Source organism: Polypterus senegalus, chromosome 1 (assembly GCF_016835505.1).
Source record: "Polypterus senegalus isolate Bchr_013 chromosome 1, ASM1683550v1, whole genome shotgun sequence".
Classification (NCBI taxonomy): domain Eukaryota; kingdom Metazoa; phylum Chordata; class Cladistia; order Polypteriformes; family Polypteridae; genus Polypterus; species Polypterus senegalus.
In genome coordinates this window covers 92,351,351-92,495,529 of record NC_053154.1, presented here as the reverse complement: position 1 = coordinate 92,495,529, position 144,179 = coordinate 92,351,351, and the positions used below count along the sequence as shown (strand labels likewise).

General features: G+C 38.4%; 1 protein-coding gene across 1 annotated transcript; it reads right to left on the bottom strand.

Annotated features, from left to right (window-relative positions):
- Positions 1–40,080: 40,080 nt before the first annotated feature.
- cd81a (CD81 molecule a) lies at positions 40,081–128,947 on the bottom strand. Its single transcript, XM_039753393.1, has 8 exons — positions 128,691–128,947; positions 111,671–111,788; positions 84,505–84,602; positions 78,859–78,933; positions 65,787–65,909; positions 50,315–50,401; positions 49,901–49,984; positions 40,081–45,566 (listed from the first exon to the last, which is right to left on the bottom strand). The coding sequence occupies exons 1-8, from the start codon at positions 128,754–128,756 to the stop codon at positions 45,504–45,506; spliced, it is 714 nt and encodes a 237-aa protein (XP_039609327.1). The 5' UTR covers positions 128,757–128,947; the 3' UTR covers positions 40,081–45,503.
- Positions 128,948–144,179: the final 15,232 nt, after the last annotated feature.

Here is a 144,179-nt window from a genome sequence, read left to right as displayed (position 1 = left end):
ACTCCCAACATCCTCCTCCTTAGATCTGCAATATTTAAAATTTTCTCTCCTGGAACAAAGTTTGACAGAACACGGAAGCATATTTAGATTACATGGGTTTGAAATAGGGTGGATAGAAAAACCACAACTGATCTCTTTTGTATGATTCCATATGCCAGGGGTGCCCACACTTTTTCGGCTTGTGAGCTACTTTTAAAATGACCAGGTCGAAATGATCTGTAAAAATCATTAAGAATTATATATATATAATGCACATTTATGGTCACTACAGTATTTGGATTTAATAGTCTTCATGTGGGAAAAGGCTGACTCGCATAAATAAGTAGAGCCGAATAATGCAGTCAAGAAGCTTCTGAATTCAGTGGACTGAAAAATGACGGCTGTCCGATTAACTGTGATTTTAGTTCCCTCTCCTTTCTCTTTCTCAGATCACTTTTCGGAAGGAAGTCAGTTTCGTAGTTTTTATGCACAGTTCGAAAGTGCCTTTCCACATTTTCCTTCTTTGGAATAGCAACGATAGATTTACAGATCAGACAAACACACTTTGATTGTGACATTGTGAGAAAAAAAAAAATCCTCTTCCAATTCCACATCCAGCCCATACCCTCCCCAAACAATTTTTTTAAAATCCCTTCTTTAGTTGATATAAATTGGAAGGCTAACTAAATCACAGCCGGTGTTTTGCAGTAGCTTGTGTGTTTGATCATGTGTGCAGGATGACCAGTGTGTTAGAAGAGAAGAGGTCTCAGACTGGCCGCCCTGTATGTCAATCAAGTGGCAAATGCCATAGGGAGGATATATGATAGACTAATGTTTTAAATGCAACGTGATCTACCTGCACTACCTTTGCAATCTACCAGTCGATCACAATCAACGCATTGGGCACCCCTGCCTTATGCCTTCTAGAGTGAGTTCTTATTACGCTTTGATTGCTCAGTAGCAGGGAAGCTTGACAGCATGTGTTCAGTAAGAAGCCTTTATAAAAGAATGGTGTAGGTGGAACCAAAGGCAGAGAAGAGTGCACAGGCCTGTGCCCAAGGGCATTGCCAGCTGTTCTCGCTCTCTCCCACATCCTCCACTGTTGCTTGTCTTCAGAGTGACGTGATTCTAAAAGATATTGTCTATAGGCCTGCCGCTTACTCATGCCACAATTCAGCTGTGGTTCCTATCCCATCTTAATATTCGCAGAACCGAGGGAGGATATGCTTTCGTTTCCAAGATTTATGTCATCACCTTGGTTGTTAAAACACACATTTCTGTTTTTTCTCACTGAGTAATATTTGAACTTTACATGTTGCACACTAAACAGAGACACCCCTCCTCTCCCACCACCACTGTTGCCTGCCCACCTATTAAGTGCCAACAGTTTTTTTTTTCTCAAATTGATGATAAAAGAGAACAAACAAGAATTTCACATAAATCATATCAGGGATGTGAACAAGGCAAAACCTGGAAAACCAGTCCATTTTGGCCAGATAAAATAAGCCGAGTGACCCCTGATTTGTTTCTTTGTTGACCTTTGCCTGAAATTGTTTATACTTTTGTCATTTGGACGACTGGGGTGTCTTTGCGGAGGATAAACTTCTTAGAGCTTTGCTGATAGACGAAACAAAGGCCGTGGATTTAAAGGAGTGAAGTTTCTTTAGTTTTACTCTCAACAACGTTTTTTCTCTGGTTTTTAACATTTATTCTGAACAAATGACAATGTCTTCAATGTTTTACTAACCTCAAGGGTGATTTCCGGAATTGAAAAATGGCAACAACTAAGTAAAGAAACAGAATGTGCTCACTAAACCTGTCTGTTTTGTTCTGTCATTTGCTCCTCAGATGCAAATGCAACGGAGTCTAATAGCAAAGCAACTGCACGGAAGGGTTTAGCAGGTTGTTGGTGGAAAGCCTTTCTAGAGAGCTGCCAGAGGACAAAACCACAAAATGAGGCGTGTGAGAGTGTGGGTTGAATGTTGTTTGTATTTTGCTTGCCAAGGTTTGTTTAGATATGATGTTCCAGAGGTGGGTCACTTTAATGTTCTTCAAGCATGCCAAACCTAAAGAGATTAATGATAAATTATGTATTAATAATTCAACATAGTCCTCATATAATCATGGTGCAGCATATGCCTGCTCAGCTTGCTGGGAGTTTTTTATGTTATTATCAGAGCTTTATGTGTGATAACAACACTGCTATGTACTAAGACAGGGATAAGCTGTAGATAAAAATAAACGACCACAAAGGTATCCTTTATTCAACTAAACCGTCAAACAGCCAATCTTAACTAAGGGACGTCAGCACTGACTAGGGTTTCGGATTGTACTGTACTTCCGCCATTTTACTTGTACTTGCTGAGCTGAGGAATGCACCTTCAGACTCAACATGCACACCACTTCAGCAGCTTAGATTTGCAGAAAGGCAGGTTTTTAGTCTTTCTTTTACCATTTCCTTTTTAAATATAAGCTTGTTATTTAGCCATGAGTGAGTGCTGGAAGGCAAACTATGGACTAATGGCTCACAAAATACACTTGTTTTTTTAAGCTTACTCCCAGCAAAGCATGCATATGGTGCTCTGATTGGGAATTCACATTTTAGTGTCAAGTCAAGTCAAGTTGGGGAGCATGCACTGGTACAGTGCATCGCTGCACCCACTACACGCCGAAACAACTCAGGATTGGCAACCCCCCAGACAGACAAGTGGTACAGTCCCACCCTTCTGAAATTACCGTCTATCGTGTTACGTGGGCAACCCCTTGGCCTGGTCCAGCCACTCGGGTCCCCAACAATGAGGATCTTACAAGCCGGATCACCCTCGGGGAAACGTGCCACATGGCCGTAGTGCTGTAACTGACATTCCCTCACAATGCAGGTAATGTGCCTCATTCAGGACTCCATGAGCAACCACTCATTTGGCACAAAGTAAACCAATGGTACCCAAGGATTCTCCGAAGAGACACAGTACAAAAGGAGTCCAGTCTTCGTTTCAGGTCACTGGATACTGTTCACATCTCGAAACCATCTAGCAAGACAGGAAGCACCAGGACTAAAGACCTGGACCTTCGCACCACACACCCCTTTCCAGCGACCTCATGACCCCCCATGCTCTCCCAATCCATCTACTGTCCTCCTAGGAAGAATCACCAGAGACATGAATGTCACTGCCAAGGTAAGTAAACTTCTCGTCAAGGTCGACACTTTTCTCCGCAGACAGACACACTGCTGATGGCTGTGCCCAAGAGGTCATTAAAAGCCTGGATCTTGGATCCATGTTGGTGTGTGCAAGGATTATTATGCTGTTTGTGAGCCTTTAATACTAAAGAAACCCACGAACCTCTAGTCCTAAAATAAAATGCAGAAAAAAAAGCCAAGTTAGAGATAACGGACTGTGGATACTTCTTGTGTTGTCTAATTTGTGAATTCCTTCAGTTCATCCTAAAGTTATAATTTACTTTATTTCTTCTGGTGGCTCATATAGAACGAGCTGAACTTTTCTATTTTGGCAACACATTCTTTTGTTTTGACATTAAAAAATACACTTTGACATTCATGACTTTGCTGATGTAACTTTGCTAAGTAGTGCTCTTCAAAGAAACATTCATCTAAGGTTTTAAAAGCAATGCTTTCATATGGTCAGAAGTTTTGACTATTTGGCAATCTTCTTAGTTGTTGACGTGCGTTTCTCATTCTTGCATTCTTTATCCAGGACTTTGCCTTGTATTCCTGTGAGCCATCGTGTTTGTCTTTTGTTCAGTTGGTCTGAATTCAGGATTACTTCTTGCTTATCTATTGGCTTCCGCATCTTGTCTTCTTATTGTTTCTCCTCATAGAATGGTCTTCTGCAGTTTGCTTGATGCTCAGCTTGACGCTGTAAACACATGACCAAGTGTCACTTTGCTGTCATTAAATTAGGATTAATAAAGTTCAATGATTGATGATCACTAAACAAAATAAACTGCTCAAAAAAATTAAAGGAACACTTTGAAAACACATCAGATCTCAATGGGAAAAAGAAATCCTCCTGGATATCTATACTGATATAGACTGGGTAATGTGTTAGGAACGAAAGGATGCCACATCGTTTGATGGAAATGAAAATGATCAACCTACAGAGCCCTGAATTCAAAGACGCCCCAAAAATCAGAGTGAAAAAATTATGTGGCAGGCTAGTCCATTTTGCCAAAATTTAATTGCAGCAACTCAAAATTGTACGCAGCACTTTGTATGGCCCCTGTGTTCTTGTATACATGCCTGACAACATCGGTGCATGCTTCTAATGAGATGACAGATGGTGTTGTGGGGGATCTCCTCCCAGATCTGGACCAGGGCATCACTGAGCTCCTGGACAGTCTGAGGTGCAACCTGGTGGCATTGGATGGACCAAAACATAATGTCCCAGAGGTGTTCTATTGGATTTAGGTCAGGAAAGTGTGGTGGCCAGTCAATGGTATCAATTCCTTCATCCTCCAGGAACTGCCTGCATACTCTCACCACATGAGGCCAGGAATTGTCGTGCACCAGGAGCCACTGTACCAGCATAGGGTCTGACAATGGGTCCAAGGATTTCATCCTGATACCTAATGGCAGCCAAGGTGCCTTTGTCAAGCCTGTAGCGGTCTGTGTGACCCTCCATGGATATGCCTCCCCAGACAATCATTAACCCACCACCAAACTGCTCATGCTGAATGATGTTACAGGCAGCATAATGTTCTCCATGGCTTCTCCAGACCCTTTCACTTCTGTCACGTGCTCAGGGTGAACCTGCTCTCATCTGTAAAAGCACAGGGCACCAGTGGTGCATCTGCCAATTCTGGTATTCTATGGCGAATGCCAATCGAGCTGCATGCTGCTGGGCAGTGAGCTCAGGGCCCATTAGAGGACATGGGGCCCTTGGGTCACCCTCATGAAGTCTTTCTGGTTGTTTGGTCAGAGACATTCACACCAGTGGCCTGCTGGAGGTCATTTTGTAGGGCTCTGGCAGTGCTCATCCTGTTCCTCCTTGCCCAAAGGAGCAGATACTGGTCCTGCTGATGGGTTATGGACCTTCTATGGCCCTCTCCAGCTCTCCTAGAGTAACTGCTTGTCTCCTAGAATCTCCTCCATGCCCTTGAGACTGTGCAGGGAGACACAGCAAACCTTCTGGCAATGACACGTATTGATGTGCCATCCTGGAGAAGTTGGACTACCTGTGCAACCTCTGTAGGGTCCAGGTATCGCCTCATGCTACCAGTAGTGACACTGACTGTAGCCAAATGCAAAACTAGTGAAGAAACAGTCAGAAAAGATGAGGAGGGAAAAATGTCAGTGGCCTCCACCTGTTAAACCATTCCTGTTTTGGGGTCATCTCATTGTTGCCCCTCTAGTGCATCTGTTGTTAATTTCATTAACACCACAGCAGCTGAAACTGATCAACAACCCCCTCTGCTACTTAACTGACCAGATTAATATCCCATAAGTTTCATTGACTTTATGCTATACTCTGATTAAAAAGTGTTCCTTTAATTCTTTTGAGCAGTATACTTACACTTGATTATGAATTCTGAATGCGTATGTATACATCATGACCTGGGAAGTTATCAACAGATGAGCTTGCAGGAACCATATTCCAATGAACTTTTCTGGCCACCAGTACAGTGGCAACAAGGTTGCTGCAACCTAAAGGTTTTTGAGTGTCCAGAATTTAACAGGCCATAAGCTTTTGATTAAGACCAAGATTGAGGTTCTAACCCCTGTAGTTTGTGGGTAACTGCATGACAGGTGGACAGACCTTAGCACTTTATATATATAGATATACAGTGGTGTGAAAAACTATTTTCCCCCTTCCTGATTTGTTATCTTTTGCATGTTTGTCACACAAAATGTTTCTGATCATCAAACACATTTAACCATTAATCAAATATAACACAAGTAAAAACAAAATGCAGTTTTTTAAATGATGGTTTTTATTATTTAGGGAGAAAAAAATCCAAACCTACATGGCCCTGTGTGAAAAAGTAATTGCCCCCTGAACCTAATAACTGGTTGGGCCACCCTTAGCAGCAATAACTGCAAAGAAGCGTTTGCGATAACTTGCAATGAGTCTCTTACAGCGCTCTGGAGGAATTTTGGCCCACTCATCTTTGCAGAATTGTTGTAATTCAGCTTTATTTGAGGGTTTTCCAGCATGAACCGCCTTTTTAAGGTCATGCCATAGCATCTCATTTGGATTCAGGTCAGGACTTTGACTAGGCCACTCCAAAGTCTTCATTTTGTTTTTCTTCAGCCATTCAGAGGTGGATTTGCTGGTGTGTTTTGGGTCATTGTCCTGTTGCAGCACCCAAGATCGCTTCAGCTTGAGTTGACGAACAGATGGCGGACATTCTCCTTCAGGATTTTTTGGTAGACAGTAGAATTCATGGTTCCATCTATCACAGCAAGCCTTCCAGGTCCTGAAGCAGTAAAACAACCCCAGACCATCACACTACCACCACCATATTTTACTGTTGGTATGATGTTCTTTTTCTGAAATGCTGTGTTCCTTTTACGCCAGATGTAACGGGACATTTGCCTTCCAAAAGTTTAACTTTTGTCTCATCAGTCCACAAGGTATTTTCCCAAAAGTCTTGGCAATCATTGAGATGTTTCTTAGCAAAATTGAGACGAGCCCTAATGTTCTTTTTGCTTAACAGTGGTTTGCGTCTTGGAAATCTGCCATGCAGGCCGTTTTCCCAGTCTCTTTCTTATGGTGGAGTCGTGAACACTGACCTTAATTGAGGCAAGTGAGGCCTGCAGTTCTTTAGACGTTGTCCTGGGGTCTTTGTGACCTCTCGGATGAGTCGTCTCTGCGCTCTTGGGGTAATTTTGGTCGGCCGGCCACTCCTGGGAAGGTTCACCACTGTTCCATGTTTTTGCCATTTGTGGATAATGGCTCTCACTGTGGTTCGCTGGAGTCCCAAAGCTTTAGAAATGGCTTTATAACCTTTACCAGGCTGATAGATCTCAATTACTTCTGTTCTCATTTGTTCCTGAATTTCTTTGGATCTTGGCATGATGTCTAGCTTTTGAGGTGCTTTTGGTCTACTTCTCTGTGTCAGGCAGCTCCTATTTAAGTGATTTCTTGATTGAAACAGGTGTGGCAGTAATCAGGCCTGGGGTGGCTACAGAAATTGAACTCAGGTGTGATACACCACAGTTAGGTGATTTTTTAACAAGGGGGCAATTACTTTTTCACACAGGGCCATGTAGGTTTGAATTTTTTTTCTCCCTAAATAATAAAAACCATCATTTAAAAACTGCATTTTGTGTTTACTTGTGTTATATTTGACTAATGGTTAAATGTGTTTGATGATCAGAAACATTTTGTGTGACAAACATGCAAAAGAATCAGAAATCAGGAAGGGGGCAAATAGTTTTTCACACCACTGTACAGCTGTAATGGAAACATCCACTTATTCAACAGGGTCACAGAGGTCTGCTGGAGCCAATCCCAGCCAGCACAGGGAGCAAGGCAGAAACAAATCCCGGGCAGGGCACCAGGCCACCGCAGGACACACACACACACACACCAGGGCCAATTTAGGATCGCCAATCCACCTAATCTGCATGTCTTTGGTCAATGGGAGGAAACCCACGCAGACACGGGGAGAACATGCAAACTCCACACAGGGAGGAACCCAGGTTTCCTTACTGCAAGGCAGCAGTGCTACCACTGCGCCACCGTGCCACGCATAATGGAAACATATTGTAAACAAATTGTTTTCTCTGTGTTATATACTTTGAACAGTACATGTACTGTATTTCATGGTTAAAATACCGTTTTCTGTTTTTATCATTCATACAACAGTAAGAATATAAATGACAAGCTTGCATATGACTCTAAAGTAGAGGGATGATAATGTAGGTTTAGCAGGACTACTGCCTCACAATCCTTATGTCCTCAGTTTGAATGTCATGGTTTGCATGTTCTTCCCATGTCTTCATGGGGCTTGTATCCTGTAACTCCCCAAAGATGTGCTGGTTAGGTGAATTGGTGACACAAAACTTGTCCTGTGTGAGTGAGAGTGTGCATGTGTGTGTTGTGTGATGATATTTGCATTTGCTTTGCACCCATTGCTTCCAAGATCAGCTTTAGCAAAATGTGACCCTGAATTGGGTGAAGCAAGCTTGAGTTTATTCATATTGTAGTAAGAAATATTATCGCCTGCTTACAGAAAAAACAAACACCGGTGCTCTTCCACCATAGGTCTAAAACATTGTATCGGATTGAACTCTCATTAGTAAATATCCCAATGGAAAGCAAGTACTATAAATGCCTGTCATTGATGACACAGACGTCAATGGAGACTAGCCAAACAGGTCAGAATCAAACAGAAAAAAACAGGGAAGCAAGCACAGCAACACCACAAAGTGAGTCTGAGGGAATACCTCAGAAAAATGCAGCAGCTCTGATTGTTCCAAGGTAGTTCAATGCAGGGCAGCACAGTGGCACAGTGGGTAGCGTAACTGCCTCGCAGTTAGGAGACCTGGGTTCGCTTCCTGGGTCATCCCAGCGTGGAGTTTGCATGTTCTCCCCGTGTCTGCGTGGGTTTCCTCCCACAGTCCAAAGACATGCAGGTTAGGTGCATTGGTGATTCTAAATTGTCCCTAGTGTGTGCTTGGTGTGTGTGTGTGTGTGTGTGCCCCTGTGGTGGGCTGGCGCCCTGCCCAGGGTTTGTTTCCTGCCTTGTGCCCTGTGTTGGCTGGGATTGGCTCCAGCAGACTTCTGTGACCCTGTAGTTAGGATATAGTGGGTTGCATAATGGGTGGATAGTTCAATGCATGAGTGGGACACATAACACCATATTAATGTCTGCTGTACTCACCACATTTACCAGGAGAGCACATTATCATCATAGTTATTCTACATTTTTCTGGGCAAATAGTATTGGAGAAGTGAAAAGCCAAACAATCAATCAGCTTAAACTTTTAGAGCCATGAAATTGACCATGAGTAAAAGCAAAAATTGAAATAATGCAGTATGTGGGCAGGGCTAGTTTTGACAACAGGCGTGAGTATAATATTTTAACGTTGTAATTGGGATAAGAACTTGGACAAACTTGGACTTGACACACCAGCCCTAACTTTCTGAGTTGGAAATCAAGATTAAGGGGGCATTCCAGTTAAAATTCTAAATAGGAACTTGGATGTTCCAGCTTCTCACTTCAAAGGGAATGCAGCATTTAGCTTGAAATGACTGTTCTTCTGTTGCACATTCTCCACCATCTTGGTATTAGCCATCAGGCAATGTAATTTAAAAACACTATATTAACTTTCTTTCATATGGTGAGAATACTACACTATTTCATTTAAATCAAATTGTACTTCTTCAATTATCTCATTAATTATCTCTTGGATTAACAGAGATCTATTAGCATTTAGATTCATAAACAAGATTAGATTAGATTAGATTAGATTAGATTAGATTAGATTAGATCTTTATGGTCACATACACTGCTGAGAAATGTGGGTTGGAGTGATGGAGGTGGGTGCAGGGAAGAATATGCTGGCAGTAAGATGATATATAGATAAATAAATACAGAACGTAAGAGTAACATAAGAATGGACTAATGGGCACAATGTAAAACAGAACAGTCAGTCAGTTATTCTCCAACCCACTATATCCTAACACAGGGTCAGGGGGGTCTGCTGGAGCCAATTCCAGCCAACATAGTGCGCAAGACAGGAACAAACCCCGGGCAGGGCGCCAGCCCACAACAGGGCACACACACACACACCAAGCACACACTAGGGACAATTTAGGATCACCAATGCACCTAACCTGCATGTCTTTGGATTGTGGGAGGAAACTGGAGCACCCGGAGGAAACCCATGCAGACATGGGGAGAACATGCAAACTCCACACAGGGAGGTCTCCTTACTGCTACCACTGCACCACTGTCCTACACTCATAAAACAAAACAATAGTTAAAAAATACAGATGACAGTACAATTGTGACACATAGCACAATTATACATAAACCAGCAGGTAGTTACAGTACAGGGCAAGGCTGGTATGATCAGGTTACCATGAGTTCAATGACCTTATGGCTTGGGGAAGGAAGCTTTCCCTGAAGCAGGTGGATTATGTGATGAAGTTCTGTTGGTGTTTACCAGAAGGCAGAAGTGAAAACAGGGGGTGAGCTGAGTGGCTGGCATCAGAGATGATGGATTTGGCCCTCCTCAGACATCGAATGGACTGAGTGTATGGTCTGAAGCTGTTTAAGGTCAGCCCCGATGATTTTAGAAGCAGTATGGACAGTCTTTTGAAGGAGAATGTGATCCTGACAAGTCAGGTTACCAAAACTCACCATGATGCATCCAGTCAGGATACAGGGAGAAGTTCACTAGAATTTTGGTTCCCTTCCTAAAACTGTTTATCCTCTTCAGGAGGATGTGAATAGTGAATAGCAAGGTAATAATGAAAAACCTCAGATTATAGTTTAAGCATTACTTTTAATATAGATTCATTTTCAGTTATAACACTTCTACATTTTTTATACTCAGAAACAAAACAAGAACGAAAAGCAGCTCAATCAAGCATATGAAAATATCATCTCAAGTACAATATTCTAAAGACACCTCGTGAAAATGAACACTCAAACCACAGCTGACAAAAAGAGCCTCCCAGTTACAGAGTCCCAGATAGCTCTTTGTATGGGATAAAACATCAAATGAAAAATTAAAAGGTTTAGCAAGGTTAAGCATGTTTACTTTAGAATTACGTTAATGAGCGCTTGCCAAATTCTGAGTAAAATTCTGCACAGATCCTTTTTTTGTACCAATTTTAGATAATATAGAACATCACTTTCCATTTCAGTTGTAGAAGATGGATTAGGAATCTTGAATACATGTTCATGTAAATAGTGTGGTATGAGTTATTATTAAAAACTAATTTTTCAAAGTCCACTTTTATCCCATTAGGTAGCACTGCAAATACTGCTGTTCAGGTGTTAAGTGTGCTTTTAAATCCATGGCTATTCAAGAGAATACAGATATTTTTTGATGACAATTTTTGCACTTTCTAAAATCTGCTTTTCCTAGGTTTGAAATATTGCAGAGCTGAGGCGTCTTCTTAAGCTGCAGAATCTTGAAAATCTTGTTTATTTGTTTGCCTAAAGCATAATTGACTATTGTAATGCTTTATCGTCATGCAATTTAATTAAGACATTACTAATTCCAAGGAGAAATAAAACAAATGTAGGAGAAGGAGCCTTTAAGTATGGGGCACCCACTCTGCATGCATCAAGGCTGAAGACTCTTTATTTTAGCCTGGCATAGTCTTGGTAGAGCTTCAGCTGAGGTGGTTTCATATTGCCATTTTATGTAGCAATTTAATTAATTGTAGTAAATATTTTTGAGTTTCCATTGCTTTTTCTTTTGCCTTCTTACCTCTGTGCCCACGATGGCACTTCACAATAGACCTGTTTTCAGTCATCTCCTGTACAAAGTAAATTGCAAAGTAAATTGAATGACCGTTTCTATGATGCAGCTGATCTAGAACAGATGAAATGTTGACTTCAGACCAGCCCGTATGCTTTGTACTGTGTGTGTGTGTGTGTGTATCATGCTTTGTGTTTAGATTTCTTTCTTTATGACATGTTTGCAATTGTTGTAAAGCATTCTTGGCTCATAAGTGTCCTTAGTAAGAATAAGTTGAATTTAAAACTGAAAATAAATCTTGTAGGTTTTAGCCATAGTTACTGTCGACTAGTGACCACTACCTCAATACACAGGTATGCCAAGTCGACGTTTCATTTAATATTCTTCTCTCTTTCTCTCTTAAGGTGGTTTCCTGGAGGTCCTCTGTAATGCTGTTAAAAATTGTGCATTCACAGTAGCACTAAATACAACTTTTAACATTTAATTTGTTTTTATTTTAGTGCAATTTTATTTTAGCATTATGTATTCTCACACACGTGTGCAAGGGAGGCAGCTAGAGGGCCTAAATAATAGTAATACCATGCCAGACCAGGGGGTGGCGAGCTGCACTAACTCTCTGTGTCCATTATCCGCAGACTATCATCAGGAAATCCCACTAGGTGCCGGCACTTTTGATGACATCACTTCCAGTACAGATGCCATTGGCGATGTTACTTTCGGTTCCGGCGCTCTGGATAACATCACTTCTGATCCCAGCGACATCACTTCTGATTCTGGTCCAGAGGATGTCAATTCCTGTCATGGCCTTTAAAGCCGCCATTTTATCAAACCTGAGTCAGTTCTGTTTTGGACTTCAACCTGAACACAACTCATAAAATTAACCTTTTGCAGCCAGGGCATAATATATGGGTGGCTGCCCCAAACCTTTTTAATGTACCTGTGTCATTCTTATCACAGTATATAATAGCAGTTAACTTGTAGGCCAGCGTTTCTCAACCTTTACGTATTTGCGACCCAAGTTTTCATAATGGTTTTAATCGCGCCCCCTAACATTTTTTTGAAAGGAGCCTACTAATACCAATTTGTTCTTTTTTAATTAATGATATATGTCGTATCATAGATGCATATTTTATTATACCTACATAACTTTTATCGACATTTATCTAACTCTATATTTATTTTCCTAGTATCAGAATGTAGTTTAAGTTAATTTGTTTTGGTTTCAATAGATGTATTTTTAATATTTTCGATTCTTGTTTTCTTTTTTCACATCTTCGTGCCCCCCCTTTTTGTTACGTCGTGCCCTCAGGGGCGCCCGCCGCACAATTTGAGAACCACTGTTTGTAGGCACAGAGTGTAATCTGAATGTTCTATTAACTAAAAACAACAGGAGGGCAGCACGGTGGTGCAGTGGTAACATTGCTGCCTCGCGGTAAGGAGACCTCCCTGCGTAGAGTCTGCATGTTCTCCCCGTGTCTGCGTGGGTTTCCTCCTGGTGCTTCAGTTTCCTCCCACAGTCCAAAGACATGCAGGTTAGGTGCATTGGTGATCTTAAATTGTCTCTAGTGTGTGGGTGTGTGTGTGTCCTGTGGTGGACGTGCGCCATGCACGGGGTTTGTTCCTGCCTTGTGCCCTGTGCTGGCTGGGATTGGCCCTGTGTTAGGATATAGCGGGTTGGAAAATGACTGACTAACTGACTGAAACAACAGGCAAATACAAATCTCATTCGATTTCTAATATTCATAATGGAGTTTTCCAAGAGTGTTGAATTCAGGAGTAGATAATGGGATGTGAAAATAAATGTTAAAGAGCGTCATTGTTTATTATTGTTATATACATATATGTTTAGGCTTAGATAAAGTAACTAGCCTGTGTATGTTTGTAAGAATATGTGAAAGGGAGATTTGGGATTTTGAGATTAACATGTTTCATATTTAACTAAAAGTAAGTTAATTAACAATCAACCAGACCATGGGAACTTATCGCTTGTCACAGTTTTTTGGCTGATGCAATATCTTACATAAGGCAACTAGCAAGACACTAAAAAATTCAAACGATTTAAAAAAAAAACACTTGGAAAAAAAAGAGAAACGACTGTTAAAGAGAATGCAACTCGGTCGGATTTTGCCACCTACAGGTCACCTTTCCACTCCCAAGCATCACACCTGGTTTGAGACTCTGCAGCTACCTGAAACGAAGCCTGCTACGTGACTCTGATTTGAATCATTCAGGTTGTCTGGTTTCATATCAAACATTTACACCTGGTTTCTCCTTCAAATAAACAGAAGGAGTGATTGAAATAATGTTTGAGTACCGAATTGCTGAAGGTTTCCTATTGTTTACAGGCATTTAGCAATGATTGATGAGTGTTTATATAAAGCTGTGTTTCTTCAGGTCGACTTCTTTCAGAAGAAGCAAATCGAGTACGGCCAACCGTGACATGGCAAGGGAGGGGTTTCCAGCAAGCCCTTGGCTTCTGTTAGATTGTGTAAACCCTTTCAAAGGCAGCTATCCGAGTGAGAAATACTCGGCAGGAGTAGCCCACGCGGCGGCTCTTGACTTTTGCTGGGGTATTCTGAAGTGTAGCTCTTTACAGGGGAAGGAATCCAAAGATGGATTGACATGTCCGTGAGTCCTGGTAGGGATTCCTCATGAGTGAGCCACTTCTAGCCCCCTGGTAAAGTATTGAAGCTATTGAGGTATTTTTGTTTTAGATTTGAGGTTATCTGTGCTGACTGAATGTGAAATAAGTAAGAATTGCAGGGCATATGGTACATTTGAATCAAGGCTAACAATTTAAGCACTTCTAGTATTAACTTGTCCACCCGTCAGCCTTGGCCACATTGCTCAATTCCTAAGTTTGTGATATGAGTGATGAGTGGATGCCATACAGGTAAATAATGTAATCATGTGTACATGTAAATGAAGGCTAGACATTTCCAGTATTAATTTATCCATGAATATAAAAAAGAACCTTAGAGGTTCTTTTCGTGTACACTTTTTCACAATTAAACACTCTGTCCCCTTGTGATACTACAATGCAGCATTATGTTAGACCAATCAAGTGTTACGCTCACTTGTTGCAAGTTTAAAATTATTTATGTATAAATGTGATAATTTTATATTCTCCTGTAAAAAAAGCCTGGTCTTTGGCATCTCTTTCTTTAACTCAGGCCATAACAGCAGTAGTCAAGAAGGTCTTCCTTGTGCCGTATTAGGAAAAAGTTTAGCATTGCTCCTCACACTGGTTTTCATTTTTGCATTCTTTATTTTCTTTAACTTTCATTGACAATTTTCATCAATTTGAATTTGTGTACGTTAAGATTCTGCTCTAATATGCTCCCCTCAAATGGTGCTGGATGAGAGAGATTACTGTCTCACATAAGTGCAGGGCGAGAGGTCCACACTGTCCAGCATCATTAGCGCCAGAGTTAGAGATGTCCAACTTATTGAACTCCATTAAGTCCAGGAGGGAATAGCAGATTCTCTTAATTCATATGTTTCACTTGGTAACAATGCAGTAGTTACTGGCAATGCTAAAAAATAACAATTTTGAGGTTATTGTGACTAAGATGCTATGTGAAATAATAACATCATTTGCAAATAAATTACGCACTAGACAGCATTTACTTAAGAGTGCTCAAAGAAGCCAGTGTCTATATGTACATGTCTTTGATGTGTGTTTTTTCACACATCACTTAATATTGGTGGAATGCAAAAGAGAAGAAGCCTTCAAGTGTTTTACCATTATGTCAAAAACGTGACGGGGGCAAACCAGCATCTCAGTGTGCATCGTGACACAACAGAAAATGACTTGAAATAATGGAACACAAGATGGAGCACCATCAGTCCAGCAAAGCAGATGCAGAGTATTTAATTATTGTGCAATTCGTTTAGGCTAAGAAAACAAAGGCTTGTGTTACAAAGAACCTTTTCAAAGTTTCAGTTTAATAGGGATATTCAGAGGAGTCAATGCTGGAGCAGTTGGTTTTTAAATTAAAGTAAATGATTTAGACAAAAATCTACAAACTTGCAGATTACAATACTTCAATGTTTGCTGATATGCTGTTTGTATTGCCTGACTTTGAAATGGGACCACAAGATGAAACATAGTCAAAAATAAGATGCCAAAGATCGAAACCCAGGAAGAAATAAAATATCAGTCAAGATGATAAACCAATACTGTAGTCAAATGGAGAAAACACAGTAATTGTTTACTGAGAAACTAAACTAAACACAAAACTAAACACTTGTCAAGTCTTTTAGAGAATCCTTAATCTTGGATAACCAGAAAGTGCACTTAATACGTTACATGAAGTGCACTTCTGGTTATTTCACATGTCAACCAGTTCTCAAAATGGAGGTGCCCAGGGTAATGAATATAGTGACAGAAATGTGATGAATTATTTTCAACAATTTTCAAAACCAAAACAAAATGTCAAAAATGTGATTCTCTAATCCAAAAAATAAAATAATAATTACAGTAGAGTCTCGCTTATCTATACTAATAAAAGGCAAAGCCCTCACTCACTCACTCACTCACTCACTCACTCACTCACTCACTCACTCATCACTAATTCTCCAACTTCCCGTGTGGGTGGAAGGCTGAAATTTGGCAGGTTGATTCCTTACAGCTTCCTTACAAAAGTTGGACAGGTTTTATATCGAAATTCTACGCGTAATGGTCATAACTGGAAGCAGTTTTCTCCATTTACTGTAATGGAGATGAGCTTCAACGCCGTGGGGCGGAGTTTCGTGTGACATCATCACGCCTCCCACGTAATCACGCAGTACATAGAAAACCAGGAAGACCTCAAAAAAGCGCTCAAGAAAACATGCATTATATAATTGAGAAGGCAGCGAAACAATAAGAAGCGAGTTCTGCTACTTCGGAAACAAAGCACGATGTAAACCTACACTTTAAATTAAGTTCATAGACAGGCTGCCGCTGGCGTTTGTAATTTAGTGCCTGCCCATATAAGGCCGTCCGTCCGCGGCAATCCAATAGCAAACTGCCACGGGTAAATATTCACGGGTGAAGGACTGTGCTTATGGAGAGGAAGATGAGATGGTCAGGGTGGTGTTTGACACAAACTCAGCGAAACTGCCAGAGAAAGTTTTAAGTGCCAGGACTAAGGTAACATTAAATAAAGCTATGGACATAGCACGAGATGGCACCAGCACAACTGGGAACCTTCGATGCAAGTACACCGAGTGGCTCACGTGAACTGACGCAGTGCACAGATAAAAAGCAACAGTTCCAAAGAGCGCTGAACAAAACCAAATTACACAATTGAAAAGGCAGCAAAAATATGAAGCGTCTGATAAGCATATTCATAAATGCAGCTACTGTGGAAACAAAGCACACGGTGGAAAAAGTCAATGTCCCGCTAAAGGAAGACAGCGTAAAAAAAAAAACCCGTGCATGCAGTTTGTCACATCACAGATAAAAAGGAAGACGAGCTGTTTATTGATGCAGTAAGGAACTAATTGTGCCTGATTGAAAGAAATAATGATAATCAAATCCTTGATGACAGCAACATTCAATAACACTCACAAAACAATTACTGTATATTGACAATCATGTTACGTTATTTTTAAAATGTTCCCTTTTCTTTTTCATAACTTCTACTTCTCCACTGCGATACACGGGTATATATATATAAATGTATATCTATAGCCCGATCTACAATACATACTTTAGCATAGACAAGCGGTGGCGCAATTGTAGAGTCTTTGCCTTTAACGCCGAGGTTCGATTCCCGAGAGGGGATGTACTGACTATGTACGCGCGCTACCCGTTTCATTTTACCTTCCCATCTCCTTGGTTTGGGACGTATGAAAAAATATTAGGTTAACGCAGAATCATGTTATGTTATTTTTAAAATTTTCCCTTCCTTAGCACAAGCACAGCTGAGAAGCTTCGATGCATGTACTCCATAACGCGCTAAAAATAACGCATTTAATCACACTTTCAATTCCAAGCAAGCGGAACTTTTCTCAATGCATGATTTCCTGGTACATCCATTACACTGATGCACACATCACAGCTACAAAAATGTTAGAGTCGGAATAAAGCGCGTTCCTACGACTGATCATTTCGACTACCCGAGTGAAGCCTTGATAAAAGCGTGGTTTTGTGCACACTGAAAAGCAAGCAAAATTAGATGCATTACAGAAAGCGGACTTTGTGGCTCTTACTGGGGATCATTGGACTTCCGTGACCGTTAGTAATTCTAAATACATCTAATTACAAAATGTTCAATGATCACACTGTTTTAGCCTAATGTACAAAATAATTTTGGCTAATGTTACTCAGAGTTTAAAGAGTAAGCTGGTCAAATTACCTTTTATGTTTCTGACTTATTTTTTAAGAAGAAAAACTGCACTTTATGGTGAAATTTTGGTTATTATTATTTAAAGACAATACTATTCTGAAACTTAAACTACCACTTTATTTTTAAGTCTGCCCAATTTTAACCAGGGATGATATTTTTGTTTCTGTTTTGAATTCAAATGCAGTTTAAAAGCTTTTTTTTCAGAAATTAAAACAGCTTCAGTTTACAATATTCATGTCCATGTCTATTATTTGATTCTGTAAGCCCACTAAAACCGTTTTAAATAAAAAAAAAACAAAACATTTGCGATTTGGGGCAAATTTACGTGTGCGATTACATACGATTAATCAAGATTAATTCTTACACAGCCTCTAATTAATTGGATTAATTTTTTTAATCGAGTCCCACCTAATATATATATGTAGATTTGTATATATATGTGTATATACAGTATATATGTAGATATGTATATGTTGTATATACAGTATGTATATATGTGTGTGTGTATATATACAGTATGTGTATATATATGTATATGTTGTCACACACGTGCGCATGGGAGGCAGCTAAAGGGCTTGAGTGAAGGCAGTTCGGAGGCATGCCGGGGTGTGGCAGAGGGCACTGACTCTTTTCTCCCTTGCCTGTAGACCATCCCGGGATTTCACCTGGATCACCTGACATCACTTCGGGACTGAGCCAATGGAAGTCGGCCACACCAGCTCCAGTCCCTCTGATGTCACCTGAGCCAATGGTGGAAGACCACGTGCGGATCCATACGACCTCACTTCCTGTCTCCCCTTTAAAACCTGCCCCTTTTCCTTTGTTTCTTCAGTCTTGTTTTGGACTCGGTTGTGTGCACTTCAGTGCTCTGTATTTTGTTAAAAGAAAACGACTTTTGCAGCCAGGATACCACAATATACGGGTGGCTGCCCCAACTCTTTATCTGTCAATGTCTCGTTCTTGTGACAATGTATATGTATATGTATGTGTGTATATATGTATATATATATAACTGTATATATATATGTGTATAGATGTGTATATATATATGTTTATATGTATATATATGTTTATATATGTGTCTGTGTGTGTGTGTGTATATATATATATATATATATATATATATATATATATATATATATATATATATATATGCCAGCAACACTCATGACAATTACAAAACAATTACATTGTCAATCATGTTACGTTATTATTAAAATGTTTCCTTTTACTTCTCCGCTGCCAATCGCAGCTATTTTGCTATATATATATATATATATAATATAAATAGATAGATATGACAACAACACTCATATCAATGACAAAACAATTACATTAACAATCATCTTACGTTATTTTTAAAATGTTTGCTTTTCTTTTTCATAACTTCTTTAACACACTACTTCTCCGCTGCGAAGCGCGGGAATTCTGCTAGTCCGAAATAAACGGGCCGGCCGAACGTCGGATAAGCGAAAATGTTGGATAATGGCAGGTGCTAAGAAAAAAACTATTAAACGTCAAACTATGTCATAATTTTACACATTACGAACCTAATAATCATGTTTTACAACAAAACAACAGAATAAATTAACTGAAAAATGAACTTACAGTTACAGAATTGTCTGACGTTAAATACAGTATGTACTGTACTTAAAAAGTTCAGTCCTGTGATGATTTAAAGACATTTTTGATTGTAGTCTGCTTTCCTGACGAGTGCCGTTTCTTCGCTGTCAAGTCTCGCCATCTTTGCAGCATCATTAAGGCGATTCCTGTAGCTTCTTCTTGTTGCTCAATGTAATTAATCGCAGTTTCTAGCCTTAACTCCGTCACTAATATAGTCAACATCCGTATGAGCGTATACTGTTTACTACAGTATTGTGACTGCGTGTGTGTGTTTGTGCTGTGACATGTAGAGTCCCTGTCTTGCACCAGAAAACTCGAAGCTGAGTCTCAGTACTTTTAGCAACACCAGCTTTATTAAGCTTGAAACAGAAACAGCGTGGTTATTTAATGTAGCGGGATCTTTCATTCTCCTATACACAGACACAGCAGTAGGTTCGGGGGGAAAGTAATACTGAGCCCAGCGCATTTATAATGTCCCTTGTTCCTTGTATCACCCATCAATGGCAGGCGCTTATAGCATGTCCGCGATCTTTTCGGATTGGCTTTTACATCGAACTGCTACAGCGCTGGGAGACTGCGATTGCTTTGGGACACTCTTCCGTGTGGAATCCCACATGAGTTTAGAAACTCACTCACACCAGCCATGATTCTTTTCAAAAGTAAAGTGCAGGTTAATTTGTTTTATGTATTTTTACTTTATATTTTGTGTTAATCATTTTTATATGAATAGTTTTGGGTTGTGGAACAAATCATCTGAGTTTCCATTATTTCTTATGGGGAAATTCACTTTGATATACTGTACGAGTGCTTTGGACTGCAAGCAGATTTCCAGAACGAATTATGCTCGCAAACCGAGGTTCCACTGTAATTAGATGTGGCAGAGTCGGGAGCAACAAAAAATAGACTACGCTCACGCTCGCAACTTGCAGTTCTTGTTGCCGATTGATACGTATTTTTTTTTTTGTGGTGGGACGTAGGATAATACTTAATGTTGGATAAGCGAAGGTAGGATAAGCGAGACTCTACTGTACTGTCTAAAATATCAAACTAGCATTAATACAGAACAAGAAAAAAAATTGAAAACCAAGCCAGAGCATCATAATTGGCAAAATCCCTAAAGAAGGATCTGGTCAAAATGTACATATAGAGATGTGTGATTAAAAACGTTTAATACAATTAAAGTCTTACAGACTGGTAAGTAAAAGTGTAATGGGCATCTGACGCTACAAAGTTTGACTTAGGAGAAGAAGATGGAAGTCCTAGTGAATTTGTCACTGTCCTCAACAGGACAGCAAATAGAAGTGACAAGAATTCCTAGCAGGAACAGGAAGCCAGTGAAAATATCGAAGCAAAGAGGCAGTAAGAGTGAATAGTCTAGCAACTGCATTCTAGAGGAGTTGGAGAGGTCAGACAGCAGGTGAAGGAAGTCCCACCAGGAGACAGTTGCTAATATCCAGCCAAGAGAGAACCTGCGCCTGAACAAGGAGTTGTGTGGCATAATAATTTCTATGAATAAAATGAAGAAAAAAACAACATGATCGAGTCATCGAAGAAATGTATTCAATGGATGAAAATGTGGAGTCCAGAGTCACGCCAAGATTCCTTACCATCCTGGATGATGAAAGGGTGTCATTTTCAGGAGCAATGCTTTGACACAAATCAGAGGAAGTAGAATCAGAAGGCAAATAAGAATATCTGACTTTAAAAGGTTTAGGTTAATGTTGTGTGCACTCATCCAGGATGAGATAGCAGAGAGACTGTAGGAGATCTAGGATGAAATCTGTGGGTTGTATAAAGGAAATTAGAGGAAGATCTGTGCACTGTCAGCATAGTGATGGTAGGAGAAGTCATGGTAGGAAAAGAAATAACGTTGCCTAAGGAATAAATGTAAAGAGACAAGAGACATAGACCCAACACTGATCCTTGACGCACCCCTGTGGAGAGATTCTGTGGTGGACACAATGTATAAAAAGCCTTAATGTTTGAGCTTCAATGAGAGACAGCTTGTAATCTTTCCTGCTGTTCTCCCACTCCTTGATGTCAGGTTTTCTGTTATCTTTCCCCAGTCTCTGAATGTTTTTCCGTCTGCCTCATAAAGAGTAATCTAGAGTAACATGGTGGAACTCTTGCGGAGTGTTAAGCATACAAGTAAGTATGGCACTTTGAACCCTGTCAGCAATTTTGCTCTCCTTATTATGAAAGAGAAGCTAGAGAAGCTCCAGAGACATCCGGACTTGACATAATTGACAATATCTGCTGAATGGGACATGGTAAGTGATGGGCTTAATGGCTTAACTCGCGTTGAAGAGGGGTAACTTCACTCAGTTTCTAGTTCTGTGCAAGTTTGACAGGACCATTGGCTTGAAACGTTTCACACAATAAGTTCAATTTGCTTTAATTTTACAAAGCTGACTTCCATAAGTGAATTTCCAATCAGGATTCTCAGGATTCTGATGTTCTTCATTCTCAGTTCTCTGAAAGCACCTCTTTTACTGAGCTTTAGGTGATAAGCCTGAGGTCTGTTTTATGACCTGACCCTTTTTTCCTGACCCCAAATTGGTTAAATGATTATTTCTTCACTTAGAGATTACGTGAGATAAAATGCTTGAGGCTGACAGTAACTGGTTTGGTCGCTTCACATGAGTACAGATGTGTTGTGGAAACACTGTGGATTAGCAGCTTTGCACACAGTGAAGTAGGGCATTGAGGGCACAACTCTGGATGTGATTACAGACTGACATCTTCCAAATATTTCTAGAGTCCAGCTCATTTGTTAAGGGAGAATTTGGGTTTATGTGTCACACAATGTTCTGTCTGGAATCAGACAACATGAAGAAAAGTCACAAGAGTTTGCGGGAGAAACTGTTCAAGTCTGTCATATTCTACCAAAAAATGTTTTTCTTTACAATATGCAAACCATCACTGAGACAAAGTTATGGATAACAAGGGCTCCGTAGTTAAACGATAACCCAACTAACATCTAATTTTTAAAAGTTGAGGAGCTCATTCTGTTCTATGTATTGCTGATTCACGTGGAATCCCTCTGTCCTAAAAATGGCATACACAGACATGGATTATCATAATAACATTCAATCAGATGTATATAGTATCGTGTAACTCCACCTACTTGCTGCTCCGGGGTGCGGACATACAGTACATAGTTGGTTTAACCTTCTAGAGGCTCCACCATATACAATGGACACAGCACCTTCTAGAGGTTTCTTATATCTTAGGCAGTGTTCTAAAGAAGAGCCCTTAATCCAAAATAAACAAGAGGGTCATCTTGGTGTCCATGGAGGTTGCTGGTGGAAGTTCAGCTTTCACCGTTGTGCAGTGCCAGGTCTCGTTTTTTTGGTGAAAATGCTGAGCCCAAACCATGGAATCTTGAAGGCAAATGCTAGACATACATTGCTTGGAAGAGTATGGTCTCCATGGGTGTTTTGAGTGGGATGAGGTGTTGTATTGAGTCCCAATGTTTGTAGAGCTTCTTCTGCCATTCTTCCCAAACCCTTGCCCTCTTAGATGACCACCTAGTTTGCCTGTATGGTGGAACTGGCCCTGCTTGAGTGTGGTTGACATCATGCACAGACTCTTTGAAAATGAACAACTTAACCATCCCCAAAATTCCCTGTAATTTGCTGTGTGACGCATTAGCAGTTGTGTTGGTAGCACAGGTGAGGGTCCTTAAATGTGTTTGCTTCTGGGTAGAAGAACATAGCTGATGAGTACCAAGAGATCCTGATGTTATTTAAACACTGTTTGAGATTGTTGTGCTTTTTGTAGTTTACTTTTGCATATGATCTGTTATCACTGAGTCTTGCATTATCATTTTCAATAAATGTTTCAAGATTGGGCCTGGAGAATTATAGAGACAGACAGAAATAAAAGTAACTAATTTAAGCCAAACAGACATTTAAGCTCAGTTTGCTTCTTGACTTTTGAGTTTGTTTCACTATTTTATTTAAGATGTTTTGGTTTCTCAGATAAAGGCTTCAGACCCTTTCTGATGTTTTTTTTTTTTGTTTGTTTTTTCAGTTTAAACTTTGCCATATTTTCAAAAGTAACCTCTCTGTGCTTTGATTGTGTAGATTGAAACTCATTTTTTTAGAGAGAAATATCCATCCATCCATTTTCTAACCCGCTGAATCCGAATACAGGGTCACGGGGGTCTGCTGGAGCCAATCCCAGCCAACACAGGGCACAAGGCAGGAACCAATACTGGGCAGGGTGCCAACCCACCGCAGGACACACACAAACACACCCACACACCAAGCACACACTAGGGCCAATTTAGAATCGCCAATCCACCTAACCTGCATGTCTTTGGATTGTGGGAGGAAACCGGAGCGCCCGGAGGAAACCCACGCAGACACGGGAGAACATGAAAACTCCACGCAGGGAGGACCCGGGAAGCGAACCCGGGTCTCCTAACTGCGAGGCAGCAGCGCTACCACTGTGCCACCGTGCCGCCCAGAGAGAAATATGTTTGGCTAAAAAGGCCTAAAAATAGATAGGCCTCACTATCACAACGTAATAAAAAGCGGGTTTATGGCCTGCATAGCCTATAAATCACAAGATGGCACAGACAAAGTGCAAAAGGTCACCTTAAAGAAACAATTTTAGAAGAGCCAGAAACACCAGAAATCTGTAATTCAAAGAATAAAATTTGCAGTGATAGTAGAGTCCAATCTTAAAGATAACTCCTTCATCTGAAACCTAAAACACCTTACACGAAAACAACAGAAGCTAGCAAAAATCTTAACATATATCAATAACCAAAATTAAACAAAAATTACAAAGTACACAAATGTAATACAAGAATACACAGACCAGGGATGAGGCAACAAAATGTTTTGTGCAGATTCTGATAAAAACAAGTATGGGTGAGAAGTTGAAGAATCGACAGGCTACACCCAATGATTTTGAGAAATATTTAGTTTTTTAATAAAGGCCAGTGTTGACAGAAACCATCATGCTTTGTTGGAGAGCCTCAGTTTGGAAAGACTGAGGACGCCTACTTTGGGCGACACCAGCATGGATCTGCTGCAAGGAAAATTCTCTGCTGTGGAGTATCAGCTACTAAAGAGCTCAAGAAAGCTAGTGTGAAGCACTCACCTCCTTCCTGTATTCCATTTCTTGGTGGACATCATTAGAGGAGATCTGTGATAATTCTTCAGTACACACCTTTATAATTAGCACTGTTTTGTAAGGTCCAGACACAAACTCCTTCAGCACCTTCCTACTAAGCCCACCATCTCTCCTCTCCTCTCCCAGGCCTATATTTTTTCAGTTAAACAGTGACACCTATTGTCCAACATTAATAACTACTCAACAAACAGTGTCAGGCCTGGTAGTAGCCCACTTTTGACCAAAACATGAGTGAGTTCATCAGCTAGAGTCTGATCTGCCTCTGGAGCAGCTAAACTCAGTTGTATGGGCCATTTGTCAGGGGTGCATGCATCCTCATCTGCATGAATATCAGCAGCAAAGTGGTCCAGAGTGGTCACAATCCCCTCAAGTCTGTTATGTATAGTCCTGGAGCTCCAGCAAAGGACAATACTTTACCTTCAGAGGTATCGCTTTCAGATGACCCACCGGCTATTTAAGGACATTCCTTTTGTAGACACTGTGGAAGATAGGGGGAGCTCTTGAGCAACCCCTAAACCTAAAACTGCATTGATAAGGTGAAATTATTACAAAATTTGAAACTTGTTTTGAGAAAAACGTGTGTTTTACACCTTTTATTGGCTAACTAAAAAGATTACAACATGCAAGCTTTCAAGGCAACTCATGCCCCTTCTTCAGGCAGTTTGTAGTTGCCAGAAGATTCAGGACAATGCTGGAGTAGCCTCTGTCTCTCCTTGAATGGACCAGCCGACTCCCAGATTTAAACCCCATAGAACAGGGCTGTCCAACTCCTACTGAGGTCCTGGTGGGTTGCAGTGCCTGCAGGTTTTCATTCTAACCATTTTCCTAATTAGTGACCAGTTGCTGCTAATGAACTCCTTTTGCCTTAATTTGAATTGACTTGACTCAGCCCCCTGAATTGTTTCTTTTTCCCTTAATTTAGCAGCCAAACAATAATAAGACAGAAAACGAGCTGACACATGACCAACTAACCTGTGCTCATCACACAATATCTGAAAATAAAGGTGAAGGTCTCAGTAAGGCTGATCTGCTTAGGTCACCAAAACAACTTCACAGTTTTCCTAGAAAACAGAAAATAAACACGTTTGAAAATGTCTACTGTGGCAGAATGAGAGTGACAACAAGCCAGGCTATTTAATAGCAAGAATGAGCTTCTAATTAAGAAATTGGTTGGAGTTTGAAGCTCCAACTTAGCCGGTCTCTTCACATCTCATTTCTGTTTGACTGTCATTTAATGAAAAAAAGAATCAATTCAAAAAATATTACAAGTACAGAGCAGAATTTAACAGTAGATGGTCTGCGAACAGAATGACAAGACACCCTTCCCTTTTCTAGTTTTTACTGTTTATCCAGGCTGGGGTCCCTAATTTATCTTGACAGTGGCTGCTCTCATGTGTTAAACGACACATTCTGATTCCCATAAGTTTTGATGGTTTCCCCTTTCTCTGTCACGGCTTTCTCCGCCTTCTCTTAACATCTCTTACTTGGTCAGACTGAGCATCACCAGCAGCTCCTAAATGGTTGCCCTGGACCGGGTCTTGTCGCCCAGTGCATTGCTGTATTCCTAAGGTCCACTTTTGCCATTCGATCAGTGACTTGGCAGTCTGCTTATGCTTATCACTCACACTCCAGTTTCATGGCTGGCCTCACGTGATGAGATGAAGCCTGAGCTCTCATTCATTGGCAGCAGGGGTCTGTTATGATGGGCTCAGGTGAGCCTCGTCTGCCTGCCAGGGCTACTTTGAAACTGTGGACAGGGTGCTGCTATAAGACCTGGCAAAGTCAGAATATCTTCTGTGATAATCCATGATGTTGGTTTAGTTTATGTTATGGTAGCTCAACAGCATGGCCTATCTGTGCTCTTGCAGATTCTAAGACTTTTCTAATTTTGACGGTCAGTTTTGAAGAACAAGTGAAATGCTGTCTGACCACAGCTTCTGTCTGCTGGTACATTTGAACTCAAGCCATAATGTCAAAAGGCTCTGCTTTCATTTTTTCTTCCTCATATGCCTGGTGTGAAAGCTAGTTAATGGCAGATGGTACTGTTCATCAGGGACCGCTTGCCAGTGCGATTTCAGAACTGTCCACAGGCCTTCTTTCTTGTGTCTGAGGATTTGTTCTATTCTGTGTATTGTATTGTATTGACCCCCTTCTTTTTGACACCCACTGCACGCCCAACTGACCTAGAAAGGGGTCTCTCCTTGAACTGCCTTTCCCAAGGTTTCTTCCATTTTTTTCCCCTACAACTGTTTTTTTTCCTTGTCTTCTTAGAGAGCCAAGGCTGGGGGCTGTCAAGAGGCAGGGCCTGTTACGGCACTTCTTGTGTGATTTTGGGCTATACAAAAATAAATTGTACTGTATTTAAAAAGTTCCCTCGAATATGGCAGTTGGTCAACTGGCAATTGGTTCTCAGCAGGGGCATCTTTGTAAACCAGGGACTGGATGAGGCGGGGCTTGGGTGCACTGGAAGTGATGTCATTGATTGCTGGGCGGGACTTCCCCTGACCGCTGTCATGTATCAGGCAGAAACTGAGAAGACAAAAAGATCATTTGCCAAAACCAGAACATAAGCCAGAAATTGAGGACAAGTGAACATGTGATAGAAATTCATAGCTGAAAAAATCAAAGGGAAAAAAGTTATAAATCCACAAGCTAATTGTATTAATAAATTGAGAATCCTGAGCAGTTACCTTTAGTGAGACACCAGCATGAATAATGTCACAGAAACGCAGGCACGGCTGTCTTTTAGCAACATGTAGATGTGCCGGAGCAATGGCAGCACTGTGAGAGAACCGTTAAAATAATCAAATGTACCTGACAATAAAATAACATGGTGCAAAACAAAGGCAAAACTAAACTTTCCATTATACAAAATGAAAAATATTAAAAGACAGAAAAGCCCGGCTCACTTGTGAACTTCATCTGCACGTCCATGTTTTTCTTGGCTGGTTTTTGTTCTTCTCCACCCAAGGGCACCTCTGACCCCAAGATGATGAAGCCGCAAGTGTGCCTTATTCTTCATTAGATACTCATTTGGCTGATGAAGTCCCCTGACGTCACCTCACCATTTTTTGAGATGTTTTAAGTTTTTTGTCGTCTTAATCTTTTCAAGTCGTCTCTGAGCTGGCGGCCTCAGCACATCTAAGATTATTAATGGCCTCATAAAAGTTATTTAAGTTTCTATTAGCAATGTCTACTGGCAATATATAACATTTTCTAGGTTCATCAATTAAAACACAAAATTATATCCATTGTGCACACTAAATTATTTTTATATTAGACTAACTCACATACCATAATCATTTGTAAGACAATGGACTCCTGAAGGCCGCTTTATTGCAGTTTGGCCCTGGTGTACCGACTCGTTCATGTCTAAGATTTACCATTCATCATAATTCCAGCTTCTATTTTTTTTTAAATTTCATGCAAAGAAGGAAAAAGAATAAAGTCATGGCGGCCATCTCTCCGGCTCTGATTCTTCTCTGTCTCCATATCAGGGTCCGACCTCTTGGCTTCTTGGTTGCCATAAAGCATCATGGAGGGCCGCCAGGGCTGCAGGTTTTCATTCCATTTGCTCGGCTCCCTTCATTAGTAAGCAACTACTGGAGCAGACTTTGTTGCCTTCATTTTGACTGACTTGCCTTTCTATCATTCAGAGCCCCTCATGGTTTTGTTTTTTCTTTAACTTTAAGCAGCCACACAATAATGAGATACAAAATAAGCCAATAGATGATCAGACTATCTGGTCCCCATACAGAGTATGTACCGCCATGTCCATAACACAATATCTGTGTCAAGGAAAGAATTGAAAAGAGAAATGTGAAGGAGTGAGAATCTGGGCCACAAACGTTAGATGAAGCTCTCAAAAATAAGAAACGTTAGATGAAGCGCTCAAAAATAAGAAATTCAACCGTTTTTTTGAAATGTGTGGTGCAGCACCATGAGAGCACCAACAGGCCCCACAATGAAACCATTAAACACTGATAATGGTGGCCCTGTGTTAGCAGGTCATCTGTTGGCTGGCTCTTCATCTCATTGTTTGGCTGCTGGTTAAGGAAAAATGTTTACAATTCTGATTCTGGCAAAGTATATGAATTTACGTTTAAAGGGATTGAAGGCCGTGCTATTTAGATACAGTAACTGATCACTGATGAAGGTAATGAAGAAAGAGTCAGGAGGGCAAACCTGCAGCCAGTGCAGCAGGATCATGAGTGAGGACCCCTCTCCAGCAATGTAATTATTCAATTGGGTGATTGAAAGCACCAACAAGCCATAAGGTGAAATACCAAGTCTTATTATCAGCAAGGAGTGATTTGTAATTAGGAAACTGGTAGGGATGAAAACCTGCAGCCATTGTGGCACCCACCAGCACCATAAGTCAAAAATCCCTGCTTCAGACCCTCCAACAGGTTCATCTCGTATTGCTGGCTGCAGTTTAATGTCGAGTAGTGAAGCTCCCTCAGGGCAGGAGGATTCAGAAACTGACATGTCTGAATAAATGAATAATTACAGTCGGCCTACCTGCACCGTGAGGTGCCTTACGTGGTCATTGACTGCCCTCTAGTGGACTGGTAAAGGGTGTAACAGCTTGTGCTGTGGGCTTATCACTCTAGCTGGCTATGATTTAAAAACTCTCCCATCTATTTTAATTTTCGCAACTCATTCTTCCGGGGCAACGTCCTCCTGGGAACATCCATCCATCCATTTTCAAAGTCACTTAAACCATTTAATGGATTTCTGCAAACAGATTTTCTCTCGCTTATGACACAAAGGATGACATCAAGTCTGAGTAACGCAATGGTGGCCTCTTAAAGATGCATCTCAGAACCACCGAGGCGAGTCTGAAAATACTGTTTTGATGTCTGCTCTTCCCATTCATTTCCAGTCTGCTCCTTCTTGTGAGAGTCCTGGTGGTGAACTGCACCACGTTAACCATTGTATTACATTCCATGGCAAAAGATTCCAGATCATTCCTCAGGTTCCCCCTCCCCACCATAGAGGGCCCCACTTTAGGTAATTCCAGTGCTAGCCACCACCCTTGGTTTGCCAGCACCTGAATGAGAAGGAGACAAATGTGCTGGCGCTCCCAGCTGACAACTGGAGATTTTTTATAAAACTGAGATGTTCTTTGGCTGCCACAGACCAACATCTGTGTTGTAGTACACATCTTTAGATGTATGATTTGGGTTTACTTTTGGTTTTGAATTGCAAGACATTGTTTCCTGTGGCTTAGTTTTGGCTTTAAGAAGAACTGAAGAAGTAATTTGCTGTTACTGTCTAGCTTTTTATAGTCATGTGACCGCGATCATCATGGCAGTCACCACAATTTGTGTGATGTATAAATACATTGGTGGATGTGATAGTTCAAGTTCCTTAAAGTGTACTTAGCTGAATTCTAAGTAGGTCCAAGCATGAGGTGTTCATCTGTGCCTCATACATTTTCTCAGCCCTTTGATTTCCGTCTGCCTGGTTTTGTTTTTCGACTTTTGCTCAGCATTTATCAGTTCTTGGTTATTTATTTCAGGTGTATGGTAGTATCCATGACAGCCATTCATTCTTGTGACTGCCATCTTGGTGCTGATCCTCATCGTAGGTCTGTCTCAGCGGCCAAGGCCAAACCCAGAGGAAAAAACAAGACAAACATCTGACATTACGAGAGATGACAAACATCAACTCCTCTCCAAGGTGTGGCACAGACTTTCCTAGGGAGAACAAAGCTTGAGGTCCTTCCATGGATGGAACACACCTTCTTAATAGTGCGGACCACCTTCACAATTTTTTGGCCCATAAACACTATCACAGATTTGCACACCATTTTGATGATGCATTAGGCCGGCATCAAACGAAATGCCCTTTCCCACGATTGTCAGGTATATGCATAGTATATCTGAAGAAAATCATGGCAAGTTATCGGGACTTTGGACGCGGCTCTTTATGTCAGTTGTGTAGAGTGCCCTCCCATTGCAAAATGGTTGATGCAATTGTAGAGAGTAGCTAATCATAAGGATGGGCCCTTGTGTTGGCAAGAGTTAACAGATAGTGACTGATCCACCGGATGTGTAACACACAAAATGTCTGTAAACAGTGAGGTACAATGGCAGCTGCAAGAAATAAAAGAAATCAAGTGGAAATCCAGGAGAAGCTCTCCATTTATACCCAGGGCTGATGGCCCTTTTTTGGTATTGTGTTGGTGCTGTCATGTCAGAGTAAAAAAATTAAAAAGATGAACCAGTACTGCAACTAACTCTACTGTGCCCAGCATTGATTGGCTGCAAAAATAAGGCAACATTATGACAGATTTACAGCACAACACATCTGGAACAATGCCGAAAAGTCATTAGGGAATCAGGCAATCGGTCATCTTTTGTGTGTCTCTAATTGCTTAATTCGAGACCATCAGAGGCGACAGGATTCATCTGCTGCAGAGATGACGTGTCTCATTCTGTTATGTGATGCCAGCCTTAGCCACACTAACCCCAGTCATGTCCAGCACTTTCAATATCTCAGGCCACAGTCACCTGTAGGGGTCAACCAGACCCAAAAACACATCAGCGACTACAATCAAGTCGATCTGCTCCTCAAGAGTTACTCAGTATTTGGAAGAAAAGATGCTGAAGTGTCTATTAAAAGTGTTATTGCCATCTCCTAGCAATTCTCCACCATCCTTCCCATGGGCCTCTAGAGTTTTAACAGAACCACTTGAAGACCACTGATGGTCTTTTTCTAATTGAAAGGTTTTGCTTCTTGGTTGGCCAGATTTTTTTTTTTTTTTCTAAAACACGGAATCATTTGACATGACACCTTATCATCACATGTGTTTCCACTTTGGATTCACAGGGTTTCCATTACGGCAGTCATTGACTTCTGGTTTGGGGTCAGTGTCACCAAGCTCATTTGTTGCAGAGGAGAAATCTCTTCAGAGGTGTTTAGCTGAGTGTTTCCCACACTGGGATGTCTCCACCATACAGAATATTCCAATGAAACCCTCACAACTAACTTGAGCTTGTCAGGTCTGCTGAACTGAATCCAACTCCCCACCAGCTTGTTACGTGATCTCCCCTCTTTATCTATGCAATATCACACACAGGAGGAAGCTGAGTGGACTGAAAGGAGGTAATTCCACTCCAAGCCATGGAGTGGCAGGGTGCACTAAACTTTCTTCTGTTTTCTCTGCAGACCAGATATGGGAAAACCTGCCTGATTTCTTTTCAAAGTTGTCACTTCCAGTTCCAGCACCCCGAAAGACGTCACTTCTGGCACATTGAAAGATGTCACTTTCGGTTCTGGCGCCCTGAAAGATGTAACTTCCGGTATCGGCACCATCTTGAACATCACTTCCGGTCCCAGCATCCAAGATAACTGGTCTATGAAGACGCGATTTTGCCTTAACAAATCAGTTCAGACTGAGAACTTGAACTGTGCACTTCAGTGCAACGACTAAAACCTTTTGCAGCCAGGTATGGGTGGCTGCCCCAAACCTTTCTGTGTGTCCGAGGCTGGTTTATTTCACAGCATCTACAGCCCATGGCCTCAGGTGTCAGAACACAAAAGTAGAATTGATAATCAGCCATTGATCCAGGAGTCTCTTCTTCCAAGTAAAAATATCTGGCTCCTTGAGTTTGAACTTGGCATTATTTATGTACAATCCTTCAACTTGCATAGAAGTCCAACATCAGAAGTAACAAACGCTGGGTGGGATGAGAGGCTGTCCCAGTCCAGCACACTCGATAATACCAGAATAGCTTAGAGTGCTCAGTTATTCTAAACTGGGCATCCATTAGGATGTGGGATGAAATCAGAGAACCCAGAAAAATGCCACTTAGAAATGGAGAGTAAATGGCAGACAAACTGGACGGGCTGAAAGCCAAGCTTATGGGATTGGGTCTGCAACACGGCACTCCTTAAGGCCACGTCACGTTGTGTGACTTTTCCAGCAGTTTTCAGATGTTGCATTCATTCACATGAATGGAGGCAGTTGGCGGTGTGCTGCCATGCATCACTCCAAACAGGTTTGATTTTATCTTTTGTCATACGGGTGGACTCTGTGTGCATGAATGAATGCTCATTTGTTCATCAATGAATGCTGATAATTCAGAGATGAATAAGGAACATGGAAGCTTTGGACCTCCCAAGCAGAAGAGAAGCTTCTCTACCTAATGTCTCATGTTTTATGTACCACGATAGAATGGTAAGAAAAGAAACAAAGGGTAGAGACTGTGGCTGAACTCACAATATCTGTTAACCCTTCATACAGCACTGGCTCTGTCAGGCAGCACACTATCAACTGTCACAGATCTGTGCTGGATGTCCAAAACTGAGTCAGTATGGTAGACATGGGCAGCAACTTTAGGTTGCATAAACTGAGATGGTCCAGCGACGAGATCAAAAACTGCAAATCTGATATATGCCACGACTAGAAGTCACGTATTGTGAGATTGGCTTATCCAGCTGCTCTCTGACACGTTAGTAAACACTGACTTTGGGACGCCCATCAAACATAAGCACGGTGGTGAGCGATTAATTCTGAACAAAAGCTTGTGTAGCAGTAATCAATTTTTGCTACAAGTGAAAAAATGTTTTCAAGCTGACAAAAATTAAAACTTCTTGAAATTTCATTCAATATGCTTAATGGTTCCAAATGTTTCTGGTCTGTCATCATCTTTCAATCCAGGAGAACAAAGGTCTGAAATCAATGGCATAACAACTTTATTCTTCTGAATCTCACCTACAGTGTTTGAATATTTCTAACCATTTTTGAGCAATTCAAGAAATTGTCATCTCACCTACAAGAAGATCTGTTGACCAGTCTGCAACAACTCTGCACTCAATGGACATCTATTGAACAAATAGGTGTGAACTCGTGTGGACCCTCAGGGGTAGATGTACTGCCGATGAAAGTCATCACAGCTTGGAGTTAATGGACATAAATGCATTGAGAGCTACTGCCATTTTATTTATGAAGTCACAAATTTGACTTTCACCAAAGCAGCTTTGACTTTCTAATAATGCATGTGATTTACTGTTCAATCACATCTTTATTATTCTAAAGTGATGACTTCTACACAATGGACGTTTTATAGAACACAAGCTTTATTTGCAGTTTTCTATTCACGTTCTGCAGCAGCTCCAATCCCCAAGGACCTGTCCTTCATCCCTCTTCAGAGACCACCAGGCACACATTGTAAGAGGTGTTCTTTTTCCGAGGCCTGCTGTGGAGACTTTACTGACTTCTCTCTGGTACTCTTGTGAGCCCCCGTTTGATTCGAGACTGCACCTTGCCCTTTTCTTTGGGTGTCCACCAGGAGCTCAGACTTCATCCTCACATCTAGGGTCCTGACACCTGTGTTGCCCCATTTGACTGCAGACTAGAGTCTCATTGTGACCCCTTACTACTATTGTGAATTGCCATATGCGGATGTACTGCCTCCACTAAATGGCAGCAGTCTGAAATGAGAACGGAAACAGGAGCTGGGAACAAACTAGCCAAGGCCAAATCCGAAAAAGGAAAGAATCAGACACAAGCTCATAATGGGCAACCAAAATCATAAATAAGGGGTCAAAAAAACAGTAAGCTAAGCTAAGATGTAAACTAAAAGACAGAAAAAGCCTGGAACCAGAAATCAAGGATAGCAAAGACAATAAAGTGAGTGTTTGTGTAGGATCCACAAGCTTGGACAACTAGGAAACGTACAACTCCTTGACTTGGCGACGTCACGCGCTGCACACTTCTGGTTAAACTTAGAGAGGAATGGCACGGCAACTGTGAGCAGGGAGGTCTCAAAATGGAGGGGGCCAATAAGAAAAATAAGATGGCACAGCAGAAGAATGCATTTCATATTTAACACTGAAAAAATAAAACAGTGGTCTTGCTGGCCTCTAAAACCACCAAACTAAAGTTTCAAATATTTTTAAACACCAAATGACCATTTAGAAAAATTCAAACCAAAAGGCCGATCATGGCAGTGGAGAGAGAAAACCATCCACACTCTGGCCATAACAAGCCTGCTAATTATTCAATGTATTGCTTAAATTCAACAAAGGAATACAAAAAATTAAGTTAGACATCTGAATTAGTATAAAGCATTTCTAATTCAGGGTGTGCATAACAAATGAGACAATTTACTTCATGAGGTAGAAGTACATACTAAAATATGCATATAAATAAATATAGGAAATATTAAAATGTGTGCTTCAGTTTAATGTTTAAAGTATTGTCATTTTGTACCCTCTGATAGAGGTCCATAGAGGGCTGGCTAGAAAAAAATCTAAAAATGAAAAATAACATCATATTCGTAATTACTGACCTTGAAATGGTCTAAAACGATACAACCCACATGGCTATGTTTGAAATATGTCATTTGTAACCTTCCGGGGGATGGCCCTTAGAAAGATAGGACCGCCAGTAAAGAATCAAATATGAGAAATAATTTTCATGTTCGTGATCAGCAAGCTTGAAATATCATAAAATGACATTCCACATGCCTATACTACTACCGGTCCTCGGTTTTTAAAAGTTTGGTTAAAAAGGAGTAACTTTGAACCCTTGTATCCCATTAAGGGGTGAACCCCTGGGGTCAGTTGATATGCGTTGCATCACCTCAAGTCCCTCTGATTAGTTTCACTGAAGACATCTATAGCTTACTCTTTATTATAAAGGTGTGATATCCTGCACAAAATATGATCTAACAATGGCCTACAAGTGAGGGGTTTTCAGGTCTAGAGGTTAAAAAAGGGGGGTGGGGGGGGCATAAGAAGACATAAAGATGAGACCAACGTTATATCACATGTTTGGAATGTCAAGAGGTGCTGGACCCCCCAAAAAAAGTAATGTAATTCTAGTGAACTCACAAAAAAAAAAACACACACACACAAACCAAAGACCGAACGTAAAAAAAAAAATGAAAAAAGGAATTTTAATACAAAAAGGCCTGAGAAATTAGGCAAAAGGGTGCAAAAGGCGATGCCACCAGGTTAACAGCACCGCCCTTGACACAGACCACAAGTGCCAACATAATCCTAACTGATGGCCTGTAATCGAATTAGTGGGCCTGCCTCACCACACAGTAGCCATAAATAAACTAAGACGCTAAAACAATAAGGAAATTAATAAAAGTAAAACTGAAACAGGCCATTTTAGCCACCCAATGGAAAAAAAAAAACAGAAGACAGAGCAAAAATGCCAGTGCAAGACCCTCATGAAAGCATAGCAACTGTTGGATTGTCTCCATCTTACTTGGCAAGAGACTGAAATCTCAGCCTGGCAGACAGCCCGAGCACATCATCACTTTGCTCGATTTTTCTGTCAGGTTCCAAGTATACAAATATGAGTGCCGTGCTGGACTTTCCTGGCCGGGACACCGAAATGGGAGGCAGCATACCCCGGCCAGGATGGAACTGAAGCAACATCTCGTGCAATTTAAAGGTTAAGGAGGGGGATTTGGTGCGTCCAGGGCACTTCATCCCCCGGTATGATAGACTGCAGTGCTCTGCTGGTGTGGTGATTTATGGGAGTTGTAGCCCTGAGGGCCATCCCTGTCAGAATCCTTGGGTGCTGCCAATGGGTGCTGCAGGTGCTACACCCCACTACCACAAAGGTCTGACATAAAAGCGAATCGCCCAGCCTCCTCCGGTGAGGCAGAAGGCAGAAAGGGAAGATTGTAGGCTGACCTGCATTACAGGTTATTCCGTGAAAACCGTTTATTTCGCACCTGGGACTGTTTAGTGTGGGGTGTCTGGGTCTCAGTGGCACCTCGTCTTTTACACAAGATTGGAGAAGAACAACAATAAAAACAATACAGTATGCACTACAATGGCACACTATTTTAGTCAAATAAATAACTTAAGCAACTTTACCGATTCATGAAAAAAATAACAGGATGGCAGTGGGTCTGCAGTAAGAGGAATGAAAATGTAATTCTTACCAAAATAAACCTCACAATCCGATTAGCAAAGGTAATGCATATTAGGCCTCCACTATATATCTGTCTAAAACTCCCAAATATTGTAATTCGGGTCAAATAATGTACAACGGGTACAAAAACAGCTGCCAAGTTCAACAGAGGAGTACACAGATCCAGTACAACAAAACTCTCTTGGGTGGATGAGTTCAACAGGACTACGAAATGAATCTGAAGAGCACACTAAATAATTTGAAGGATTTTGGGACTATTTGAAAGTGACGAATCCCAGTATCTAAATACAAAATGAAGAAGAATCAACAAACTACGAGAACAGCCGCAGATCCCCCATTTTTGACTGGCCCATCTGAATGAAGAAATGCTGGAAATGTGCCTACACGGGTACCATAAAGGAGTCGTCACGTCCAATGTGTGCTGCTTATAGGTGGCAAATCCAGAGAAGACAGGTGTCAGTGTGTTTATACACCAAGTAGCTGCACTTTGCTCAGTCTGCACACAAGGCCTTCATTATTCTCTCGAGAGTAAGGCTGACTTTGCTGTACATTTATTAAATACGTAATAAAAGCCTGGGTGAGATAATGAAGCACACGTGGTTTGTTTAACTGGATGAAAACTAAACCAAGAGCTTTGAAATGATGCCCACTTTGTCACTGCCAGCTCCTGAAGTTCACACCATGTTGGAAATTAGATAATTTCGACATATTCAAGCTACACCACTTGCCACTGCCTATTCCTGCAATGCAGAAAGGTGCCTGTCCACTGCTGGGCACACGTTCACACACACACAGCACACCCTGCATGGTGTCTGCAGTTATAATGCATGTCCTTCAGACAGCGCCAAGACTAAATTTGAGGTCATTAGTCTGGAGAGTAAAGGCATTCTTATTTTCACTGTACCCAAATGATCAACAAAGGAGGTCATAGGTCAATCTAAGCAAGGCCTCACAAGAAAAAATATAACAGACGTGTTGTGCTGATGGACAGCTGGCCAGAAAAAGACAGTGAGAGATGAGTCCCAGGTTCCTGCATTACAGTTCGTTTACTCCCAGACAAGCTGAAAGAGCACTTGGTGCCACCTTCTTTCCAGTTTCCTCTTCTTGGGCTGTTCACTAAGGCGTAATAGGCTTTGCTTTTTTTGCCCCCAAATTAATTAGAACACCCTCCAGTAATCCATAGCTAAAATGTACAGCAAAATGCCTTGATCCTCACAGCTCATCTGGTGAAGAAGAAACAGAAGGCTTTTTCCCTTTAATCAGATGAGCTAAGGTTGCCAACAGTGGTTCCACATGAGATTATTTCTTCCAGGATCACCCATAAGGATCTTTATGACCAGTCCACGCAATGACTGCCATCCACCTTGAATCCCTCATCACTTGTGTATTTACTCACAGACGTGGTCTGGTTTCCTTGTTCCTCACCAACAAGAAAGCTTGCTACCATAGAGAATTTTCAATCTTCCAAGTGTTGTGGTTAAGAATGGGGAAAAAGTTCATGAAACAGCAGCAGCAGCAGCAGAATGTAGCTTCATTTTCAACTGGAATATCTAAATTTACTTTATTCACAAAAAAATAACCAGCAATGTCAAACCACTTGCTCAACCTCAGTGCCATAAGGCACCTTATAGGCTTGGCACAGTAATGAAGCCATCTCTGGGTATAGTGCCAGGCCATAACAAGGCATGTGCTCACACACACACACAAACACTGCGCTCCCCGCCAATCAATCATAATCTGCATAGCAATGGAAGATGACCAGACAACTGGAGTGTGTGGACCCAATGACGTGTATAATTAGTTTTTTCACCCAGTGTTGGCTATCACTTAAACCTGGGATGACCACATGGATAAGCAACAATTACAACCATTTGTATTTTTTTGACATGGTTAATCATTTGGGCTACAGTTGTGCTTGAAAGTTTGTGAACCCTTTAGAATTTTCTATATTTCTGCATAAATATGACCTAAAACATCATCAGATTTTCACTCAAGTCCTAAAAGTAGATAAAGAGAAACCAGTTAAACAAATGAGACAAAAATATTATACTTGGTCATTTATTTATTGAGGAAAATGATCGAATATTACATATTTGTGAGTGGCAAAAGTATGTGAACCTCTAGGATTAGTGATTAGTTCGAAGGTGAAATTCGAGTCAGGTGTTTGCAATCAATGAGATGACAATCAGGTGTGAGTGGGCACCCTGTGTTATTTAAAGAACAGGGATCTATCAAAGTCTGCTCTTCACAACACATGTTTGTGGAAGTGTATCATGCCACGAACAAAGGAGATTTCTGAGGACCTCAGAAAAAGAGTTGTTGATGCTCATCAGGCTGGAAAAGGTTACAAAACCATCTCTGAAGAGTTTGGACTCCACCGTTCATGAGTCCACCATCAGGAGAACACTGAGCAACAATGGTGTGCATGGCAGGGTTGCAAGGAGAAAGCCACTGCTCTCCAAAAAAAACATTGCTGCTCATCTGCAGTTTGCTAAGGATTACATGGACAAACCAGAAGGCTATTGGAAGAATGTTTTGTGGATGGATGAGACCAAAATAGAACTTTTTGGTTTAAATGAAAAATGTTATGATTGGAGAAAGGAAAACACTGCATTCCAGCATAAGAACCTTATCCCATCTGTGAAACATGGTGGTGGTAGTTTCATGGTTTGGGCCTGTTTTGCTGCATCTGGGCCAGGACGGCTTGCCTTCATTGATGCAACAATGAATTCTGAATTATATCAGAGAATTCTAAAGGAAAATGTCAGGACATCTGTCCATGAACTGAATCTCAAGAGAAGGTGGGTCATGCAGCAAGATGACAACCCTAAGCACACAAGTCGTTCTACCAAAGAATGGTTGAAGAAGAATAAAGTTAATGTTTTTAAATGGCCAAGTCAAAGTCGTGACCTTAATCCAATCGAAATATTGTGGAAGGACCTGAAGCGAGCAGTTAATGTGAGGAAACCCACCAACATCCCAGAGCTGAAGCTGTTCTGTACGGAGGAATGAGCTAAAACTCCTCCAAGCCGGTGTGCAGGAATGATCAAAAGTTACTGGAAACGTTTAGTGCAGTTATTGCTGCAAACGGGGGACACACCAGATACTGAAAGCAAAGGGTCACATACTTTTGCCACTCAAAAAATATGTAATATTCGATCATTTTCCTCAATAAATAAATGACCAAGTATAATATTTTGTCTCATTTGTTTAACTGGTTTCTCTTTATCTACTTTTAGGACTTGAGTGAAAATCTGATGATGTTTTAGGTCATATTTATGCAGAAATATAGAAAATTCTAAAGGGTTCACAAACTTTCAAGCACAACTGTATATGGTGTGGAAGCAATCTTCTGTACTACAGTAAATGTGGATTATTTGGTATGCTATTTTTACTTTTCTTTAAAGGAAAAAGACAACTGTAAATAAGAACCACACTATACACACAATGTATTTCATAGACAATAAAAACTTGTCCAAGAATTGTACACTTTCGGTAAATAGTAATTGCACAACAGACAATCTGATGTGTAGTTAACTGACGTTAAATGAAATCTTTCAGTGTTTATGTTGTAGTTTTCACATCTCTTTCTGGACAGATTTAGTGGGGACCGAAAGTACTTGAACTCAAGTCAGGCTCAAAAATTCACGTTACCAAAACACAAGTTTCCACTGAAATGCACAACTTCGAAGTGATTTATTTCTTTATTAACATGACATTAATATTCTGAAAAATAATGAGTCAATATTTGACAAAAAAGAAAAAATACAATCATGGTGTTGATAGGTCCCAGGGAAATTACAGTGGACAGCAATCCTGAGCTTTGACACACAGTAGACACCATGCCACAATGAAAATGTCTTAACAGCAATGTCTATTACTTAACAACTAAAAGCTCTGGTTATTTAGCCAAATGGAATTTTCACTTGAAAATAATGTGTAACTCTGTTACAGAAATGTACTTCTTAGCTTTAACACCTAATGAAAAAAGAACAAATTGTCAACAGTACATATCTCACCTTAACAGTTACAGTGCATAACCATACATAAGGTCTCAAGGTGTGCAAACATGAAATCTAAAGCAGTAGGCTATAGCAGGCACATTCGTTTTGAACAGGAAAGCAGGCCAAAAAAAAAAAAAAGTGGACACAAGGAATTCAGAGCTATCTGGTACTATCTAGACAGTTGGGCCGATTTGAGGTGCGCGCCTATCAAGTGGCACCCCTGACTTTGCTTCTTTATGGTTAGTATCGGGGCAGTGCATGCCTCACACACAAATAAAAGATGCAATGCATTTATTTACACAAGAAAACGTTCTGAGATTTTTTCAGAACGTTGAAAAACACCAAAGAGGGTATTTTGATTGAAGAAATAAGGTTTAACAGTCTCCAGTCTAAAAATCTAAGAGTGGTGAAACTCCTTCAGACCGAACCTAAGCTTTAACTGCAATTTAAAGCAAGTGCATGCTCACTAGCTTTTCCATACACTGACACCATACTTGAATCATCTTGTTTTTCTACAGTAACCACCTCTGAAGCTTTGCTGAATGCATCCAGTCCAGTCACTCTGAACAACTGTTCCCAAGTTAGTGTTACAGGCTCCTATTCTTGTTCAGTTTTGCTGCCTGGTGCCAGTTTTACCCATTTGTATGACTTAGCCTACAGAGGAACAGATCGGCTCAGAGCAGAGCAGAGTTTAAGTTGCACTGCAGCATCTACGCATTGATGGAAAAGAGCATTGTTTTTTATTTGGCCTTTTTCTAGGTTTGAATTGGGATTATGGTCTTAAATGTACAGAAATTAAATTTATATAATTTATAGATTACAGACATGTCTGGAATACAACCTATTCCGGGTGGCTACACATTAACAATACTCGCTGTCCCAGCACCAAATTAAGTTCAACTTCTGTGCAACAGCAGCAAATGCTATCCTTTAAAACAGACCAATATAGCTTTTACAATATTTTTACAGTGTTAGCTTTCCCAAGGAACAACTGTGTGTTGAATTACTGGTGTTATGGAAATACAAGCTAAAGAATGATCTTTTTCAAGCAAATAAGTGATAAATCATCATGTCGATGCCATTTTTGGAAGGTGCCCCCTGACTCAAATGTTTTAGAAAAAGGTTTTGACATGAAAAATATTTAAGTCCAGACACCACTGACCAAACACCGAAAGTCTCAGTTTGAAAGGCACACTTTAACAAATCCCAACGACCCTGGATTGGATTTTGAAGATTTAAAAATTGATGCATCTTTAACAATTACAATAAAATGCAAGACCAATATTCTTCAGTAACGTGCTGATGACAAGCATAACAAGGTCCCAAGATTTTTTTTTTTTTCCAAAGCCAACTCTCCACCACGTTTTACTTCCACTGTAGAAACTTTTTATCTGAAGGTGCGCACAGGCAAAGCTCAACAAAGACACCACAGTGCAGTCCAAGATGCTGTAGGTCTCTCACATACCAAGAAATGGTTAGATGGCCATGTGCCCCTGGTCACACAGAGGCTGTTGTGTTATTTGTCAAGAATTCCCTATCTATCATCTTGTCACACTGATTTCTAAAGTGCTACAATTTACTGCAGTGTTTAATGGCCTAATCTTAATGAAAAAGATTCTAATAAAGTATAGAGCTAATTATAAAAAGTTGACAGCTTTCACATTTACTTTTTACTTTCCATTGTTAGAAAAAAATATCAAATCTGTCCCCATTAAAATATTTCACTGAATCTTAACAAAACATCCAAAAGTAGTTATTTAGAAAATTGAAATGTTACAGTCTAGATGAATCCAGTGCTATTGTTCTCAGTTAATCTGTCGCCCTCCGTACAGACATACTCTGGCTAAAAAGACAAGTGGCAGACAATCACCTTTCAATATTTAAGAAGATTTTTGTCACTTAGGATCTCTTATCTCTGGACTCCACCGTTACCATTCACTACCCTAAAAAACAAAGTCATTCCTTCATCACTTCTTTCATTTATATGCTAGGAATACAAAAGAAAATATGCATCTGTCCAAGGTCATATTAGACAAAAGATTACAATCTTGTCCTGTTTATTCTGTGAACTCGAGTCATACTTGCAAGGTTTTTAAAGAAATGCATGCACTTGAATAAAATATCATGTTTTCAATTAAAGTAATGTGGGCCACTGTAATAAGTTATGAAATCAAAATATCCAGTCTTCTGCCCAATATAATCTTGATAAAGGAGGCACATATGCAGTAAAACAGCATACAGTCTCAAAAGAGTTTATTTTTGTGTATCTCGCCTGCTGATTTTTTTAAAAGATTTGTAAAAAGTCATTATACTAGAAAAACATACAACTAAACAGACCTCACAAATATGCACAAAAACCTAAAAAGAAAAACACAAAAACCTAAATAAATGGTATATTCTATATAATACACTTAATTCAAGCTATAGAGAAACATTGAAGACAATGATGTTTTCTTTCCAAAGGCAAATAGGTGATTTTTACAGTATGATACTCCATTACTAGGAGATAAAAGTTGCTTGGCACATCACATACACCCTAACCTAAGTTATTAGGTGTTTTCAATTCTGAACCTCAGTGATTACACTGAGGGATCACAGCCAAGCAAAGGCCAAGAGACATTTCGGTAATATGAGAACAAGCAGTTCTCCACAATGATGGGGATAATAAGGAGATGTAAGGAGATGCACTCAGAGAAAAAGCAACTGTAAACATCAATTAGAGGCAAATTTTCAAGCCCAGCATGCAGAAACACTAATACAGTATGTGCACAAATTAAAGATGTCAAACACAGTTCCTAGAGGATCCAAGGTTCTGCAGGTTTTCAAATCCTAATATGATGTTGGTAAAATGTTTTTCATGAATTTCACTCCTTACTTAATCACGCTTCTTAAATCTCTATCCCCACATGTAAAGGACCAACTTAAGCTCATAAAACTGTTGTGTGCTGCTTTAACAAATTCATGAATTTAGTCTCTAAATGCTGTCTAAAAATGTAGCCTAACCATGAAGAGCACTGGTATGTACACATTCTAAAGAATGAACTGTCTAGTTACATGTTTCTGTGTAAGTATTCTGCATTCTGTCTGCTTTATAAACCAACAATGCTTGAACAGAAGCTAGGGAGAAGATGCACTGCGTTTCAAGAGAACAGAAAAAATAATGAAAGCTAAGAATGAGTGCATATGAGCAAGTGTTAAGATTAGCGCCAAGCACAGCCTTTGAAGAGTGAGAAAACAGGAAACAAGCATGAAATCGCCTTCAGTGGCTACTGCAGACCTCTAGAAAGTGTGTCTGGCACTCCTAATTTGATCTTATACAGATATAAAAAAAATAAAACTGACAGTGACAAATAGCAAAGGTGTCAAATTTAAAGACTCACTTGTGTTCCTTTTAATAACAAGAGTACCAGAGGGAAATTATATATATTTATAGATAAACATTTCAACACATTAACTTTTATAGTTTTATATAACTGTACATGTTACAAGATTAATTTTAACTTGAAATGAATTTAAAGTCAGACAAGACATGAGTTTAAAAGCATCACCAAAAACATATGAAATGTATTGTTTGTGATTTCTTTGGAATTTTGGTATATTCCAAAATCAAACATGTTATTTACATAAGAACAAAAAACTTGAAATGATAACATTTACATAGAAAAGAACAACTTATTGGATTCCAAACATCATTAATCATTTATTTTAGGGTAACTTAAACAATGCTACTGCCTGGTTTGCACAAACAACAACACAGGAAATCACCAGTGCCCATCTTGATAAACGTGAAACCTTCAAAATCTGGACTAAGTGGGGAAAGTTCAACAGGTTTGGGCTCTGCTTGGTTTGCAAGCACAAAATACCAAAGTAATTGCCTGCTGTTTTAAATATCAACATTTCAGTTACCTACACAGGATGTAACAATTTTCAACAAAAAGTAAAAATTGTATGGGTCACAATATTAATATTAATTACTTTCACCCCAAAGCCACAATTACCATCTTATTTTCAACAGATTTTTGGCAGATCATTGACAATGCAACCCATGAGTAAGTGTTCTTTCCTTCACTTGGACAATGTTAAAAAAAATAAAATTTGCTTTTCTAGAATTGTTATCAATTAAAACATTTTCTAGGTTAACAAATAGTGGAACCTCATAAACCCAGGACAATTAGTCTAGCTCCTCTACTGGTCACTGCTTGGGAGGTTCAATGGAACTGCACAGGCTTCCATGTTTTCTGGTTCTCCCCAGACTTCTCAAAGACATACCAACAATGGAAGCAAACCAGCCAAGGAGACCTAAGATGAGAGGGGTTGCCATGCAATGGAAACGCATCTTAGTTTGGTACTGGTTGCTGATTTCACCCGATGCTAACAGGATGAGTTTTTGTTCCCCTTGATCTTAAAAATGAATTAGTCAGAAAAAGCTACATGAATTGATTATTTTCAAACTGACATACAGTACCTACATTAATTTTCTGCTATGTAAATCCTTTTACGACAAAGCAAGCACAGTGGGCATGTCTACACAAGACTTTTAGGAAGGATATAACAGCTAATTCACAGGGCTGCAGTATATCTAGCTGCAAGACTCTACTGCTGTAGATAACAACTTTCTTGATCTCTGCCCTAAATTTAAAAGTACTTGAGTGCAGACACCACACCTTTATTAATGAGGTGCATGCAGACTAGTCTGAAAACCTCTAAGATGGGTTTGCAGTTTGCCTTGGGCTTGGAAGACTATCAGAAGATCAATCTCTGCTGGATCATTTCTGAAGTATGAGCATTATTCTGAATTAAGATTCAGTAGAAAATTAAGTTTTATTTTTTTTAACTTTAGATATCTCAATTAATATACTGTATACTTCTGATGCATTCCTTTGTTTGATGGATCACACTGTTGTGGGCAACATCCAATTGTCAACATAAAATGAAACACTTCAAAAGGTAACTTTTTTGTACATAAAAAAACAGCTACAAATATTATAAGACGTAAATATATGAGCAAGCAAATTATAATATTTGAAAATGATAACACAAAAAATTCTTAGGTGTTTTTCATGGTATTTGTACTGAAGATGAAAACCTGCATCACATTAGTATACAGAGCTGTTTCGAATACCGCAGCACAGAACCATGCTGAAAATCATCTCAAAGATCTAAAAGACAAAAAATAAAAAGAAAAAACGTATTATGCTTTTATTCATGAATATACTTAGACAACAGACCCATGTCAACAGACTGCAAACACAATACATGAAATACTAAGTACTGAAACAGAAATGTTTACTTAGGATTACTATTATATTTTATTATATTCACTGTAAGTGGTTCACACTTCTTAGAATCTGCTGAATAATACTGTATACATCTACACAGCTCAAATCATACATACAGGCAACAACACAAAATTAGTGAAGAGTTTTTTTTTGTAAAGTTTTATAAAGTTATGTTCACTCATACGGTTTTGAATGACTCTTTAGATGAATGTACTTTTTATGTTTTAGGCTTATCCACATCCTCTATGATAAAGTAATTATTGCTTCAGCTCAAATTTTGTTAGCATAATGCATCTTAAGAGCAACAGCACAGTAAGGCAATGGCTAGTGTCACTACCCCACAACTCAAATCCTATCCTAGGCACTATCCGTACAGAATATGTACATTCTGTCTTTGTAGGTTTGGGTTTTTTTGTTTGCTCTGGTTTTCCTCAACATCCTCCTAACTCTAAATTATCCTGTGGTGAGTGAATATGTGTGCCCCCTGATTAAATGCTGCACCTTCTAGCGTTGGTTCTGCCTTGTGAGAATACTACTGTAAAATGCTTTGGCTCCCACAACCTGAATTGAATAAGCAGGTTAGGAAAGAGATTGATGGATGGATACATTATGCTCAAAATATAATTCACATGTACCAAGAATAGACATTTGTGATGAAAAAAATTCTGAAGTTCCAAATATGGCAGAGACACAAAGTAATGTCTGTAGTTCCTTAACAAAAATTGCCCTAATGTTCAAAAATCGAACATAAAAGCCGGGGATCTAGTGTTAGTTACTTAAAATGAACACTTGCTCAGCAGGTAAAAATTGCACAATGCATTTCAGTCATTTTCTGAAAAGTAAAACTATCACATTTTTTTAACAGAATGGATAAATAACTCTTTGTTATGGTAACTCAGTCTAGAAACATAACACAGTGGTATGAATGGGTGTTCAGAGTTGTTTTAAGCACACACAATTTAAAGATGCCATTACATAGTATATGAACAATTTTATTACAGTTATGACCCGACTTATTTTAAATGCTATACATGTACACTTTTTGACCAGCAGGATAAAGAGTCTCTTCCGAGATGTTTGAAATAGAAAAATTAAATCACTATGAAACACCCTAAGCTCTAGTATCTAACTTGTGTAGCAGTGCTACTTAAAATGGACTATAATTTCCAGAAGCCTTCGGAGTACTGAAGCACAGTGCAGCTCTCTGGCAGATGCTGCAGGGACTGCTGGGTGAAACAAGATGGGGTGCTACTTTTAAAAAAAGCCATAAGGAGCCGACAGAGTAACTGCAATTGATGGCATCTTTTTGTTTCACAACTGGTTTACAATTACACCCAATGGATTACTGTTTTCTTTGGATTTATGATCTTGTCCAGACACCTGCTTGTTTGTGATTTTGTCAGGGTTGGAAAATGTTTTTGTCTGTAGAGCATGCCCAACTTCTACGAAACTTGACTTACAATTGGAACATGTTAGGATAAAACTTTATATAACATTCAGGAGGGTGGTCACAGGGAGTTTCATTCCATTGTTCACCATCTTCTAAATCTGCAAATCTGGACTGTGTTTAGACTGCAATCATGTTTTTTTTTTTTTTAAATATATTCTTAATCATCGATTTATTGAACCAATGTCTCTGTGTGTGAGTGTGTCCTGAGGCAAGGCTGGGTGAGTTACTGGCAAACCCCACCCAGTTTGTAATGTAGTGCTACATTGATTCCAGCTTTACTAAGGGACAGTGAGCTGCAGAAGTATGGAAAAAAAGAAGTAATGTGGTCAGCAACTATCCACACACATATTTTATGCTAGCAAAATAGACCACTGCATGAGAAATGCCAGCCTAAAACCACTAGGTATTACTACAGAGAAATAGACATCTGGATAAAAAAAAAACAGTACTAAAACATGTTTTAAAATATAGTGGGGGAAATATGTTGTGAAAACATCAACATTTATTGAAGTAAATATATTTCCAATGAGGCTTTTCACATGAAGGCCATAAATAAACCTATGTGTAATAAAGTGGAAGAAAAAAAGAAAAGAAAAAGCAGTAGACCAAGGAAAGCAACCAGCTAAAACCTGTAAGTAGTTAGAAAGTAATTTCACCTCCTATCTGTGTAAATTGTTATTGACTTGTTTTAGTACATATTAATGGGCTATAAAAAGGTGTTTTGCTACACAAGGTTTCACACAAGAAACATCTGATTATGGGTAAAAGAAAAAGAGCTCTCCCAAGACCTATTTCAAAATTTCTGAATCTTCCAGTTAGCACTATTGGGGCCATTATCAGCAAGAAGAAAGAACATCACTACACCATCAACTGGGCACAAACCAGAGCATCTCGCTAGATTTCTGACAGAGAGTCAGAAGGGCAGTCAGAACAGTAGCCCAAGAGCCAAGGACCACTCGGAAAGAGCTCCAGAAAGACTTGTTGGCAGCAGGTACAATTGTTACAGAGAAAATAATAGGCAATGCACTCTATTGGCATGGCCTCTATGTGTTCTCACCCAGCCAAGATTCCATTACTAAATAAAAGGCACAATGACGCTTGTTTAAAGTTTGCTATAAAACATTTGGAAAAAATTGGAACGTTTTGGCTGTCATACTACATTCAACTACATTCCATGTTTGGAGGAAAAATGGCACTGCACATAACCTGAAAAAACACTACACCAACAGTGAAGTCTGAGGTTAAAGCATCATGGCGTGGGGCTCTTTCTCATATCATGGTATTGGCTTATTTCATGTATTTGAAAGAATGATGAATAGGGCCATGTACTGTTAGATTCTTGAAATGAATCTGCTGCCATCCACGAGGATAACTAGGATGAGATGTGGGTGGGCCTTCCAGCAGGACAATGATCCAAAACATACAGCAAAGGAAATTCTCAATTGGTTTCAGAGAAAGAATATAAAGTTGTTAGAATGGCCCAGCCAATCAAATGACTTAAATCCAATTGAAAATTTGTGTAAGGAATTATAACGATGATGACAAGAGGGACCCCTGGAATCTTCAAGATTTAAAGACTGTCAGTTTAGTAGACAAGCAGTTTCTTCATGCAGGAAGTATCTTGAAGCTGTAATTATAAACAAAGGCTTCTCCAATAAGTATTAAATTCATGTGTTCTATACTTTTTCCTGTGTCATTCCACTTTATTACACAATCTTTATGCATTTAATGTTGTGAATATTTTATACTTGAAAATTTCTTGAGTTAATACCAATGTCTGGTGAGAATTTCATGTGAATAGCCTCAATGAAAATATATTTGATGCATCCAATACTTGTTTCCCCCACTGTCTGCTAAAGCAAGTCTTCCACTGACTCTACAGGAATCGGAACGAAGCATTGCCTCCATCCTTTCAGATGATAGCAATCAGACAAACAATAGGTACATTTCTGTTTTACACACTGATTTTGAGGTTTTACTATTTTTAACATAATTGTTAGGGTAAAGGAAGCAAGTATTTGTTTCTGGTTACTGGTGTTAACTGAAAGTAATAAATGGTGTATGAATAATACATCTTTAGCCATTGTTAAGGTTCTCCTGGTAAACTTGGTGTAAATGCTAATTTCATCTTGCATTACTTCATAGTATCTGTCAGTGCAGTGGAATACAGCAGGTTCAAAGAGCATGAGCTATGGGGATGAGGGGATAAATGAGTTCAGTTTAACTGAATAAAATCAAAACATCACCATCAAGGAAGTCAGATCTGAATGAATGCTGTTTTCTTGGGTAATTATTTAGACAATTAATAGTTTGTGCATCAAGACAAAACAAAGCCAACTTAGAATTATGTTCTGAATAGACACTATTATTACTGTACCAAGCATTCTGGGCTATTTGTTTAACTGTAGTATATCACTGCAGCCAATCTACAAACAGAGAAGGTGAAGGTCAATTTGTGTATACCTTTGTCAATTTCTGAACTTTGCTCATTAATTGAATCATGTCAGTGTCTGGTTTTGGGATCCTGACTGTAATGAGAAACAGATATCTCTACACTGTGTACATGGTGTAGAACACCATGGAAGGAGAAAAAAGACAATACTATACAACAAATGGTCAAAGACCAGTTTGAAAACACCCAACATGCAATCCAGGTGACACAAGAACTGCCACAAATGTTCAGTTTAATTTGGTAAACGTCCTTAAAGGGGCAATAACTTAGTTGAGAATTACATTTACAATTCAAAATAAGATCCAAGCTTACCATAATTACTGCGACTACTAAAGCGGCAATGCCAATAATATATAGCTTTGTTGTAAAAAGTTCATCAATCCTTGTGTGACAATTCTGCAATTTAAAACAAAGACAAAGGTTTAATCTGATTATCCTCCATTTAGTGAAAAGTTGTCATTCCTTCCTTTTCAATTCAGAAGAAAAATCACACGGTATCAATGTGCATTATAAATGTTCATTACTTAAGAATTAAATATATTTATTTGAAAAAAAATGTAATGCTCTAATTCCCAGACTACATATTTTTAATCAGAAAACTTGTTATTTATAAACAGAAACCAAATTTGTTTTAAATTATTCTATACATAAACAACTCATTCAACTTACAAGAAACATAAAACAAAGTAATCTAGAAAACATGAAGCAAATCAAGCTTTGACTTACAGGAAGTGTAATTGCCTTGCCACTGCATTCACCAGTAAGCAATGATAGGCCTTTGGTGAAGAATTCATCCGCTCCACAGCAGTTCAGCTGAAAAGCAAACAAATGTATTAAATAAATGTGCTTCATAACAATCCTGCTGCCATTTGTAACATTAATATATTCCTTTTGCTTCTGAATTACTTGCACATTATTCCCAATCCATTAGCCTCACTAAATTCACCGTTATGGGCTCTAAGAAGCTATGGCCCTTATTTATTTACACCTGTTTTACACAATTATACAAACATTACTTTAAACTTAACAGGTTGTTGGTGCAAGGGAAATAACCTAGGTAGCAATGGGTAGAGCAAGTTAAACCACCTTGAAATGCTCAAATATGAAAAAGAACCCATTTTTAAAACAAAGTTTGTATATGCCAGTGTGGGAAAACTGCTGTAAACCTTTGAACCTGTTCAGCAGTTTGCCCCAGAAATGAAGCAGCTGACGACACTAGAGCACTGGAGAGATACTGGTAATGACAGCTTAATAAATTTAGACATGTCTACTTGCTTTCACTACTCTTAAAATTGTTAAAAAGCTAATTAAGAATAAAAAATGTAAATGACATTTGAATAAATATTTATTTTATACACTCCCAAAAAAGGGAACTTAACACTAGAATTACCAGAGCCTACGAAAAAACTTGTAAATCCGTCCCACCTTAAATCGCTTCTTAAATCCCTTCACACCTCTCCGCCAGCGTCCTTTGTCCTCTAAATGTGCTGATAAAGAGCAGTTATAGGCAGCCGGCTATTCCATCCCCCCACCAATTTAGAACGTGCACAAACTTCTCCAAGCCCATGCCTTGATTGGGTATCTGGGAGTGAAGTGGAGTTTTAGAGTGGAAATAATAGATCGCATTTCATGTCTGTTCCGTTTCTACAGCAATCTGTGAAAACACATTGTTAAAACAGAAACGTTTTTTATATTCTGCTAGTAGATGACAAAATGTAGGCATAAACTATATAATGTATGAAGCCTGAAGTCCAAATATCAAATTAATATTTTCACAAAAGGTACAAATATAAGACAATTGCGCTTTTATTCAAAAAATATAGCTGCAGAAAAAAAAGCCGCCTTAACATGTGACACCCACTAATTACGACCGCCTCCGTGGCGCAATACATTCGGCTACTGACTGGGAATCAAAAGGTTACGAGTTTGATTCTGCAATATTCAATTTTGAGAAGTAAACTGCTTTTAGTCTTACTATTTTAGAATAAAAGCATACATTTGATTTCAGTCTGTAACAGCAGTGTAATTCACTTTTCATTCTCTCAGTCGTGTTCAGAATCAATCCATACAACCCCATCTGACACGGCTGTTTTCACATAAAGACGTGCTATAGCTCTGCAGTGTACCACGATGCATACTAACGCCCCCCCCACAAAGGGTTTTGACACACAAACGCTGGCGAAGCTGCCTTCTACGTATCTCACCGTCACTTGATTTTCTTTTTATTCAGTTTTATTGAGTGTTCCTGCCAGTCCCCGCATCCAGGACATGCAGAGGAGAGAATGGTAAAGAGCAGTAACTTCGGCGCTATATGCAATCATCAGACACTCCCCATCTGCCCGTGTCGCTCAAACACAAGAAGCAATGTACAGTGATCCCTCGCTATATCGCGCTTCGACTTTCGCGGCTTCACTCTATCGCGGATTTTAAATGTAAGCACATCTAAATATATATCACGGATTTTTGCTGGTTCGCCGCTTTCTGCGGACAATGGGTCTTTTAATTTAGGTTACATGCTTCCTCAGTTTGATTGCCCAGTTGATTTCATACAAGGGACGCTATTGGCGGATGGCTTAGAAGCTCCCCAATCAGAGCATGTATTACATATTAACTAAAACTCCTCAATGCTATAAGATATGCTTCCCGCGTGGCGCTTGTTTTGTTTGCTTCTCTCTGTCTTTCTCACTCTCTCTGCCTGACTGAGGGGGTGTGAGCAAAGGGGGTGTGAGCAGAGGGGGCTGTTTACACAGTGGCTGTTTGCCTAGAAGATAGGACGCTCCTCTACAAAATGCCGCTTTATCGCGGTGCTTCTGTATACTTAAAAGCAAGTATTGATTTTTTGATTGTTTGCTTTTCTTAGCGTAGCCTCTCTGACATTATCTGCTCTTCACGGTTCTCCTTTGAAGATAAGATATGTTTGCATTCTTTTAATTGTGAGAAAGAACTGCCATCTCTGTCTTGTAATGAAGCACAGTTTTTAAACGTTTGACTAAAGGGTGTTATTTCATGTCTAGAGGGCTCTAATAATGTTAACAGTGTGGGAGAGTTTATAAGGGCTTAAAATATATAAAAATAACTATACAAACATATGGTTTCTACTTCGCGGATTTTCACCTATCGCGGGGGGGTCTGGAACGCAACCCCCGCGATCGAGGAGGGATTACTGTACACACTTCTCTCTATGCTGTATTTTCTATTACACACCTGAAAGAAAGAGACAATATATGTGAAAACATCATCGCACTAATGCAATATTATTTGTACATTGCTTCTTACAGGAAAAAGCAATGGAAAAAGTGCACTTGAATAAAAGTGCACTTTTGCTATACTTTTACACCAACATATGTTCCTGTGTTTGAGCGACACGGGCAGATGGGTAGTGTCTGATGATTGCATATAGCGCCGAAGTAACTGCTCTTTACCATTCTCTCCTCTGCATGTACTGGTGTACAAAATAAACAGCATACAGCAACATGCGGGGACTGGCAGGAACACTCAATAAAACTGAATAAAAATAAAATCAAGTGACAGTGAGATACGAAGAAGGCAGCTTCGCCAGCGTTTGTGTGTCAGAACCCTTCGTGGGGGGGGCGTTAGTATGCATCATGGTACACTGCAGAGCTATAGCGCGTCTTTATGTGAAAACAGCCGTATCAGATGGGGTTGTATGGATTGATTCTGAACGCGACTGAGAGAATGAAAAGTGAATTAAAAAAAAAAAAAAACAAAGCTAACTTTTATAAGGATCATAAATTACACCGGCTGTTACAGACTGAAATCAAATGTATGCTTTTATTCTAAAATAGTAAGACTAAGAGCAGTTTACTGCTCAAAATGGAATACTGCAGAATCAAACCCACGACCTTTTGATTCCCAGTCAGTAGCCAAATGTATTGCGCCACAGAGGCGGTCGTAATTAGTGGGTGTCAATGTCACATGTTAAGGCGGCTTTTTTTTCTGCAGCTATATTTTTTGAATAAAAGCGCAATTGTTGTCTTATATTTGTACCTTTTGTGAAAATATTTATTTGATATTTGGACTTCAGGCTTCATACATTATATAGTTTATGCCTACATTTTGTCATCTACTAGCAGGATATAAAAAACGTTTCTGTTTTAACAATGTGTTTACACAGATTACTGTAGAAACGGAACAGACATGAAATGCGTATGTTCCTAATAACGATCTATTATTTCCACTCTAAAACTCCACTTCACTCCCAGATACTCAATCAAGGAATGGGCTTGGAGAAGTTCGTGCACGTTCTAAATTGGTGGGGGGATGGAATAGCCGGCTGCCTATAACTTCTCTTTATCAGCACATTTAGAAGACAAAGGACGCTGGCAGAGAGGTGTGAAGGGATTTAAGAAGCGATTTAAGGTGGGACGGATTTACGAGTTTTTTCGTAGGCTCTGGTAATTCTGGTGTTAACTGTATCAGGACATATTCATTTTATTCGTAGTCTGACTGTAAGAGTGTTAGCCACAAACAACAGAGAAAACTGCTTCTTCCACATAGGGTAGTGCATTTCATTTTTAATTGTTAGGCGGTGCAGAGGTCCAAGATCATGAAATAGCAACTCTCAGGGCTGATCTGACCCTAAGCCATCCTCCAAAACAATTTAGTTATATATATTCAAATGATTTATAATTTTCAAATATCAGGCATCTTCACAAAATGTGCAGAGGGTCACTTGATATTGCCAGGGCTTTGTTGTTCCTGGAACACCCCTAGCCATAAAGCTTTAAAGTTATCCTCTATCATCATAAAGTGGATTAATGATTGAAGGCACATGATTTCACAGTTTTAACAAAGAATTTGAAAACTAGATAGAGGAAGAATGGAAGAATTTAATTTAAGAATATAAAAAATATGTTTTTTTCATCCATACTCAGAGGATTTTCTGTGTAATTTGGTGAATGTGAAAAGAAGAGAGAATTCACAATGTAATTAAATAATTCACTTCATATTTGCTGATTCAGTTTCATTGTCCACACTTTACAATTCACAAACAGATAACTAAATGATTCACTCCACATTCAACATTTTTATTGTATTGTAAATGAACATGAGCCAGTAATACAAGATGCAGTAGTTACAACTGACATAAGTATTGAATCCATGGATTCAACAACTTTTCTATTGATGTATCACTAGCAAGCTCCAATAAAATGCCTATAATACACTTCTTTTAATACCTTGGCATCAGCACTTGGCCTGTACTCCAATATAATAGCAACTGTCTCACTTCAGATCAAGACAGATCAGCTGGGCATTTCAGAATGAATGCATTATAGACATATGTCGTATTCTGCTTGTCATTAAAACGATGACTCCCTGCTAGCTAGACTGTTTTCATAACTAACGTGCATTTTGAAGAGAAGAGAAGAAAAAAGGATAGTTAATTGATCAATCAGCAAAGCAAGACTGACTTGTGAAAAACACTGCAATAAAAACCTACAGCCACAGTGGTATCCCAGGACGGAACCTGACAACCCCTGCTATAAGCAAAATAAAAATGGATTCATTCTAAAATAAAGTACAATCAATCCAGTAAATCACAGAAAAAGTTGTCATTCATCAAACATAAATAACATTACACTTCACCTCCCCCCCACCCACTGGATTTCCGTGGAAAAAATTTAATGATGGTTGTTTGGAATGTCAATACCAGAATGAATTATGTGCAGGATGTTCTTGATTCCTTATCTTACGAAGACAGAAGTCTTATAGGTGTCAATAAACTTAACATGTATTTGATGTGAATGAATGAGTGAATGGATGAGAGTGTTCAGAGAGCGACTGAAGGAGTGTGCCTCTTAAAATGTGTGTGTAGTTTTTGGGGACTCTAGGAGGTTGGGTGTTGAGGGATCATGGGTTAAGGCGTTATGGAATACTTGCTCTGTGAGAGTTGGGCTAGAGGTCAAATCTTTTTGATGAGCCCTGGTGTGGGTTCACCCACATCAGCTTTATCCTTTTTCTTTCAATGCCGCCATGTTTTTACAAACAAGTTCAGCTAATTAAGAAAAAAATGTCTACTGAAGATCTACTCCCCTCTCTTCTCTGAAACAAAACTTTATTGTTGAAGACTTTTTCTCAGTATGGTCCACTAAAAATGTGACAGGCAAGAAGACCTAGTTAGAATAATTACAGTCACTCCTTGTATTTCCAAGGACTGCACCACTGTTCTGCTACTTCTTAAAGATCACAAACAGCATTGAGACAACAGGCATTTGCAGTGAATACCTACGCTTTAGCAATATGACATGCCTCTTTACAAATGTATGCTTTCATACTAAGTCATTTTTGGTGGTAAATGTTGTAATCTACTGTAGACATGTGTATTGCTAACAACACATTCTTCAGTTAAATTATGAGTTTTGCATTAAACCAAGAAGCTCACTGTCTGCTACCTGGGTCCTGTGTGTTTATGAAATTAATATAAACACAATGGTGTTTAAAAAGTGCAGTAATTTCAGAGCTGGATGATTTACAGTACACATATAGCTAGGTTATTACTGACAACATAGTAGACCAGTAGAAATAATTGGGCTTGCGTGCATTTAAAATCTCATCATTGAGTGTGACACAAAACAATTTTTTTTAGTACGAGTCAAAGCATGCAGCACAGTAAGCAATGAATTCTACATAAAGTAGACTCCAGGTAGAGTCAAGAACATATAATATGCTGCTATGAAGTGTATGGCCATCAACATACTCAAGCTGTTAAGAGCAGGTTGTCAAAATATCCAGTAAACATTAACCTTTATACAAAACACCAGATGCAACAGAACTTGAGCTGGTCATTATCGCACAGAATCAGGTTAATAGCAATGTTTCAGCACAGAGAAAAATGCATGGCAACAACTCCAAAGATAACATATTTGAATTTAACAAAGTCTACATTAGCAGACTTCTTTACAAAATCACACAGACAATAATGCACAAAGGCAGCTTATTTACAGCTTACTATTACTTTAGAGTCTAGACAAAACTAACACACAGGCTAAACAGCATCAAGCAGGTATTTAAAATAAATGTGGATGCTTATCCTCATATTAATTGAATGAGCTCCTTCTGTGTCCCAGAAAGAAAAACATAAATCATAATGTCAAAGGGGAAGGTGTAATGAGACACAAGAGGTTACCAAAAGATGTAGTTTTTTTCATTAAATGTTTCACTAAACAATTTTCTCAATTTGCGCTTTAGTGCAAAATTTGTTTAATTTAAAGAGTTCTGCTCCATCCGGGTTTTAATTTCACTGAAGCAAGTTGTGAGCTGAGAAAGCTCTGATGAAGTTTCACTTTTAACACTGAGATGAAGTTGAATATCATTTGCATAAAAATGATAACCCAGTCCAAAGTTACGAATAATATGGCCAAGAGGAAGCATGTAGATACAGAAGAGTTGAGGGCCGATGACAGAGCCCTGAGGAACTCCTCGAGTGACTGGCACTGAGCTGGATCGCTGTTGCCAAGACTAACAAACTCTTGCCTATCACACAGATAGGATTTAAACTACTGGAGGGCAGTGCCAGAGACACCCAGAGTGTTCTCAATTCTGGACAGTGGATTGATGTATAATGTCGTCATGTCCAATGGTGTCAGATACTACATTAAAGATCTAACAAAATTAATATGCTAGTCTGTCCAGAGTCTGCTGCCATAAGCAAATCATTGGTTAACTGAAGCAGAGCAGTTTCAAATCTGTGCTGCGCCTTGAAACTAGACTGAAAGTGTTCCATCAATTTAGTAAATGGAAAAGTAACTGGTGAGTTGGGAAGGTTACAACATGCTCAAGAATGTTTGACAGAAAAGGTAATTTTTTTTAAGACTGTCAGTACCAAGACCAGACTTTTTTAACAATGTGGTTACAGAAGCAATGTTAAAAGTGGCAGGCATGAAGCCAATATCAAGGGATATATTTATTATTGTTGTAACAGTCAAAAATATGGCATGAAGGCAGGATTTAAAAAGTGTAGTGGAGATGGGATCCAGTACACAAGCAGTCCGCCACAACTTAAAATTCAGGTAATTAACAAATGCAGATGTGACTGGTGAGAATTTAGAAAAGGAGCTGGATACAGTGGGACGATGGGAAAAGATGTAAACTGATGATAGATTTATGTTAGTAGAATTATTTAGATCTTTAATTTTATTACAGAAAAATTGGAGGAATTTATTCACAGACTTCAGTAGAGGTGCTAACTGGGCCATATGCAGGTTGAAGTAATTTACTAACTACAGAGAACAAAACCCTTGGGTTATCTTGTCCACTTTCTGTTATTCTGCCATAATGCGTTTTGTTCTTGGCTGCAGTTACTGCATCCCTGTAAGCCCTTTGGTGGCCAGAGAAAGCCTGGGTATGCACTGTGAGGCCAGCCTTATGTGACATCCTCTCAAGGCGTCCGCCAGCCGCTTTCATAGACCGCAATTCTGAATTGTACTATGGAGATGAACTCTTAAAAGAAAACGTGCGTTTAAAAGAAGATGTTTAACCTAGTGCTAAATGAAGGGCTAAGTTATAATAGTCAACAAGACTATCTAGTGTTGATGGAATAGGGGAAGACAGAAAAAGATCAAGAAATAGATCCAGCAAGGATAAAGGGACAGATATTTTTAAAGTTTCTAAAAGAAATTTGAAATTTACAGTAAGAGAAAGAGAGGTAATGAGACAGTTAAAATACTGCTATATGATCAGAGAGTCCAAAACCAGTGCTACAAGTGACAAATAAGCCAGAGGTACAGATCAGGTCCAGTATATGACCACCACAGTAAGTAAGAAAATCAACATGTTGCACCAAGTCAAAATAGTCCATTACGGACAGGAATTCATTCATCAGATTACATGCTGGAGTGTCAATATGGATGTGGAGGTCGCCAAGAAGAAAGACTCTCTGGGACAGTGACCTTAAGTTTGTTAAAAGTCCATTCAGATCAGTTAAGAAAGACCCATTGTATTTTGGGGGATGATAGATAACAATAAGTTAGACAGGACCAGATTTCGTAATTAGTTTAAGAGCCAGACACTTGAAAGACAATGGGCAGTCAAGTGGGATTCTTTTGATGTTTAACTCCGATCTAGCAATTACTGAGAATCCTCCTCCTTGTTTTGAGCTATTAGCCTGTGAGAAGTTAACATATCCTGGCGGTGTTGCTTCTGTGACAGACATAAATTAATTAGGATTTTTCCAGGTTTCTGTTAAGCATATTACATCAAGGTTGGAATCTGTAATGAATTCTGATCTAGCAAATGCTTTACCATTAAGAGATCTTCAGTTAAACAATGCAATATTAGCTGATAAGGGTTGAACAGATGCTGCCAGTGAACTTGTCTGTCGCAGCCCAGCAGTGGCGACACCCTGACCCATGATGAAAATATTTTGGGCACCACCTAATGCCAGTGTATTGTAGGACATTCCAGTCTGGCCACTTGCTCTGAACAAGTATTTTAGCAAAATTTAGAGCAATAATTATCTGACAGTAGCAGAAAGTGAGATGGGTGGGTGGTTGTGCAGAAAAATAATCCATAAGAATCATAGTAGGAGATATTACAAGATGCACATGTAAGGTAGCCATCAGAATTTGGAGAATCCAACGTACAACCACATATATAAAATGCTGGGTATACAGGCGTCAAACAACAGATCACTTCTTAGTCATTCCCTGTCAAAGCAGGTATGAGCAATGCAGCATATCCATTATTATCAAGGAGACAGAACATCCCCAACTCCTAGATATCCAAGGTGGAAAAGAAAAGTCTGTAGATTGACATTAGGCAGATAACAGCTTGACTTGATTGTATCCATGAACTATACATTTGAAAAAAGAAATGGAGAAGTGCAAAAAGTGTTAAGGTTAATGTGAATTTTAGCAAAAAGCTTTAACTGGGAAAAGCAGCAGCAGCATGAGCACTCCAGCGTCCCCTCCCCTGTTAAGATCCTATTGAATATTTATGGAAAGAACAAAAAACATGCAAGTCTGGAGAAGCAATCCTTCAAACTTGACACAGCTGGAGCAGTTTGTTCAGGAAGAGTGTGTCAAACTATCTGTTGACAGGTGCAGAAGTCTCATTGAGAGCTGCAGGAATCACTTGTTTGTAGTGAACGCCTCTAAAGGTTGTGCAACAAAAAATTAAGTTAACGGTCCCATTTTTGCCCATACCATTTTTATTTGTGTTACTATTGTAAAGATTGTGTTAAATCAAAACTCCAAAGCAAAGGCTGCTTTCTGTTAAACAGTATAAACAATGATAGGTGCCAATTACTTTTGTTAGTTTCAAATTATTTCAGACACAATTGTGGGGTTGTGTATTTTTTCATTTGTTCTAAACTTATTCATAGGCATTATGAATACAACTGTAATGTTACATTTCTCTTAAGTCCAAGAGGGCTGATTCAGCTACATACATTTGGCATAAAGCAGCTCTAAGGATAATGAACTGTGCTGGTATGTGGGAAGTTGCTGGTTTGAATCTCCGTTACTGCTAAAAGAGATTCTACTCACCCCAGGGCTGCACCAGGCACATCCCACTGGGCGGAAACCCTGCAGCAGACCCATGGATTATATCTCTCAGCTGGCTTGGGAATATCTGGGAATTCCTCTGGAAATCCCCCAAAGCCAACAAAAATCCTTGCCATTAATTGTTAATCTAAGAGGAAATCCAGTCTCTATCACACATAAAAATTCAAGCTCTGAAGTGAAATTAAAATAAAGGAAATTAAAGGCATTCTAATTTTTATTTCATACCAAACCTAACACTAAATAAATATTTCATTTAAAAAAAGTTAAATAATAATATTTCAGTACTTAGAAGTGAAAATAAATTGTGGCACTTTAAAATGTCTAAATTCCTTCAGGTGATACACTAGACAAAAGGTTTGAAAACCTTGCCATAGAGGATTAATGCAATGATAAAACAAGATAGGTTACCAAAAATATACAAAAATGGTGTACCTTAACCATGTCACTACCAGTGCTGAAACATTTCAATCATGGATTTATGGGTACAAGGGTAATGGACATGAAACAAATATAGATGTAACTGTTAAAGCACAAACTGATTTGGTTAAACAAAAGACTGATGGCAATGACAGACCTACCTGCAAGAATTCAAGACACTCAAGCTTCAGGTTTTATACTGTCAAGTTTTGGGAACTCTGCCGTGTCTGTTTCAACATGTAACCTATTATAGTTAGCCTACTTCAGATGCATCACAAATATAAAGTTGAAAGCAGGAGATAAGGAGTGGGGGTCAAATCCAAAGAGCCATTTGGAAAAGGTGTGCACCTTTTTATTAACCAATTTCCACACTAATTTGTAACAAAAAATGGTATAATATGCAATACTCTGCACAGCCCATATACTGTGAAGTCCCTTTACTTTATTGTTTTCAGGTTGGCTATTAATGAATCACATCAAAACTGAACCCTTGTCATAAACATTTTAGTTTTCTATTGCCTTTACTGAGACTAGTTTCTATGGTTTCACGTACATAAAAAAATTAGCAACAGGCCACTGCTACAAAATGTTGTGCCACTTTTTGAAATTCATGCTGTGATACTGAACAATCAGAGACAGCTGTTCGACTGCTAGGAAGATTACACAACCTCAGATTTACACCATACTAATTTTTTTTTTCTTTTTAAACAGAATCTTGCATCAGCTTATTGCTCCCCCAGTGCAAATTAAACCATCAGAGATATATGCAGTATATTGTACATGACACGTGATTGTAATAGGAGATAAAAAAGGCATGGTGACTAATTACTAGATGATTTTTATTATATTGGTAAATTAGGGTTACTCAAGAGTTTCAGCAAGCTGTGCCTTAGGAGACAATTGTATTCACATTATGCAGGTATTAGTTTAATTACAGTTTAAAAAGTCAAACTCAGGGTTGTTAACCTGTTTTGCCTAACACATCTTTTGGGTCTCTTGCTCACTTTTTTCTGTATCATTGCAGCTACAATTTAAGTGTTTTGTGTCAAATAAATATTAAACACTCAAGTTTGTTATTTTCCAAGTCAAAGTTATTTCTTTGCAATCATGGTATGTATTAATTTTCCAATAGAAAATGTGTCTTAAAGTGAAGCATTTTTTGTAACTTTTTAAAATACCTCATCTGTTCTTGCAGTTTACAATGGGGCTACAGGGCAAACAGGTCCATAGGTGAATATAAAAGAACTGAAACTTACCAAATAGATAGCTTTGAATCAACAAAGGTTTAAATTTAAGAAAACATGCTTTCTGCATTTAAGAGACATATTTTACCACACATTTTTGGACCTCAAGAATTTGTTTCATGCTTGTTTGTATGTGTGCAGCAGCCATTGTGGGTGAAATGTTGACAATCCACGCCGAGCCCCACCCACCCATTATATTCCGTGTTGTTATTTTACACGAACCAGTGAGATGAACACTGGGTAGAAACATATGAAAAGAGCACGTAAGACTTTCGTTGTACTTTGTACATAATACATCTGGACTGAACTGATTACACCTCATTGCATTACTGATAAAATGCCCTAGATTACTGAAAGAGCAAAGACAACTTTTCTGTCAATTATTCATTTTTTAATGCATAATAAGTTGCTCTTGCTGATGATATACTAATAAAAGAAATGACTGCTGTTTTTGAGTGAGTAAATTCTCTAACACAGATACCAATTAATCAGTAAATAAATGAGAACACATAGACTCCATGTACAACCTGGAACTATGAAGCAGAAATTACAGCCTACTCTGCCTATGTTAAATCATCTATACTGATCTTACTAAACTTTAACCTGATTAATTAGTGTTGCAAAATTGGTGTGTGACTGTGTACATGTTCGCCCTGCCAAGGGATTGTTCCTGCCTGGAGTCTTCCCGATGATTTGACGGCATAGGTTCCATTTATACCACGATCCTGTCTTGGATAAGCAGGATAGACACCTGTAACATCTATTCAGGTCTTGTCACATGATTACATACCAGGTACAGTGGTTGAAGTAGAAACAAATAATTGCTGGTACTGTTTTTTTTCTGTAGGCTGCTTGGTCCTTCGTGATATGTTTCAAATGTTACACAACATTTTAAATGAGCGGGTGTGTGGTTCCCTCTTGGGAGTCTTAAGCATGCTGTTACAAATATATTTTATCAAAGACTGGGCTAGTGGTTGGGGGAAGGATTGTTTACTGTTAGAACATGAGGCGCCGCAACAATTACAGCAGATACTCTACCAATTAACCAGAAAAATGCCACACTTAGAGCTCTGGGTACATGCCTGCTCAATATTCTCTTTCACTGATGCACACATTTGCTTTATCAATCAACAGTAAAACACAGTACCTTTGTGAAGAAAAAAACTTTGTGACTTTTTTCAGTTATTATTTTCTAGTTGTCTATCAAACTATAATAGCAATTCACATCTGGCCATCAACATTCAATGTCAATAATGGGAGCCTGTTTGACGATTTTCCAAGGTGAATCCACTCCCAACTGGTTGTGAAGTGTACAATAAGACAAACAATGTAGTAAAGTACAACATCTCCTTTTAAAATGGCTGCATCTCACAAAAATGACTTGTTTTTATCTTCTTAAAACAATATGGATATGCGGTTTTGCAATATGTGCGTAATCTCAAGAGCCATGGATAAATGCTCAACCTTTTTTGGCTTGCAAAATGGACGTAACTGGTAAAATTGAAGGCTTTTTCCATCACTTATAGACTTGAGTACCCTAAAGACCAATTGTAAACTGCAAGAACAGACAAGGTACATTTAAATTGTATAAAAATGCTTCAGTTCAAGACACAACTTCATGTTTCAAATTAAAATATATTTTGATTGTGAGGAAGTAACATCAATTTGAAAAATGATGAATTTACCCTTTAAAGTAGTTACGCATGAGCACCCCTTATCAAGCGGGGTCATTTTTGCTAAATCGCTTGTAATTCGACCTCTCCAAATTAGAATCATTGCTGTTATTGAACTATCTGGAGTATAAACACATGTTTGGTCTCTTTGTAAAGGTAACATTCTCTAGTTTCACCCTTAGTAGTCAGAATCACTGTAGGTGTGACTGATCAAAAGTTATGCACATTAGAACTCACAAAAAAAACAAATTTTTTTGTTCTCGCCTAAGTTTTTTTGTGAAAATAAAGGCCTCTATAGCTGCAGTAGGTAGGTGGGGACAGAAACACACTATGTACCAACAGAATAACTTGTTGACTACTCACATTTCAAATTTGAAAAGAATACCTGTAAAAATGACATTTTTACACCAGTTTTTATGTGGCCATGTCCAGGTGCTTTTTAGAGGGACCATTATCCACATTTTGGAACGTATGGAAAAAGTGTAATAACTTTTGAATGCTTCAACCCACATATATCAATGAGGGCTCTACTGAAAGCTTACACCTAAAGGAATCTATATCTACACACAGTGTCACTCTATTAGTTATAAAAATAATAAAAACAATAAAAATACACATTTCAATATAAAAATAGTCAACACAAGTCTTATGGGCCAAAATATATATATATATTTTATTTTTACTTTTTTTATAAAATGCACACAAACTATATACATTTCTTTTACAAACTGTTACAACACAGCTCAGCGTTTTTCCATGTGCCACTGATGGCAGCAATCCTAGCAGGCAGAAAGCACAAGGGCGTGTCACATGTCGCTCTCTGCCATTAGACGTCTCCTGGGCCGATTGATTACTTTCACGCCGCGTACATGCCTCTAATACTTTTAATCGAGAGTGTATTTACGTTTATCTGTACTTTTATCCATATTTAAAATGCGAAAAAACTTGGTGAAATCACAATAAACAACCACGCACCAAGTCTGCAGACTGGCACAAATGCCACCTTCGCGCAGCTCCGATCATTTTGTTTACAAGTTAGTATGGCAAGTTACATATCGAAATGCTCAGCTGCTCATTGGCTGTAAGTTTGGAGTGACACTCACAGTGTCCAATCAAACTGGTAGATTCTACCAGGGTTTGGAGTTGTACGTCATCTTTCAGCTGTCTGTGACACTCGTTGGCTATACGAGGTGCCAGTCAACCCCAGACCCGTCGTAATTGGCCAACTTAGGTGTCAATCAGAAGCTAACACTTCCGTGTTACATGCGGTAGCATGGTTATCGCCGACAGAAACAAATTACGTCTGATATGATCAATAGAATTGAAAAAAAAATGACGTAGCTAGTCTCAAGTTATGAAACGTTTTCTGGAGTTTTTGTCCCTTTGAGGATATATCTTGTTTTTTAGACCTAATCGTTTTACTGAATTATATTCGCTGGAGCCTTACGGACAGAATGAGATCAATACTGCTCGGAAATATTGATGTTTGACTTGCAGAGGGTCTTCAAAGGTAGGGAAAGTCAACTCTTAAAAGTATGTACTTCTCTGTAAAAAAGGCTTTAGTGTCAGTGCTGTGGTTGTTGTGTGTCAAAATGGTTTATATCATCGGAAAGACGAGACTTTGAAGTTTCATTTGATGGGTAGTATGTCGAGATGCATGACAGATGGGCATGCACACATGGCTGTGACGTCGTCAAAATGCTGTTATGTCCCGGGACCGGTACGTGTGCACGTTAAGGGGATTTGATTTCTTGGCTGGGTAAACATCAGCAACAAAATGCTCTTTCTACTTCATGGTTTGATGTTGCAAGTTAATATTTCCCATGAAACATAAAAGTGTGTTGGTTAGTGTGTACTTATTTATTAAGTGTATACAATTGATTTGATTAAATTCTTATTTCATCTTTATTTTTTTTGAGAAATTATTGAAAATTCCTGTTTATTTATTATTTGTAAGCCTATATATTTATTATGTTTAATTACTATTGTTATTAAAAATAATTGGATATATCTTGTTTATTTTATTTTTTAATACAAAATAAAAATAAGCATCATAACAAGTAAGCAATTGAGTTAATACATTAACACTCAAAAATGTAACTGTAAATACCAAATTATAATGAAAATGCTCATGTGACCAAAACTGCCACTTTTCCAAACCCCTTAATGTTTAGATGAATTGTCTCTGGAAATCCTCCAAATTCCAAAAATTTACCCACCAAATTCACACCTTGAATTTCACTTAATGATGTTAATTCCAGCATTCACATTTAATACAATAACCATTAATTAAACTAAATAAAGTGCAGACAATAAAAAGATTTGAGATTTTTGGTTTTACCGATTCATGGAAGACTTTGACAACATGCTTGGCCTTTTCTGTGGCCTCTGGACTGGACAGTAAGGGTGGCTCCACAGATTTTGTATAAGCCGAGTTGTAGAATGTCTTCAACTCTGAAGCAACCTATATTTAAGAAGCAAAATAAAACTTGGATCAGTTCTAAACAGGCATTGAACTCCTCAGGGTCTATAAACCTTGACTTCAATAAACACTTTGAAAATGATGTATTTCTACTTAGCTACAAAATTAAAGCAAGCTTTCAAAAAGACACATTAACGAACTCTATACACAATACCCAGACAAAAGAAAAAAAAATGAGTTCTTCAATATCAATCAAACTTTATGCAGCAACATTAATAACATACACCACTCACAAAAATCACTCATTAAAGTACCAGAAAACATGAGAACCTGCGGTCCTCCCAAGCTATTATTCTTCTTCCTATCAGCTTCTGCAAATTGCTTAATTCTCAGCAGATGTTACCACCATGTTGATCAGTTTGCAGTAGAAAGACATAAATCCTAATAACTTTGCGAGGGTTGCTGTCAGCCACAAGTTGTGCTTTGGATTAAGATCAATATTGTAGCCCCAGTGCTTGACAAGGCATCATGTGACATACAGACACAATCCATAGCATTTTATACATATAGACATATTAAATGAAAAAATATTCAATTTATTCACTTTATGAACTTTTTAATTTGATGCAATAAGAGTCCTGGATGGAACAACAGCTTACTGGAGTGCACGCTCACTCCCACATTCACTTAAAAAAAGCCAACAGCTAATATAGGGATGTCCTTGAAATGCAGGGAGAAATGCAATCAAATCTAAGACAGTATTCATAAATAATATTGACAAAGCAGCATTGATAGACACTAGAAGGAACTTCAAAAGGAACTGACATTAATACAAGAGAAAAATAAAACTTTTAGGGAGGTAGTGCATAGCAGAGTATATTTCACAGAACTGAATTAAAAGTTAAACAGTTCAAAAAAGCAAAAAAAGGTCTTGGTCTTGAGTAGAATTTTACAACTAATATAGTCTTTTCTAAAAGACTTTCCTGCAGTGTACTTAAGTGTAGAAACCACAAAATTAAAATTAACATTGACACAGATGTGCAGCAAAGCTTTTAACAAAATGAGAAGAATAGTTTTATGGGTTTATACAAGGTAAGTAGACATTTATTCTGTCATGTAGGTGTTTTATGGCTCCAGAGATTAATAATGTAGCAAAGAAAACATTTTGAATTTGAAAGCCAGTGAACATCAGCAAGCATTTGGTGGTAACATGTAGTTTGCTAGTTTGGCAATAATCAGGGCAAGGGGTGATGAGGACATGGAAAAAAATTTAAATAGAGCTATAAAACTGTAGCGGTTGGTCTTGTCCATTACGGGAGATGTACATCTGAAGCGGAGCTCCGTTAGCAGCAGCTTTATTTTCTCTCTTATTTCTTATTACCCCGAGGTATCCTGTATTACCCCTACCAGAGAAGTTTCTACTACAGTATATAAATATGAGTAACAAGAAAGGGGGTCAAAAAGAAATGGAAAGGAAACTTAAAGCTCCACGAGAACCTGCGGCTAGAGCTGCGACAGGATAATAAAGATTTGGAAAAACGTATATATAATAATTTGATGCAACCTTTACATATGTGGATCAAACACCTCTAAACCTAGGACTCTAATTGTCAGCTTCAAGAGATTACAATTTTAAGCTTAATGTAATGGCACTTCTCAGACAGAAACAAGACATGATATTTGAAAATAACCACATTCGTATTTTCCGTGATTTCTCACACTCAACAGCTGTTAAACGTGCAATTTTTTACAATATTAAACAGCAGTTACAGAAAGCGGATATCAGATACAGCCTCTTGTATCCTGCCAAACTGAAAGTTTATATTCAAGACAAATATTAGCTCTTCACCAGCAAGGTGGAAGCAGAAAAGGAATCAACACTAGAATTACCAGAGCCCACGAAAAAACTTGCAGATCCGTCCCACCTTCAAACGCTTCTCACCTCTCTGTCAGCGTCTTTTGTCCTTTAAATGTGTTGATAAGCAGCAAACAGCCTGCTATCACATCTCCCACCCCGTACAGTTTTCTCAGCTCAAGTCTGTTTACCTGCGTGTCAGTTGCTTAGAGTTGTATAGAGTGAGAAGTCATGCAAAATGACACCTTTTACAAATACTATATCATTATTTGGAACACTTGCATTTCATGTGTGTTCCGTGTCTACAACGATCTATGCACAGTAAACATATCGTTAAACAGAAATGTTTTTCATGTTTTAGTAATAATTGACAAAATGTAGACATGAAGTGTATAATGTGTGAAGCCTGAATTCTAAATATCAAAGAAACACTTTCACAAAAGATACAAGTATAACAGAATAAATGGGCTTTTTTCCAAGACTATAACCGAAGAAAAAGAAATCAGGTTAGTGTTGCGTGTTGTCCTGACTTCTCAGGTAGTATACTGGTTAGAGCTGCTGACTCCAATTCAGAAGGTTGTGGGTTTGAGTCTTAACGTCTCCAAAAATAAACATTGAGTAGTGAGCTGTTCTTATTGTTAATATTATACATCAAACAAAATACCGAAGTAGTGTGTTAAAGAAGTAATGAAAAAGAAACATTTTAAAAATAACGGAACATAATTGACGATGTAATTGTTTTGTCACTGTTATGAGTGTTGCTGTGATATATATATATGCACACACAAAAACATATATACATATACAGTGATCCCTCGTTATATCGCGCTTCGACTTTTGCGGCTTCCCTCCATCGCGGATTTTAAATGTAAGCATATCTAAATATATATCACAGATTTTTTACTGGTTCGCAGATTTCTGCGGACAATGGGTCTTTTAATTTATGGTACATGCTTCCTCAGTTTGTTTGCCCAGTTGATTTCATACAAGGGACGCTATTGGCCGATGGCTGAGAAGCTACCCAATCATAGCACGTATTACATATTAAATAAAACTCCTCAATGATATACGATGTGCTTCCCACACGGTGCTTGATTGTTTGCATTTTCTCTGTCTCTCTCACTCTCTCTGCCTGACGGAGGGGGTGTGAGCACAGGGGCTGTTTGCACAGAGGCTGTTTGCGTAGAGGATACGGAGGCTCCTCTAAAAAATGCCGCTTTATCACGGTGCTTCGGCATACTTAAAAGCATGTATTGATTTTTTGATTGTTTGCTTTTCTCTCGCTCTCTCTCTGACATTCTCTGCTCCTGACAGCGCTCCTTTGAAGAGAAGATATGTTTGCATTCTTTTAATTGTGAGAAAGAACTGTCATCTCTGTCTTGTCATGGAGCACAGTTTAAACTTTTGACTAAAGGGTGTTATTTCATGTCTAGAGGGCTCTAATAATGTTAACAGTGTGGGAGAGTTTATAAGGGCTTAAAATATATAAAAATAACCATACAAACATATGGTTTCTACTTCGCGGATTTTCATCTATCGCGGGGGGTTCTGGAACGCAACCCCCACAATCGGGATTACTGTAGTATTTATAAAAGGTGTCATTTTGCTTGACTTCTCACTTTATACAACTCTAAGCAACTGACACGCAGGTAAACAGACTTGAGCTGAGAAAACTGTGCGGAGTGGGGTATGTGATAGCAGACTGCTTGCTGTTTGCTGCTTATCAACACATTTAAAGAACAAAGACGGAGAGGTGAGAAGCGTTTGAAGGTGGGACTCATCTACGAGTTTTTTCGTAGGCTCTGGTAATTCTACTGTTAAAAAAGCTGATCCCGACACTTTTTGAAATACAATAGTGAGTTGCATCCTGTCATGGCATGGCAAGAAGATATTACCTGCTGTCTGATCTGCTTGCAACAATACGGGTACCATAATTATACATCCTTTTCTGTTCTCACACACTTTTTGTTTATATTTTAATTACAATTACACATGTATGTGTGGAAGAAATTAAAGTATTTTTTTTACCATTCTAAAGGAAACTGTTTAATATCATAATACCCTTGGTTTTATTGTTATTATTATTGCATTAGGATTTACTATGCTTATCCAGGACCACTTTTTAACACCATTCCCTGGGTTTACTGTCACTATTACTGGTTTACTTAATATTTCAAGACTGTTGAAGACTATATTTTATGCTTATAGTAATTAGACTTTATCGGCAGTAGATATCTCTACTTTTTAATCCTCAAATGTTGCTGCTGGGGGGCTTGTTTTGTTTTGGACGTTCTCTGTCTCTAGGTATGTCAGAGGACTTGGCCTTTGTGAAGTGGGGTCCAGCCTCACGTGGGGAGGCAAAATAGGGGAAGGGGGGATAAAGTGGGAGAGTAAGAGAGCAAACTATAATCTATCCTTTGAATCCTTATAATTATAACTACCAATGTAACAATAGGCTGCATGGCAATAACTTGTGGGAAAATTGGAAATTAAGTTTAAAGCTGTCTCACTTCCAGTTAAGACTACAAAATTACATAAATAAAATCAGAATCAATGTCTCCATGATGGGACAGTTAACTCTGTGAGCTGGAATGTTAAAAGGCCTGAATCACGAATTAAAGAAAAAGAAAGTATTCTCTGAACCAATAGGTTTAAATGCTAAAATAGTATTTTTACAGGAGACCCACTTACTAAGAAGGATCAGTACAGCTGCAAAAAGACTGGACTAGCCAATTGTTCCATTCCAGCTTTACAAAGAAAACTAGAGGTGTGGGAATTCTCATACATAGTCTCATTTGTGGTGTCAGATGTAGTAGATAGATAGATAGATAGATAGATAGATAGATAGATAGATAGATAGATAGATAGATAGATAGATAGATAGATAGATAGATAGATAGATAGATAGATAGATAGATAGATAGATAGATAGATAGATAGATACTTTATTAATCCCAAGGGGAAATTCACATAATCCAGCAGCAGTATACTGATACAAAGAAACAATATAAAATTAAATAGTAATAAAAATGAAAAAATGAAAAAAAAAAAAAAATAAAATTATTGTTAGCATTTACTCCCCTGGGTGGAATTGAAGAGTCGCATAGTGTGGGGAGGACGATCTCCTCAGTTTGTCAGTGGAGCAGGACAGTGACAAAAGTCTGTCACTGAAGCTGCTCCTCTGTCTGGAGGTGACACTGTTAAGTGGATGCAGTGGATTATTCATGATTGACAGGAGTTTGCTTAGTGCCCGTCGCTCTGCCACAGATGTTAAACTGTCCAACTTTAATCCTACATTAGAGCCTGCCTTCTTAACAAGTTTGTCCAGGCCTCCGTGAGGTGTCTTTCATCTTTATGCTGCCACCCCAGCACACCACCACGTAGAAGAGGGCACTCGCCACAACCGTCTGGTAGAACATCTGCAGCATCTTACTGCAGATGTTGCAGGATGCCAAACTTCTCAGAAAGTATAGTCTGCTCTGACCTTTCCTACATAGAGCATCAGTATTGGCAGTCCAGTCCAATTTGTCATCCAGCTGCACTCCCAGATAATTAAAGGTCTGCACCCTCTGCACACAGTCACCTCTGATGATCACAGGGTCCATGAGGGGCCTAGGCCTCCTAAAATTCACCACCAGCTCCTTGGTCTTGCTGGTGTTAAGGTATAAGTGGTTTGAGTTGCACCATTTAACAAAGTCTTTGATTAACTTTCTGTACTCCTTCTCCTGCCCACACCTGATGCAGCCCACAATAGCAGTGCCATCAGTGAACTTTTGCACGTGGCAGGACTCCGAGTCATGTTGGAAGTCTGATGTATATAGATTGAACAGGACCGGAGAAAGTACAGTCCCCTGCGGCGCCCCTGTATTGCTGAACACAATGTCAGACCTGCAGTTCCCAAGACGCACATATTGAGGTCTGTCTGTAAGATAGTCCACAATCCATGCCACCAAGGTGTGAGTCTACTCCCATCTCAGTCAGCTTGTCTCTAAGGAGCAGAGGTTGGATGGGGTTGAAGGCGCTAGAGAAGTCCAAAAACATAATTCTTACAGCACCACTGCCTCTGTCCAGGTGGAAGAGGGATCGGTGTAGCATACAGATGATGGCATCCTCCACTCCCACCTTCTCCTGGTATGTGAACTGCAGAGGGTCGAGGGCGTGTATCTGATCCGGAAGGGAGATATGTGATTGTCATGGGCAATTTATTTAACTGTAAAGTGATTTTGATAAATGTTTATGCACCCAATGTCGATGATAGAGAATTCATGCACAATGCATCCATTCCCAATGTAAACACTCATAAAATTATAATGGCTGGGGACTTTAATTGTGTTTTAAATCCACTCTTAGATAGGTCTCTGTCACAGGGAGGATGACATCTAACACTGCAAAGAAAATGACACAGTTTTTAACTGACCACAACCTACCCAACCTCAAGAACATATTCCTTCTACTCACCAGTGCATCATTGCTACTCAAGAACTGATTATTTCTTTATAGATAATAATTTCTTGCCTACGATTAAATATTGCAAGTATGACGCTATTTTTATTTCCGACCATGCCCCTCTGATCTTGGAGCTAAAATCATTATGCCCCACAGACTCATCTCGCAGATGGCGACTTAACCCACTTCTATTAGCAGACAAGAACTGTACAGAATTTATATCCAGACAAATCAGTTACTTCCTAGAGACAAATACATCCTCAGAGGTCTCTGCAGGAATACTCTGGGAAACTCGAAAGGCCTTCTTAAGAGGACAGATTATTGCATATCTTTCCCACAGAAATAAATTAGAAACCAAGAAGGTATCAGAGCTAACCAGCGAAATTACTAGAACAGATGAAGAACATGCCAGGTGTCCAAGTGAGGCTCTTCATAGGAAAAGGCATGCTCTGCATTCAGAGCTCAACCTCTTAAAAACCAAAGAAACTGAACAACTCATTTTTAAATCAAGACATCATTACTATGAACATGGAGACCAACGAAACTGAACAACTCATTTTTAAACCTAGACATCATTACTATGAACATGGAGAGACTTAGCTCAGCAAATCCACAAGCAAGAAGTTTGCAATGTAATCCCAGCAATCACTAACATGAACAGAGATAAAATCATTGACCATAAAAATATAATGCACACATTTAGAGACTATTATAAATCCTTATATTCTACTGAGTTTAAAGAAGACAACACACAACATACAATCAAATGCATTTCTTGATACATTACAGATACCACAAATAGATACTTTTAGTGCAGAGGAACTGGATAAACCTCTGGTGCTATGATAATTACTAGATGCTATAAAGTCACTTCAAAGCGGGAAAGCAGCAGGCCCTGATGGATACCCTATTGAATTTTATAAGAAACTCTCCACTCAGCTAGCTCCCCTCTTATTAGCAACATTTACAGAAGCTATAGATAATCAAATTCTACCTCAAACTTTTCGCCAAGCATTAATCACCATCTTTCCTAAACAAAATAAGGACTTATTAAAATGTGCATCATACAGACCAATTTCACTTCTAAATAATGATGTTAAGATACTCTCAAAAATCCTAGCTATAAGGATGGAGAAAGTGCTGCCTTCGGTAATATCACAAGATCAAACTGGATTTATTTGACATGATTGAATGGAGCTACCTTTTCACTACATTAGAGTAATTTGGGTTTGGCCTGAACATTTGTGCATGGATCAAACTACTGTATACCAATCCAGAAGCTTCAGTTTGTAATAATGATTTTAAGATACTATCAAAAATCCTAGCTAGAAGGATGGAGAAAGTGCTGCCTTCGGTAAAATCACAGGATCAAACTGGATTTATTAAAGGCCAACACTTAGCTTCCAATCTTCAACGCCTGTTTAATGTAATACAGTATATTCACCTGCAAAGTCAAACACCCCAGAGACATTATTATCGTTGGATGGAGAAAAAGCATTTGACATGATTGAATGGAACTACCTTTTCACTACATTAGAGAAATTTGGGTTTGGCCCAAACATTTGTGCATGGATCAAACTACTGTATACCAATCCAGAAGCTTCAGTTTGTATTAAAATTAAAAACATTTGTTCAGACTACTTTAAACTAGAGCGTGGTACCAGACAAGGATGCCCCTTGTCACCATTGCTATTTGCAATCGCCATTGAACCACTGGCATTTCACTGTTGAAATACTTATCAGATAAAGGGGATTATCAGAGAAGGACTTGAACAGAAAATTTCTTTATATACATATGATATGGTACTGTATATATCAGACCCACAAAATACTGTGCCTGCAGTCTTAACAGTACTTACAGAATTTCAAAAGATCTCTGGTCTTAGAATTAATCTGAATAAAAGTGTGCTCTTTCCAGTGAATTCTCAAGCATACAATATTAGATTGGACACCTTCCCTTTTATCATTACCGATCAGTTTAAATACCTAGGGGTAAATATCACAAGTAAACATAAAGCTTATTATCAACAAAATTTTGCCATCTGTATGAAAAAAAATAAGCAAGACTTGCATAGATGGTCAACCCTTCATCTCACTCTAGCTGGAAGAATTAACTTTGTTAAGATAAATATCCTTCCTAAGCTTCTCTTTTTATTTCAAAACATTCCAATACATCAATAAATCATTTTTAAGCAATTAGATTCAACCATAACCTCAATTATTTGGTACTCAAATCATCCACGTATCCAAAGAGCGACCCTACAAAGACCTAAGGCAAAGGTGGCATGGCTCTACATAACTTTCAGTTTTATTACTGGGCAGCAAACTTACAAGCTATAAAAACCTGGGGGGCATTTTCAGTACATCGCTTAAATCTTCCGAGACCATATGCGTCATCTTGGATGAGTCAATGCCGATGAAACTCATCCAGGATAAGTCGGTTTTTCAAATGCAGCTGTGTAGTCTAGCTGGATCTTATCATCCGAGGTGATTATGCACACCCGCGCTGATTGAAAAGCCCATATATATTGAGTCTAGAAAACATGATCAGCAAGTCTTTGATAGGCTGTAACAAAATGATGAAAGCGGAGCAGGACCTTTTATTCGAAGGATATAAAGAATTTCAAGATTTAATATGCACAAGGGGTAACACTGCAAAAGCAGCCCAAACCAGCAAAGACAGCTGGCAAAAAGTGGTTGACACATTAATGCGTAAGTATTAGTTATTGGGTCACAACAGTGTGGAGTGATCTGCCTGCTAATATAACAGATGCCCATTAAGTCTGGGCTTTTAAATCCAGGCTGAAGTCTCACTACATTTGTCTGGAATGCCCTATCATCAATGCATACTGCATCTTTCTTTGTTAGACAATTGTACTGATATATTAAGCTATATAAGGTTTATAAACCGTTACTAACCCTCCTGCATTCTTTTTCTCTTCTCAGTATCTGGAAATAACACTTAGTGCCACTACCTTATTGACAAGCTGTTCTTCATCAGATAAAATACTCTCCCATTAGACTGAGTGGACCAGCACAGACACTACAATAGAATGCCCAGAGTGGGTGGGTGGCTAGTTGGCCAAGGTTTCTAGAACTATAGTTGACTTTGTCTTCAACCAATTTGTCTCCTAAAATGTCAACTGACCATAGTTCAGCAATCATTTAATAGGTAGATACTGTTGGTGTCCATTTATGTTAATCAGTTACTACTTTTGTTTTCTGTGTATTTTAAAAAATATGTATTTTTATAATGTACTAGTTCTCTATTTAGTAATTAGTGTAATCTATAATTGCATTTTACCTGAGAATTTGTCACAGTTGTCTGTACCTGCTTTCAATGAACAGTGATATACAAAAATTACCTATATTGTATATCTATATTACTAAACGAAAGTTGTATATATGCACGGATGCCAGAGGCCAGAAGCAAGCCGTGCACAATACAACCGCCGCCCGAACGCGAACGTGCACACCACCATATATACAACCTTCGTTTAGTAATGTAGATCTCCAAGCCAGGGTCTGCCGGTGTTACCATCATGGAACTAGGTGGCGCCGAAAGCGCACACGCACAGCGTCTCAGCGCCCCAGAGTCAAACCCAGTGGCTTCCCAGAGTCAGTAGGTGGCGCCCAAACAACACAACACAACCTGTAGGGATTTACCTATCTGAGCATACCTGCATTTGGACAGTCTGGCGTTTGTGTGACGTTAAAGTGAAGGTTTTAACTACTCCATACCAGGCATAGCTGACTCAAGGGCATGAAACCAAAAATATTGTTTATAAGGAAATTTTTCATTAACCATTTTGAATTTACCATTTTATTAATTTTTTTGTTTCCGGTTTACTTCATTTAAACCTTTGCACTCCAATAATTTTTTTTTACTTATGAGTGCAGCAACTCAAGAGACATTTTGGACTTAAATGATATAACAATTAAATTTCAATTTTAGTTTTAATAAATTGGTTAATTTTAGTACAAATATATTTATTTAATTAAATGAAAACTTTCTCAGGACACTCCCACCCTCCATGATTTGTCATCCCTCCAAAGATCGGACGGAAAAGAAAGTGATTGCCATTCTTGGATTTCCGATTCTTTACAGAGAATTGGGGGTTTACTGGAATGTATTAATTAGACACACTGTATCGTACATGGATACGCTAACTGCAAATGAGAAGAATGACACATAACAACCACTGTATATGACACTAGCATTTTTGCATGAGATATGATAAGCTGCCAACTCACTCCCCATGAAAATGCTTTTGTGTCAACAGCAGTCAAAAGTATGGTAGAAATGCCTTCATTTTTTACATTTTCATTGTTAGATTTTATTTTTTAAAGGTGAATCCAAAGTGAATGAGTACAGAACTCTGTCTCATTTTCTTAATTTTTCCCACCTTGATTTACACTTTACCTATATTCTTTGGTTCTTGATTTTATGTTTACAATAAGATAAGAAAAAATTATTTAAACTTTAGGAACTTCAACAAAAACACATTGTTAGGTTAAAGAAGATCACAAGTGAATAAATGACAATGTAATGATACTTTATTTTGTCCTGTTGCTACTAATCAATCTCTAGCAGTATTTTTGAGGTATTCTGCTCTAACTCTGGAACATATAGGCTTATCAAGAATAAGCTGTTTGCTTAGGATCCTACCAAAAAGAAAATCAGGGATGGACTTTAAATAGGATATTCTAAAACTATAATCATTTGGCTTTTCTTAGAACTTTCAATACATAAAGCCTGACAACTAGCATTGCTTTAAAACTATTGCCACAGTGTACATTTTGAACTTCCTGTAAATGTTTGGTACTGATTTCCTCACTGCTACCATGAAATTCAATAAAAGCCAAGCATTACAAACATTACCACATGACACTCTTTTGTGGTTCAACTGTGCACAGACTAGGAAATGGCCTATTCCAAAATGTTGCAATAGCAACCTAAACATTTTACATTAAACCACAAAATAAACTTCAGATATTTCTTTTTGGTTTTGTCTAAAGTACATAATACAACATATTTTGGAAACACATTTTCCTTACACTGGGACCTCATTATTAACTATGTGGTCAAGGTTCATGCAAGTATTTATTAGCAGAAGAAAGATGGACACTAGTTCCATTGTGGATATGAGCTTTACTTTAGAATGGCTGGATAAGGAATGGTTAAACATGAGCAAAGACCAACGAAAATATCAATGACGTAACGTCACACATCTGCGAGCACCGTTCATATCATAGTCAGCAATAACCATTGTTAGCTCCAAACAACATGAATTTCTCCATGAAAATGATACTGGGAAATGAAAACACTGTAAGAAAGCTTAGCCAAAAAAAGTACAGGTATGATGTCAACCGAGTAACGATAAAAAGAAAAACAAAGTGCTATTAACCTTAAGAATCAAAACAGAAACCAAGGCTTAAGAACAAAATCATGATAATTCATGAAAAGAAGGCACTACTAAGTGTCACTTTAACCATAAAATGCCACTAACCAACCTCCTTTTGATGTCTTTATGAATTCTAGTATCATGAATTCTAGAATAGTTACACTGACATAAGTTTTTATTGAAAAGGTTGGCAATTACACAGTATAAATCTGCCATGCACTCAGAGATAAGAGGGATCCTAAATTGTCCTTAGTGTGTGCTTGGTGTGTGTGTGCACTGTGTTGGGATAGCGCCTAGCACCCTGTGTTGGCTGGGATTGGCTCCAGTAGACCCCCGTGACCCTGTGTTAGGATATAGCGAGTTGGATAATGGATGGATGGTGCAGCAATGGCACACTCCCAGCCTGGAATTAACATTTTCTCCGCCTTTTTTCTTTCCTCACGTTGCTAACATAAATTCAGCAAACAGTGTACACCTAAAACAAAACCTGGCCAATTAAGATCATAACCTAGTTAGATCAGTGGTGCTATAGATACCAAAAAATTGAAGTTATTCTTTTACACCTACTGATTTAAAGATCCCATCTGTGGTGCTATGTTCTTGTTGAAGATGTTTTAAAGTCATAACTGACATCTAAACTTGCCTAAAGCATTCATAATTAAAACATTATTACATTAACTTTTAAACCATTTTCTAAAACATGCCTCTTTGAATATTGCTTATACCTGGTAGACTGTAAATAAGCCTAAATGCACCTTTCAACTTTTCCTGGTACTCCTATGACCATGAATGAAGATGGATATCTAGCCTTAGAAACTGTTTTTTGCTTTACACAGTGTGCTGTATACCTAAATATCATACTAGCCTTTTAAATTTGTTCTATACTGTTCATAGATGGTACTTTTTCAACACAAACACTGCATTCAGCGAAGAAACTGAGTAAAACTGTGGAAATGAAAATGACGGGCAAACCCCCTGTTACCATGAAATGTTTGTCATGTAATTATTTAGCTTGTGCAGATCTATTTTAACGAATACACATACATTTCTTAGAAACTAACAAGTCATTACTGACTAATTGTTAAGTAAATATGTTATATTTTGCCAGAGAAGTATGGTCATTTTGTGCACAGATTTAAAATCCAAATAAGATGTGTTGTTAATGCCTACCTTTTTTTTTTCAAAAAATAAAACTTTTATCATGCACAAAATAGCTTTTTAGTAGAAAATCATCTACCAGCTCTTTGTTGACTTCAAACTACTTAAGCACTTATAGTAGCTTTACCTTGTCTTTGTTAATGAAACCCCAGATTCCAGCAGCCACTTCACAAGCAAATAAGATTACCAGACAGGCAAAAAACTAGAGGAGACAAAAGTGAAACAAAAGTTAGGAAGAAAATTGCTTGGAAAATCTAAGTATTATACACTGTCCTTCTACAAATGCCTGGGGCCTCATGTATAATGCTGTGCGAGAAGTCACACTAAAACACGGCATATGGGCAAAAGTAGAAACAATGTATATGCACAAAAAAATTCAGATACACAAAACCGTGCATAAGCCAACTTCCACACACTTTCTCCCCATGAGTCCCAGTCAGCGTGAAATATAATGCACTTGCACAAGCCTGACGCCCCACCCTGACCCCTCCCAGAATTTCACATATTTGAATATGTAAATCAATATAAATAGCCCTTTTAGTTGAGTGTTTTGTTAAAAGAAAGCACATATAAAAGAGAAGAATTTCCCCAAATGCGAAGTGGAAGCAAGGAAAAACATACTTTTTGGTGGCTTAGGCAGTGGTATGAGCAACTAAAGGAACTTGATGGAATGACACTAAAAAGTTCAAGTTCATAAAGTCACACAAAAGTTGACGTGAAAATGCAAGTCATAGCCCACTGTCTTGAGTGTCTTACAGAAGCTTATTATGACAAAGAGAAAAGAAAAATAATATTGACACAGTGAATAAAAAAAATAAAAAATGAAATGTTGACTTTAATATTGAAATTTCCAGTTTAATCTCATAGTTTACTTTGTCATTAAAAGTAAAAATGTACGTAGAATGTTGTAAACTTCGTCTTAAAATCAATGTTTAATTTGCTAGAGTTTCTTAAATCCTATCATAACTAAAGTAGCACATTAAATGCTTTGTATTCTATGTGTGTGAATAACTGCATGCTTCTTAAATGAGCTTTCTCTTTCGCAGACAGGAACGTTCAGGCACTAATCGCAACACAGAATACATTACATTCATGATATTACATCTCTCTAAACATTTTACAATACTAAGATGTATACTTGATATTTTCATGATGAAATGCATTAAAACATGTATTAAAAATGGGGGCATGGCTGTGCAGTGGTAGCGATGAGTTGGCACTCCGTCCAATTATTCTTGACTCCCCCATCCAGGGATTGTTCCTGCCTCATGCAAGATGCTTGCTGGGACACGCGGGATCCTTGATTAAATAATTACAGTAGTACCGCATCTGTCAAACGTACCAACCCCAAATTCCTGTCCTTCCTGTTTCTTTCTCCACGTAACCAATCGCCACAATATAAGCGCTGCAATAAATGTAAAACCAGCTGTAAGCTTAGAACAGCGGTTCTTCAAAACCTTTAAGGAGCACTGAAATATCTTCGTAATATATTTTAATAATTTCATCCATCTATCCATCCAGGATCGTGACAGTCCCAGCAAGCATACAGCAGGAGGTAGGAACAATCCCTGGACAGGGCACCAGCTCATCGCTACCGCTGCACCACCACATTATTTAAATGAAGTTAATAATTTATCTGTAAAATGTAATATACATACTTTAATACATTTCATCATAAAAATGACATCAAGTATACATCATAGCACACAATGCCAAGAAGGACAGCTCTTGGACATCTAAATCAACTTAGAAGCCAGTCTTCATCATCTATAAATACGCACTCTTTTTCTGTTTAATTGAATCGAATTTCTTTATTTTCATCATAAAAATGACATCAAGTATACATCTTAGTATTCTATCAGCACGCAGCTCGAAAAGGATAGCTCATGGAAATCTAAATCAACTTAGAAGCCAGTCATCATCGTCTGTAAATGCATGTTCTTTTCTCTTGAGTGGAACAAATTCCTTTATTGTCATTGTATGGTACAATGAGATTCAATATGCAGTTTCTCCATAAACTTGTTTTCCTATAAAATGATATGATAACAATATAAAATAAACAATGCAAAAATATATTGTATAAAAGCACAAGTACAATATACATGTACATATAGTGCAGATAGTACACATGGTTCATAAAGTGGCTCAGGTTGTGCAATGTTACAGTTGTAGTTCAAGTTTACAGTGAGGTAATTGTAATTACAAGTACAAACAGTACTACCGGGAGCACTTAATAGCCTGATTGAGTGCTTTAATAGCTGTTGGGATGAAATAGTTTCTAAGCCTCGAGATCCGTGCAGGAAAAGCTGTGAAGTGTTTGCCAAAAGGAGGAAGTTCAAATAGACTGTGTGCATGGCTGAGTGGAATTCATGCAGAGACTGTGTGCATGGCTGAGTGGAATTCATGCAGAGACTGGTTCCTTTCTTGAGGCAGCAAATGCTATAAATGTTCTCCGGGGCTTTCCAATCACCTGGGGCCTCATGTATAAACGGTGCGTACGCACAGAAATGTTGCGTAAGAACTTTTCCACGTTCAAATCGCGATGTATAAAACCTACACTTGGCGTAAAGCCACGCACTTTTCCACGGTACCTCATGCCTTGTCGTACGCAAGTTCTCCGCTCGGTTTTGCAAACTGGCGGCACCCAGCGTCAAAGCAATGGTACTGTTCTTGTGTGATTACTCATTATTTTCATGACGCGGCTTTATAAATACACAGAAACTAACCGCATATTGTTTATTAGTGTAATGCATCTGATTGTAATTAACTTCGTAACAATATAATGGTCAGGAACAGCCATAGTATTCCAAATACCATAACTGCTTTAGCGTTGTTACTCTCACTTCTTCTTCTTCTTCTTCTTTCAGCTCCTCCCGTTAGGAGTTGCCACAGCGGATCATCTTTTTCCATATTACTCTCACTGCACGACTCGGAGTATTTATATCACTGTATCTGAGTGTGAATCACAGCAGCAGCTGACCGGAAAGAGAATTATCGGTATACAGCTTTAAGGACACGCTACCTCAGCCACTGCAAAATGTTTTAAAGCCTTTCCTGTACGGACCTCGCGGTTCAGAAACAGTTTAATCCCAAGAACTTTAAATGCACTCAATCAATTGCTCCTTGTAGAACGGTTTGTACTTATAAGTACAATCACCCCACTGTAAACTTGCACTACAGTTATAATATCTCACAACCTGGGCCACTTTATAAAGCGCGTATTTACATATGATGCGATATCATTTTAAGGTGAAATGCAGCAAAATATGTTTGTTAAATTATACACATAAAACTTTAACTTCATTTAAATAATCTATATTCTTCACTGGGAGTGTCGTGAAGGATAGAATAATTAAACATGTACTACGAAGATATTTCAATGTTCTTTAAGCGTTTTGAAGAATCGGCGCTAAGCTTACAGATGGCTTAACTTCTATTACAGAGCTGATTGTGTGGCGATCGGTTACTTGGGAAAGAAAAGCAAGGACTCTTGGGCGTACGCCAATATATATTGAATATAAAACAGAAGAGAAAATAACAACACAGCTAAAAGCAGCGACAAATTTGACAAAAGATAAATGCTTGTCATGAGCACGAGGCTCATGAAACACATGTTTAATAATGTGCTTTAGCTCCTATCATCATGAAAATGACATCACGCATACATCTCAGTATTTTAGTTATTCAGAGAGCTGTAATATCACAAATGTAATGGACTCTGTGTCCAGTTGGAGGAAGAGAGCCAGTTTAAGAAGCAAGTAGTGATTCACACACATAGATCACATACGAGTAGAAGATCAAATACAAAACAAAGCATTTAACGTGCTACTTTAATTACGATGTAATTTTGAGAAACTGGTTAATTAAGCGATTTTAAGATGAAGTTTATAATGTTCTACTAAATGACAAAATAAACTACGTGATTAAAGTGGAAAATTCGAGATTAAAGTTGACATTTCGTGCGTTTTCCCCACCGTGTGCCTTTTTTCTCTGTACCCTAATAAGCTTTCATATGACACTCAGACAGTGGGCTTACAACTCTTCTTTCACGGCAACTTTGATATGTGACTTCTTTTTTATTTCCGGCACTGTGCGATTTTGTGAATGTGAGCTTTCAAGTTTCTCCAACACGCTATGTCACTCGATCAACTTCATTTTGTTGATTATACCATGGTTTATTTGAACAAATAGTATGTTTTTCCTTTGCCTCCACTTGGTATTCGCTGAAATTCTTATATTTTCCCGTGCTTTTCCCATTGTCTTTTCACAGAAGGCTGCGCTTAAGGGCGATTTATATTGATTTGCATATTCAAATAGGCGTAATTCTGGGAGGATTTGGGCGTTACAAAATCTTGGCGTGCACGGCGTTAGTTTTCACGTTGATCGGGATTTATGTAACTAAAGAACGTGGAAGTTGGAGTACGCACAGATTCCTGCATCTGGATTTTTCTGTGCGTAAGCACATTTCGGCTTTTGTGCTTACGCCATGTTATAGTGCGAGTTCTACGCACGGCGTTATACATGAGGCCCCTGCTGTACAGCTGTGATTCCACACACAGATACAATGAGTTAAAGTACTCTGAATGGTGCACTGAGAGTAACAACACTAAAGCAGCTGTGGTATTTGGAATAGTTTATTTATTCCATGCACCATTATATTGTTACATAATGATAACAATAGAATGCCTTAAACTGGTAAATTAAATGCAATTCATTTTGATATATTTTAAAAATCCCACATCTTTGATGTGAATCTGAAAAAAGGGACACAACACAGAAACAATAGCACTGCTTTGACACTGGGTGCTGCCAGTTTGCAAAACCAAGCAGATACTTGCGTATGGAGGGTGGGGGCTGCCGTGACAATGTGTGTGGCTTTACACCAATTTAAGTTCTTATACATCTCAAAGTGTGTGTGGAAATGGCAATACACAACATTTTTGCACAACTGCATTACACAACTTTTCTTCTGATTTTCAGTTGCACAATTCATTTAAATAATCTTGTGGAGTCAGGGGTAGTTGTGGCATTTTCCCATGACCTCCTGTTCTGTAGTTTGCCTTTTCTAGTGACTCAGGCCAGTAGACAGCTCAACCTGCATGTCATTAAGTTTGCCATCTCCTGCAACTTAGACATGTCTGAAGCTCACTCCAAAAAAATCAAAACGTTTTGCGTTTGCTTCAAGTTGGATTAAAGATCTGCCTCATTCATGAGTGGTCAAGACTCCTGTTTTCAATTCAAAAGCATGGCTTTGAGGGAATGTACCTTCCCTCTAATGAGTAATATTATTTTATCAAAAAATTCATCCATTTCAACTTTTCACCATATAAATGGATAACAGACATGGAATATGTGATACAAGTTAGAATTGTAAGAATTGTATGTTTATCACATTGTGTCAATGTTATTCAGCATTGGTCACTGTTAGATCCCGTTCTATTAGAAATGTTGTGATGTCTGTTTTCTGTGAAAACATGAAATTAATAATTTTTCTCATTCACCAATTCAAACTACATGGGGTAAGTAACACAACAAAAAGTATCTGTTTGAAGTGTTATTTTAACCTTTATTCCTTTACAAATGCACAATGACACAGCTTTACAATTGTTTATTTTTTACTGCATTATTACCAAATTCATAATGCATTTTATGAGAAAGTAAACAAAATTATATCACTAATCCTTATTAAAATAAACGCCACAAATCAATACCATTGTCTACTCAAATTCTTGCAACACAATTTCTTGAAACCAAAAATTTGCAGAAGTATTACCGTTCCAAGGAGGCACTGTGATTCCTGGATGGCACCATAACAGCCAAGGAAGCCAACGAACATCATAACTGCACCAACAGCGATTAGGATGTAGACACCTTTAATGACAAGAAATTCACATTTTTATCAGTGTACATATTTCCAGGACAAAAACAGATCAATAATTCCACATTAACCTACTTTAAAAAATATTAAGAAAAGCTTTTCATATGAAACTTAAATCACATGGAATTTATGTAGCCAACTTAAGGCATGAATGCGCATAGCCTGATACAATTTGTCTGGGCCGCTCACTAGTAATGGAGGTATCCTTGACCGACATTATATTGCTATTCTTTTCATTATTTTTTATCCAACCCGATGCATCCTAATTACAGGGACATGCGGGTCTGCTGGAGCCAATCCCAGCCAACACAGGGCGCAAGGCAGGAAACAAACCACGGGCAGGGCGCCAGCACACCACTATATATATATATATATATATATATATATATATATATATATATATATATTTAATAAATAGCAATCTTGAAACAAGGAGTGAATCGAGAACAAGGTGTTACACAGAGTAAATGTGAACCATCTATTCTCAGTTCCCAGGCGGCTTCCCAGTTTCTGAATGAAGGCACTTAATTTGAAAAACCTATTTAAACTGTACATGTGCTCTGTAACACTTTAGAAAAAAGAAGCTAATAGATAACCTTAGTCAGAAAAGTGACTTGGTATAATGCCCCTGTTTTAAAGAAACCGGAAGACCTACTTTTAAAAAGCGAAATATGTTTACAAACATTGTTTTAACATTTAAGCTGTCCAGAATAAGTGTTACTGCACAACATTTTGCATCATTCAGAGTGCTGTGTTCAAATCATGTTGTGTATGTTGTTTGAATGTTCACTACCAAGAGTTGTTTATTACACCTGAATGCCATGTGATTCTTTATTTAATACACTCTATTCTCTACCTCTGTGTTTGTTTTTTTTGTAAACTGATGATGTTGAAATGGATAGCAATGAAACAATTTGAAATGTGACAGACCAGTTGCCAACAAACTATGATGTAGGGCTGGGCAATATGACAAAAAAATAAAATCATGGATCATTTTAAACCCAAAAGGCAATTCATGATTCCAATGTGTCATCATTGAAATCACTTTCAACTATTCACAAAATGAGAAGGTTGTCCATATTTTCCTAACTTAAGACACAACTGTATCTTTCCTAGAAAAAAAATTTAAAAAGCTATTTTTATTGACAATGAGAAAAGGTGCAAAATAAGAATACTTCTTTCAGTGCAGGCTTTTAGTACTTTTTTTTGGTAATTTTTTTATATTTGCACCCCTCATAGGCCATAGGGCCTTTAAAGTGCAGCTGAAAAAAAGCTATAAAGCTTTTGCTGATGTCCAAAGAAAGCAATGGCATTTTTTGAACTCCTGGCTGCATCAGCTACCACTAAATTTAGGGTGCAGGCTGCACATGGCACAAAGAAAGACAAGGCATTTTTTACAGCAGCATGGCCTGCTCACCTTTTTGCTTCCCCTTCATGTTGGCACCATTGTCATTTGGTATAATTACCCTTTAGAATCATGAAAAATAGTATGTAGTTCCTCAAGTCTGTCAATGGCAAGAGAAGATAAAATTTCTCCTATTGTATCTGTTGCTGAAAAGAATCCCATGAAGTAATCTTTAATCCTGGATATTTCTTCCAGAGTGACAATTTGTTATAATTCTTTTAATCAGTGTGCAATCCAAAATTTGAGATCAAAATATGAAAATGACACAAGACTTCAGAATTAAGGATTGTATTACCTGGTACTGAGAATATAGAAGACAGCACCTTTTGTAGCAGATCACCCAATCTGTTATGTGAGCAAAAGTGTGGGAACAGATACGTAATCTATTTAGTTGCATATCCCTTTCTTGCAATAATTGCATCAAGCCTGTTTACTCGACTGGCACTAGCAAATGGTTAGTTTCCTCTTTTATTATTCCGTTCCAGGCAATTACAGCAACTGCTTTCAGTTGTTTTTTGCTTTGGGTTTTTTCCCTTCAGAGATGAAAGGCACGCTCAATTGGTTTAAGGTCTTGTGATTGTCTTGGCACTTTCTACTTTGTCCCAATGATGAAGTCTTTTGTTGTATTGGCAGTGTGTTATAGATTATTATCTTATTGCATGACAAAGTTTCTCCTGAATGGGAATATTTGGACTGCTTAATGTCACTCACTATAATGCTCAATTACTTTCCCACTTATTTAATTTAATGAGCTAATTTTGAATTGTTCTGCCAAGGTAGATTATGTGGGTGCTGGTGTCACTCTCAATGTGTTCTATATGCTGTTCCATAAATGCCTTCCTCTTAAAGAAAACAATGATTCTTAGACTCATTGAACACTGAACGCCAAAAACCTGCTTCTAGGGAAAATGCAAGAGACTTCACATTATGTGTAGTGGATAATATTTTTTTATTTTTTTTTTTGTTAAATGAGAAACAAGTATTACCATTCCTAACCTTGTTTTGATTCTCATACAGGACAAGTCAACTTTCACTGAGATTTCCAATTGATCAATCAACAGATCAGTTCTATTTCATGCAAAGTGTGTCCCTGCATTACTCGTGGAGTATTCCATGGTGTAGAGAAATCCCTTGTGTGGATTATCTAATTTAATAGTTTAATAGTTAGCAACTGTAGATAGATATTATTAATCCAGCTCTGCCATCCTAAGTGCGTTTGCTTTACATTTTATTACAGTGTTTTCTCTCAGATAGGTAAACAGTGCCACTAGCTGTCAATCAGGCACCACAGTTAAAAGATGCTGTCTACCTGCCAACCCATAATGAACAGATAAGCTACTTATACAAACATCCCTCTGTAAGAGAGAACCAACCTACAGCCGCAACAAGTGATCAACATTATCAATGAGAATCCATTATTAAAGACATTGGCAATGATCACTTTAATTGATTAGTTGATTACATCATTAGGCTCAGTATGTTGCGCCGCAAAATTGTGTCATTACTTCATTCTGTTGTGAACACATATGAAAAAAGGTAGATGGTAAAGAAATGGCAGAAAAGACAGTGTGACCCAAGATTTCCGGAGTATGCAAGCATTTTATTCCAAATGCAGAAAAAAAATGTGAGTTCAGACTCTGTGGAGCACTAGGACTTGCAGTCATCCCAGTAAGTTGACTGGTAATTTATGTTATGTTATACAGATATTGTAAGCGCAATGTTTGCTAGGCTAGGCATGATGATATCACTTTTAGTTTGAAGTAAGGAATAATCTTGAGAGTCATAGTTCAGCCCCCTACAACAGGAATAAAACACTAGCATATATAACAAAGTTTTATGATAGGTGAATAAAAAATATGTGTCATTAGCCACTACTTAGTAAATATTCAGATTTCCCATATTTGTTTTATTTTTTTTTTTGACGTGTTCACTCTGATAAATTATTGTGCTGCATCACATGCTCACATTTACGTGTAATGTTAAAATGTGTGTGTTTACAAAAAGGGTTGAGAAGAAATGTTAAGTCCCCTGTCTTAGTATAGTAGAAAACATATTTTTGCCAGTCTTGCAATGCAAAGTAACTCAAAAACTCCATGAGTATCACTCATGTACAAGGTGTATCGATCATTCTGAGTCAAAAGATAGGAACAGGGTCGGAAAAGCAAAAAATTCCAGACTAGATGGCTATTGAACTTCAAATGGCTTTTATATAGTCTAGAGGAAGACATAATAATATTCACTTACTGCATGAGCAAACCTAGTACAGAGTAACAGCACACTTCTGAATAAGAAGCCTTAAAAGGTTTCCACACATTAACAAAATGAATGCTAATGCAAAAAGATACAAACTTTCAGTTAAAATAAACTCGGCATATTACATAGCAAACAGAGAACCAAATTTCCCTCAAATTAAACCACTTGTTTTACTACAAAAGGAAAATAGTCTGGAAGTTTCTCCAGCATAAGACAACAATGTTCATAATGCTGAATTAATTTCAAATATTACTGTAGCCTTGCAAAAAAAAACAAAAAAAAAAACTAAGTGTCATGATGCTGCAACAGATTCACCTAAGCCCCATATCCCTTTCTACAACCCCATCATAATGTAGTTTACAAACAAAACAAGATTTCAACATAGTCTCCTTGACAAACTGCAGGTCCATTCTAAAATCAAATTTAAAAAACTAAATCAAATCCAGTATTATAATAAAAGAGACCACTGACTCTTTCAAATAAAATAGTCCTTCTCATTTGGCGTGCTGTAGTGATGCACACGATCAGAACTTATAAACATAATAAGACACTTGATGAGGCACAGGCATGAAAGCAACAGTGAGGTTACAGTCAAGCAGTGAGCAAAACAGACAGGAAGCATACTTTAGTGAGACTAGAGTGTCTAGCATGGGCACACTGATTAACCTGATAGCCTGCTTCTTGATTCACATCAAAGCACGCACTTGTGTAAGAGAAGCGGCCTGAGACATAGGTAGGTTTGATCTAGGCAAGGAAGACAGTAATAGAGTAAGAGATTATCTTACAGACATAAAGCAAGTCACATTTTACCCAATATATAGCATTTGCCTAAATTGTTACAAAAAGAGCAAGAAAAACTAAATCCTTTCCCCAAAATGGTGAATAGATTGGTAAAAGCTTGGACTGAAAGACAGGGGATTGGTAAAAGCTTGGACTGAAAGACAGGGCTTTGAAATCTGTCTTGTTTGAAATAAAGACATCATGCATGCATATGCCTCATATTTCAATAGGGCAACAGTAGTGACAGAATCTCATCAGATTAGAAAAGGAAAAGATTATAGCCCTTGGCAATACTACAAGGCTCTGCATAAACACTAATTTGCTGTGAATGATGTGAATTTTGAGGCACCTTACATGTCAAACTTGTGGTCTGCAATAAAAGGTATCATCTTATTGCAAGCAAACATAGAAACAGTGGACATAGTGAAAATAACATCTCACGTCCAAATGTTTGGAAAAGTTCATTATTCTGCATTTCAGCACATCCCACAGCTTAGCGTATTAACTGAGAAGGTCTTTTCTGGTGATTTATATGAACATGACTGCACCATTTTACTTTGCAATTTTTTTCAAAGCTCTTACATGAAGAAGTACTTTCCACAACTAAAATGTAGAAAACCATTTACTGTAAGGAGGGCAACTACTGTCAAAACATGTTTCAATAATTAACTGTCCAATGCACTGAATTATACCGCCCCAATCCTTACAGTTTACATTTGAACAGACAACATGAAAATAGGCAAGCAAACATGGCAATCGAATTCAGAACAGCTGACAAAATACAGGAATTGAAACTGGCCAGGAAACACTCAATTGGTGCAACTATCAGCAAAATACATTATTTGTCGCTTAAAAGAGAAATCATTAGTAAACCTTTTTGCATAGGATTTAGAGAGAATAAGTGCAAAGCCTAGAAGCGTCTTAGCCAGCAAGCAGACCACAGGTATAGTGATTTCCCCCTGGATCACTATGACAGTGTTAAAATTCTGCATTATCCTGGTCAGGTAACAAGTGAAACTTAAAATAGATCAAGTTGAAATTGCATGTAACCTCTAGCATAATGAAAGTGAAAAAGCACTTGAAGAAAAATTCTTTAGCTTGAAAAGAAAGTGATGTAACTTCAGGCTTCTGGACATTAAATGCTGTGTGATTTGACACAAGAGTGTGTGGGGTTTGCCCTTCTGGGGAAAAAAAAAAAAATCACATGGTACATGAACATCTGGACTAACATTACTGCTATTTCAACCACTGAAGAAAAAAAAAGTTAAAGGATTTCCCCTGCTGCCACTTGCTGATTAATGCTTGATTTCCACACACAAAAAAATATACTTTATATATATATTATATATAGAGAGAGAGAATTTCTCCAACTTTGTTTTTCCTCCCATTAGTAAATTATTATGACAGAAGATGTTCTAGTAAAGGTAGAAAATAAAGAGTAATAATAATAGAGCTTCACTGGCACATACATGTTTTCACTGTAACTAAGATGATAAATGCTGGGCTGCACAATTTAACATCTCACATTTCATTCCCTGTCATTGGTTTTGGGCAGATCTAAATAAATATATACCAAGGATAAATCCACAGCATCCAGGGATATATTTTACTTTAATGAAAATGTGGTTGTGTTTGGAACAGCTGGAAAATTTTATGTTTTCTCCCAAGCTAAATATATTTCTAGAAACTGGAAACTAGGGTGGGGAATATAAAGTGGTTGTTCCAAACTTCTTCCATTTAGGAATTATCAAGACAACTACGCCCTGAGAAGCTTCAATGCTACATGAAATTTTTGTCTCTCCAAATGTGATTTTTTTTTTTTAATAAATTGGCAAAAATTGGAAAATCCTGTTTTTGGTCTGTCATTCTTGGGTATTGAGTGCTGCTTGATATGGGGGAAAAATATATTTAAATGATTTTATCACAACACTGCAACATAGGAAAAAGTAAAAAAGTGATGGTGTCTGCATACTTGATTAATCCAGTATATACTGTACTTACCTAAATTGTTTGTAATATAAGAAAGTGTCCACCCATACACACTATATGCTAAAGTTACAATAACAAATATCTCCAAACTTGGCAAATCTGAGATCAAGGCTAGATGTATTTTGACTTTCAGGGTATGGAGAGAAGCAGTGCAAAAATACAGCTTTATAGAATACCAGTGATGTGCAGTGAATACACTTGACTTGAGCATTCCTAGTTTTCAGACTCTGTCTCTGTTTAGCATTCGTTTGCCAAGAGGTTGATACGCTTGCTGCTTCCTGAGCAGCTCTTCTTTTCTCCACCCTAGTGGCCCGCTGCTTCCCTTCTATCATTGGCATCTTTTCACGTTAAAACTGATTAAGTTAGTTTTTGTGTTGCAATTACTTAGCACAATATGTTTTCTTTAATTTTTCACTTAAGCTGGCACTTAAATCTACAATCTGGCTCAAGAATGATTAGCGAAGGTGGTAGGGAATGAGGATGGCGCCCATACGCATGTGGCGCATGGCCGCCCTGCTGCACATTGCCAAGAGTTGACTCTATAATAAAATAAAATAAAAATAAAAAGAGTCATAACATTCATCACCCCGAAAGCAGATCGTAGACGTGATGGAGTATATGTGTACCAAATTTCAGATCAATAGTTTGCGAGCTACTGGTGATTTAAAATCCTGGACAGACAAACGAACAGCCACGGTAGCGTATTATATAGAAAGATGGGTGGTGTTTGTTGTTTTGCAAAAACTCAAAACTGTAAACAAAAACCAGAAACATCCTAAAAATCTGCAATTTTTCAATTACAATTATTATTTACTTTTAACCAACATGATTTCACAACATTTTTATGACCCTCAGGCTGATTTTGTAATTAAATTTAAAAGAAAACATCTTCCTTGGCAGTAACGTTCATAGTTGAGGCATTATGCAGCCATTTTCCTATTAGTATAAAGGAGCCCCAATAGTATTTCTTCACACAAATGTAGGTCTAATAAAGAATATTGAATACTGGATACTCCAATATTTCTCAAAAAAATAATCTTAATATGATAGAGAGGGCAGAGATGAGAGGAGAAGTAGACATCTGGCATTGTCTTTATAATTTTAGATAAGCTATCCACTGCTTTAATCTTACTTGTATGAGATAATGTAAATGCTAGGTTGTTCAAGACATCATTATTTATTTAAAACCAGACCGAAGGAGAACTTTTGAGGTGATTCACATGTTAGCAAGAAAGTTTGACCTAGGCTTCACTTGGAGTGGTTGGCAAAGCAGAGGTACTCTCCTTCAAGCTAAACATTGTGCGTTTTTCTAACACAAAAAAACTACAGAGCAGTGTCATGTCTCATGAGCATACATGTCATTAGCCAAGTTTCCATCCAGTTTTTTGCACGTTTTGTTATCGATAAACAGAATATACGTAAAAAAAAGTGAGAAATTTGCTGTCTCCAGCCTGTTTCCATCCAACTGGCTTTTTATCGATAAAATGGTGTGCGTGATGACATCATCCCCCCCAAAACGAACTGTCGCGTAAGTTTTTTGTATCGCGAAAAAAAATCTGCCCTTGGGCCGTTTCCATACATAATTTTGTGTATGTCGCAAATTATCCACCTTTTATTTTCCACGTTACAACCCCTCCACTAAACAAAGAAACAAAGAAATGGATAAATTATGCAGACAGTTTTTTGAAATTTGCCAGCTTACTGTTATTTCAGTTTCACAAATAATTGGAATTGTACATAATATCCGAAGACGACAGCAGAATGAAGCAGTTGCTTGTCCGATAGCCCTAGAGCTCGAAGAAAGTACCTCAGTGCGACGAAACCCACGGGTATGGGAGAGACGACGGAATAAGACCTTCTAGGAGGAGGTAGTGGAGAGACACTTTACAGAAAATCTCTGGCTGCAACATTTTAGAATAAAACGGCCGACGTTTGAGATGTTGTGTGGATTCATCAGTCCTGATGTTGCGCCCATCACAGGTTGCTACCGACCACCGGTTCCAACCCAAAAGCGGATTGCCATCGCCCTTTACAAGCTGTCAACCTGCGCCAAGTATAGAGTAGATGGAGAAACTTTTGGGGTTAGTAAAACTACCGTCCATCGATGTGTATATGCTGTGTGCACCGCTATTAAAGAAAAATGAATGCAGCGTTATATCAGACTTCCGACTGTAGTGGAGGCCAATGAAATTGCATACCGCAATTCCTTGGTGCATCTTGTGCCACAGATTTACGGTGCGCTGGATGGCACGCATGCGCCTATTCTTCCCCTGACGGAAGGCTACCGCGATTACATTAATCAAAAGGGTGGCCATCTATTGTTCTCCAGGCCCTTGTTGATGACAGGTGCATGATACGAGACATTTGCGTTGGCACTCCTGGAAGTACCCATGATGCAGCTGTGTTTGCAGCATCGGATCTGTACAGGTGAGCCTACCTTTCAACATCCCTTCTCAGTGAGATAACTACTGAATTAGTACTGTAACCTGCTTCCCTTAAGGTTTTTAATTAAAACTGAAATTTGAATTAATACAAAATAACGATGTTTAATCAAAAAAAACTAAAGTTAACATTAATGAGAGAATTTCTCATATATGCTAAAACACCTGCCATTTAATAATAAGAAAAAAATGCTTACATAATGAAACACACGGTTTATTAAATATTTTGACTGGCACAGTAAATTACCTTTGCGGTTTTTGTATTATTTAGACATCCTGAGAGACACCCCCAGGCTACAGTTGATGTGGAGGGAGTTCAGGTACCCCTTTTAGTAGCAGGAGACCCAGCCTATCCGCTACTGCATTGGCTCATCACGAGAAATAACGAGTCTCTTCATCAGACCATGCGAACCGCTCCGCTATTCTCGTTTTGATTGCACGTGATGAAAATGTATCATGTGACACATTTATTTGCGTTAAAGCTTTTTTTTTCCCGACAAAAAGTGTTTCCAATGTAGTTTTTGCGACATCTGAAGTATCGATATGGAATTTATGCGCTAAAGCTAAACGGAAAAATATTATGTCGACATGTACAACATTTTATCGATAATTAGCATTTCCATCAGCTAAAATTTGAAGCGCTAAATATTTTTTCGCAAAAACTCCTTGGATGGAAACCTGGTTATTTTCAAACTTACTGAAGAAAAGGTGTAATATGCACTGTTGACTGTTGAAGAAATTACATACATTTAATTCAACTAACACTCCTCTGGAAATGCATTAATTCATGCACCAAAACTTCTACTACCATGGAAACTACACGTTAAAGCAAACATCTGGAACCAGTAATTTCCATTTTAGGGGCCTATTTTGCTTGAAGAGTTTTGAGTCTCTTTTAGGTTGAACTATAGGTTTCTATATTAGAGTCACTCAATAGAAATATCTATCTACATGTGTAGTGAAACAAACACTGCAGAATGTTCAGCGAAATCACAGAAATGTCTGTGAAATTCTTTAAAGTCAATGGGAAAGGAGTGACTGAACTAGTTTTGAGTGTATTATAATGGTACAATGGTATTTTATGTGTGCCTGGGAGCTAGGGAAAAGTCTGCAAAAATCCTGGACTGATTATTGTGGCAAAATATGTAATCTGAGCTATGAGGCAGCAACTAGCAATAAGTAAATAAAATGTGGATCATTGATTTCACAGAGTTCCACTCCTGGGGCACACATTGGCCGTGATATGAAGCTGTGTGGAACTGGCTCTCTCTGTTGTTTGAAGTTGCAACTTTGAGTGCACCGGGAATGTATTTTATGTTCCCAAGATTCTGTGCAAATGCTTTGCACTTTCTTCTTCCATCAAGAAGACAGAACCACCTTGTATAATAGTAATATGTTTTTTTTCATGCCCGGTGTTTTGTGATGAGGGGAAATGGAGGGGGAGGGATACTTTAACACTTGTTTTGGGAATTGCAGCTGCACACATAGCTAATCTGCATACATAATTAGCCATGTGGTGGTCTGCTGCCTCCACACAGGGATCAGTGTTATGTATCTGGTGGCAGTACACGTAATATTCTCATTATAGTCAGACCCCTCAAATGATAACATTGAAAGTTTTTTGTTTTTTTATATATATATGCACACACATATTATAATATACTGTATATAGTAGGTGCCACAGAGGATGGACATACATAGTGACCAGAGCATAGCCCTAACACCAAGAAAAAAAAATCATCACAGTCTAACACCAAGTCAATTAAGCTTCAGGGATATCAGTCTATCCAGTTAGGAAACATAATCGACTGTGAATCAGCTTCACTTGCTTTGGTGCAAATGAAAGTGACAACAGGTGTACTGGGGAGGCAACAGTAAGAAGTGTTTAAAGGTGGTAGCAGAAGACAATTGCTCTCTCCTTATCCTTCCTGACTGAATATTCTGAGGTTTTGCATTTTGCGAGTGTCTTTGTCACTACCAGCAGTATGAGGCGGTACCTGCAGGTTGCACAGGTATTCCAGCTCCTCCAGGACGGCACATCCATGCATACTGTTTCAAGAAGGTTTGCTGTGTCTCAATCACAGTCTCAAGAGCATGGAAAACATACCAGGAGAAGGGTCGTTACACAAGGAGAGCTGAACAGGGCTGTAGAAGAAAACCAACCCAATAGCAGGACCAGTATCTGCTGGATACCAATCTGTCAGAAATAAGACTCCACGAGGATGGCATGACATCCTTTAGTGAAACCTGGGCTCCTAGCCTATCACCATGCAGCATTGATTGGCATACACCAAAAAATACACAACTGGCAGCTCCGCCACTAGTGCCCCATTCTCTTTACAGATGACAGAAAGTTCACACTATGCATATCAGACAGATGTGAAAAAGCCCGAGAAATGTAAGTATTTTTGCAACAAAGAACAGTGGATACCCTACCCCATCTCACTCCTGCAATCTCAAAAAATGTGTGACTTCATCTTAAAACACGGATATTGTCAAAAATTGCTTGTTTTACTTCCATTAGACAAAAAAAGAATATAATCTTTTTCTATGTCTTAAAGTGAGCATTCAGAAAAGGGGAAACGGATTTTTGATACAATCAAGAGTTACTGAATGGCCAATATTCAATAATTATTGTTGTCAACATAAATACCTTAAATTGTTATGCAAACTTTTAAAAATTCTTTTGAATTAAACATTGGGTCAGTATAATATTGTGTTCTGTTATAGCACACAAAATTGTTTGTCTGGAAAGAAAGGGTAATTAGCAATAAGCTACTAAACCCATTTCAAACACAATGCAAATTTTCATCAAGAGAGACAGTGACAGAGGAGTGAGAAATGGGCAACCTATGTGTATTTGCTCTCTACCACTGGACTAAACTTTGTGCAAGCAGTCCTTGGAACTAGAGGTTTTAATTTGCAGACTGGGACGGAGCACTTTGGTTTTGTTCCAGCAGTTTTACTATCAATAGCACAAACACCAAACAATGCCAAACCCTAAACAAACTGGATACTGGATAAGGGAACATAAGGCAAACAAATCACTTGGGTTTGTTATGGGATTTACTAACTCCTTCTGTGATACCATTTGAATTAGCATTTAAGGTGAAACTGTGGGATGGCAAACTCACTGGCCAACTCTCCAGTGGGGAGTTTCTGAATGAGCAATTGCCAAGTTTGCTTTCTTCAATTATCAATAGTTATGCACTCCTATAAACCTCATTAGTGCTGCCAGAGTCGTCTTAGCATTTGAAAATGACCCTGACTGATGGTGGGAAAATTCTTCCCCCTTCTATCCGAAATAGAACAAAGGTCAAAAGTTTCTAAAATCTGCAATTAACATTAGCTAAAGGGGTTATATGGTCTGGCACATAAAAGTTAGTATTATCTTCCTATGTAATAGTAACTTAATAATTCTGGAAGAAATTATGCTAATATTTTCAAAAGTTTGACAAATGTTAATAAAAAAAATATTCAATAATCACAACAATGTACTAAAAAACACAAATATGTTTATAGTAATTAAAAATTATGTTAGTTTTTTGAGGAAGCATCTTAAACACTACCATTATTAAAATGCAAATGGGAACCTATTAAATAAGTTAAAAAATACATAGATAAAAAAGGCTGCGATAATTATTTAGATGGCAAGATAGAGTAGACAAATCATTAGCAGAACACATATCCCTTCAAAGCTCTGTGCAGTGGAATGCCTGTATCTCATTTCCTCTCCGTGAAGAAAGCTGGGTTCCTGTTAACTGTCTTCACCATTTATGGAAATAAAACCTCCCACTGAGCCATTTCCACATGTAAACAGAATGGGGCCAGAGATCCTGCGACTATGGAAACGCTCAAATGCATTTTATAAAGAACAGGAGAGACAATGTGGGCTTCGTTCTCTAATGTGGGAGTTAAAGAAAAATGTTTTGCCAGGATCAGGACACATTTAATACAAGCTGCAGGCACTGTAGCCCTCAATGGACTGAATTTAGTGGGTGGGTTCTAGAACCTTCTCAATCTATTTCAGGGTTGTGGGAGCCAAAAGCTATCATCAGTGGGCAAAACTTGAAAACAGGACAGGATAGGACTCCAGTCCAACAGAGGGACCAGTCTCACTCATATATACACGCACAAACCCACACACAGTGACAGCTTTAAATTGCCAATTAATACAACCTAAATGAAAATGTGATAGTAATGTGACTTACTTCTTTGCTCAAGCATGTCTGGCTGGAGTAATTTTAATGAACTTGGACTTTTCAAACTATTGTTATGGTAAACATTAGTTAATAATTGAAATGAGAGGTAAAGTTTATTACAGTGACTGACCAGTGTGGATTCCAAGAGATTGTGGGACTCTGATGTTGTGAGAGGTCAAGCAAAATGACACCTTTTATTGGCTAACTAAAAAGATTACAATATGCAAGCTTTCGAGGCAACTCAGGTCCTCTGATGGTAAACTATAGGTGGCCAGATTTTCAAATTCCCAAACTTGGTTATGCAGTGTGCTTATGCCCAAACATAAAACCTCATTTGTTTAATGCCTCTCATCATCTATCAGAGAAGGATCCGGCACAAGAAAAAAAAAACACTTTCACAAGTAATCACATATGATTGCAAAAAAATGTGCTTGAAACAGAAACAAATAAACAGCAGTATACTGCCGGATTTTCTGAGCTTCTTAGTCTTCCACATGATGCTGCTGAAATTTAACTAAAGTTCCTAATGAAGAGGTGTTCCCACTTGTCATCATGACATTTGTGATGACGTTTGTGGCAGTGAAAAACTTTATTAGATGGTTTGCCTGTTAAAACTAGGACGGTTTGATATTTTACAGTTATTTATCGGGACTGTCACGTGGTCACTCTAGTAAACCAATTATACTGTCAGTGAAATAGTCAATCATTATAATCTGCAGATAGCGGAGGTTAGAATGATTATTTAACTTACAAGTTACAAGTTAAAGTACTGGAAGGACACTGAGGTGTAGATGCACTGGATCTCTTCTTCTTGTGCTCAAGCCATGTCCTGTGCATGCTTAGTCAGTCAGCAACAGTGAATTCCTACCCACACATGCAGTCTACGTGTGCTTGCTGTAACTGTTGTCAAGGAAAAATTCAAACAGCAAACAAATTTGTAGCAGAAGTCACATAGAATGTTTCTTTGTTTTAAGATAGACAATGCTTTTCAATGGGAGATTTTGAAATTTTAAAACTTTAGTGTGATCTGAAAAATCTCAAAACGGAACTGTCTCGACAGATTTCTTTAAATAAAGGACATAATTGGTCCATGCCAAGTTGTTTAATGTGGACAGACAGATGAACAGATGGACAGACATGAGCCATCACAACAGGTGATTTGTGCATTATATGTGAACGCACCTAATAAAAAAATGTATAAAAAGATACAACAGATCTGTGTCACTCATTCGAAAAGACAGCTGGAAAACTGTTGTTGCATTGCAGTGGATCATTATAACGATAATAGAAAACCTGATTGCAGTGATTCTTCTAGATCGGTGGCCTCTACATGAAGAAAAAACAAAGATATGGAACTACAGAGGGGCACATATTCCTATCACAGTCTTGCTCATTCTCATTTGGTGTTTTAACAGCCAGCCACTTTATAAATGTATTCTTATGTAACCTTTACATACTCTTCATTACTCTCAGCATTAAGTAGAATGTAGGAGCCAACCCTACACGGGGCACTTTTGGACATACACCCATACTCACAGGACAATAATAACATTTATATAGCACATTTTCATACAATGTAGCTCAGAGTGCCTTACAAAATGAAATAAAAGGAAGCGAACATAAAACATAAACAAGATTAAGCAATAACATTGGTTTTCAGGCTTCACATGGATGAAACTGATGAAGACAAAGTAACCTGTTCAGAATCGTGAATTTAAAAGTGTATTAGTGAAGCATCTTTCAAGGGTTTTTATAAATGAGATCTTGTAAAATACCTGGAATAATCTGCTGACTAATTCACGTGGTACTAACATAATAATGTAAGGATGCTGGCTGGGATAGGCTTTAGCACCCCCTGCAACCCTGTTAACACTAAAAGGGCTAGAAAATGATTGAATGACTGACTGATTTTAAGAAGTATTCATCTTTTAATCACCAAACAGAAAATAACTGAATAAATCTGGTTTGCTACTCAAACTTCTCAATTCTTATGTAACTGGTATTGTCCTATGGGCTGACACTACAAACCACACTACACAAGTCTAGATGGTAAACTGCAGCATATGCTGTGTGGTATGTAAGACTCCAAAAGCCAGTCTATTAAAAATCCTTAAAACATTAGGTTTTGTGGTTTACCAGTGTGATCTGATAATCCATGTACAGGTTTCAAAGTTATCTCATACTGCAACGTAAAGTAACCCTCTTACTAGGCTGCCTTATAATCAGCAGCCTACTCTTAAATAAATCTCATATAAACATACCATCTGATGCAACAATTTTTACAATGTAATGTCACTTCTCATTAGAGACTACCTTATGATTAGTCAATGCAAGTCTTCCCAACTCTGTCTGGTAATTGACAAAATGCATTCTTTATGGTATGTCAGAAAAATGATGTGATTTAAAAAATCAATTGGACAGAGCAAAATGAGTGGGTGATCAATCAGCTTAATTGCAGCTTTCACGTAATGAAGCTTAAATCTAATCTGAGCCCCCACCTATTGCTTTTTCTGTACTATGCTCTGTCTATTATTCATTAAAACCAGGAGGTCAACATATACCCTGGAATGAAAACTCGGGTAGGCTGAAAAGTAACGCAGATCCACAATTTGCAGAGGTTACATTCTCATCATCCAGTTATATACCCATGTATCAGATGAACATGCCACCTTAAATTCTCATTTCTTATCTTAACCAGTTGTTTTACAGACCCGTACTAAAGGTGAGCATAACTTTCACAACTCTTTTAAGGGAGCTCTGTAATATGCTCTTCTGACATTATTCAGGGGAATGCAACCCAGGTCTTGCTGTGATGTTGAACCAGTGGTTGGGAAGAATAATATGGGTTAACAAAACCATATATATTTAGTATAGTACTTTTCTGCCAAATTAAAAGAAAGAAACTGATCCTACGTAAATCTGAAGAAACAGAAATATGCAGCCATCAAAACATTTTAGGATTGAATCACGTAGCAACCAGCAAGAAATGCCCCACATGTGAGTCAAGTTTTCACCCCCACTTCTCTACATGGTTTGTGTGTGCTTTGTGTTATAAAATTGATCTTAATATACAGTATATCAGCATCCATACAAATTTTTAACATTCTCAGCTTTGTGCTGTATTAATAATTGCAACACGTATTCGAATGTCAAACAAGAAAAATGGGCAAAAATGGCTAATTTATCAATTTAAAATTATATCTCCAACAAAATGAAGTGTGCAATAATAAGTAAAGGAGTCCGAGTATATTTTTAATCCACTGTATACCTGAGGGTTCCTTATCCTGCATGCATAAAATTTGACAAGTTTGAACTGACTTATCTTATGTGATGTGATTGGGGCGACTGGATGTAAATGAGGGTATGTTTTTGTGCATGGCGTACATTTGTCAGTATTGGGTGAGGTTTGGTGGTGGGTTGATGTGGAAGGGACTGGTTTGTTGTTATGGTGGAGTCTGTCTGAAAAAGTCTTTGAGCTTTTGAATTTGAGACCTGACTTCAAAGCCATGTTGTAATAGATTAAAAAAAAGCTATTAAAATTGGAACTAATCTGAAAAAGGAGGAATTGATTTGAAAAATTAAAGCACTAGGTGAGTTCCATTTTAAATCTGTAGTTTATTAAATACTACTCTTCATCAATATTATTAACCAGCTCTATATAATGATGCAAACATAAATCTCAAAACGTAAATGTAATAAACATGACAGATTCTCTGACAAACATTGTTTGAAAAGAGTATTGTTAACACTTAAATGTTAACTGGATCTTTCAGAATCAAATTTTAAAATACTGTTTATAACTGTTAATAAAACATTGGAAAGTCTTGTATCTTTATACATCTTGTAATGTTTGTCCCCTTATGCTCCCAGTCTTAACCGTAGATCCTCAAATTCTGTTTTGCTTGCTTTCCCAAAAGTAAAACGTAAATAAAAACTGTCAAGATTGCTTTTAGTTTTTATGCATGAAAAATATGGAATAATCTACTTATACAAAAATGTCATGGCAACACACTGGAGATGTTGAAGTCATGTCTAAAAATGTACTTTCTTAGTATGGGTTTTTGTTAACAGATTAATTTGTTTTTTGTTTTCTCTTCTAAGTATCCGGTGGTGGCTCTGTGCCATCAGCTTCTGGAAAAAATGCCCTGAAGCTGATAGGAGGAAGAAAACTGATTTCCTGTCCTTGATGGCATTTGCACTGGCCGACTTTCTTTTAATCCTTTTTTTTTTTTGGTATGTTAGTCATATGATAGAATTCCTAGCAGGGTCTTGGTGGGTTTTTGGTCATGGAACTCAAGAGGTTTTTTTCCCCTCCCCACTGACTATCTCACCCTAGATAGCAAAAATGGCATGAGATGAACAGGGTCTTTGTTTCTTTCTTCTAAAGAAATACCATGCAAAGGATGTTTCGGATGTTTTTGACTTGAATTCTGCACTGTCAGATGGGAATTTTGAACTGCCATAAGAAACAAGAAACGACACTGTGAGTGCTGATGTATTATTTCCAAATACGAGTGAGTGAGGGATCACCAGCACATCATTTATTTTCTTGTCAGGTGCTCCCACATTACAGTTGTGCTTATGCACAAAATTAATGTAATTTTTAGAAATATTGCTTAATTTCTTACTGGATGTAAAGTTTAAATGACTCCCCACCTTTGTAATCTTTGGTATTTTACCCTTCAGACTTTATATCCTCCAAATTTGGTTAACATTACTCTTGGATAATGAAATGATATATCTAATATGCCACGAGGACAGTAACTGGTAACAAAATTTGTAGTCAAATATTTTCATCAATGATTATGATCAATGACATCAACTAGGTGGAAAATTGTATGCCCTTTTCTGTGAAAATATTTGTATTGCAATTCAGTTAAAAAGAACATACATAGTCTTTCTGTTGTAAAAAGACTTCTCTTTATTATTTACTGTTATTTAATCATTTATTAGTGCCTCTAAGAGGGTCCTTTATCCATAACTGACATCTTAACTAAGTTTATAACTCACTGTACTATGACATGTATATTTTCAAGCTGAAAACAGCACATATACAGAACCTGATGGCTCTGAATACATTGGCTCTAGGTAACTTACAAGCAATTCCCACATTTCAGAATTAAAGGGTTAAGTTTAAGTGTAAGTCTGTGAAGTTGTTTTAGCAAAAGGGGAACCCATCTCTGCGGTATGCAAAAAAGATCTAGGCAGAAAATTGATTTCACATTTAGCAAGACAGGCACTTATTTAAAAAGCACTTAGTACAAGTCAGGAGATGGCATATTGCTTTTACTTTCACATAGTACAATACTCTTACCACTCATGGTCTACCAGAATTCATAATGGAACTGGACACTAATGAAGAGGCTTTGGCAAATGGCCGCATAACTGAAGTTGCACTGGGTTGCATTATAGCTGAAATATTTGAGTACTTCAGTTAAAAATGACGTATTTGTATCTCAGTTAAAATAGACAAGAAGAATTTTCAACAAGACACATAATGTACCTTTAAAAAACTTAAACATAACACGCTAGCAGTTTAGTTAGTGTTACAAATATACGAGGTGTGGCAGAAAAAAGTAATAAGACTGGCAACACTGCAAGCGATCTGGCAACGCTGCCCTGTTGTCCTTGATAGAGCACGTGTATCAGTACCCTCCCATAGCTCAGTGCAAGTTTCAACTCCTTCCGTTAACTACGTGATTTTTGTGACTGCTATTAGCAAAGTTGTGTTTTTGGTTGTGCGTCACGCAAAATGGAACAGCGGAATTTGGAGCAACGTTGTGCCATTAAACGGCAAGTGTGACGTTTGAAAAGTTAAAACAGGCCTATGGGGAACATTCTTTATCCCGAGCTCAAGTTTTTCGCTGGCACAAATCATTTTTGGAAGGCAGAAAACACGCTGAAGATGAACACCATTCAGGGAGGACTTCAACTTCGAAAACCAATGAAAACATCGAACGTGTGAACACTCTTGTGAGATCAGACCATTGTTTAACATTAAGAATGTTGAGTGAACAATTAAATTTGAACAGATTTACCGTTCATCAAATTTTGACTGAACATTTGCACATGTGAAAGGTCTGTGCCAAAATGGTGCCGAAAAACTGCCCTCTCCATAACAGAATTTTTGACCTCAAAAGGCATTCCTGTGGTTCCCCAGCCCCCTTATTCACCTGACCTCAGTTGTGTGACTTTTTCCTTCTTCCAAAACTGAAAAATGTCCTCAAAGGACGTCAATTCGGGACTTTAGAAAACATCCAAAAGAGTGTAACGGACATGCTGAAGACCATACCGGTTGAAGACTTCCAGCGCTGCTACCAACAGTGGGAACAAGGTCTCCATCGGTGTGTAGCTGCCCAAGGGAACTACTTTGAAGGGGATAACATTGATGTTTGCAAAAAATAAAAACTTTGGTAAATAAAAAATCAGTCATTACTTTTCTGCCACACCTCGTACTCTCAATATAGAGCTAGATTAGTGTCCACCCATATTCTCACATTTCCTGCCCATGTGCCTCCACTGCACTGCACTCCAGACAGACAGGGAGATGAACAGAGCTAGATTAGTGTCCACCCATATTCTCACATTTCCTGCCCATGTGCCTCCACTGCACTGCACTCCAGACAGACAGGGAGATGAACAAAATAAATATATTTTAATTAAAAAAAAGCATAGTTCAACAGTCAGAACCTGTCAGTCTTTCACTATGTGTGATAAAAATAAAAGTTTATTCAAAATTGCTGTGAATCACAAAACTCAGAAGTACCTTACCATATTATCTAGGCATTTAACAATCAGCAATGTTTTTTCCTTCCTAAAACAACATGGATACTCTGTTTTGCAGTGTGTGTGAAAACTTAAGTGGTGAATCAATAAGATGCCAGAAAACACATTTTTTCAAAACTTTGGCTTCCTGAAAAAAATTGTTGATTATAATAGTTTCAAGCCGAACACACATTAAATTTCAGATTGACTGTATCATGTATTCGTTTGGAGAAACATGAAGTTAGCTTATAGAATTTAAATCTCTTAATGATGCCTACACACTGCCTTTGTTTAAATAAAATGTCTTGCTGCAGACGTTTGTCTGTACTCAGCATCTGATGCTTGTTTCAGTATCTAACAACAGTTGCTCAGAAAATACCATGGAAAAAGTCCAAGTGTAAATGCAAAAAAATGAATCTCTAGTAACATACGGCATTTCATGGTTTTTGTATATTTGAAGTATGTTGTAAACCAGATGGACATAGTTTAGTGCACTGTTGTCACCAGGAAGATTCTCAACATTCAATGAAGTACTATTTTCCTCAGACCCATTTAGCAGATTTCTAAACCACTTGTCACTAATAACGTGTCTGATTTGTAGACCAACAAAAATATTCACTGCTTTCAAGACATTTTTCATCAGTTCAGGTTTTATATAAAGAGGCAAATATTGCTTTGTTAGGTAGAAAAGTGTTTTATGTACCACACCTTTTGGCCCAGGAACCAAATCCTTACAGGAGCAAACAGGTCTTTAAAGTAATGGGACACTTTAACACAGCTGTCTCAATTGCAAATGAAGCAAAATTATTTGCCACACCAAAGTTGCATTCCTTGTAGAAATGCCACTACGTTTAGATCACCACATATGTTCCAGTTGTAAATGTTATGTTATACTATATGGGTTTCCACAAGAATTTCATTTTAAGGTTTCTTTCATAATTTATGTGTATTGAATATCTAGTGGATGTTGGAATGTGGAGAATATATAACCAGTATGCCATTGTATAACGAGACACCTTTCAGGATTAACAGTGAGAAATCAATAAAAAGACAACCAAAAGAAGGAACAAGGCAATCACATGAGCATCTGACTCAGGAAATTTATTTCTGTGGATTCTGTGGCTGCTAGATGTTGGTACATGTGTGTGCAAAGCAAAGACTGGTGGGTCACTAATTTTAAAAGAGTTTACCAACAGTGATTAGAGGGAAAAGTTTAAGACGTCGAGAAGTACATTTGTAAAATTACACAAGTTGAGTGATGTGATGGCCGGAACATAACTGGCCACAGACATGCACAGCCTAACAAAGTACAGGCAGTTCACCACCAGCCCACCACATAGTCACCTCCACTTGCATACAGTATGTTGCCTGCAGTGTCAGCCCACTGACAGCTAACAGGGTGCGGCCAAAGATGGGTAGTGAATCGCCCACCACTGCCCCCATTCAACAGGTAGCCACCCGAGGCATACTAAAATGCTGCCCCCCGCCGCAACATTCACCCTCAGGGACTCTGCAAGTCTGTGTGGTGGGCAGGCAGCTCACATCAAGTCTCTGTCCAAGTCAGGAGCAGTAGCTGCGGCAGTGTGGTGGGCGAGCAGCGAACCACCCCCCTCCGCCCCATCAAGCCTCCGTCCTGCACACGAGTGCTTGCCACATATCCAGCTGCCCACTGAGAATCAGAATGAACTTCTGTATTCTTCTCCAGCTTCAGATATCACTGTTGTGTTTTAGTAGCACATGGGGGTTCCCTCAGTTTCAGAGTATGTAAAATCATTCAGCTGAAGAAGTAATTTCTGTCCATTCTCCTATTATGCGTGGGAATCTGTGTTAGTGTCCTACTTCAGTGGCACATTAGAAAAATACTGATGAGAAGGAAATTACTTTAGTAAAGGAAAAAAAAGCTTTAGTATTGTGGGCAGTGGTGGTGGGGACACATTAGCAATTCAGGAGATGCATATTAAATTAACCGTTTTGTTTTAGTTTCGTTTGGCATCTCACATTTTCACAAGTGGTTCCCTCTTGCTTCTGGTTTCTCACCTTTTATATATATTGACTTTTTCAGGGGTGTAATTTATATTTATATATTTATATAAATTGCTATATTTGTATTTGCAGTAGTATTTCTCCTATACACTTCTCGCTCACTCACTTTTCATCTTGCCGCTTGCTGTAATGGGAGGAAAGTATGTGTGTGTAAACTGAGAAATGGCATACTCAGTCATGTGTAAATACAGGTAATCGAGTAGGGCCACAAAATACAATCAATGTAATTGATAATAATCTACTATGAAAAAACAGCGGCCGACAAATGTTATCATTCATCTATCTTGCTACATTTTACATACTTCAGTGCCAAAAAGTATGTTAATTACATTTCAAGATACTACAGAGAAGCAGGAAATACATAGAGTAGAGGGCAAAGATCAGTGAACTCAAAAGTGTGGAGTCATTTCAGGTTCAAATACGGTAAAAAAAAATGAATGTCTTACAATGTATGTCAAAATGAGCCCACTCACTCGGTTCAAGAAAACAATCAAGAGCACCAGAAATGCAAAAACATCAGAGTAGTGGTGATTCCTCTCTCATTCACACTTGAGGGTAATCCAGAACTACTCTGTCTCTCTCTCCTCCTCTATTCCTTATGGAAGTTCAAAATGACAGTACAGAATCCGAGTCATCAAAAATATGCTCAAGTTTCTTTGTAGTGTTATTTATTTTGATAACAGCAATGGTAAACTCAGCTCATCTTCATTGTCTTTACTGACATCTAGCAGATAAAATCAAACAATACACCAACTTTTGTTGACATTTAATAATGGTGTCTGCCGTCTAACCCATTGATGTGTTATCTAGTCATTAAAATACTACTTTATTTAGTCGCTGCCTAGGGAGATAACTTGCATCATCCTGATTCATGTTTATTAACTTGAGAACAGAAATAATTCACTCTGTACTGGCATGTTAGATTTATGGATACAACGAAAGTTGGACTTGCTCTATTCAAATGTCAACACCTTTTAATGTAAACTTGCAGTACAACTTGGCAGATCTGACCACATCCCCTGCAAGCCAGTGAAAGATGGGGGTTTTGTTGTTGGTTTATTTTGAAAGAAAGAAAGAAACAAAGAAAGAAAGATTTCTATATTTTTTCTTTTTATTTTCCCTTGTGCTTCTGCAAAGGTATATAATATCGGTCTCTTTGTCTATGTGACCAACGATCAGGGGAAAAAATCTGAAACACAGTTTTTGTGCTTGCCAGCCATTCATCAATATTGACTAACTAAAACACCTTAAGATAATTTTTGTTCATTGTCAGTAATACTAACCTTTTCAGACTGCTTTCTGATTTTTCTTCATTTCTGATTGAACAGATATTAAGAATCCAAAATGGGTGAATCTATTGTACTGAAATATTTATCTGACAAAAAACGTATTATTTGTGTTGGGCTTCGTCTGAAATTAAAATACATTTCAGCAGAGGAATACCCCATTCATAACCCTCTGGGTTCAAGTGAAGACACCACAGATAGACTAGCTGATTATTAAAAAGGAAGAAAAAATAAAATCTCAGAAATTTCTGGAAAGCAAAGTTCAACAAAAAATATCAACTCTGAGGTTAGACTCTACAACAGAAATGACTGGGCATATAAAAAAAAAATCACACTAAACAAAAGAGCAAAACAAAAACAAACAAACTAGAACATCAATAAAGTTCAGTAAAACTGGATGAGGGAAAGGGATCTGCCAAATGGTTGTCTCACCCCAAATCAAACAATTAACATGGTGTATATTAAAGCAATTTTTTCCATTAACGGCTAATAAATTTCCAAAACTCCCGGGAAAGGGAAGTGAAAATCACAAATGATGTAAACAAATACATTTCATGCAAGAATGTATTCTAGTTGTTAAAGGTGCTACTCTTCAGAATAGTGCAGTGGTCAAGAAAGTTAAAACCAAACATTGTAAATGAAATTAATAACTAAAACTGAAACACAAATAAGAAAATTAGTAGTGTACTAGGGATGCTCTGATCAGGTTTTTAAGCTGATACCAATCACCAATTTAATATTACTTGATCTTCCGATTCCGATATTTTTTCCCCTTTATCCCTTTAAAAAACTTTTTGCCCTAAGCGCCTGCATAACCAGATGCATAGAATCATATTTCATATATTAAAGTGTATTTTTATAACTAAACTATAGACCACAGGTGTTAATGGTTCACTTTAAATTTACAAAATGAATTTATGTAGGCTTATTGCTCAGTGACCATAAAAATAACAAAAATAAATACAATGTACTTAAATATACATACTAATAAAATATGTACAAAATATTTATCCATATTGCATATGGAATAAAAGAAAATAAAATTCTTCTCATAATTATAAGCTGTCATATTGTTATGTTTTTTTTTCTGTAATGATCCATCTGAAACAAGGCTTATTAAAAAAAAAAGTAGTGTTCACCCTTTCTCTAAGATCAATATACAGCAGAGGCCAAAAGTTTGGACACACCTCCTCATTCAATGTGTTTTCTTTATTTTCATGACCATTTACATTGGTAGATTCTCACTGAAGGCATCAAAACTATGAATGAACACATGTGGAGTTATGTACTTAACAAAAAAAGGTGAAATAACTGAAAACATGTTTTATATTCTAGTTTCTTCAATATAGCCACCCTTTGCTCTGATTACTGCTTTGCACACTCTTGGCATTCTCTCGATGAGCTTCAACAGGTAGTTACCTGAAATGGTTTTAAATAAAAATAAAACCATGCCAAATTTGGAAACAGCAGAGAATAGAAACAGAGAAAACAAAACTCATGCATGCTAACACACTCCAAATAAAGCAAAACACATAGTTCTTCATGAGTGTGAAACCTTTTTCAAAGGATGATATAGTGATTGAAGGAGAGACATTAATGCAAGCAGTTGGAAGTTCTAACACAAGTTAAATTATAAAAAAAATTCCCCCAGGCATATACTGAGCACTAAATTTGGTTGTTCCAGTGAGATGCCAGAAGGACCTTAGCAGCTACAGGGCTTACTGAAATAAATTTTCTTGCTGATAAATGAATACAGCAAAAAAACTACAAATAAAATGAATGTGGAGAGCATGGAATTGTAACTTCTAAGGTGGCAATGGGGAGCACATAAATGTGGCAAAAGCGAAGGACCAGAACACATACAAAAAGAACCTGGAACTTTAAGAAAATGTAAATTACAAATTAAGTTAGGGTCTAAATCCATTACTTACTGTTTCATAAGGGTCATATAAATAATAGATGATATAATGGAGGACAAACAAATGGCAATCGTTTTGTAAAGAATGTAAAGGTTGCAGAATGAAAGAAAAGTACATGAATGTGAAAAAAGAAATGGGATGCCCATCAACATGACAGCACATGTTGTTGTCAAAAAAGAGGTCTACTTGCAACATTTCAGTGCAAAAACCCAAACATGCCTTGACTTTTTGGAAAGCCTACAGTGTGCAAGAAATAACAGAGCCTTGTTTGTTGTACCTAAACTTAGTTTAAAGTGAGCTAAAAAATATCCAAAAGGCAAACAGGCAAAACCAGGAGGAACTGAAAAGGGGGGAGAAAAAAAATGAGAAAAGGGCACACAGGCCAAAGTTCACATTGCTGTATATGTACTCGGTTCCAAGCAGGACAAGCATATCCAACTTGACAAGAAAAATCTGGTATATTTATTTGACATTTTTGTTTGTACTTTAGTTTGAAATCAGATTGTGTCTGGTTAATGTTAGAATGCGGAAACAAATGCCGCCAAGAACGTGGCGAAAAACTGAAACAAGACTTAACTGGGACTGGAGGTGAACTGTAGAACTACAACCCAAAGATGGTAAATTAGGAACACATCACCAAAGTGAATGCATTCTCCTTTGAATCTGCTGAAGAAAGAGCTAACCGAGGACCAAGCCTACCCTTACTCAATCCTATGTACAAACTTCACATTGTGAACAAATGTAGACTATGTGAAATATAAAAGGTTGTTATTAAAATGCTGATTGCAAAGTCAACCAGCAGATAACTTAAGGCATGCACATCTGCTGATATATATGATCTATGCCATTATTAAATGTTGGTCATTTCAATTGTTCATATTCATGTTTACATAACTAGTCAATTTATATTAAGCATGGTAGAATTCTATGCTGCTATAAAAAAAAAACATTAAAGCAAAGAATGACAATTTTCTTTCCAGTAGCACACACACATAATTTGGTTATAATCATTGTTAAGAACTTACATACAAACATAAGAAATCTGTCTTTGCATGACTTTCCTTAGACAGGATTACACAAGCAGCTTACCATTTATAGAACAGCCAACAACTGGACAACCATCCAATTTATGTGATTCTGACTTTAATTTAAGTTAGAAAGATAAACCCCATTCCATCTTTTTGAAGAATGAACTGCCTTAATTTACTACAGTGAAATACTATACAGATTACAAACTAAAGGAAGCGGGCCAAAATAAATTGTATGTTTGTATCTTGGTGGCATTTCCATTAGGGGTCCACCCAGATGGATTTGGTAATATTAGACCATCCAAGCTAAATGCATTTGTAAAATTTTCTTCCCATATCTTCATGTCTGGATCACTAGTGTGTTTCTGCAGTCTGTTGTCTGAAACCAGAAATTTGAACACTAAATCATCAAGATGACATTTAGGTCAGAGGTCACACATAATATGGCGGGTCAAACCAGGAAGACAGGCAGAGAATAGATAGTTGTACTCTGGGTCTGTGCAGAAATCTTACAGACATATGAAGTAAACGCATCTAATGTATATTTAACTGTTGAATGAACACTCGCCGAACAGATGATTTTTTCATCTTAGCAATTATTTTTAAGTCTGAAGCAGTGCTGCTATGCAGATGCATATATCCCATATATCAAATTTATTGAATAAAGATAACTTGCTTATCAAACAAATTGCCAGACTAAATGTGCTCTGCTTATCTCTTATTTTACTATGTGCAATTACTAATAATTAAAACTCCACTACGATTAAATAAAAACTAGCAGGCAAAATGTGCATTCAGGGCTATGGTAAAATACTTACAGTATATAACTTATATTTGTAAACACATAATAATTCATATAATTTTTCATTCTTCTAAATCTTTTAAACAAATACTTAATGATAAATATTCACAAACTGTATACACTATTAAGAAAAGACTTTAATTCTCACCGATGTAAAACGTGCTTGGAGCTGGTTCATTGTCATCCAACTTCAGGCCAAGAATGGAGCTGGTCTGCTGATCATGTCGTAGCCATAAAGCCACACCAAGTATAACACCTCCAGCCAGCTGTGAAAATAAAGTTGTAAACACTTGGATATCCAGGGATAACAACAGAAGCAAATTCAATATTTTGAATACAGCGATTGCACTCCTTAGAGTAGTTACTTTTTACTGACTTGCAGCACACTTAATAGTGGAATGTTTTACAATACTCAATCATTTTTTCACAAGAACACGTATTTAATTATGTGAAACAAAGTATCTCATGTACCTCATTCAGTAAATTTTGTGAAAAGTGCCATAGTGAAAATAAAAAAATCACAATGCAATGCCCAGGCCTTCATACTGCTAGGGGTCTAAAAGTCAATTTTCATCAATTACCTCATGTTGTTGTTGCCCCTTACAAAATCCAGATATCAATAAAAGAGCTTTAACTGCTCTTCAGTCATGTCTTTGAATAGGTATCATTTATGAGAGGTCTAGCAGCTTTTGAGTGTTTTATGTTTTACAATTGAATAGGAAAGCCTATACATGCAGTAATTCTTGTTGATTTCCATGACACCCTAGGCCCAGCTGGGACAGTCTGGAATGCAGATTAAGGCTTTGAAGCCTTATGACCTGTCAATGGAAGACATTTTTCTCCTGTGCACCAGCAACTTCAGACAGCTGCATGGCCTGTCATGAAAGCAGTGGGATTCCCTTTCTAGGGCTTGCTGTTAAAGAGCAGTAAAATGCTTCAGAATAAAAGGTCAAGAATCATATAGTAGAATAAAGGACTAAAGAGCATTTTAAGATTTTTTTGACATATGAAGGAACTTATAAATGAATTGAACTCCACTGTTAAAAGTAATTTTAAGCTATTGTAAAATTACTTTCTACTACATGACTGAAAATTATCCAATTGTGTGCAAATATATGCTTTTGTTTTCAAAATGGAATACACTTTAAACTAAGGAAAAAATTATTTGATTAAACTCTAGAATCCAGTAAAATCAAGTGTTCAAAAATTACACAGTTTTTTAAAAACTATTACAGACTATACTGTATATCAGTGAGATATACAATAATAATAATTGCCCAAACTATGCTTGGTTATTGGATAACATTAAAAAATGCCTGCCAGATAATTAATTTTTTTTAATAGATCTTCACAATGTGAATTTGATAGTTTTCCAGTTTTGAGCAAAAGAAAACATCATTTTCCTATACAACAGATTCATCTTAAAAAAGATGTCACATATCAAAGTCGCCGTGAAAAGGCGAGATGTAGCCCACTGTCTGAGTGTCATATGGAACCTTATTAGGGTACAGTGAGAAAAAAATGCACAGAGTAGGAAAAAAGCACGAAATGTTAACTTCAATCTCGAAATATCCAATTTAATCACGTAGTTTATTTTGTCATTAAAGTAGAACATAAACTTCATATTAAAATCATTTAATTTACTAGTTTCTCAAATCCCATCGTAACTAAAGTAGCACGTTAAATGCTTTGTTTTGTATTTGATCTTCAATGTGCTGTATATGTGTGAATCACTACGTGCTTCCGTTCTTTCTCTTTCTCCGACAGGACACAGAATCCATTACATATACATATATACACATATTTATATATACATACACATACAGTAATCCACATATATATATATATATACATATATACAGTACATATATATACATATCTACCTATATACACACATACACATACATATATATACATAATAATAATAATAATAATAATAATAATAATTTTTTATTTGAAGCGCCTTTCAAAAAACTCAAGGTCACTGTACAATCAGATAAAAATTAAACATTCAATAACTAAAAAATTTTAAATCCAAATAAAACAACACCAGTAACAATTACAGTGAATAAGCAATTTTGAACAGATGAGTTTTAAGATTAATCTGAAATTGGTGAAGGGTAGTCATGTTCCTAAGGTAAGCAGGTAATGAGTTCCATAAGGAGGGTGCCGATCTTCTAAATGCTTGGTATCCCATCGTGACAAGATGTACTGGTGGATTATTTAAGTTGATGGAAGAAGAGGATCTGAGCATGCGAGAGGGTTTAGTGACTTGTAGGAGCTATGAGATATATGTGGGGGCAAGATTATGAATAGCCTTATATGTAAGGACTAAAATTTTATAGTTGACCCTAAACTTTATTGGCAGCCAATGAAGCTGCTGAATAACAGGTGTAATGTGATCAGAATAGGGTGTTTTAGTAATTATACGAGCAGCCGAATTCTGAACAAGTTGAAGTTTATGTAGTAACTTTTGGGGCAGACCAAAGAGAAGTGAGTTGCAATAGTCCAGGCGGGAGGTGACCAAACTGTTGACTAAAATATATTACGCAGGTGGAAGTAAGCTGCTCGAGTAACAGAACTAATGTGAGACTGAAAAGACAACGTTCTATCCAGAATTACACCAAGGCTTTTTATATGATCTGTACAGGTAACAGATGTGTTGTCTATTAATGCTGAGATCTTTGATGCCTTCGCAATTGCAGATTTCGTGCCCATAGGAAGCACCTCGGTTTTATTAGAGTTCAACTGCAAGAAGTTAGAAGAAAACCAAGACTTGATCTCAGCAAGGCAATCAGTAAGTGAGGATGGTGGAAGCGATGCAGATGGTGAAGTTAAGATATATAACTGGGTATCATCTGCGTAACAATGAAAGTTTATCTTCCATTTACAAAAAATGACACCCAAATGAAGCAGATAAATGATAAACAGCAAGGGGCCAAGGACAGAACCTTGAGGAACCCCAGATACTACGGGAGTGGGAGTAGAGGTACATGTGTTCAGCTGAATGAATTGAGTTCTGTCTGTAAGATACGACTTAAACAAAGGTAACGGAATGTGAGAAATACCGCAGATAACCTTTTTAGTAACGTGGAATGACAGACAGTGTCGAATGCAGCACTGAGGTCAAGAAGAACAAGGATTGTGATTAGGCCTGAGTCTCCAGCCACTAAAAGATCATTAGTGATCTTAATTAGTGCCGTCTCGGTGCTGTGAAAACGTCGAAAGCCTGACTGGAATGGTTCGTATAAACTGTTAGCAGATAAATGCTGATGTAGTTGGGAAGCCACAGTTTTTTTCAAGAACCTTTGAAATAAAAGGAAGATTAGAAATTGGTCGAAGATTATTAAAGTCAGTAGGGTCAGCCCCAGGTTTTTTCAGTAAGGGGTGAATCACTGCAGTTTTCATAGACTGGTGAACAATTCCGGTGGAAAGTGATGAGTGAATAATTGAAACAACAAGAGAAGCTAGCGAGGGAAGGCAGGCTTTAACCAAAGCAGTGGGAATTGGATCCAAGTGACAGGTCGAAGGCTTAGAGGTATTGATGAGACCCATGATTTCTGAGGTGTAGGGAAGCTCAAACATGGAAAATGAATGAGTAGGAGGAGAAAAATCATCAGTGGTGGAGTCAGTAGCAGCAGAGCCTAAATTATAATGTGTTGCCTGGATTTTATCATTAAAGAATGTCATTAAGGTGTTACAGAATTCGTTAGAAAGGCAGTGCAAAGAAAGAGTCTGGAGGGCTTGTTAGCGATCTGAGCAAGGAAAAAAGTGTTCCAGAGTTCCCCTTGTTGAAAGAAATTAGGGCAGTAAAATAGGCAGCTTTAGCATGCCGTATGCTGTCCCTATAGTGATGCATATGGCTGAAATACATCTCTTTATGAACATTAAGACCTGTCTTCTTGTACAGCCGTTCTAACTGCCGACCTTTAGATTTAAAAATGCGCAAAGTTGGTGTAAACCATGGGGCAGTATGTGTAAATGAAACTGATCGGGTTTTGAGTGGGGCTACCAAATTCAAAATGTCAAGAAGTCCTTCATTATAAAATTTAACTAAATCTGACGGAGAAATAGTTTGTAATGATTCCACAAATGTATCAATACCTAATTTAAAATTGACCATGTTGATATTTTTAAGATTCCTAACAGTATTTACACGTTGAGGTTTGATGGTGTTGACAGTAAGAGTCATATTAAATGTAAGAAGAAAATGATCTGAAAAGGGAAATTCTTCCGCAGTACAATCATTCAGAGTGAGTCCAGTACAGCAAATCAAATCCAAAATATGTCCTTTGAAATGTGTCGGGGTTTCCATAAACTGCTGAAAGTCAAAGTTATCAAGGCAAGAAATAAAATCTCTGGTCGCCAAGGAGTGTTATCCAAATGAATGTTAAAATCACCCATTATTATTATGTTTGAAGATAACGAGGACAAATAAGCTGAAAAAGCAGAAAAGTCATTCAGAAACTCTTTGTTGAATTTAGGGGAACGGTAAATAGTTGCAACAATGGTGGGAACAGAGCCAGGTAGTTGACAGACAAGAGACTCAAATGAACCATAGGAAGAAACTGTCAGCGGCGTAACTCGCCTTGTCTCGCGGTAGAGTATCGCGAGACCTCCTCCACGACCAGAGTTGCGAGGTTGCGCCATGTAAACAAACCCAGGAGGTGTTGCTTCGTTGAGCAAAGTAAAGTCCTGGGGTTGCTGCCATACATACATGCACACAAATATATATATACACACACACTCACATAAACATATATATACATATACACATACACATATACATGCATATCTACATATATACATATACACATATATATACACATACATATATACATATGCTTTCCTATTGATTTGTGTACAAAGTCTTGTTCAGCGTCAGAGGGTTGTTCGTTTCCTACTGCATCAATAAGAAGCTCATCTTCCTCTTTATCTGAGACATCACACACTGCATGCACGGGTTTACGTTTCCCAGTCCTGCAAAATCAGTTCACGTGAGCCACTCAGAGTACATGCATCGAAGGTTCTCAGCTGTGCTTGTGCTATCTAGTGCCATCTTGCGATGTCCACGGTTTTGTTTAAGGTTAGCTCAGACCCGGCAATGCATCTTCTCATTAAACTTGTATCTCATGAATATAGTATTCATCGTAGGCATGACAAAAGCCAGCGGCAGCGTGTCTATGAACTTAATTTAAACTTAAGGTTTACACCGTGCTTTGTTTCCGCAGTAGCTGCACTTATGAATATGCTTGTATGCGTCACTCGCTTCAAATTCTTTTGCTGCCTTCTCAATTGTGTAATGCATTTTTTGTTCAGCGTTCTTTCGAGCTCTTCCTTGTTCTCTGCATACTGCGTTCACAGTCAGTTCACGTGAGCCGCTCTCTTGTGTGATCTTGCGAATATTTACCTTATATGGGCAGGCACTCAATTACATGGGAGGCGTGTTGATGCGGGACGCAACTCCGCCTCACACAGCGACCGAGCTGCAGGCTATGGCCATATATACAGTGGTGTGAAAAACTATTTGCCCCCTTCCTGATTTCTTATTCTTTTGCATGTTTGTCACACAAAATGTTTCTGATCATCAAACACATTTAACCATTAGTCAAATATAACACAAGTAAAAACAAAATGCAGTTTTTAAATGATGGTTTTTATTATTTAGGGCGAAAAAAAAATCCAAACCTACGTGGTCCTGTGTGAAAAAGTAATTGCCCCCTGAACCTAATAACTGGTTGGGCCACCCTTAGCAGCAATAACTGCAATCAAGTGTTTGCGATAACTTGCAATGAGTCTTTTACAGCGCTCTGGAGGAATTTTGGCCCACTCATCTTTGCAGAATTGTTGTAATTCAGCTTTATTTGAGGGTTTTCTAGCATGAACCGCCTTTTTAAGGTCATGCCATAGCATCTCAATTGGATTCAGGTCAGGACTTTGACTAGGCCACTCCAAAGTCTTCATTTTGTTTTTCTTCAGCCATTCAGAGGTGGATTTGCTGGTGTGTTTTGGGTCATTGTCCTGTTGCAGCACCCAAGATCGCTTCAGCTTGAGTTGACGAACAGATGGCCGGACATTCTCCTTCATGATTTTTTGGTAGACAGTAGAATTCAAGGTTCCATCTATCACAGCAAGCCTTCCAGGTCCTGAAGCAGCAAAACAACCCCAGACCATCACACTACCACCACCATATTTTACTGTTGGTATGATGTTCTTTTTCTGAAATGCTGTGTTCCTTTTACACCAGATGTAACGGACATGTGCCTTCCAAAAGTTCAACTTTTGTTTCATCAGTCCACAAGGTATTTTCCCAAAAGTCTTGGCAATCATTGAGATGTTTCTTAGCAAAATTGAGATGAGCCCTAGTGTTCTTTTTGCTTAACAGTGGTTTGCGTCTTGGAAATCTGCCATGCAGGCCGTTTTTGCCCAGTCTCTTTCTTATGGTGGAGTTGTGAACACTGACCTTAATTGAGGCAAGTGAGGCCTGCAGTTCTTTAGATGTTGTCCTGGGGTCTTTGTGACCTCTCGGATGAGTCGTCTCTGCGCTCTTGGGGTAATTTTGGTCGGCCGGCCACTCCTGGGAAGGTTCACCACTGTTCCATGTTTTTGCCATTTGTGGATAATGGCTCTCACTGTGGTTCGTTGGAGTCCCAAAGCTTTATAAATGGCTTTATAACCTTTACCAGACTAATAGATCTCAATTACTTCTGTTCTCATTTGTTCCTGAATTTCTTTGGATCTTGGCATGATGTCTAGCTTTTGAGGTGCTTTTGGTCTACTTCTCTGTGTCAGGCAGCTCCTATTTAAGTGATTTCTTGATTGAAACAGGTGTGGCAGTAATCAGGCCTGGGGGGCTACAGAAATTGAACTCAGGTGTGATACACCACAGTTAGGTTATTTTTTAACAAGGGGGCAATTATTTTTCACACAGGGCCATGTAGGTTTGGATTTTTTTTTTCTCCCTAAATAATAAAAACCATCATTTAAAAACTGCATTTTGTGTTTACTTGTGTCATATTTGACTAATAGTTAAATGTGTTTGATGATCAGAAACATTTTGTGTGACAAACATGCAAAAGAAAAAGAAATCAGGAAGGGGGCAAATAGTTTTTCACACCACTGTATATATGGTCGAAAGTAGGTTCCAGTTATGACCGTAACGCATAGAATTTCGAAATGAAACCTGCCGTTGTCATTTTATTGATTCCAAAACTTTAAGAACTAATTATTGGAACTCAAATTGGCTTGGTAAGCTCAGTGACCCATTCATGCAGAGGAACAAGTACAACGTTCTGGAATGGCCATCTCAGTCCCCAGACCTGAATATAATTGAAAATCTGTGATGTGAGTTAAAGAGAGCTGTCCATGCTCGGAAGCCATCAAACCTGAATGAACTAGAGATGTTTTGTAAAGAGGAATGGTCCAAAATACCTTCAACCACAATCCAGACTCTCATTGGAACCTACAGGAAGCGTTGAAGAGGCTGTAATTTCTGCAAAAGGCGGATCTACTAAATATTGATTTCATTTCTTTTTTGTGGTGCCCAAATTTATGCACCTGCCTGATTTTGTTTGAACAATTATTGCACACTTTCTGTAAATCCAATAAACTTCATTTCACTTCTCAAATATCACCGTGTTTGTCTCCTATATGATATATTTAACTGACATTTTTTATCGTAACAACCAACGATTTATACAGGAAAATAATGACTATTAACAAGGTTGCCCAAACTTTTGCATCCCACTGTAAGTACAAATTGATTGAGTGCGTTTATAGTTCTTGGGATGAAACTGTTTCTGAACCGCAAGGTCCGTACAGGAAAGGCTTTGAAATGTTTTGCCGTGGCTGAGGCATCGTGGGCTTGATGCTGTATACTGATAATTCTCTTTCCGATCAGCTGCTGCTGTGATTGCCCACTCAGATAGTGTCATATAAATACTCCAAGTGGTGCAGTGAGGGTAATATGAAAAAAGATGATCCGCTGTGGCAACCCTTAAAGGGAGCAGCTGAAAGAAGAAAAAGAAGAAGAAGACGGTGCAGTGAGAGTAACTACGCTAAAGCAGTTATGGTATTTGGAATACTATGGCTATTCCCTGGACCCTTATATTGTTAGAAGTTAATTACAATCAGATGCATTACACTAATAAACAATATGCAGTTAGTTTCAGTGTATTTATAAAGCTACGTCAGGAAAATAAAGAGTAACCACACAGGAACAGTAGTACTGCTTTGACGCTGGGTGCCGCCAGTCTGCAAAACCGAGCAGAGAACTTGCATCCAACAAGGTATGAGGTACCGTGGAAAAGTGCATGGCTTTATGCCAAGTGTAGGTTTTACACATCGCGATTTGAACGTGGAAAAGTTCTTAGGCAACATTTCTGTGTGTAAGTACCGTTCATACATGAGGCCCCTGGTCTTTGACTAGAGTCATCTTGTCTTGATGTTATTTCTACACAGCACAGGTTTCCTTCTGGAATACATTCCATTGTTTACCTAATTTGTGCAGCCCCTTCCTATTGGTAAACATTTTAACTTTAACATCAGCACTGACAAGAGCGGTAGGACCCATAGCCAAAACTATGGCAATCTTAAGACATCTCTTTCAGCATCATGCACTCTGCTCTTGGGCCGTACTTGTTGGAGCAGCATGGCCTGGACAAGTCGGCAGTTGTTTGAAACTTTTTTCACTTTTTGTTGATATTCCAGACATTGGGGTGGTTGATTTCCAGTTTTTTGGAAATCTTTTTAAATCTTCCCAGATATAAAGGTATCTATAACTTTTTTATCTGAAGGTCTCAGAGAGCTCTTTTGATCTAGGCATGGTGATAACACACACATTAACAACAAAGAGCAAACCAAACTAAATATCAGAGGTTTAATTAAGACAGGTCATCTCTAATGACGTTCCAATTATTTGCACCTGATACTAATTTTAGGTCTTTTGGAAGGTGATAAATATAAGGAGTATATAATTACTTTTTCCCCATGCAACATTTATACTTATGTTTATTTAAATTATACATGTTACAGCAAAATATAAATGTTGTACGGCATTACATTAAATCACCTTTATCTATTGATATTGTTTAAATCAAGACTGAATCTTGAAATGTTCACATATACAGCAATCCCTCTCTATATCGCGCTTCGACTTTTGCGGCTTCACTCTATCGTGGATTTGAAATGTAAGCTCATCTAAATATATATCACAGATTTTTTGCTGGTTCACGGCTTTCTGCGGACAATGGGTCTTTTAATTTATGGTACATGCTTCCTCAGTTTGTTTGCCCAGTTGATTTCATACAACGGACGCTATTGGCGGATGGCTTAGAAGCTACCCAATCAGAGAATGTATTACATATTAACTAAAACTCCTCAATGATATAAGATATGCTTCCCGCTCTGTGCTTGATTGTTTGCTTCTCTCTATCTCTCTCACTCTCTCTGCCTGACGGAGGGGGTGTGAGCAGAGGGGCTGTTTGCCTAGAGGATACGGAAGCTCCTCTACAAAATGCCGCTTTATCACGGTGCTTCTGCATACTTAAAAGCACGTATTGATTTTTTGATTGTTTGCTTTTCTTAGCAAGCGCTCTCTCTGACATTCTCTGCTCCTGAAGGCGCTCCTTTGAAGAGAAGATATGTTTGCATTCTTTTAACTGTGAGAAAGAACTGCCATCTCAGTCTTGTCATGGAGCACAGTTTAAACTTTTGACTAAAGGGTGTTATTTCATGTCTAGAGGGCTCTAATAATGTTAACAGTGTGGGAGAGTTTATATAGGCTTAAAATATATAAAAATAACCATACAAACATATGGTTTCTACTTCGCGGTTTTTCACCTATCACAGGGGGGGTCTGGAACGCAACCTCCGCGATCGAGGAGGGATTACTGTATTAAAAAATAAAGCATTTTACTGTGCATACTTACTTTTTCACATTCAATCTATAATACACAACACAAACTCAGAGTAAATAATTTAACATTTTTAGTAATTAACAACAACCTTTTCGTCTTTTGCAAGTTATTTTGTCTCCTTGAATATCACTATTTGTGATTCTGTACATTTTCTGAAGTTGCATTCATTTATTATACATGGTTGTTGTGTTTTACTCTTTACTGAATTAAGAGTGAAGTCTATGGTTAAAAATTAGCCTAGTTCCTAGGGCCAGGGCAAACAACTTTGATAAACGCGGAAAGCACACTTCTACAGAAAAATAGGACAAAAACAAAGGAATACTTAACCTCAGCAGCCATCACTTTTAAACAACACTGCTGCTTTAGATAAAGTGAAAATGAACTAATTAGTGAGAAAAAACTAAATAACACAGAAAAAAGAAAACTATATAGTATAGACTAGTCGCACAAATGTGAAAACCAACAGATTGTTACTTATCCTACTTTAGCTTTGAGGGCCCTACTAGTAAAATGCAATCAAAGGTTGGTAACAGTAGAGGCCCATTTAACTTAAAAGTACTTTGTTCTCATTCAAGTTGTTTGAAATCAAAGCTACCTGTCATCAGGATTATACAAACAGTGAATGTACATTTCAATTTAAAAAAGAAAACAGGAAGCTACTCAATCTTTAATCTGTAATATGTCACTGTTCACTAACTAAGAAGAGCAGGCTATGTCTTTACTCTGATACTTGTCCTAATTTTGAGTGGCTCATTTTGATAGTATTTAAAACACAAAATGCAATTTAAAAAGTAAAATGAACTGTTCCTAGTTGCATGCAGAAAAAATAAAAGTCACAGCAGACAACACATTTTTGATCCAGTGGTCCTTCCATGGTTGAAGGGTAATGATGTTAAAATGTTGTTTGTTGTTTTTTTACCTTTTAATTCTTAATCATAATCTTTTTTGGCTCTTAAGTAATGTAGGCTGATGAGGTCCTGGCTACATTCTCATGATCCCTAACCCACTTGTGTGAGTTTATTCTTTGAATAATATTTCCATGCTTAGCACCCAATTTTGTGTAGAATGTTCTACAGAATATTGCATTAAGATCCATTATTCAATTTAGTTACTAGATGCGTTAACTATTAAATTATTCAATTTTGTTACTAGATGTGTTAACTATCATATTTAACACTATTAAATTATTCAATTTGTTACTAGATGTGTTAACTATCATATTTAACAATTGAGCCAGATAGTGAAGTACACTGAACTATGAGAAAGACAAGTAAGCACTAGAAGAGTGACCGTTTATTTATTTGTGCAAAAACATTTGTCAAAGTTTTAAAGACTCAAATCACAATTCAATAATAATGTAAAGAGACCCACTCACTTAAAAAAGAAAATAAGACACCCCTGTGTGGTCTTTTCACAAAACAATGTGAAGGAATTATTAAAGAATTGCATTTTATTAAACAAGTAAATGCAAAGTAAACGTGAACATTTCACTGCAGATGACTAAAATAAACTGATTTGGATCATTACCTGAAAACATTCCTGATTTTAAAATGGTGCAGAACTTTTAATTGTTATCCAAATGTGAAAACTACTCATATAATATGTTAGGAAGGCACTGTAGCTCCATTTTCCTCAAGTTTGTTCTCTTTAATGGTAAACTTTACATTGTTAAAATAATTTTCTTTATTAATATCATACAGCGTGTCTTTATGAGACACAATTTACATGCAAATAGCTGAAAGTTTTCCAAATTTTACTGATAAAAAGCCAAGTTTATATGGCATGGTGTTATCACTAACAAGTGTTTCCAATGCTTCATCTTTCAGCAACTCCCCCTTATCTTATGACACTGAACCAAAAAAAAGGCAGTTTTTTCATGACTGTTATTCAAGGCAACTAACCAAAAACCTATTAACAGAATTGAAACAGCCTGCAAGAATCTCATTTAAATACCACTTGACATTTCTTACAAACTACCAATGAATAATCTCAAACCATATATTCATTAACCATCATGATGACGGTATGTTGGATCTGTTTGGCAATAAGAACAACTTCAAACACATTTTTCCTTTATGTTGTATTTTACATAATATGTATCTTTATCTCACTCTGTGCCAGGAACCTAACGGCCATTTGCCATGTCAGGAATGTGTATAATAAACCCAGAATCAAGTATCTTGGGAATCACACCTAATACATTTTTGTGGTCAAGACCTCATATGGAAATTATCAGATGTGTTTACAAATACTTAAAACCAAAAGGTGCGACTTGCAAAACATCATGTTACTACACAAAAGACATGATGAAGTCACATCACGTTAGTCAATACAGGAGATTCAGAAAATGTTGAACAAATAAATGTCTAATAGCAATCATTGTGTGGGCATTGCTTTTACAAGATTAGCTATTTAAAAGGAAAGAGGACAGACCACAAAACAATTTTTCAACTGAGCAAGGGGGACAATTGTGAAATCTGGTTACCACTCAATATGTCTGCATGCTTTCTGATTCACAGACTTTTTTCTTCCATCACCAAAGGAATTGGTGTTCTATGGTGGCAGTGAAGCAACAATTGAAAGCTATCCATTAATTAATTTAAGTAGCTTTCAACAAACTAAAAATGTACCAATACAAAACCATATGGTCAAATGTTTTTGACACATGACCATCTCACCAGAAGAATTTAAAATATGTCTGTGGGGATATGTGTCCATTCCATTGTGTCTGGTAATGATGTTGGATGAGAAGACCTGACTTGCAACTGACATTCCAGTTCATCCCAATGGGGTAAAATAGAGTTAAGGTCAGAACTCTGTCCAGTCCACTCAAGTTCTTCCCTTCCAAACTTGTCAAACCATATCTTTATGAACCTGGCTTTATGCCAGGTGGGCGGGGGGCACAGTTACACTAGAATAGAAAAAGGCCTTCCCCAAACTACTGTCATTAAGTTCGAAGAGTAAATTTGTCTAAAATATCTGTGTATGCTGTAGTATGCAGTCCGGAAGGTAGTGTTCTTCTGGCATCCACCAAGCCCAGATTCATCCATTAGAATGCAAGACAGAAGAAATGCGAGAACAATTTGCACTGGCAAAGGGTCCAACAGTGGCATGCTTTACTCCACTCCAACTGATACTTGGCACTGTACATAGTGAGTTTAGGTTTGTGTGCAGTTCCTCTTCCATGAAAATCCATTTCATGAATCTCCTGACAAACAGTTCTTGTGCCAATGTTGCTTCCAGAGGCACTTTGGACCTCTGTTATGAGCCACGCAAAAGAGCATAAGGTAATGTTATGCGTGGCCCGCTCCAGAACTCAGTGGCCCCACTCTGTTAGTTTACATGGTCTACCACTTAATGGCTGAGTGGTTGTTGCTCCTAGAGCTTTCACTTTATAATAACAGCACTTACAGGTGACAGATACAGAACAGCAGAAATTTTACATATTGTCACTGAGCTCTTCAGTATGACCCATTCCACTGCTAGTGTTTGTCAATAGAGACTGCCTGGCTATGTGCTTGATTTTATGCACCTGTTGAAAATGGGGGCTCATGAAACAACTGAACTCAATGGGGTGCCCATATACTTCTGGCCTGTTTTTTTGCCTTCTGTTGACAATTTGTTTTTAACGTTTTAATGCCTCCTTAAACATAATATTGTTTGTCTAAAATAAGCTTGTGTAAGTAAAGTAAACAGAGCTGAACAAACAAAATTTATAAGAGAATAAAGTGCTGCACACCAACTGAATATTCCATCTAGCCATTGCAAAAAGCATAAAATTCAGTTCTAACAAAAACTGTGCCTGTGCCAACAGTTAGGGTATAGCGGGTTGGAGAATGACTGCCTAGTTAATAACTCTTAAGTTTATTATTGTTTGGGTATTTCTAAAGTCGGGATTAAATTATTGTTTGGGTATTTCTAAAGTCAGGATTAAATAAAATATCCAACTCTAAACAGGATGAAAAGATTTTAAAGGATGCACTGAAACTGAATTTAAGCATCACACTATTAATGGTCGATGGCTGTTAACATTTGCAACAACTGTCAACCTAGTTCAAAATTAACAGGATTTTTATTTTACTTAAAATGTAAGATTGTGTAGTGAAACAATTGACAAAACTTCTATGAAGTAGGGATGTGTTTGTTTACATGACCCAATGGTTACCAATGGCACCTTGAAGCACTCATGCCAGAAAGGTGGCATAATGTGCCACTGTTGGCAGGAAAAACAAAATACACTTCTGTGTTGGAACAAACAAGAGAATATTAGAAATAAAATGTTTTTGTTGTTATAAAGGTGCAGAAAAAACAACCTGAGTTTTATAGCAGGTGATAATTTTGGTGCCTAGTTCCCTTTTATTTATTCATTAATTGTTATGGAAATGGCTCCCTTATGTGTCAGCCTGTGAGGACTATAAAATGTGAAGCAAGACTCTGAAATTGCATTTTATGTACCACCAAAACAATTAAGCACTCTGGAAAATTAAAACATTAGCACCATCCTTTCGATACTATAAATGGCTGTGGAGGAGCCAACTGATACCAGTGAGCTATAAATTGTGACACACAAGGATGGAAGGGTCCATTAAAAAATACAATGTTTCAGTGCACTGAAGTTTTATGCTTCTTCAGAATTCATTTTATAACCCAACTAAACCCCCATTTTTTCCCCTTGATCTCTAAAAGGCTAATGTGTTAAACAGAACCAGTATCCCAGTGCATGCAACTGAAATTGCTTCAAAACAAAACAAACATTCCCAGTTTCCAATGGCAGACCTTTGCCAGGATTTATGACTCACATCACACACAAAATTCCATCATGTAACAAACCTAAATTCACCTCTTAATCAAAACCAGACATATGCTTTCAGAGTTACACCCTGACTCATGGCTTCAGAAATAACTTTTGGAAAAAAACAAAAATGGGACTTCGTAGAGACAAACTGTGCTAGTTAACTTTTACAAAAATAAAAACTGTTTAAAAAAAAAAATCCCTCAATTTAGCCATTTAATTAGTAACCAAACAGCTTGGTATAATCAAGTCATGAAGAGCTATTTAACATGAAAACCTCTGCAAAACCATGTTATCAGTGAATAGTGTAAACATTCTCACAAGCAGCTATTAAGGCTGAGGCTCTGCCTGTCTGAAGAGAAGCGAAAAGAATCTCTGCCTTAAGTCATGGGAATTCCTTAGTGTGCCTTTGTTATCAATGTGCATGATGAACATGGCAGACATTGTACTGATACAACAACTCACATTACCTCTCTTTATTGTCATCGGAAAACAATGTCTGGAGGAGGAGATCTATGACAACAGAAGATTGTGAATGACATCACCTCCCTTGAAGGGAAAAAAAAAAAACTTTCCAGAGATGAGCCTGTAATAAGTCACACCTCCAGTCCGACAAGCCTTTACGCCTTCATTGTGTGAAGCAACACTTCTATAAGAAATATTTGGCTACAAAAACCTGTTTTAAAAATACATTACCAACCCTTGAAAATGGAGAGGAACTAAAGTCAACAAGATCAGCATGACAACAATTATCCCAACAAGCAGCAATACATTTTACTTAGCCAATAAAAGGTGTCATTTTGCTTAACTTCTCACTACATCCATAATTGCTAACACGGTACAACACCCTACTACTACACACATAACAAGAACTAAATAAATAGTCTCCTTGCATTTCACAAGGATTCAATGTTTTTCTTATACGCAGTAATTTGGCTGCACTTTTGCTTGACAAAAACAAACTTGTTTTGCATTTTGTATGTTTTCCTGGCCGTTTCTAATGCACATTCAATCCTCTCTAACAGTTTGGTGCACCACACTCGATGGGGCTTCTAGTGCAACAAACCAGTTCATTAATGTTTTCGATTATTAAATTCAAATGTACACATTGTTAACGGATTAATGATTCTTTGCAGCAGGTACAGAGCTACTGCTTCACTGTTGAGGAGCCCACCCAAGGGGTTTGTTTTCACGCCCTCCCTAAACTCGGCAGGACTTTCCTCGGTACTCCCGATTCTTTTCCCAATCCAAGAAAAAGGAGGTGGCTTGATGAGCAAGTGGAAATGGGAAGGGCCCGGAGTCGCCATTCTGTCTTTTTTTAAAAAGCTCTCACCACTCCTCGCCTGATTTATGCCTGTTGCTGCTTCATAATTCAAGACAATAAAAAATTATGTTTTACTGCAGGATTCTCAAAGGTTGGGCACAAAATACGTACTCCTATTGTTACTGTGTAATCCTTCCCTATTTGTTTATACGTTCGTGTACGTTTTTTTTTTTTTAATAATTTGCTCATTTTCTAATAGCTGTATCTAAATGTACAGGACTGCTGAGTACAGTGTGTTTTATTATCCATCTTTCTGTGCCCCGTTTTTAATACGCCCTAAAAGGGTAATCGATCTTATCTTTAATATTCTGCTGTGAATCTGCGGTACACCAGTCCTTAACAATGCCAACGAGAAATGATTCATCTTGCTTTTGTTTTTCTTCCTTTTCACGGACCTTATCATCACTGTTTCTAGTGGATGTGCTTCACCCCGAGTTGTAATTTTTTCTCGCAGCTTTTCTTTGGAAAACACCAAGCGCTCAACTCACGTGCAGTGTGGCGTAATATAAAAAAAAACACACAGGAGATTCCTTCAGCCCAGACCAACCCCCCGATATTCTTATCTCAATGCCGCGGGCGGTCTCTTACTTCACTTGACTTCGGCGGCTATCCGCACTAGCGGCTCTAGCTAACCAGCGCTGCCCAATCGCTGCCCAGTTTCTAAGGAGGGAAAACAGAGGATCGACAAGCTGGCGCGCGGTGTGTAGCACTGCGACTTCGCGTAATTTCACTACGCGGATGGGACCGTTACAGCCACCCACCATCAAAATCAGCATCAGGACTACATTCGTAATATTAAAAAAATAACTAAATTAAGTGTTTTATTTTTATCAGTCAACCACTCCACTCCTTTAATTACGGCTCTGCAGAAACACGCCACGGTAATCCCCAGCTTCGCTAAAGAGCGCTAGCCTGTATTAATAAGCGACAGACCCAGTTTAAATGAAGCCACTCCGAAGAAGCAGCGCCCCAAGCTCTAAAAACCCCACGGGGCGCGCCCCGTCAGCTATGGCAGCTCCCTCCTTCATCCCTCGACACCACTCAGACGGGGGAGTGTCCACCGAGAGAAGCACACAGAGCCCCTGGAAAACAACACCCGCGTGTAAGTCCAACCTGCGCGACAATAGAAACTCACCCAAAAGATAAAGTTGAAGAAAAACAGCAGGAATTTGATACACTTGGTACAGCCTTCCACTACCATGGTTGATTCGGTTTATTTTCAAGGTGTGAATCCGCTATCCAATATAAAAAAACGTTAGGAAAAAAGAGTAAACAACAGGCTGTAAAGTGAAGAAAAACGTCAGCACCACAGAGATGCTTTCAGCTGGGAGACTAAACGCAACTGCGGACTAGGAGTGCTGCGAGTAGCGGTGTACAGTGCGCGCGTCCGCACAGTAACGAGAACGCGCAAGACGTTACGTCCCTCCCACTTCACCTCCCCCTTTTTTATTCCAGCGTGGCCGAATATCGTCTCTCCCCTAAACCCCGTAACTGCCCACTGGCACAGTCGCGGGCATGACAACGCGAGACAGCCACGAGAGCAGAGGAGCGCGCTGTTGTTTTGGTTTTGTAGAGAAAGCGAGCGCAGAGGTTGCTTGCGCAGTGTGAATATAAGCAAGAAAAGAAGACATCGAGTTCAGCTGTGCATCGCAATGTAGACTGGTAGTAACTTGAGCCTCTAGTTACGATTCATCTAAAAAATAAAGAGAAGCAGACAGGCGAATGGGTTACAAAAGAAACTTGCAAACTCAGTTTTGTGGAACATGGAACAGTATGCTTTTGCAGGATATCCTAGCGTCTGGGTGGATCTCCACCAATTGGTTGGGCTGGTTGAACTATTGCTCAAAGTTGCTTCTGTGAGTGGAAACCTGACAACCCAAAGGAAACCTACACAGACAAGGGGAGAACATGCAAACTGCACAGTGCAAGAAACAAAGAGGCAAAACTATCCTTCTTGTTGAAAGTACAAATGCGAACTTAATGGAGTCATGGGCCAAGTTCAAATGGTGTGTCTCTTCATTCAACACAGCATGCAACAGTACTAGTGCAGACAACTTTACTACTGGGTTGTGGGCTTTAACATGAGGCAAAGTGCTGTCTTCAGCCTTCTCTTCTTAATATCCTATAGGACTGAGGACTTGGCTCTTTCAAACACATGCCGCAGGGCCTTGCGGTCAGCCACAATGCAGCTAGTTGATATGCCCTCCACTGTGGGTCTGTAAAAGTTTATGAAGATTGAGGAGCATACAGTTCTCAAAATGTGAAGTTGCTTTAGAGCAAGATACAGTGCGTCCGGAAAGTATTTTCCCACATCTTGTTATGTTACAGCCTTATTCCAAAATGGATTAAATTCATTTTTTTCCTCAGAATTCTACACACAACACCCCATAATGACAACGTGAAAAAAGTTTACTTGAGATTTTTGCAAATTTATTAAAAATAAAAAAACTGAGAAATCACATGTACATAAGTATTCACAGCCTTTGCTCAATACTTTGTCGATGGACTTTTGGCAGCAATTACAGCCTCAAGTCTTTTTGAATATGATGCCACAAGCTTGGCAACCCTATCCTTGGCCAGTTTCGCCCATTCCTCTTTGCAGCACCTCTCAAACTCCATCAGGTTGGATGGGAAGCGTCGGTGCACAGCCATTTTAAGATCCCTCCAGAGATGTTCAATCGGAATCAAATCTGGGCTCTGGCTGGGCCACTCAAGGACATTCACAGAGTTGTCCTGAAGCCACTCCTTTGATATCTTGGCTGTATTCTTAGGGTCGTCGTCCTGCTGAAAGATGAACCGTCGCCCCAGTCTGAGGTCAAGAGCACTCTGGAGCAGGTTTTCATCCAGGATGTCTCTGTACATTGCTGCAGTCATCTTTCCCTTTATCCTGACTAGTCTCCCAGTTCCTGCCACTGAAAAACATCCCCACAGCATGATGCTGCCACCACCATGCTTCAGTGTAGGGATGGTATTGGCCTGGTGATGAGCGGTGCCTGGTTTCCTCCAAACATGACGCCTGGCATTCACACCGAAGAGTTCAATCTTTGTCTCATCAGACCAGAGAATTTTGTTTCTCATGGTCTGAGAGTCCTTCAGGTGCCTTTTGGCAAACTCCAGGCGGGCTGCCATGTGCCTTTTACTAAGGAGTGACTTCCGTCTGGCCACTCTACCATACAGGCCTGATTGGTGGATTGCTGCAGAGATGGTTGTCCTTCTGGAAGGTTCTCCTCTTTCCACAGAGGACCTCTGGAGCTCTGACACAGTGACCATCGGGTTCTTGGTGACCTCCCTGGCTAAGGTCCTTCTCCCCTGATCGCTCAGTTTAGATAACCTGCTAGCTCTAGGAAGAGTCCTGGTGGTTTCAAACTTCTTCCACTTACGGATGATGGAGGGCACTGTGCTCATTAGGACCTTCAAAGCAGCAGAAATTTTTCTGTAACCTTCCCCAGATTTGTGCCTCGAGACAATCCTGTCTCGGAGGTCTACAGACAATTCCTTTGACTTCATGCTTGGTTTGTGCTCTGACATGAACTGTCAACTGTGGGACCTTATAGCGACAGGTGTGTGCCTTTCCAAATTGTGTCCAGTCAACTGAATTTACCACAGGTGGACTCCAAATAAGCTGCAGAAACATCTCAAGGATGATCAGGGGAAAAAGGATGCACCTGAGCTCAATTCTGAGCTTCATGGCAATGGCTGTGAATACTTATGTACATGTGCTTTCTCAATTTTTTTATTTTTAATAAATTTGCAAAAATCTCAAGTATACTTTTTTCACGTTGTCATTATGGGGTGTTGTGTGTAGAATTCTGAGGAAAAAAATGAATTTAATCCATTTTGGAATAAGGCTGTAGCATAACAAAATGTGGAAAAAGTGATGCGCTGTGAGTATTTTCCGGATGCACTGTAGTTAGTAAGAGATCCTCAGTGATGTTAGTCCCTAAGAATCTTAACACTAGTGACGCAACACTTGTGAGATTTCTGAGACCGCAACAACCCCCAAGCTGTGCTGTACGCCAAAACTCTGTTAACGTAGGCAGAGATTGATTGTCTGCCGCTGGTGTTACTGCAAGCTTACCGGCTCACTGCATAACGCGTCTGTAGTCCAATGGTTGATGCGGGGGACATTTAAAACTGGCAACTAACCTGGCCTTAGGCTCAGTTTCTATTTTTTCTGTTGTGCCAGAAGGTTATCTGTTCTTTGGATCTGAGAAGGGAGACAATGCAGGACAACGTCATTGTCACTGCTTGTATGTTGCGTGTGCTTAAGTGACAGCTCCAGTCTAAATAAATGCTTTGAGAATGTTTCAATGTTTCACCAAAGCTGATTTTTTCTGAAACCTGGACTCACCACCTTCTTTCTTGTGCAAGTCTGTGACCCACACATTACACACTATTGGTCAGTGTCACTAGGATGAGAGAGCATGGGATGTCTACCCAAAGGCTGTTTCATACCCTGCACTCAAAGGTATGAAATACCGTATGCCCCCCACTTAACTTAGGAAAATAACTGGATAAATGTAACTCAAGGAATAACAGTAGTAGTTGATAAAAGGGTCATGCTTGTATTCTGCCTATCTATCCATTCATTTTTAGATGGTTCAAGGTTTGAAAACTGGTAAAGGAGTATGTAAAGAGTTTACATTTACCGAGAATCAACTGTTACTGCAATTATCTTTTTAATTTGAAAAATCTTGCACATCTCCATGCTTCTCAGAACATTTTATTCCTATATAGTGTAACTATACCTCATTTTTTTTCTTGCCCATGTGTCCTCATATTCCATCATACAATTTTAAAATGAGCATGTTACATTCCATGAAAACATGACTTGTGCACTCAGTTTTTCAAAATATTCCTGAAAAGAGGGAAACATTCTAAAAGTTTATATGCAAAGCTGTAGGGCCTGTTCAGGAGAGACATTGATGAAGTTTTTGTGTAAATAGAATTTTTTGGATTCAGGAGTATCTTTGTCAGCAATATCTGACCTACATTTAACTTTAGAGTAAACATACCCATTGAAACCCCAGAAGCTTAAACCTTTCAGTCACTGTGTACACACAATCTTCTATTGGTCTGCATCTATTGAAGTTCACATACAATGCTTGACATTGTTTAACTAACCTTATCTTCTGTTTTATAGGTTCACATTTGACAGTATCCATTGTCAGAGAGTGGTGTGTTTTTTAGAACCAGACAAACAGTAGATAGATAGATAGATAGATAGATAGATAGATAGATAGATAGATAGATAGATAGATAGATAGATAGATAGAACTTTATTTGCCCACAGAGGGATATCTGGCTTTTTACAGAAGCTCTTTAAATAAATATGTGTGATTTTTGAGACCTTGACAACCCCCAACTGCGCTTTGTGCCAAAACTCTGTTAACGCAGACAGAGATTAGTTGTCCGCCCTAGGTGCAACTGCAAGCTTGCAGGCTCACCATATAACGTGTCTGTCACCTGGTGGTTGATGCAGGTGGGGGAGGGGGCATTTAAAATTGGCCACTGACCTGGCCTTAGGCTCACTTCCTGTTTCTTCTCTATTGCAGGAAGACTATCTGTTCTTTGGATTTGGGAAGGGAGTAAATGCAGGATGGTGTCATTGTCACTGCTTGCATGTTGCGTGTGTTTCAGTGACAGCTCCCGTTTGAATAAATGCTTTGAGGATGTTCCTGTCCTCACAAAAATAAAGCTCTTTTTTGTTCAGAAACCTGGATTCACCTCCTTCCATCTTGTGCATAGCTGTGACCTACACATCACAATAAATACATGAATATAGGTCTGACTTGGCTGTCCCAATCCCAGTGAGGCATTATGCAGATGTATTGCTGTTGATATAAAGGAGCCCCAGTAGCGTTTCTTGAGATACTTCTACTGAATAATTAGATGGTTGAAAGACCTCAGTGCAACCAATGCAAATCCCTGGTGGTGGTGCATCGGTGTGATATGTTTTTTTCAGAACTTGTGTTGAATTGGGTTGATATGATTAGATTAGATTAGATTAGATTAGATAGAACTTTATTTGTACCCAGGGGGAAATCTGGTTGAATGTTTGAAGGCCAAATCTTGTCTAAACATTACTGCTAACTAAGAACATCTCTTCAATTCAGTGGTGTATCCATCTATAAATGTGCTTCCAGCAGGAAGTTCCAGGTCATAAGGTTAGGAGGATGGTTCCATTACAGTTAATTCAGGCTAATGCCTATTCTCAGATCTCAAGATACAATAGTTAAATTTTGGATCATGAATCATAAAGAACTGTTCAGTGCTGACATTTATTGTTCTGTCCATCTATCCATCCTTTCATCCATCCATCTTTCAATCCATCTGCCCATCCACCCATTCTTTTAATCCATCCATCCTTCTTTCAATCCTTTCCTTCCATCCATCCATCCATCTTCTTTTCTGTTTATCACATTAAGAGTAGTAAAGAGTCAATGACTACCCACCAGCAGCTAAGTTCCATCATCTGTAAGAACATACTGGAGTTCACTCCGTTCTAATGGCAAATCAGTCATCAGCTCACTAAAAGGCAGTTGTGAGTGATTGTTACTTTATTTTTGGGGTGTACATTGCATGTACAGTATATAGTTTGGTAGTCCTACATGAAAGGCCAAACACAGCTTTAAAAAGTAAAGGTAAGACATATCTGGATCAGAAGAAGCCTCAAAACATTAACAATAACTCAAGTCTATTCCACTGTTTTTTTATAATTCAGAAAGCAAATTACAAGGTTTAGTTCAAAGCAGTAATTAATTCCTGACTGATAAAGCAGTTGCAATGAAATCCTGTCGGTATTGTGGCTAGGAGGGCTAGGCCTTTTCAAGATATGTTTCAATTAACATAAATTGTACAGATGCTGAAATACAGTTAATTCAATGCAATTTCACTTGGCTGCCTAATTCTACTGTCAAGTACTATAATAAAGTGGCAAGTGATGTATGGTGTTTGGAATGTAAAAAAAAAAAATAAATTACACATTTCTAAGAAAAACAAAGATAGTATTACAGTTCTCCTCAAAATAAAAGTTATTCAGTTTGTTTACTAGTTCACACATGAAACATGAAAACACCATCTTGGTTTTGCAGACATGCTTAACAGCATGGTGTAATAGTCAGCTCCTAGGTGACATCTTTTTAAGGAATAGTTGTGGAAGTTTTTTGTTTAATGGTTTGCAAGAAGTACTTTGTCATACCTGCATGAGATAATGTTTTCCAAAGTTAAATAATGAATGATTGATGATTACAAATTGCCCCCAGTGTGTGTTTGTCTGTGTGTGTGAGTGAGCCCATTGATGGACTGGTGCACTATCTAGGGCTTTGATGAGCAGTCCATGGTGCAGGGCAACTTTTTAAATAAATAATCATAATTAATTTCCATGGTTAATAAAGGTGCAGGCTGATTGTGCCACACACATGTGCATAGCAGGGCACCTCAATGAGGCCACGGGGGAGATTGCCCCTCGCGCCTGCACCCAATTAGGCATCAGGGATAAAAGGAGCCTGCATGGGACAGAAAGGGAAAACAAAGAGAGGCAATGAGGTTAAAGGAAAGGATGGAGAAAAGGGCAAGAGTGTGATGGAGCAGGTGCAAGATGAAAGGAAGCAGGCAGACATGAACAGAGTCCTGGGAGAGGAGTGTATGGCCAGAGCTCGAGGGGGCTAAGGGTTGCTCCAGCTTAACATGGGAGCAGGAGCAACATTACTCCAAAGGGACTCCCCCGCAAGAGATGTCGGTTTTAAGGGGAAGCACTGGGGACTGTGATTTTTAAAGTGAAGAATCCTGCCATGTTTTAATTTCATTTGTACAGATTATTTATTGTTATAAATAATCATTGTCATTATTTATGTTTTAACCTCCACGAATGTACTTGTTTTTATGGATTATTTATTTGTAAAAGATGGAGCACTGCACTTTAATTTGGATATTGATTTGTTTTTGGATTGTTTTAAACAAAAGCACTGTGGAACCTTTTTGCACCTACCACTTGCTGCTATGCATGTGTCCTCGTCTGCCTGGCTCATCTCGGTTATGGTACAGACAGTGGCGGGTTCAAGAGGCCCCCATAAGCACTTGGTAGCATGGAGCTGACCTGCAACCTCAAAAAGGCTGGGTTCAAAATAATCGTTGTCATTATTTATGTTTTAACCTACATGAATGTACTTGTTTTTATGTATTATTTATTTGTAATAGATGGAGCACTGCACTTTAATTTGGATGCTAATTTGTTTTTCGATTGTTTTAAACAAAAGCACTTTGGAACCTTTTTGCACTTACCACTTGCTGCTATGTATGTGTCATCATCTGCCTGGCTTATCTCGGTTAAGGTACAGACAGTGGCGGGTTCAAGAGGCCCCCGTAAGCACTCGGTAGCATGGAGCCGACCTGCAACCTCACAAGGGCTGGGTTCTGTCTTACATCTCACACATGTACTATGTCATTCATACTACTGTTGTTCTTATGCTGAATATTTCTATTGGTGACATTTGCTATAAAATAATAAACCAGTAAGCTGATGGAGATGCAGCCCAACATTCTCCACTTCTTCTCCTTCTCTAGGAGCTACTTCCTATATTGACCAATGGAGAATGTGGTCTGTATGGAACTGTCATTTCTCCCTCCTTGTTCAATAGTTCCATATCAGTTGTAATTTTTTTAGCTCTAATATATAATATGAGTGATGTAATGTGGATGGCAAGCAGCATAGGTGAGTATCTGCAGTTCAAATTCCATGTCTGCTAATTGTCAGTGTGGACTTCCCATGTTCTCCTTATGCTTGAGTGGCTTCTTCTCATGCTGGATATTCAGATTTTCCTCCCTCATCCCCCAAATGTATGACTTGGATTAGGCAGGTTTGAAAATGTTATGATTAAGATGTCATGTCAGGAAGTGATGGTATAGACAAGGTGGGAGAGGAAAAACAGGCAGAGAAACACCAGGCAAATGACCTCATGGATGAGTCACCAATGAGCCATACTACTGGAAGGGTGGGAAGTGTGCCATCTCCTTTTTTCAGTATTGTTTGCATTGGTTGTGATTATAAAGCAGGCATACATGTTAGTCTGTGTAGCTATTACATGTCCATTATGCCCTCCCAACATACTGCTCAACTGTAGCTGTGAGTCTGATAAAGAAGGGCCATCTCAGCAAAGGGCTCACCCCTGACACAAGCTGGAAACACCATCCTATGTGATACTTTCTTACATGCTAATAGCTGTGTCAGTTTCTGCACAGCAAAAATATTTTCCAGACTTTTTTAAAGCACATGGCAATGACACATTTGTTCTTGGCTTACATCATTCAGAAAGGATTCAATGCCTAGGGTGTTTGTTAAAGTGTAAACATCACTTAAAAGCTTAGAGTTTGTGTGGAGGAGTATACTTGATAGATGTTTTGTGGGCAAACAGAGGATGCTTGTTTGCTTATAAAATTATGACAAAGACCGAAAATGCTGGTATTTCAGAAATCTAGAAAATTCTGTGTCCTGTATTCTTGTGGTAACAGCACAACATCTACTAAATTGATGCTTAATGTAGTGATGCCGTGTAGCCTCTTCTCTTTTAAATTTCTTATGTGTAAGCCTTTTTGTCTGCAAGGTCAATCAATCAATCCTCCATCTGTCTATTTTCTTCTCTTGGTTTTTCCATTGCAGGTTTACAGGGAAGCTGGGGTCTACACTAGCAGGACTGACAGTAAGAGGATCTGGAAAATGGATGGATGGATAGATGACTTCCTGTGCGGTCCTGCAAAAACCTGAGGCTTATCTTGGTAGCAGCAGGAACAAGGAAGAAGCCAGAAACGTCAGTCATTTGGATGGCACATTCAAGTAAAAGCCTACATATGCTCACAGAATTTGACACTTTAGACTGAAAAATAGACTTGGCTAAGTATCTGTGTACAATGCCAGAAAGTTCAAAACACAAAAAATACGCAGAAGACTCAGTTCCTGGCATGGCTCAAGTAACACAGTCCAGCTAAGGCCAGAAAAGCTGTCATGTAGGCTGATCACCCACTAGGTGAAGGGTGAGGTGCAATGCCAGTCAGGTCTGCCACATAAGCGTGGTAGACTCTGGCAATTGTAACATAACTCATGGTATATGGAACATAACTTCTTTTGTGGGAAAGGAACAGGGACTCGTGTGGGAGGGGGAGAAGTCAGAAATGTCTGCTGTACCATGGGAAAGGCCTTGGGAGGGTGTGAGGATTCTCGCAAGTCCCCAGCTAGACGTTGGCTTGTTCAGTGGATAACAGAACCACCTCAAAGTGACTTTGAGTTGCAGAGTGAAAAACTGACTATTTTCTGTGTATGTTGCAAGCAATTATTCAGAGCGTTCATCCTTTATATAGAAATGAGATTCAGTGCTGTAAAGGATACCACCTACTGACACTCTAGTCCTACTTGAAGACTTCAGTCAAATGGGGAATGACAGAGATACCTGAAGGTACATAATTGGGTGGGATGGCCTGTTTGATCTGAATCCAACTAGTGAATTGTTACTGAATTACTGTGCTTGTGATAGATAGCCAATAGTGAACACAATGTCACTTATAAATGAACTTGGTACCAAATTATTGATCTCAAAAGGTCAGTGATCAATTTTGTATTCACAGTATGCCATCTGACAGGAGTCCATATGCTCTCACTCAGGTAAAAACAGGCACTGAGTTGTCAACAGATCACCACGTCTGGTTCAGATGGATGCTGGGAAGACATAGAAGACTCAAATGGCAGTAAGGGTATTCTGGGAATGATGGATGCTGCGGAGGCATGGAAGACCCAAATGATATTAACAGTGTTCTGGCAATGACTAGCAGATGCCTGTGCTCAGAATGTATTGGTAGCACTTTAACTTAGGTAATGCAGGATGGAAGGACAGGTATTCTCTACCTGCCGGGCATTGCTACCTGTTGCACCTCTGACACTGAGTCAGCTGCAGATAGCTGGGAGCCACCCTTCACAGATGTTTTGCCCCTTTAAACCCATAACATCTCCAGGTAGTGGGGCAGCCATAAGGTTGTCCCCATATTGCTCCCTGCAGCTAATTGTAAGATCCTTTTTATCCTACTTTGCATCTTTCCTTCTGAGCTATAGCCAGAGGTTCCCTTGCTATGCCTTCTCAGCGCTCTGCTTTAGTGTCTTCTTCTGTCTTGACGCAGTAATTCCTTAGGCTCTTCAGAAATTGTTGGGTGGATTTTCCAACAAAGCCTCTGCAGCCAACATCTATCAGGTAGGTAGGTGCCTTCCATCCTCCTTCTGTGCATGCCATAGACAGCTCACTGTACTACTTCTTCCTCTCAAAGGCCGTCTTCATACCTTCCTCCAACTGGATGGTGATCTCAACCATGACCACTGGACTGGTAGAGGTGGACCACAGCACAATATCTGGTCATAGGAAAGTTGTAGTGATCTCACAAGGTAATTTCAGTTGTTGGTCCAGGTCCACTCTCATGTTTCACTCACACCCAGGTGTCAGAACAAACCACTCCTTGTGGTTAATGTTTCGTGGGTTGGCTCTTTACCTAATGAAGTTTATGCCTTATTGTTGACAAAACATGCAATCCATTACTTAATGTAACAAACCTTAACCCTTATATACATACTGTAGGACTTTCAACAAACATTATTACTTACCTTGGGTCTTTAGAGACCTGTAATGTATATACAGGGTGTCCCAAAAGTCACTATACACTTCCTTTTTCTATTGAGCCATCAGCATATGACAACTTAGGCTTTGCAGTTTTTGTAAGCATATCATTCCCTTAACCATGGCACCCCTCCCCACTTTGCCAGGTTAGTCAGAGATTTCCTGAACATCAAATTTCCTGACCGATTGATCAGCCGAAGGGGTCCCTTCAAATGGGCTTTGCGCTCCCCTGAACTTACACCTTGTGACTTTTTTTTGTGGGACTATATCAAAAGCAAGGTGTATGCCACTAAGCTCTGTAACCTGTCACAGATTGAGGAAAGAATCCACACCGCCTGCAACGAGGTCAGGGAAGAGATGCTGCAAAACGTCAGAGAGGTTTGTGTCCGAAGGTGGCTGAAAGTTGTCGAAAATGGAGGCGCTCATGTGGAGGTATACAAATAGTCTTCAAGGCGTTGGAACGTGATGGCAAGTCTAGCAAGTAAAACTGCCAAGACTCCTTTTTGATTCTAGAAATATTAATAAACTCAGTTTCTTGAGTAATTTTTAGGAATTTATTAAAAGTGTATAGTGACTTTTGGGACACCCTGTATATTTGAATCAATCCACAAATAACCAAAACTACCCACACTTTTATTAAAAGATCTTCCCTGAACATTTCACTTTTTATAAACTAATTTTAATATTTATTTACCTTTTCATTTAGAGGACACTGGAGTCGGACAAAGCAGTTTGACAAAAAATTGCAGTATAACTTCTTGCTATCACATTGTTCAACAAAGACTACTTTTGGTGTTAGTAACACTTACATAGCACCAGGAAAATGGTTATATATCTGGTCAATGTGGTCTACTAAAATATCTTCATTTTGGAATGGTCAGAGGTGGCTTAAGCAAGACATATTTTTCTTGATATTGCATACTACAGTATGAGACCAGTGAATCATTCATATTCATAAGTAATTTGACCAGCATATCAAATGCATCCCTGCACAGAGATGAAGAACACATTCACTCATGCTTTGTTAGCAGAAGAAGGACCAAAGAAGCCTTTGTTAAGGTCTTATAATATATAATAGTAAATGAGTAATAGATGCATTTTTGCAGTACCTAAATGAAAGTGTTACCAATATATTAAAATCTCACCTCCAGATTTGGTTTCTTCTACATCTTTGGGATATGTCACAGATGTAGAGTCTGAATACTCCCTATTAAAGTCCTCAGAAGTGGAGGCAGTGGTATGGACCTGCAGCCAAACAGTTCTTGGTGAGGACCCTGGCAATATAGAGGGACCTTGGAATAGGACTGCTGCTTCTCTCCTGTCTGGATTGACAGGAGCCAGCAGAAATGGTTTGGGTATGTAGTTAGAATGTTCCTGAACACATCCATTGGGAATAATACAAGACACAGCCTACTGGAAGAAGACCGAGAAGAAATCCCAGAATATAGTTTAGGGATCATATCTCACCACTGCTCTAGGAGCACCTGAGTATACCTCACAAAGGGATGGGGTAGGTTGTTGGGTTTAGGGCAGACTGGTCATCCCAGCTCAGTATTTTGGTACCATGACACCAAGTAAGAAAAATGGAACAAAAATAATGATGATGAAGATGATAAGGATGTTCTCAGAAACATGCATATTAACTGGGAATGTAAATTGGCCTCATGTGAGAGTGTGTGTGTGTATGTGCCCTGCAATAGATTGGCATCCTGTCAAAAGAGGTTGCACATTTTGCTGCCAGGATAGTCTGTAGTCCCTGTAACTGTGAGCTGGGGAAGTTTGGTATAGATGGATGGATGGATAAATTCATTATTGTCATTAACAGTTAACATATGAATGATAAATAAACTGATTAAGCAGATGGATGAATGGATGAAGGAAAAAAGTATAAGCAGATTTATTACAGATATACTGCTGTTTGAATTGTTCCTACAATGAGGATCTGCGGTGGGCTGGCGCCCTGCCTAGGGTTTGTTTCCTGCCTTGCGCCCTGTGTTGGCTAGGATTGGCTCCAGCAGACCCCCGTGACCCTGTAGTTAGGATATAGCGTGTTGGATAATGGGTGGATGAATGGATAGAATGAGGATATCAGTCTACCCTCATTACGTTCAAGACCTGGCTACTTAGGCTGAGACAGCATTAGGAGGAAATAAACATTATGCAGAAAAATATCAATGAGGTAAGGTTCTGCTGTGTTTAAATAGTTGAGACAGAGAAGATTAAAAGATACATTTGAATTATAGAACTGTTTTCTTAATTGATGCAGCAGGGTTCAGTGAATTAAATAGGAAAATGTATCAGAAAGCCCTTTTATCAGAACATCCTTTTATTGGAAAAATGTTGAAATCGTTGACCCTTGTCAGCCATCACCAAACATTGGTCTGAATTAAGCTTTTTCAAAATCCATGCCTACCTGCACTGGTGCATCTAACAGTCCATTTTTCCAACTATTTATTCTGAGTGTTTTTTCCAAGAAGGCAGAACCTATTCCAGCATTGAAGGATTTCTGGCTGAATACGAGAGTGTCTGCTTCACAATGGTCTTGGTTAGAACATTAGGAGTAAAGGTGCTCCAGAGGCAGTGAAATCCACAAAACTAAAATGCATGATTACCCAGATTAGTTCAGGAAAATTGTAATGGTGAGAAGTCTAACTTTCATTGATTTTAGTTCTCTTGCCTGTTTACAGAGAGCATACATTGTGATAAGGCATTCATGAGATGTTCAGTGTCAGGGCATTGTAAACAAATATTTAAAGTTCTGATGGTGCAAGCAGCATTTACAACTGTTTCTGTTACTTGGTGTCTCTGACAAGATGATATGCCATGCCCCTTCGAAAATGAAGATTTCACTTGATGATTATATGTCTGCTGAGTAAGAGCTGTTCTTATCTCTTCAGATTTCCAGCAGATTGAATTTGTACTTTTAATTGGAGGAGAATAAAACTATAACCCCTCCTTTAGTTGAGACCACAAAATCCATATCTGATAAACTGACTGCAGTTAATCTCAATTATAACATTGTAGGAAAGGTCTCACTCAGTTAACACTCCCTTGAGGAATCCTGCGCCTTCCAAAGAGGCCATTTGCATCCCTGAACTAGGCAGTTGTCAAGGATAATGTCCTCTTTCCCACTAGAAGGACCCCTATATGGGCCTCAATTCTCTCTCTGACACATAATACACTCCTAGCTCCAAGAACCCAAACAGCAAAAAGAGCAGGATTTATTCTGATGACTCTATAATTTTGGTATTTGTGGAGAGTCTAAGTAGAAGGGATGAAAGGCTTTGCATTGTTGAGCTGCAACCGGCAGCATGTCTGTTTCCGTCCGCATCCTGCTTAGACTGTGTCATCCTGTTTTGCTTCAGCACTGTTCGGATTTTCAAGCTTTGCACTAGGGGAAATCCCTGTCATACAAGTGGAGTCAAATTGTGGAAGCAAAGAGACAGCAGTTCCGAATGGTGTTTTCTCACATTGATTTTATGGTAGGCTGTATAACCTCACAGCTATGAAGTGGGAAATTACCTCACTGCTCTCATACTGTTGACCTTGATCAAATGACATAACTTGAGAGTTCAATTATTGTATTCAATACACACTTCTGTCTGTTAACTGAAGCCATGTCATCTAATTTTAGAGTCTCTGGGAGAAAGCTGGAATCTATCCCAGAAGCATCCAGTGAATCTAACTCATTCTGAAATTTATAATAGCAATTTTTATTTCTCTACATATTGTGATGTGTGAGTCCCTGTCTTGCAACCCAAAACACATTGTTGAGTCTCAGTACTTTAGCTAAACCAACTTTATTCAGCTTGAAACAGGAACAGCACGGTTATTTATTGCAGCAGGATCTACCACTCTCCTATACACAGACACAGCAACCAAGCATTTATAATGTTCCTTGCATCACCCATCGAAGGCCGTGATCAACGGGGATCTGCTTTAGCTGAGAGCCGCTTCCCGGTTGGTAGCCTGCAGTTGCCCCAGCAACTAATAAATTGTCTTCCATAGATACGGAGATCGCGCTTCATGATGCTCTTCGGCATGTCATCCCATTTGGGGGAGTCCCAAACGAGTTTAGAAACCTTACAATATATACTAGTACAATAACACTCTGCATATGTTCCCCATTTCGATAATAACATCTATTCACATACAGTATAACATTCACGTATTAATATATCAATATATTGAGCTCATTTATATCAATATAGGGCTCAAGCTCATACCATTAGACTTAGGCTTAAAGTCACACCAACCCTGGACAAGATGCCCGGTTATTACAGGGTACAATCACTCATGCCCACACATTCATTCATTCTGGGTTAATCTTGTGTCGTAAAGTGTTTGTAAAGCACTTGGGGATGGTGTCCTAAATGAAATGTACTAGAGTATAAAATAATGATCATCATTCCCCTCCCAGTGCCACAAAATAATCAAAAAATACTCAGTTAGCCTAATCTGTTACAGGATTGAATATAAAATTCTATTATTAACCTATAAAGTGTTGCCGAATGAAGTAACCACAAATCCACTAAAAGGAAAATTTGAGGCATCAACCAGGCTGTCTTGTTTAATGTTTGCAAGTACAACAAAAATAAACACCCTTGGGCATACTAGACCTCCAAATATCCGGGCAAAATAAACTAAATAAATCAACTGGTTAGCTAATGATGCTTAGTCAACTTCTCAGGAGCTCCGTGTGGCATGCACAGTAGCTCTTGCCAAAAATGACGCCATCAGGGAAGCCAGAGATTTTTATGCAGATTGAACCAGAATGGACGGAGTCATGTGCCCTCACTGTGCAGCTTCTCGGCACTGTGGAGAAAGAATGTGATGATAATGTTAGCGATAGCACCCCCTCTCGTCCCGACGTGTTATTACATACCTGGATAGAACCTGTAAGGTGAATCTCAGTGTAGCAAAAGCTTTAAATGGCTTTGCGTCAGCCTACATAAATAATCTTTACCATTACT

Coding starts and splice junctions, on each gene's coding strand:
- cd81a (XM_039753393.1), bottom strand. CDS start 128,756: ATGGTAGTGGAAGGCTGTACCAAGTGTATCAAATTCCTGCTGTTTTTC. Junction 111,789..128,690: donor TCTTCAACTTTATCTTTTGG/GTGAGTTTCTAT, acceptor TTATTTTCACAG/CTGGCTGGAGGTGTTATACT. Junction 50,402..65,786: donor TCAAAGTCTTCCATGAATCG/GTAAAACCAAAA, acceptor TTTGCTTTTCAG/CTGAACTGCTGTGGAGCGGA.